We start from the raw sequence: 124735 nt of genomic DNA on the forward strand, positions 1-124735 counted from the left end.
CTTAAAATCATAATGAGAATTAAAAAACTTCAAAAGTGCGTACATGAAACTGACTGGCACACTTTGTATTATTACATTAAAATTAATCATTTTGCATAAAATAAAGACGATGAGTTCCAAAACACTCCCCTAGCAGCCGATTTTGCATACTAACCACAATGAGCTGGGTGGCTGCCGGTGTAGATGGTAAATTTTGCCCTACATCTTTCAAAAGTGGATCAATTCAATGCTGCTAGGTTGCTCCGAACACTTATGGCATTGAGCCAAGCCCTGGAGAAGGTTCCATCTGAACTCCACTTTGGTTAGACCTAACGAATGCAACGGTTGGAGATGGTGCTCTTGCCAACAGACATCTTTAGCTTCACATCTCCAAAGTGTTTAAAATTTCCCGGAGCCCATCGAAGCGGCATAACTCCACCTCTAAATAAGGCGCAACATTTGTTTTGTTTTTATTTTTAAAGGTTGATCAGACTGGAGGTATTTTTTTCACAATTTTCCATCGTTGTCGTTTCGGTAAGCAATTCATCTCTCGTCTAGGACCAGTGGATTGGCCACCAATATCGTGTGATATCACACCTTAGAACTTTTATTTGTGATTGTACATGAGGTCTAAATGCTTTGTGGATAAGCCAGCTTCGATTGAGGTATTGTAAGCCAATTTTACTAAATTCATTCACGAGATACCGACCGAAATGCTCCAGCGACTCATACAAAATTTGTGTTTAGGGATGGCCGAATTACGACGCAGTTGCAACCAATATTTGAAAGGGATTATCTTTAAAAAAATAAATGTCATGAATGGTTTGACAAAAAAATAATACTTCGTTGTTTTATTTCAATTTAAAATCCGATACCTCTAAATTGATCACCCTTTACATTGAAATAGCAAAATATCATCAGAATATCCGTTCCTTGTGTGCCGATAGTGTTTTGTAAAAAAGTTTCATTAGCCTGCGGGCGCTACCTCGCAAACTATGTATGAATGTATGTTGACTGAGCCAAATAGCAAAAAATGCAAAAATCAGTTTCTGGAGAAAATCAAAAAATATTAAATTTTTTATACTTAACGTATTTCTTCACTTCCAACTTTAATAAAAATATGTTTTTATATAATATAACTTTTATTCTCTTAAGGTTAAAAAACAAGAGCAACCAATTATTATTATTACTATTTTTTTTTTTAATGTATTTCCAAACATTTATTCATTATCTTTAGTTCTCGTTCAGTAATTTTTCTTCTTGGATGAATAGATTTCGTGATGGAAGTCCTTGAAAAAAAGGTGACTCAAGAGTTTGATTAGCAATAATACGCAAAAAACTTTAAATTTCTGTTTGGCACACTTGAAATCACCCCAAATCAACAAATTTACCAAGTAGCAACAACACCTGAAATTCAAAAGTTCACGGACAGATGGTGCGCTCTGTAAACATAAAAAGCTTACATTAACGCATACAATTGGCGCGCACATTTGTGGTTGGGTGTGCGTCTTATTGTTTTTCCACAAATGGAAGAGCTTACAGTTGTGGGTGGCCTACGAACAGCAGGTGGATTTTTAATGGCAGCTTTGCACACGCAGGTTTGCGTTTGCCTGCCAAGGGGCGCTATTAGAAAAATATTTTTTCTATCATTTGGTGGTTATGCCGACACTGAGTTTCCAATGCGGGTGCCACCGAGTGGTAGTGATCCGGAAACTATTCACCTCCGGCGACCGCAGGCACGCATTAGTTGCCGCTATTGTAATTTGGCTTTATCTCTTTTCTGGCGACGGGTATACAAATTTCATAGCCGTCACGATGTAGAAAGAAGTTTTCATTCTCTGGTCCAGATTTTCAAAAAATAATAGAATGGATTGGATTTGAAATAACAAATTACAATTTAATGCGCCGAAGGTTTCTTTCAAATTGGACAGTTTGTTAAAGCTGAAAGATTTTTTTGTTTTTAATTGAAATATATTTTGTACTGACAAGTTAGGGGGCGTCCATAAATTACGTGAGGTTTTTTTCAATTTTCTGTACCTCCCTCCCCCCCTGATGAGATGTCATGAGTTTTTATTCAACCCCCTCCCCATCCCCCAATCTCACGTGAGATTTTTCAAAATGTGGGTTTCTTATGTAAACGCATTAGATTGTTATTGTAAAAAGAAAAAAAAATTGCTTCGTGCTTTTATTTACGACTATTTAAGACTAGTAATCAATATTGCTGAGAGTTATAATATAAGTGTAATAAAAAGTTAACAATAGAAGACTTAAATCGTAACTACTGCGATTAAAAAAAGAATATCTACTCTAATTCAGTCCATGGAGAATCATGCGCGGTTTCAAGAGAGACTATTGGGACCAACATGTCCATATGATTTTCAGTAAAATCATCTGCTCCTTCAACTTCGTTCTGATCTATCCACTCTGACGCTTGCGCACAGTAACTCATTAGCTCGTCTTTCGACAATCCGTGAGGGGCGCACTTTGCGGTACATACACGCGCTTGCTTAGCTGGTGTAATGTGAGCTGCTCGCCTGTGCTCTGCAGCTCTTGTGATAGATGCGAAGTAAATACCGCATGTACTGCAGCATATTTTCTCTAAATCATCACGTATACTTGGGCAATAGAGATCATAAGGCGTGCTGATAAAGGCATTCAACGGTTAAATCGGTAGGCGTATTAGAAATGGAGCAAATGACTTTCCGTTCATGTTCTTTAAAGTCCGGAATTATCAAACGTCAATCAACCTAAGTGATGGGGTATGGAGGTGGCAGAAAACGGTCGTGAAGAATCATATGCATGCGGCGTGGGCTGCAGCAGTTCTGATCATCGCATTTCACAACCTAAAAAAAAATTAAAAACAATTTCCCTTTGTAACTCTTAATAAAAATTTGTTGACATTCGCGCTCGTTAAAAAACTAAAAAAAAACATAGGCACGCATAAAAATTTGATATGAATCAACTGCAATTTACCTGGAGTAAATATTGGCTCTCTCTAAACAAGAAAGGTTGGAACCTGTCCGTGTGTCGTTGCCACTCAGCTCGTACGCTCTTGTTCATCGAGTCGCACGTTCGGCTGATAGTGGCGCGAAAACAAACGACGGGCTACACTGTACCGTAAGTTCAGATTAAATTGAGCTATTTGGTCTAAAACAAATATGGTGGTTTGGCAGCAGTAATGTATAACGTCGAAGTATGAATGAAATTATTTTCTTTCGAACGAATTAGTGAATGATCTTAATCATACTACGATTACGCTTGAGATTAAATCTTAAGCATGTACAATTTTTTTGTTTCAATCAGAAAAAAAATTGCGTGATATTTGCCGAGACCCCCCCACTCTCCAACGTAAGATTAGATGAGATTTGACTCGACCCCCTCCCCCCTTAAATATCTCACGTAATTTATGGACGCCCCCTTATTACTTCATGCAAAATTTGACTGTATGTGTGTATGGTATATAATGAATATGAGAAGCAGAGAGCTTGTGTTGTAATAAAAAACTTGTAAAGCAGCATAGAAAACTTTGCAACTACCCTGCAACGATAAGAGCTTTTCATAATTGTAAGTCCGAAAACTTTTGAAAGTTCTTTCGACCAATTGAATTCGTATATTTATGCCGGATAACTGGTGACCACGGAGAACAGGGGGCAGAGAATGCCTGAAACCGAAAAGGTTAAACTCTTTTACTACGAGTAAAACTCACGAATGGGATGCACGATGCTAAAAGCCAATTGGTTCAAATAGGCGTACGCGAATCTCAGTTTTCTGAATTCGAGAAGTTCTCTATTAAAAAGAAATGCATTTATTTGAAATTTATAATTTATTATTAGGTATTTATTGTTTTATATTTGCATTGTAATTAAATAAAAAATACAGGAATATTGTTAAACTTTAGGGTCTTGTTCATTCAGAATCAGACTCTTCTGATCGACTTGCCTTTGTTCGACACTTTGGTCCAGACTTTACTGATACATATACACTACACGAAAAAATTATTCTCTCTCTCTTAGCTTCACAGTCTGTGGTGGACCATAGTTCCATCAACAATCCTCCTCCAAATCAGTCTTTCTCTTGCCTCATTTCCCCAATTATGAACGTTCATCGCTTTTAAGTCTGCTTCTATGTCATCAAGCCATCTCTTTCTTGGTCGGCCTGTTTTTCTTCCTCCATTTGGACGCAAAGTAAACACCCTTTTTCGCATTCTTTCGTTGGGCATTCTTATGATGTGGCCAATCCATCTAATCCGCTGCGCTTTAATAAAACGTATTACATTTTCACCATCAATAAGGTTTTCAATTTGGATGTTATAAAGGATGCGATACGTGCTATTTTCAAGCCGAATAGGACCGTAGATTTTTCTCATTATGGATATTTCAAATCGCAATAGCTGGTTTATATCATTAGCTTTCAGTGTCCAGATTTCAGCACCATAAGTGAGAACCGGACGTATCAAAGTTTTATTCATCTTGATTTTCTGCATTTGTGATAAAACCTTTGACCTGAACAATTTTATATTTGCATAGTACGTCTTATTAGCAGATTTAATTCTTTCATCTATTGCAATTGATGTGTCTTTACTCGCTGATAGAAGAAATCCTAAGTATTTTATTCATTTACACTTTCAAAATCAAAATCGTCTATGGCTTTATTGTTGGTACATATCCATATTACGTGCTGAGCGAAGCATAAACTTAGTTTTTTCGGCGCTGCAATCAGTTCTATAATTTTTGCTTTTGTTTCTAGCAGCTTGAATATGCGAATTAGTTTTTTTTTTTTTGTCATGCTGGGAACGCCGCACACTGGGGATTTTTGTACAGAGATGCGGAAAAAAGTATACATCCCAAAAAATATTTACATTTTTACTACTAAAGAAGTTGTATATATTTGTGTATGAAAAGAACATGTCTAAAAACTATTTTTTAAAAAAATTAAAAAAAAAAAAATTATTATAAAAATATCGTACCCTAAATGAAAAATAAAAAATTGGAAGTCGGCTCAAGCAAAAAGAGAAAAAACCACCTTGGGCTTTGAAGTTTTTTCTTGGTCAGTTCAATACTATAAAAAAATTATACTTTTGACATATCTATAAAAAAAAACTGTAAGTCGGAGTTTAGTAATTCTTTTTGATTTTATTGTTGCTTCTATTCTGGAATTTAGAAATACCATTAAACATTGCGTAGGTGGTATGTTGCAAATTTGACTTTTTTTCGCAAAATCCCCAGTGTGCGTCGTCAGCATAAGCACATATTTGAAAATCTTTGTGAAATATTGTTCCGGACAAGTTAATTTCTTTTGCAATTGTGTGCAACATAAGGTTGAAAAGCAGAGCGGACAATGCGTCTCCTTGTTTTACACCAGACAGGACCTGGAAGGGTTCAGACATTTCGCTTTGTACTAGCACCTTGCTAGTAACGGGTGATTTTTTAGCTATCATCTTTTTAAACAGTTGGTTTAAACAGCTGACGGACGTTTCGTGTTTTGTTTCACTGTCAAACATCTTCAGTTTGGTCTATAATTTAACCATGAATCGTCTTACAAACGAACAACGCTTGCAAATCATTGCATTTTATTATAAAAAAGCGTGTTCTGTTAAGAAAGATTATCGTGCGCTTCTTCCATTTTATGGTCAGTTAAATCGACCCATTGAAGCGGCGATTCGAGCTATTGTGACTAAATTGAGAACGAAACTTACATTATTTGGACATCAAACCACCAACACGCTTACGTAGAGTGCGAACTGAAGAAAATAAAGCAGCTGTATCGGCCAGTGTTAATGATGATCATCAATTATCGATTCGTCGCCGTTGGGCCTCTGTTACTCAACAACGTGGACAATTTTGCGAACGGATTTAGGTGTGAAGCCTTTCAAAATACAGCTGGTGCAAGAATTGAAGCCGAACGACCTACCGCAACGCAGAATTTTTGGTGAATGGGCTCTTGGAAAGTTGGCCGAAGATCCACTTTTTTACCGAAAAATTGTGTTCAGCGACGAAGCTAATTTTTGGATCAATAAGCAGAATTGTCGATTTTGGAGTGAAGATCAGCCAGAAGAATTGCAAGAGCTACCAATGTATCCAGAAAAGGTGACAGTTTGGTGAGGTTTATGGGCTAGAGGTGTCATTGGAATAGTGAGCACTACCGTGAAATGATATCCAACTTTTCTTTGCCCAAAATGCAAGAGCTTGACTTGCATGACATGTGGTGTGTGTGTTCAGCAAGACGGTGCCACATGCCACACAGCACGCGTAACAATGGACTTGTTGAGAGGTGAGTTCGGTGAACATTTTACTTCACGTTCGGGACCTGTCAATTGACCACCCAGATCATGTGATATAACGCCTTTAGATTATTTTTTGTGGCGCTATGTTAAAGCTCATGTCTATTCAGACAAGCCTGAACGCATTGAAAGACAACATTAAAGCATTATATGTGAGATACCGGCCGAAACATTTGAAGCGCAGTCGCGGTCAACATTTGCATGAAATAATCTTCAAGCATTAAATTATATGGACTGTACTATCGATTTAAATAAAAATTTCATGCATTTTTATGAATTTTACGTGTGTTTTTTGAAAAACTTTCCTTTGGCTCTTAAAAAATCACCCTTTAGTATTCTTCAACGTGCAAAGAACCACTACAATCAGTTTCAACGGAACGCCAAGTTTTTGGAAACAGTGTTTGATTTGCTTTCTGTCTAGACCATAAAACGCTTGTTTAAAATCAATAAATAGGCAGAATATATCAATGATATGCTCGAAAATTTTTTCAAAAATTTGGTTGACCAGCAGAGCTTGATCAATTGTTGATCGATTGCTTCTAAAGCCGCACTGACATTCATCTAGGTATTATTTGATAAGCATAAACTTTGATGCGCTCGAACACAATATTTGTGAACACTTTGTAACCAACGTTCAATAGCGATATTATTAAAGAGAAAATAATACATTTCACCGTTATTGCATTCTCAGATAAAATATGAAATACCCTGCATCATTTAAGCTGTGAGCACATTTTGATGAGAAAACTATTTGTTTCTATATTTTTTCAGCAAACTTTGTTTTTGTTATTGTTCTTTCTGCAATGGTAAACAGTACGCACATACGCACTACGAGTCGTATAATTTTTTTTATTAATTTATTTAATAAACATCGAGTATTTTTTTTCTAAAAAAGTATTACCTGCATCAAATAACCTGTGAGTCACTGCATATAATTTCCTTTAACTTCGGTTGGAGCATAGGGATCCACCTCTTTTAAATCCACCATAATTATTACGGAAATCCAATAAAAACCACGCCCATTTTTTATACAGGTATGTTAAGACTAAATTTAATTCCGACCCTCTTAGATAAGTTGTAGCTCTCATTGCCTATGAGTTTGTTTGATTCCAAAAATTAACAGCCAACCATAATTATATTTGAACTTAAATTATTTATTTATTTATTTATTATTATCACAGTCAAACATACCTTTTGCTCAAATAGGCTCAACCATAGGTTATTTTTACAATTATTGACCTTAAGAATAGTTTACATAAAAGGATTAACAGTAAAATCAAAATTCAAATTAAAATTACAGCTAGTGGTAAAGAAGTTGAAGTTGGAGAAGGTATTAAAAAAGGAAAGTCAGGTAAAAATAGTAGTAGGAGTAGGGATTAATTGGAAGAAATTTAAATAATGTGAAACCATTTGAGTTCATTCAGCAATTTTCGGCAAGGTAGCGAAACAATTTAATTTGAAGCACGAGCTTTCTTTTATACATTTAATTTTGTAAGGTAAGGTATTCCAAAGACGGACAGAGAACACAAAGTATTGACGTTCAGTCACCAAACAACTGTATTTCATCGGGACTATGTTAAAAGAACGGCAGGACTTTGAAAACATAAGTCGATCTTTGAGGTATCTGGGTTCCTGAGTGTTTATGATCTTCTGGAGTAAAACTTAACATTTAAACCTAGGCAAGTCGTAAAAAGATACGGAAGCAATTTTTTCAGCAAAAACAGAAATATGGTCATAACGTTTTTTACAGTAAACGTATATTTCATTTTTTTTTAATTTTAATTTATTTTTTTATTATTCATTTAAAATTTTTTTTTTTAATTTTTAAATATATTTTATTTTTAATATGTTTCCTTATACATTTTTTTTTTATATATTTTACATTTTTTCTGTGTAAATATCTAAAAAGAAAAATGTAAACAAAGTTGGTGCACAATCTGAATTCCAACTCATGGTACAACCGCTAACTTCACGCACCAAAAATTAAAACATTTTAATTTTCATTTAACCGTTTATCCAATAAGCCCATTTTTTATTTTTATTTTTGGAGCGTGTGTACTTTGCATAATAATATATTATGACACCAATGAATGAAAAAATGTTAGGAATGAAACTTGAGTGCCGCAGTTAATCGTTGTATCGGAATGCCCTTGCGGGCGCTTTCGATTATTTACTTGGTGGGAAGCTTTCTTGGAATACAAACGTGTTGTGAGCTTTTGTTTACAAAAGAGCTAAAATTTGTGCTTCGGTATGTATAGGCGGCGGCGGTCAAGTATTTTTCTCCGCTAGCGACTCTTTGCCACTCTCTCTCTCTCTCTCTCGCACAGTTGTGCCACAATTGGCAACTCCTGCAACTCAGCAAATTGAGAGCAAGCCGATACGCAACCACGAGTTTGTATACCCCGTTGCTTTCACTTCTCATTGATATCCATGGTTGCCTTTCCAATTTAGCGCCATCTGCAATTGTGGCGCAGTCAGTGCCATTTGGGGCCATCAGCTAAGAAGCAGGGTAGTACGGTGTATCCTGCAACGCGCAAATAATATATTAAATATATATTTTCAATAAATATGTTCCAAATAAGTAGAAATTTACAAAAACAATTCTAACAGTGATATACATATATATTTCCTCGTTTTTTCTCATTTTCTACAAATTATTAATATTTTCACTAATCAATCGTACAACTGCAATCGAATCAAATCGAAGAATCCTTGTACAAATACCGACTTGAACGGGGAAACGACAATTGAAAGAAAAAATTCAAGTGTGAAAAATGTCTATGCACGCAGAAGTTAAGTGGACTTAAAGTATCTCATTGCGTATAGATATCGAATGTTGAATATGGAATTTTTTCTATTGCCAAGGAATTGTGTGTGCTGGCTATAATATAAAATGTTTCGAGTGCAAATTGCTATAAATTGCATTAAGTGAATCAAATAAATGAGGCATCCATTTTTGGTTTAGTTTTATGAATAATTTAGCTGATGTACTTCATATGAAAACAATGAACGAGTTTTCTTCCGACAAAATGCGTATATTTTACATAAAATAAATTATATAATTATGGAGCAAATAAAGGTATAGATGTGAACGGCCTCAAACTTCGTATTCGCTTTTTTAGTTCAACTCGCAGTCATATTTCCGTCCTGGACTTATGTAAAACGTTCGGAGACAGTCTGAATTTCGAAAACTGAAAAGTATTTTACGAAAAACTGCGTGTACGTGTACTTATCAATTCAAACATTAAGAGTGCCTATCAAAATGCAAGTTTCTAATAAATTACAACTTGCGCAAAAAATTGAAAGTAAATTTGAAATACTAATAAAATTGCAAAGAAAAAAATCACTGCATGCGAAAAAATGTATGAGGCTATGAAAGGTGAAATTGAAAAATTTCTAACCTTATACACATCTGTAGTTTAAGTTACTAAGTCGCCGAAAATTGTCAAAGAAAAAAACTAAACAAAGGAGAAAAATTCATATTCCTTCGCCGTAACTTTCTAATTTCTATTCATTCTATACAACATCGACGACGACGGCTACGTTGAATTATATAAAATTTTGTGGATATACGGATTTTCATATTTAGGCGCTGTTCGTTTTATGTTCGTTTGCAGTTCGTCTCGTTTTCGATTCGCTTCGAGTTTTGCTTTCGGCTCTACGTCTCGTAGTTTCGCTGTCGCCTTACGCTTTTCGCCTGGCGGTTGTAGTTGCCTTTGTTACGTTCGTCAGTACTTTGGTGTTTCGTCTTGTCCTTACCCCGGACGTATCTCCCACCTTTATTGAATTCCTTTCAAAATGAGCTAAACATTTCGGTATCGGATCACAAGAATACCGACGGGCGAGTTGTGGCGCGGTGCAATGCATTGGAATGAACTGAACTAAGCTGAGCTGAATTGAGTTAAACAGTCGGAGAATGTCGACGAGCATCGCGTATCGATGAGAATCCATGTGTTTCCTTGTATCGAGTCTCAGTGCGTATAATTAAAACCAAATTGCTCGCCATAGTTCTAATAAATGAAGAGAAAAATACGCTCTCCTCACATACGATTACAAGTTGCAAAAGTGTATCTAAAACCAATTGGAAATGAAAATGGGAAAAATGCGTCGTGTCAAAGAGAAAATAATAATGGATTTAAATGCAAATATAAAAAATATATCTAACTGTTTTATTTGTGCTCAATAAAGTATCGTCCTCAATTGATAATACATAGTTTGTGAGCATTCAAGATTCATATTTCATATGCATCTAAGCTGAGCTGAGTCGAGCTGAGCTTTGCAGGTGGCTTACTTCAACACAAAACAAAAACAACAAAACAAAAAAATGAAACGCTTCCCAAAATATTCTAACGAAAGAGTGTTTGTGAGCATTGAATATGCCATGTAATTTCAAGGTTAATCGCGTTTACAAGGGAACTAAATATGAGCATAGTGCGTTGTCTGCCTGAACTATTTGTAGGAACATGCCGACATAATTCCGCTTCTCCTTCAAACACAATTCATTTCTTAATTGGCTGCAGTTTCTAATTTGGGGTACCTATCATCGATCGACTCGTCTTCGTTTCACCCGCAATATTGTTGTATGTTTTTGTTACCGTCGTTGTTATTGCAACATATCATCGCCATCGCATTACATTTAGCAGCGATAAATTTGGATTTTCATCCCGTGTAGTGACACCGTACTGCGCGCTTTTTACATTGAAACCTCGCTTTTGCCATGAATCTTCTTCAGTATCCTATGGATTTTAAGTCGTGGTCACAGCATGCTGAGAATTGCTGGTAAAATCGTTAACAGCTTTTGATGCTTTTAGTGGGAATAATAAACACCGGTACTAACTGCAGTTATTCTCATAACAAAGGTAAGGAGGCTCCATCTAACAGTTACATACATTCGTACATACCTCCATACGGTGCTGTGTGCGACATAAGCAACTTGTTTCCATACCTGAAAACTGCATTATAGCTTTGATTCAAGCGCTTAATTTTTTAAACTAAATTAAAGTGAATTAATGGAATAATTGTGAGAAATTTATTTTTCGGCCCCATTTTTGTGTGGAAACATTTATCAACATATGAGCTGTTTTCTTTGAAAATGGTGTGAGTCCATTTTCACAAAAATTTAGTTAATGATAAAAATTAATACAATTTACTCTGAACTTTTTAGTTATAAACTTTTTTCAAAAAAATATTGTTTTATTATTACAAATTTTCGTCGTTAATGCAGCTCCAAATGGGTAAAAATAAATACATTACTTTTGCGTAAAATTTTTACGAAAATTGCTTAAAACTGTTTTATGGTCGATCTTTAGCTTCTGGGCGATGCTACGCCTACGAACCTGGCGGCCAACTTCTAATTGTCATACTTCTGTGATTTTATCGACATATTATTTAAGGGGGAAACCGGTTTAGGAGGCCGAAATTTGGGTGGTTTTCGTGAATTTCTTGAACAAGGAAGGAATAATCAGAAATTGCTTAAACTTGGAGGGTATTTCATTCATATTTTTAAGTAGACTTTTAAATTTTTTGAAGGCTTTTTCGCTGGGAATAGTGATGTTAGAGCTTGCTGTCCATGGGCGATCACCATCCGAGTATCTTGCTGGTGGGCATTTCTGAAGTTGCAATTTTTCTCTGTAATCAACAAGAATTGTTATTTTTTTTTAACAACATGTTTCCTACGAATATGAAACTAATTGTGATAAAATAATATTGAAAATTGCATGTTTTTGTAGCGCTTGAACACAATGTAATTTTTTCATAACATATTTTTCATCTATTTTGCTTTAAAAAAATATTTTTAATGATAGTACAATCCCAGAATTAGGTTCATATGAATGAGATTTGAATAAAGAATACTCTGAAAAAATTTCATAACGATTGGTCGACAAAATTTTGAGCTAGAGTGCCCACCAGTTGAAAAAAAGGCGTTTCGAGAAAAACGCATTTGAAATAAAGCATCGCATCGTAAGCGCTACGGGGCCACACCGACGGGCGGTCATTTAAGTGAACATAGAATCAGGAATAATGCGAATTTCACATTAAAAGTTTTACCACATTTTCTTGAGTAGTTGTACTAACAATTTATGTAATAAAAAAACTAAATTTTTTTATCAGTCTAAACTGGTTTCCCTCCTTAACATCAAAAATGCCGGAATGGAATCGACGAAACAAAAATTGCACGAATTAGTATCCGCACCATAAACACCATTCAAAATTTCAGCGACCTGGCTTGCATTTTTGCCTTTGTAAAATGTACCAAATTTTCTCTTTGTAGACTTCCATTCTCTAAGCCCAGTAACTTGCAACTTAATGGAACAAACAAAAAAACAGCAAACGATTTTTTTTAGTGTGAAATGTCACCTTGACAACGAGCATAAACTTTAAATTGCTTGATCGTAGTACAAGAAGTGCTCTCAGTCAGCTATCAAACTAATATTATCTTCAGAAGTTAATACGCTTCAACCAATTTTCAAAGCACTTTTGCACTCAGAAGTGGATACCTCCAAAGCGAGCTGTTCAAAGGCTTCAACAGCATCTTCAGGTTTTGGAAAATGTTTACCTAGTGCTTTATTTTTAACACACTTTTATTAGGACGGGTTGTATGTATGTATGTATGTATGTATGTAGGTATGTATGTATGTATGTAACGGAATCTTTGAGCTTAATTTTCACTGCTGAAAACAGTGAACACCGTAAACGCAATCCCCTGTCAGCTGTTTCGATCAAACTAATGAGAACCCCATGTAAATGAAAAATTCCTTCCTTCCATATCGTAGTACCGTAGATTTTATTTCACGATTTTTAAAAAATCCCGTAATCCCCTTTCAGCTGATTGCTCTCTCACCACACAGTGTTGCGAATCAGTACATTTCGAAATCATTTACAAAATAAACTTAGAAAAGTTATAATTTTTATTAAAATAACTTAAAAACATTGTTGAATAATGTTAATTATAGATAAATGAACTATTTGTATTTGTTGGTTTTTGGCTTTGGTTTTTTAAACAATGAAAAATTGTAACTGATAACGCGGATGTGTGAAAAAGTGTGTAAGCAGAAATATCAATGGCGCCTGTCGTGGATGATTCGTATTCGACGGTTGTTTGGGTACCACTCAGAATTGACTGTTTTGAGTTTCTCTAGTCGTACTTTTGCTACTTGACCATATTTTCCAAGACAAAGATACAACTTTTGTTGGATTAAGTTCGTCTTGGAACACCCATACTTTTGATTGCTGGTTTGTTTCCGGCTCCTTGCATAGATGTAAGATTCGTCACTTGCTACGATATCAGAAACGTGCTTTGCACCACTGCGGCTGAATTTCTTCAACATTTCTTTACACCAACCGACACGAGTCCTTTTTTGTGCAATTGCCAAATTATTAAATGCGGTATCCAAGGAAAACAAATATTCTTGACTACCAAAGGTTTATGCAATAATGAATGTTTGTTTGTTCCACTAAAGCCCAAGGACGTCCCGATATGTCACACGACGATCTTGAGTTATCAATTGACGCACAGCATCGGTTGTGTCTGACAACCGGCTTTGGACGACCTTCACGAAATTCAGCCTGCAAGGATCAACGGCTACGTTGGAATTTGTTGTATAGTGGCTAAATATGCTGCTTCAGCGCCAAAAGTAAAAGTAAAGTAATGCATCGATAAAAAATCGTCATAAATCATCGCACGAAAAGCACGAGTTAATTCCATAATTTACACGAGATGAATTTTTCAACACACTGAAAAAAGAACAAATAAAGCTCGTAAGTGAGAACGTTACATGTAAATTTATGCCAAAACTACAGCTCATCACACGCTGTGTTGTAAAGACTCAAAACATAAAAGGCGACCCTCGTATAGAAGTGTATAAGGGAATTCTAAGTGTATACGTGTGGGCTAAGGGAAAACTTTCATGTACATAATTCGCTTTTTAAATGATGTTTCTCAATGTAGTGCATCTCCACTGAAAATTCGATAAAGTTGCTGCAAATCAAATGTTTTCACCTAATTGTCAATTGCCCTATTGTATTACTCGTACAGTGGATAATGTAGCAACTGAAGTTCTAAAAACCACAAGTCACCCTATGATGCCATCTATACGAAATCCAGTACGGAAAATCGCATCATTTCATACTTTGTAGACCATGCGCTATCTCCCTCCCATTCATTGTGGTTGTTGGTGTTGTTATAACATCATAAAACATTTCCCATAAATTTTCGGGAATTCTACAGAAGTGACAGACCTTCGCTGGGTTTAATTCCGGTTTGTTCCGGTAACATAGAACCGACTGCCTGGGGAACGCCATGCATTATTGCCTACATCCATTCAGTGAAGCTGTTTGGATCCAAAGGGAACACTTCTTATTTTGCTTGGCATAAACTTGGATTATTTTTTTAAACACTTAAACTATGTATATTTTCAATAAAATTAATTAAGTAATTGCACTTATTTAATGGGAATTTGATTGTAAATATGTCGGCATACTTACAGTAAACATTTTGCCGTTTCTTTATAATTTCTTTCAAATGGGCCTGCGAGTTTTTTAGCCGAAGTATCGATCAAATATTTTTTCCGTTTTCTACGATCCCGGGTTTTTCGGCATGTCGTTATTACAATCCCGCGATGCCGGGATTTAGATATTCACTATTTTGCTCAAGAAAAACTTCCATCAATAGTGTTTGAGAAGCGCTCCTACGAAAGAATATACAAAATATTAACTAAATGGATATTAAATATAATTTCTGATTCTAAATGAAAGTTAGTTCATAAGTATGATAATAAAACAAAAAGCTACAGTAAAATTTATACGCATTTATTAATAGATAGATTACTTCCAGGTTTGCACTTCGAACTCATGGTTGTTGTTGTACCAGCAACCCTAAACCCCGTCAGTGTAATGTAAATCACCGGTCGTCTTCGTCTAGCTCACCTAACGGTAGGCCCAGGAAACTTGCTGTTTCGACAGATTGGGTCCAGAGGGAGAGTAGTATTAGATGAGTGCGTTTCCATGGCAGCCGGTGCTACGTCACCGGAATGACTAGGGTTTTTCGCGTCCAAGGGCTGCCGCCCCAGTAAATTAGCTCTGTCTAGTACACCGTATCTTGAACTCATGGTCTTTTGTGCCCTCAGCGCATTCCACTACCTCATCCAGACTCAGCTTCCTCATTAAACTCAGGATATTTAATGATACTTTAGCTTGTACATATCTGATAAAGAGACTGAGGGTATGTCGAAGAAAGCTCTTACAAACTAAAAATTTAACTTCTAAAATGGCAAGTTGATGTAATCAACAAACAAGTTTTAAAGTTTTTCCCCAAGCTGTCGAAACATAATAGGAGATCTTCTTCCTGCTCCACATTTGCTTCTGAGCGCCCGTGTATATATTTATATTTTTTCTACTCGGTCTAGAAAAAGAATACATACATTTGTACATACATATGATAACGATTTGAAAAAGCTGGGCAATGCTGCTGGAGTGGCATTCCTTGGTGGCATAGTATATTGTGCGCAACTAAGTTCCCGCTGTTTTTTTGATGAAAATACAACTTTATTCTGAAAAAAATGGGTACAAGTGAATCATTGAAAGTATTGCCCATCGCTGGTTACTAGTTTTTCCCATCTTTATGGTAGATCTCGTATACCGTCGCGGTTAAACTGTTCATCTTTTGAGCCTATCCACGGCTATTAAACCATTATTTGATGTCTTCATATGAATGAAACTGCTGTTCAGCCAGACCATGTGCCATCGATCGGAACAGGTGATGATCGGACGGTGCAATATCTGAAGAATATGGCGGGTAGGGTAGGATTTCCCATTTCAATATTTCCAGGTAGGTTTAAACGGGTTTGGCAGCGTGAGACCCTCATGCTGTATAATCACTTTTTCATGCCTCTCCGCGTATTGCGGCCGCTTATCGCGCAGTGCTCGGCTCAACCGCATCAATTGAGGTCGATACCGATCCCCAGTGATGGTTTCGCTTGGTTTTAACAGTTCATAATAAATAACACCAACTTTGTCCCACCAAATACATATGTAGCATAACCTTTGCAGCGTGAATATTCGGCCGAGGCGACGACGTAGAAGCATGACCGGGCACTCCCCATGACTTTATTTTCTTTGGATTGCTGTAATGAATCCATTTTTCATCACCCGTCACGATGTGATAAAGAAACCCCTTCTTTTTTTGCCGCTAAAGCAGTTGTTCACAGACGAGAAGACGACGTTCAACATCCCGTGGTTTTAACTCATAAGGAATCCAAGTCCCCTGTTTCTGAATCATCATTCCCAAAGCATGCAATCGCTTGGAAATGGATTGGCGCGTAACTCCTAATACTGAAGCAAGCCCTTCTAGCGTTTGACACAGACCCTCATTGAGCAATGCCTCCAATTCAGCGTCTTCGAAGGTTTTTCGCCTTCCTTCGCCAACATTAAAATCGCCGTCTTTGAAGCGACGGAACCAATCTCGGCACGTTGTTTCACTTAAAGCAGCTTCTCGATAAACTTTTTGTAGCTCTCGATGCGCTTCCGCCGCCGTTTCTTTTCGAATGAAAGAGGAAAATCAACACTTCCCGCAAATGACAATTATTCGGTACAAAATCAGACATTTTCACAAAACCTAAAGTATATGATACCGAAACAAAATCACTAATGTGTCGAAGCAATTTGTTTCCTATATGTCTAAGCTTGATTTATGACGTTTAGGTTATGTTAGAATCGACTAGCACACACTGCAGTGATGGTAAATGTAGGGAAAATTCCCTACATGTAGGGATTTTTGTCGAAAAATATGGGTGTAGGGAAAAGAAGGACAGATTTTTTTAAATTCTGTAAATGTAGGGAATTTTCAAGAAGGACAGAAACAATTTTAAAATAACGGGGTAAAATTAAAAAAGTTCATTTAAAATAAAAATCCGCAGTAAGATTTCATGACAGACTTCTTTTCCTTATGGCTGCATACTTTTAAAAGCGTTAATACGGCAGCATTGCCTTAACGCTAGCACGATTTTTTCTTTGCGCGAAAATTGTTAGTTGTCCCACGTTTTCTGGTGCTTTTCACTTTTGAAGTAAGTTTGCAATTATTTTAGTTTTAGCTTTTTTTATATATTATTTAAAATGCATTAATGCACCAGGTAAAACAATGCAAGTATCGGAAACAAAAGTTCGATAATAAGTGGCTTGACGACGAAATTTTAGTGGATAGTTTGAAGCTGTGGCTAACGATCCATTCAAATGCAAATGCACTGCGTGCGACAAAGTTTTGAGCTGTGGCAAGTCTGATTTACAGAAGCACGCCGAAACAAAAATGCTCCAAAAAATACTAAGGCAATTAAAAAGACATCTAAAATAAACAGCTTTTTTTAGAAAAGGCGAGTAAACCAAATGGCTCCAGAAATTTCGAAATAAGACTTAGCATGTTCTTCGCTGAGCATAATGTTGCGCTGCAAGTGGTGGACCATTTAATCCCACTCTTAAAAGAAATCGTGTCCGATTCTGAAATAATAAAAAAATCTGAACTTGGAAGAAAGAAGTGCACCACCATAATAAAAAATTAATTGGCAAAAGAAGGAAAAGACAATTTAGTTAAAAAATTAAGAGTAAACAAATTTTCCATAATGATCGAAGAGAGCACAGACATCGCACTCAATAAGCATGTGAGATTTTTCGACAAGGAAAGCGAGCGGCTTGTGGTTAAGCTGATGGATCTAATTCCAATAAGAACTGATTGCACTGCAGAAGCTCTGTACGGAATTTTTAAAAAATCTTAAGCACACAATTCAATTTTGACGTTGCAATTGCCTCATTATAGTGTAAACACAGGAGAAAAAAATGTAGGGAATTTCGTAGGGAAAATTTGTTGTAAGCGTGGGGAAAAGTAGGGAATTTTTTTGGGCTCTGTAGGGATTTTTCAAAAAACCATTTACCATCACTGACACACTGCTGGCGGGGTAACTAATTTGCTACGTGGTGAGACCACCTTTTCTCTCTGATAAACAATAAAATACAGTGGATGGCTGCTGTTTTTATTGGCCAAATTTTTTAATGTTGCGTCAAACTGAAATTTTTTGGGTGTTAACAAATAAAAATAAGTTTTTAATTATTTATTCTTTATTATATATATATATTTTTTTTTTCATTGTATCTTTTTATTTACTTTTTATTATATATTATAATTTATGTTCAAAAAGCTTATTTACGTTTCTCGTATTTGCTTTTTATATTTATTTTTATAGGTTGAGAAAGAGTGAACAAACATTTTGATTTATTTTAATTATTTCAAATAGCAAAACAAATGTAGCAAAAGCCAAATATTGGAAGTAGTCAAGAAGAATTAAGTAATGCCGTAAATATAATATGTAATTGGTTTCGATTTTGTTTTTCAACAAATTTGTCTTTGAAACTTTAAAAATTTTTGAGTTTTTTAATTAAAATTGATTTTTAGTTTTTTTTCAGAAAGTGTTGACACAAAAATTAAAAAATAATAAGAAAGGAGATTTTTTGTGCGAGTCGTTCCAGACTTCATTAATACTCATTAATATTTGGGGTAATAAAATTCAACGATTTTCTAAATTTTTTGGTAACAATTAAAGCTTTCGTCCAACTATTTTGAAGAATTTGTAATAACAGATAAATTAAAATCAGCTAATGAACACCCTCAGTATATTAATAACCCTCACCTTTTGTATAGGGTAGAAAACATGTAGCATTTTTGCCCGGTTAGAGTGCAACATTTTGTGAAGGGAACATACAGCCGCATTAGTGTGCTGATAGAAGAGTACGAAAGTTATACAGCCTAGGCAAGGAGCAGAATAAATACAATATTATTATGAGAAAAAATGCGCCGCGTAAGACAGGCAGTTGCTTCACATGCCCTTTAAAACCCACTCATCTAACACCCCTCTTCCTCTGGACCCAACCTGTCGAAAGAGCTATTTAGTTTCCTGGGCCTACCGTTAGATGAGCTAGACGAAGACGACCGGCGATTACACTACAATGCCAGGGCAAAGTTATTGCTACAACAACAACAGCAACATGCAGTTGCTCCATTTAAATTTGTTTGTTTAAATTTTTTAATATTGCTAATCTTTACCCATAGTGTCTTCTCTACCATATCGTTTTTGAGCAAAATTCTTTATTGCCGCTGAATTCTAATGCAGTTTTCTTTTCTCTTCCAGGTCGAAGTTTGCCCACAACTAAACTCTTCGGATTGGCATCAAATATCAAAAATAACGCTCTAGCTTAATTTAATTTGTACAAACACATTGACATATATATATATATATGCGTATATATATATACATTTATATACATAAATCACGTTATATACATAAATATATAGCGCAGTAAAAATATTTGAGAGAAGCGCGAAAATTGAAACTATTTGTCACAAAGTACTGTTACCAAAATAATTTATAAAATATGATGGGGCCATGAGCCCATCATTATCTAAATTAAATTGGAGTCGCAAGCGCGTCTCAAGCGGGCCTGCACCATGCTAGCACCGCCGAACCCGAGGTCAATATGCGGCCAGGACCCGGGCTGGTCGTGATGGCGCTTGCGTTTATTTCGGGGGCTCGGCGTGGCAGCACCAGCACCAGTTCAAAATCATCTTCATCGACCACATCACCATCGTCACCATCGGCTTTTTTCACCACTACTACTTCGGACACCAGCTTCGAACCAACGACACCTTCTCTACTGTTTCCGGAATATCTCGGTGGAGGTGGCGTCCTAACAGCAGATACTAAAACATTGCCAAACCATCCTCAAAAAGAAACGGGAGGGAAAACCTATCGTATAGGCGATTACAATTATATATATAACAGCTTATTTTATTTGCCCCCATTTGTACCGCCGAGACATAAAATAATCCAAGACGATCTACACCTACGGTTGGAAACACTTTCCGGTTTAAAATCGAATTCACGTGCCACCAGGCAAACGAGAATAATACACAACAAAAACGCTGGCGAAAGAAATCAAAACGCGGAAAGCGACGGCGGCGAAGGTGTCACCGCTGACATCAGTGTTGGCGATAGCGTGAACAAAGAAGGAAGCACTGTTGGGTCCGAAAGCGGTAGTGGGTATGAACTTGAGGACGGCATAATTAGTGTGGAGGACAAGAACAGTGAAGGCATCACAGCTGCTGGTACTAGTGTCAGTGGGGATTCCGAAGCACTTCCTGTACAATTCCCTTCCAATTCAGCAGACGCATCGCGATCCTTCGATGAGGACGATATATTAGCCTTGGTTGCCGAGGACGATCTTCTGTCAGAAGAGTCGTTTGATCGACTAACGAAATTTACCGATGACAAAATTGGTTATGTTATTGTGGATGATTACGATGCGGCAAGCGAAGACTCCACGAGTGGTGTGAGTGAGAGCTCGTTAGCTAGTGCTGTTGAAAACCAACAACAAGACCCGCAGGACGATAATTATACTGCCAACGAAAGAAATATTGGCAATGAGAATGGTAGCGGCGAAACTGCTGAATTCCAAAATGAGCAAAAATATACAAATAGAAAAGATAAAGACAAAGTTGTTGTAAAGGGAAACAATAACCAAAACATAAAAGAAAAAGTGTTTGCGAAAAGTATAGAAAACAGCCATGATAGTTTAACGGCAGTTGCCGACATTTCGTTTGTAGCTGCGATTAGTGAGAATGGTTTGAGCCACACTTTTGCGACGGACAGTGACAACAGTGTTCGAAATACCAAATGGTTGATATTCGAAAGCGAGTCACCGTTGACTCGACTCAATCCCTGGATATCAGCCTGTGATCTAGCACAACCTGGTGGTACAGCGCCAGATTTACAGGTAAGTTCTTCTTTTATTTGAGTAAAATATACGTAACGATTGCCACTTACATACATATGTAGATGTAGTTTCAATTTTCATACTAACGTGAAATGCTCAAGAGATATGAAAATTTTACTTTTTTCTGAACTCAAAGGTAGTCAAGCAGGCTCGTAGTGAAATATCAATACGATGAAATACTCTCAGCGTAATCACTCGGTGGCCCTAAGGCTCATTGTGATACCTGCAGTTAATTTCCACCTCCTAAATAAGTCGGCTGCCGTAGCCGAATGGGTTGTTGCGTGACTACCATTCGTAATTCACAGAGAGAACGTAGGTTCGAATCTCGGTGAAAACACCAAAATTAAGTAAAACATTTTTCTAATAGCGGTCGCCCCTCGGCAGGCAATGGCAAACCTCCGAGTGTATTTCTGCCATGAAAAAGCTCCACATAAAAGTATCTGCCGTTCAGAGTCGGCTTGAAACTGTAGGTCCCTCCATTTGTGGAACAACATCAAGACGCACACCAGGAGGAGTAGCTCGGCCAAACACCCAAAAAGGGTGTACGAGCCAATTATATATATATAAAAATGTAGCTTAAGCCTCTTAGATATTTTTTAGAAGGTTACTTGCCCCTCCAGTAAGACATTTTGCAAATTTGCCAGGTCTTCAAAGAAATAATCGCCAAGATATTTAGCACGGCTTCTTTGAAATGCAGGACATTCACAGAGGAGATGTTGTAGCGACTCGATTTCTTCTTCAGAACTTCTGCAGAGGTCATTGAAAGGTACATCCATTCTATTGGCTAGGATGTAAATAGTGCAGTGAACCGTGAGGCATTACAAACTTTCTTCATCCTTTCTTCGGTGTTCCTTTTCCAAGAAAGCTTTCTATCCAGAATTACGCCAAGGTACTTGTCTTGGTTAGTGGCAGGCTAATCACCAACCCTGTCAGAAAAAAAAAAAAAAAACAGACTAACGAAACCAACGCAAGCCAGAGTCTTGTCGAGGCCCTATGCTCCCGAGAGGAGTGAACAAGGAAATAAAATAAAACTTGTATTGGTTCAATAGGGTTAGCGTTACTCCATCTATAGACGGTAACTGCAAACTTGGTATTTAAATCTTCTAGTGAACAGAACTATTTTGGTCTTGGCAGGGTTAACCCTTAGACCGTTTGAGGTCGTCCATTTAGGGAGTTCCCCTGACGCGGATTGCATGAGCCCGCTGATAGTCGAGGGAAATTTTCCTGTCATCAGGTCATCGGTCTTGCATATTTTCTTCATGTTACGAATGCTCGAAATTTTTTAAACGGAAAAAAAAATTGTCAAAAATCCACATGAAATTTCAGCCTTTGAAACTTCCGCTTTTTATATCAGAACTCAATGCATATACTCGTACGCAAAATTTCTGAACAATCTGATTAAAATGTGAAAAAATTTCAAAACCAATAATTTCAATAACAATAATTCTCTCTTATTCAAAGCAGTGTACAGTGTATATTTAATAATTAGAAAGCTAATTATTCCATCTCCTTCATCTCCTAAAGCGAGAAACCCTTTTTCGTAGTAATTACCGGCGTCACCTTGGTCCAAAATGCGGTACTCGTTATGATTAAAACTCCTAACTCATCTTTTTCATCTCAACTCATCATCCTAAAAATTATTTCCAGAGCTAACACCTATCATATATTCAGATGTCTGACGTCTGATGACGTAGTCCGTAAGATTAAAGTCTACGTAGAGCTTATAAACCAAAGGTTCTGACCCCGAGCTAATGAGGGCGCACTAGACACGGCTAGTGTACTGGGGCGACAGCTCTTGGTTGGGGAAAACCCAAGCCATTCTCGCACGTAGAACCGGCTGCCATAAGAATGTATAAAATGACAAGATCCAGGACCAGACACGACTGCAACTACTGAATTGGACAAAATACAGACAGACATAAAACGAAATTTTCTTACCATCTACTAAAACTGCCAATTCCGTAATGCCGTAAACAGAGTCCACCCACCACCCATTGCAGACAAAAAGCTTCAGCTGCCTCGTGAGTCCCGCGTAACTTTGGCTTAATTGAGTTCTGAATAGTGTAGCGGGTTAAACTCCTACTCATCCAGAATCGACCCCGACATACCCAATATGTGTACAACACACCGCCCATTCCCATGGCAGCCGGTTCTACGCTATCGGAATGATTCGGGTTATTCCCGACTAAGGGCTGCCGCCCCAGTAAATTAGCCCTGTCAAGTGTACTTCACGTCACCCTAACCACCTATTCCCGTTCCACCGACAGTCGGTTCTATGTTGCCGAACGACCCGGATTTACTATATATCCGGCCAAGGACTGCCACTCCAGCAGCACTCCCCGTACGTGCATGGGGAATGTTTTTGCTGCTATAACAACAATAACAACCACCTATTCACATGACCTATTAAACCCACTCACCTAACACTCCTCTCCCTCTGGACTCAACCTGTCGAAAGAGCATGTTTCCTGGGCGTACCGTTAGATGAGATGGACGATAACACTCGGTGACTACAACGCACTTGCAGGGATTGATGCACTGCTATAACTACAAAAACAACAACCCCGAGCTAATTTAGTAACCATTGTAGTTTCTGTTTTTTATTTGAAGATTCACCAGTGTCCAAATCTCTGTCATCAGTGATTTCCACATTACTTCCCTCTACATTATGCCGATACCGATTACTCAGGCTTGCAAGTGGCATTTAAAGATGCAAACTGACGCGTTCTCACGCTACCGGAAGGACCCGGATTTATATCCGGCCAAGAACTGTCATCCCAGCAGCACTCCCCAATCACTGTGTAATCAATTTACCTTTCACGGCCAAACTGACACCAATTGGAAACTTCAAGCTTTCCCATACTTAGTGTTCCACTTGTCAATAAGTCCCTGTGCTGTTAGGGCATGATACCGACGCATGTACCGAAAATTAACATTTCCTAGGACATTGGAGGTCCTATGCCTCACCGGGGATGACATGAATGCAGAAGAAGAAGAAGAGGGCATTACCAGTTGCTAGCATTGAAAAAAGCAGAAGACGAAATAATTCAGCTTAAAAGCAAACTGATTTTAAGATAGTTCAGAACTAACAGGTTGGGCTGCATACATTTATATACAAGTATTACACAATATTATTCATAATACTCGTATATGTACATATGTATGTATATGTTTATAAGATACACACAAACATATGCCACCATTTTTATTTTAGGGGTTTCTCTTGAGTTAAACACACAATTAAATAATTTTGCTCTATGACATTTGACCTTGCTTGTGGATGAAAAGAAAGAAGGACTAGCGAGAGCATTTGGAAAATTAAGTCGATCACAATGAAATCCAATGGGAAGGCAGGCAAACAAAGTTGCACAATCACTGCTCGACTTTTCACGATTTTTATCCTTGTGAGCGCGCATACAGACATATCCGCGTGCAGCGTACACAGTCGGATGGCCCAAGTCAATACAAGTACATATCACGACTTTAAATTTTGCAAAACAAGTGCATATAAACAGTATGTAAATAGATGCATATGTATGTGTGTATGAATAGTTTTACAGCTGTAACTCGACTATTGCACCAGCGAATGGCGTTTATTGTAGAGATGACAATGCAGCAGCGAGTGCCTGCTGAGAGTTCATGGCATATAAAAATTAAATTATTTTTTAATTTCAATTAATTTTTTTTAATATAATTGATTCTATAACAAATTCCACGATAGTCTAAATTTCAAACTTTGTACAAGATTTATAAAAATTCCACAGATTTTCAACAAAATTTCAAAAATTCTGATTACAATATTGAAAAATATATGGATACGCAGTTTTGTAGCCCATAAATTTGAGGGCAAATAAATGTTTGAAGTGGATCAAAACTTTCTTTGATTTTTGATCATTTTTTCTGCTGAATTTATCGTAACAGTTTATGTCTCATAGTGTAGCAATGAAAGTTTTTACAAAAAACCTCATCTACTATATACCCTATGATCCGAAAGTACCGGGAATGCTTAAATACAACAAACCAGAATTAAATTTGAAGGCAAATTTATTTAATCGCCTTCAAAATATGACCCGTCTGAAACAACACACATGTGCCAACGTTTAACCCAGTCCTCCATGCACCCCTGGTAGGCCGACGAAGGGATGGGCTTCAGCTCCTTGGTCGCATTCTCTTTGATCTCCTCTATCGAGTGAAATGTCCTACCACGAAGTGGTAACTTCAACTTGGGAAACAAAAAGAAGTTGCACGAGGCCATATCAGGTGGATACTGTGCTTGCACGATGGTGTTTACTGGTGTTTGATCAAATAATTCCGCACAATTTGGGCTCGGTGCGATGGCGCGTTATCATCATGCAAAATCCAAGAATTATTTGCCCACATTTCTGGTCGTTTGCAACGTACAGCATCTCTCAAACGCTTCAAAACGGATAAATAGTGTGCCTACAGTCCTACCAACATAAGAAAAAAATATGGACCGATTCCCACGTGCGCGGTTCGTTTAAATTAAACATTCCTGGAACTTTTTGGTATAGGTACAGTGGTCTTTTTTATTGTATGGCTCTAAATTTGAATTATTCTTAAATAATATTTGAAAAAATCATTTTATTTTTATTTGTGGATATGCGTTTGACATATCGCACCCTAAATACAAAAGGGTCACAACTCAAAATTTTCCACACTCGAGCTTGACTTGTTTACAGTAGCACAGAAAACAAACTATGTGACATATCACGCTGAAATTTGCCATGTAAGCTTATAACAATCCTACCAAAAAACAAAAAATCAATTTTTGCCATATGTCATCCGCGGACCGTTTTATTGATAACGTCTCGTTCATATTTGAGCAGAAGGGACATTTTGAGTTGTGACCCTTTTGCATTTAGGGTGCGATGTGTATTTATTTCAATTAAATATATTGGCAATGGGTAAAATGTTTAATAGCCATGAACAAAATAGGAGAAGAAACACACAAAAAAGGCAACAATTCATACAACATTAATATTCGGTTTTTCAATGCGGTAAAAAAATAATTATACAAAAAGCTTAAAAAAAACAAAATTAGTATTTAGTACTAAATCTATTGTTTCTAATAACATCGCATAAACGTGTTGGCATATTTTTAATTATTTTTTGCGTATAATTTGGTCCGATGTTCGTACATTCTTCCTGTACTCTTTCTTTTAATTCCCTGGGAGAAGAAACTGGTCTCAGTCACACACGGAGCTCCAACTCGCCCCACAAGTTTTCCACAGGGTTTAAATAGGGTAATTGGTGAGGTGTAGCAATAACTAAAGAGGAGCCATTCTCGTGCAATATGGGCTTTATGCTTAGGGTCGATATCTTGGAACAGTTTAAAACTAAGTATAAGGCCCATTTTCACTGCTGACTGTTTCAAAATCTTCCTTAGTATAGTTAGTTTAGTGCTTAAGTGCTTTATTTTAAAAAGATGATTATAAAGGGTTTTTCAGTAAGAGCGCTTCAACTTTTGAACTTTTTTGAATAAAACACAAACGGTTTGACTTTTTTAACTAATTTTTTTTTTATTATCGAGTTTGAACATATACATTTAAGTATGAAATTCGATTTCTTTTGCATGACCACCGCGTGCACGTTTTACGAAGTCCAATCGTTGAACCCAATTTTCGACCACTCTTTTGCATAAATCGGCCGAAATTCCAGCAATTTCGCGTTCAATATTGGCTCTGAGCTCACAAATCGTCGCCGGCTTGTTACTGTAGACCAATGACTTCACATAACCCCAAAACGGAACGGCTTGTTAAATGGACCGTAAAATGGACGTAATGCTCTTAAAGTAGCAGCTACAGAACGATTATTTGCATAAAAAATTTGCACGATTTGCAATCGTTGCTCAAGTGTGTAGCGTTCCATGATGAAATGTATACTAATGAAGTTTACAAATGACCAGCGAAAAATAAAAAATATTGCGTCGTTCGCCCTCCCTATCGGAAAAAAGTTGAAGCGCACCTATTGAAAACCCCTATGCATGTATAAGTTCAGAGACTCACAGCTTATTTGATGCAGGTAATACTTTTTTAGAAAAAAGAAAATGACTCGATGTTTATTATAGTTTTCTCACCAAAATGCGCTCACAGCTTAAATGATGCAGTGTATTTTATATTTTCTCTGAGAATGCAATAACGGTGAAATGTATTTTTTTCTCTTTAGCTTAGCGTCTTAAGTCATCCTCAACAAATTTTTGTAAAGAAAAGTTGAAAAAATTTAATTTTTTTTTATGGGAAAACAGACCTCACTTGAAAAAAGGGAAGACGTTATTCGTCATTATAAAGAGGGCAAATGGCAACGAAAAATTGCAGAAATTGTTGCTATTAGTTCTTCAACTGCCCAGGCTATTATAGAAAGGTTTCACCACGAAAACAGGATAGAAGATAAGGGCAGATCTGCGCCAAATAAAATGTTTACCGATGCAGATAAGAGGTGGATTGTTCGCAAAGCTAAAGAAAACCCCGATTTAAGCATGCATGATGCGATTTGCAAAAGAAACCTAATGAAAGTGATCCATTTTTAAAACGACTGATAACTGGCGCTGAAAAATGTGTTCTTTACTACAATATCAAGCGAAAAGGATCGTTGAACAGAATAGGTGAACCAACTCAAACCACATCAAAAGCTGATATTCATCAAAAGAAGGTTTTGTTATCAGTTTGGTGGGATTACAAATGAATTGTCTACTTTGAACTCTTACCACCCAACCGAACAATCAATTCTGATGCCTACATTGAACAACTAACGAAATTAAACAATGCAGTTGAAGAAAAGCGGCCATCATAACAATGCAAGGCCACACACATCTTTGGCCACTTAGTAAACATGATTGGAGCTTAGTTGGGATGTTTTCCCACATCCACCATGTAGTCCAGACCTTGCACCATCTGTTTACTTTTTGTTTCGATCTTTAGAAAACTCCTTGAATGGTAAACATTTCAATAATGATGATGAAGCCAAATCGAATCTGATTCAGTTTTTTGCTAATAAAAACCAGAAGTTTTATGAACGTGGGATTATGATGCTGCCTGAAAGATGACAAAATGGGCAATACACTACAGAATAAAGTTATTTAGTTCCATGGAAAAATTGTCTTTGATTTTCTAAAAAAATCCGCAATTATTTAGCTGCCAACCCAATAAATAAATAAGAAATGTTTTGAACTATAAATTTATATTTTGTTTTGAAGCAATAAAAAAATATTTGTAAGGTGAATGCAGACTTTATTGGCTACGTGTACATTCATTTATCAGTGCTACCAATTGCAAAACGACATGCCACAGTTTTTTTATGTTTCATTTTAAATTACCATCCGTTAAATTAAAACAGAAGTAATTATTTTTAAAGTATTAGTAGTGCTGGGATTCTTTGTTCTCTAACCAAATTTGCTCCAGATTAAATTCAATTTACGTTACATTTTATTATTACAGTAGGTTCTGTTTTTATGCGGCTTTTTTTATGCGGTTTTGAAATAGTGCGGTTTTTTTTTAAATTACAAAATGCATGTCGACCTATCGGGAATTGTACATATAAACAAGATTCTAAACCAGCTAAGCAAAAACTCATCACAGATTACATCAGAAATGCTAACCCTACAAGTATGGAACCGCCTGCATAACTATCTAGATCAGACGTGTACATTTCCTAAAGTGACGAAAGTGATTTTACGCCAAATCCTAAACGAACGCGCAACATGTGGGTATTGTCTGATTCTATTTCTGAATTAAATTTATTTTTCGATTCTGACGTTTCTTAAATAAAGATATAATTTTCAAAAATACAATATTTTGTTTAAGCGATTTTATTTAATTATTTCATATTCATGCGGTCTATGGAACGTATCTATAGTTATAATATGGGACTAGTGCCCTTTTTTATGCGATTTTATTACATTATTTCAGATTTATGCGGTTTTAGCATTTGAAACGTATCTATAGTTTTACTATAGAACTAGTAGCTTTTTTTATGCTGTCTTTTTTTATGCTGTTTCTTGCGGAACGTATCTACCGCATAAAAACAAAACCTACTGTACTTATTTTTATTTTTTGTTATTATAGTTTACTTTTTTCTGCTTGTGCTACCAAAGTAATGACGAAAAGCATAACGAACAGAGTGGATCATAAAATGAACCTGATCTCTGCCAGCATCAAATCGTTGTTGTTGCATTTGTGTGCAAAATTGAATCCGGATCAAGATCATTGGCCATATCGGAGCATAGCGAATACTATTTCAAAATGAATAAAAACTAAAAGTACCATAAAATTATAGGAAAATACATTTTAATTCGTATTTGTGTATTACATAAACATATTTTGTAATTTGTTGTAAGTTAAAATGTACAGACATATGTATGTACATATATCCGGGTGCAATGCTCTCCTATAAGCGATCGCCTTCCGGCAAACACTTCAAAACTGTGAGAACACTTTGTCACAAAAGAGCTCCTCATAAAATCATTTGCCCTGCGGTGGTGCTGTAGAGTCCTCCATTTACATGCCGAAACGAACTAACACCTGTCAAATATCTACATATTTGGATGGAAAAGTACAATACCTGCAATATCTACAACTATGAACAAAGCCATAAAACAAACAAATTGACCTAAAAACAGTTATCCTATACATTTATCAGTACGTTATGACAGTTTTCGGAAGTGTTACTCATGCAATCTACATACATACTTACACATTTGTTTGTATGTATGTGTGCACGTATACGAATGTACATGCGTGTTTGTTGTTTGTGCATACAGGTCTGCATTAGGCGGGGTCGATTTTCAATTCGGAAGTGTCCAACAAACCTGCAAATCATAGGTGAAATTAATTATCATACAGATTTTTCATGTGTCAAAGTAAAATTTTTTTGAATTTTTTGTATTCCCTATTTTCTATGTGTTCTCTGTAGACTTCAAAACTCCGAAATCGATTGATCAGTAGGATATCTTGGCTTTGATTTGAAATTATATTCATACCCCTTTGTATGGACTTCATGAAGCTGATTCAAATGATCGCCATAGCTTCGTTGCCAGTATTTCAAACAGTCGCTGCAATATGTGCAACATTATTCCGACAATAGCCTCCCATATCGGCCCAAGTTGTTGGCTTGAAATAAAGCCGGAGGGAATAGTCGGGCGGTGTTGAATCGTATTATAGCGGAGACCGATTGATGAAAACTCGCCATGAAGATTACCTAGTCTTCAAATTTCTCTTTCATAAGTCGCTTGTTGACACTTGTAGGGTCATATTGTCACCACTACAGCTCGGATATATCGATATTGTCGAGCTCTGACTACAGAAACTCAGTTCATACCGACGACAATTGAAAGTTCGAAAGAAATAAGGTCCGCTGATACTGTATGACCGGAACCGCAACATTCCCATGACAGCCGGTTCTACGTTGCCGGAATTAATCGGGTTTTCCCCGATCAAGGGCTGCCGCCCCTGTAAACTAGCCCTGTCTAGTGTACCGTATCCCACCTGAACTGCAACAAGAAGTTACATCCTTGTGGATGTGTGGACGAATTTTGTGGGTTGTGTTTGCTCCAATAGCAGTAAACATTCTTTGTTTACATAAACAATGAGTCAAAAATGAGCTTCGTCCGAGAAGATGATTTATTGGCCAAAATTCGGATTTGCGTATTTAAAAGTGAGCCAGAATTTCGATAATATTGTTTACTAATTTCCAATGGCAAGCGGGAAACGATGTGTAGTGAAATGATAAACCTTTTTTAATTTGTATTTTGGCAGCTAAATGTCATTGGTAACTTCAACAGCTGCTGAAACAAGACAGTTGGAAAAGCGACCATTCCTATATGATCACCTTATATTACGGTGAAAAGAAATATTTTAGTACAGCATTCGAAAAGCATTACTTCGTATTATTTAAGCCAGACGACTACAACAACAACAACAACCGGAGAAAAATATGGCGAAAAGAATTCAGAAGGTGTGGCCAAAATCAGGCCGTTAACCGGCTCTGAGCGAATTGGAAAGAATTATTACAAAAAACTTAAGATTATGTCGATGATATACGAAAAGAATCAACACAGTTGTTGTTGTTGTATCATTTTACTAAACCCAGTCAGCGTGGTGTAGTCACCGATTGTCTTCATTTAACTCGTCTTACGGTAGATCCAGAAAACGTACTGTTTCGACAGGTTGAATCCACAGGGAGGAGAGATGTTAGGTGAGTAGGTTTGATGAGGTTATGTGAAAAAGAGGTTAGTGTCGTGCGGTGTGCCTGCAAATATTGGACATATATCGAGTATATCGGGGTCAATTCTAGATAAGTAGGAGTTTAACCTGCTACAGTATCCAGAACGTAATTGGACCAAACTGAAGCTCTTCGTCTGCTGTGAGTGTTGGTTGGACTCCGATAACGGCATTCAGGGGGCGGGATTTAGGTCTCCCGTCTCCCGATGAATGTCGTTCAATGTCTATCTATCATATAATACTGTCTGGACCTACAGTTAGTTTTGTCTTAGATCTCGTCAGTGTAGTTGAAGAGATACCTCCAACGTGCCTAGTAGGGCTCAGTCTCTAGCAAATGTATTAAGGGGGGCTACCGGAGGTAGAAGAAATTGCTTGCTGAGCAGTTTGTTGTGCTCCTTAACTGGAATGCTTCATGCCTCATTGTGGAGGCATCAGTCTTCGCTCATGTTGCTTCGTTGCCTACTGAACAACAACTGATTGGAAAAGTGTGTGAATATGAAGTGAAAGGAGCGGACAGAATTCGGCTGTCGAGTATCCGAAGAAAAAGGAGGGATGTTCCTGCATCTAATTCCCATCACACTGACAGATCTGCTGTTTGATTTCAAGCGGTAGCAGTTTCTTTATTGGCTGGCATTTGCGTTGACAATAAACCCAGCTCGAAGCCAGTATCTTTAAGTGTGCGGATTAAAGTTAGAAAATCAGTAGTTTTCATCACTTGCCCAAGAGTTGGAAAATCTACAGATTTACTTATAATCGTTCACGCTCCAGATGACCAAACAAAAAATATCGCATATCAGGGAACATTACAACAGGGTTCCGCATTTAAGTTTTTATAAAACCAGTATAAAAAAACACATCCTTCAATTATGGGGGCGCACCGGGTTAACCCTTTGTTGGACAGCAGACTTTTCTGGCGTGGGATTTTTTAAAGTTTTTAAAAGAAATTTTTACACGTAGTTCATAAATCTTCTTATGTCGCAGATTGCTTTATGAACACCTTTTAAACTCCGTTAAACCGGAAGAAGTGTTCATAGTTTGCGGCATCTAAAAATGAAATAAAAGTCAAAACCAGTCGTTTATAAGCAAAACTTTTTCTCGCGTGCAACCCCTCCTAGTGCACGCACATTTGCTTCTTTATTTATTTAGGTGCATATGGCTATGGCCTTACTGATATAAATATGCGATACCTTTCTGGACGTCTGCCTATGTTTGCAGATGTACATTTGTCGGTATGTGGACATACACGCACGTGCGATACATATTTGCCTAATAATATGAGAACATAAATTTGGTATTTTTTTAACTCTAATCAGCAAGGAAAACATTTGCAACCAAATCATTAGCACAAAATGGTTTTAATGCTGTCGTCAACGCAATGATTGTTTGTAGTGCCCAAAGGTGGCAGCCAAATGTAGTCACAGGCAGAGAGGCAGCTCTGGTAGTGGTAGAACTTTATTAAAAGAATATCGATACTTAGCGATTCTTTCGCGTACTAAGGTGTTTTTTTCAAGAGCTTGAGAACTTAAAATGACAAAATAATAATGCAAAAGAGAAATTTTGTTAGAATGAATTTTTTTTATTACAATCTGGTAGATAATTTCATACCGCTTATTTTCATAATTCGATATGCGCCATACATCCGATACCCGGCGTTGCATGGCCCATTCGATCACTGCAATTTTTGAATGCTTTTTCCAATAAATCTGAATAATAATTCTGAATGAGATAAATCAGTAAAAATGTGATGCAAGCGTTGGTCATTTGGCTTCAAGTCTTGCAGAGCTGTATTTCCTAGCTACGTAAGCCAATATCCCTGTGTAAAATTTTCCACATAGTCAAAGAACAAAGGCCCACAAGTACGACAACGAACCGACATTTCGACGTCTTCTTCAACTCTTCTCTCTATAAACTTCGCAAACAGCTTTATTTTTTTTTTTCAAAGTAAATTTCCACAACTCGGAAGAGTTATTCCGGCGTTAAACTATTCATAATGACTAGCGAAACCTTACTGAACACAATTGCCATTGTCAGCTGCCATAGTTATCCATATCGATAGTTCTCATGTAGCTTAAAAAGCCCCGATATTTTTTCTATTACTTGTATATGTCTATGCGAATACGAGGTGTGTTCAAAAAGTATCGCGAATTTTGTGTTTTTTTTTCAAAAATTATTTATTTATTCATTAATATCTATTTTTCCCCCTTCAAAGAAATCCCCATGTGATATTAAGCACTTGTGCCAACGTTTTTTCCAATCTTCGAAGCACTTCAAAAAATCTCGTCAATCGTAGCATAGCGTCATCCTGTCATGGGCCTCTTCAGTTTCAGGAACAAAAAAAGTCAAAAGGGGCTAGATCTGGGCAATACGGTTGCTGTGGCATCATTAGAGTGTTGTTTTTGGGCAAAAAGTCTCGCACAAGCAACGATGTGTGAGCAGTGGCGTTATCGTAATGCAAGAGCCAATTTTTGTTCTTCCACAAATCCGGGCGTTTCTGGGGGATTTATTCGCTCAAATTGCGCATAACTTGCAGGTAATATTCCTTATTGGCTGTTTTACCTTGTGGCAAGAACTCATAATACACAATGCCCCTGCAATCAAAAAAAACGGTAAGCAAAACATTTACATTCGGCCGAACTTGGCTCGCTTTTTTCGGTCTTGGTTCTGGAGCAAATTTTGGTCGTCGCGGACAGGTTGCAACATCTCGCTAGCAATGTTCATGCGATGCTGCTTTTGGTCGAAATTAAGTTTTGGTACGAATTTTGCGGCGACCTGTCTCATGCCCAAATCATTGAAAAAATCGAATGGCTTGAGCCAATCGATATGTCTGGGTCCTCAGCAACTTCTCTAACGGTGATTCGACGATTGACCACAACCATTTTCTTCACTTTATACATTTTTTCGTCTGTTATTGAAGTGCTCGAGCGTCCGGCACCCTTTTCGTCGTTCACATCTTCTCGGCCTTCTGAGAACATTTTGTACCACCGATAAACGTTGATTTGGTCCAAAGTAGCTTCTCCGTATGACACAGTCAACATTCGGAATGCACCCACGCACTTAATTTCGTTTTTCACACAAAATTTGGCACAGGTTCTTTGATCCATCTTTTTGAATAGGTGAAAATCGAAGATGAGCCGAAACACATGCAGGCAAAGCAGCTGTCAACAATTAACTGAACATTCAAAATGGCCGAACTCGTCGACATGAGTGAGAGACATGAGTACCAACAAAGATATTGAAATTCGAATATACGTAACCTGCGAAAATTCAAAGTTCGCGATACACACCTCGTATATATAGGATTTTACGAATAACTTTTTATATTGTTCCTACTAATTCTTAATTGTTCCGAACCCATCTATCCAGAACCCATACCAATTTTATATGTTATAGAGCGATTCCATGCCAAGTGATCTAAAATGCTTGGGAAATTAAGTTTTTTGTAAATGCGAAATATCTTAGGCTATTTTTAACATATATATATGTTTTAAGCTCTCAAAATTAAATTTTGTAAAAACAAATTTGTTACAAAAAAATTGTTTACTCAAAATTTTTAGGAATTTTTTTTTGTTGATTTTTTTAAAAATGCACCAACCTAGATTTGTTTCTTATTTTTGTCATTAAGAGCTAAGACTATGCTCAGATATCCCTGAACGGTTCGTAGTATGATTTCCATAACTCTTTTTAGACAGGTGAAATGGTTGAAGTACCAGTCTGGCACTCCCAAAGTAGCATTAAAGCGCCGTTTTGATACCATTTTGAGACTTCAAACGGGCAGTTAACCTCAGCCAACTAGAGCTGTTGAGGTAATGGAGAAAATTTATGGGATTTAGGTTGACGCACTGCCCCAGGCTGTCCAAGAAAGGAGCACGCAATGACCTTAATCGTCTAACTGGCAAATCAGGACATTAATAGAGAAAGTGTTCAACAGTATCCTTCTTTGAAAGGTCCCCACAGCTTCTGCAATGGGGGTTAAATGGTAAATCTAGATTTTCCACGTGTGAGCCGAGCGTCCAAGGACCGGTAAACACAGTTTGGAAATTGAATGGCATGACTTTCTGCGTCCTGCATCTATTGTACTGGAGCCACAGGTTTTCGAAATAGCTCTTGAAGAAATGGAGTTACATCTTTTCTGCGCTTTCCTGAGAAATAATATGTGCAGTTCCCCTTTAACAACTGTCAGGGGGATGCCGATGACCGGGTAGGAGGTCTCTGAGAACAATTCAGTCCCCTTCCTGACTTGTTTTTTTTAGTTATATTCAAATTCGTACAGCATTAGTGAAAAATGCTCTGTATCTGCTTACTAAAGTACGCTGCGATATTTTGATCGATTTATAAACGGACGTAGTACTCGTTATTCGTTTCGCTAAAGCATGATTTTCGCAGATTTTCCATCTTTGTAAAGTAAAATATTTTTCAAAATTTCAACAAAACCTTCAATTTTTTAACCAGAATTTTTAATTTAAATTTCTGGCTTTTTGTAGCAGTTTTATAGCCCCTTGGATTTTAGTGAAACAAAATGCAAGTTTCAAGTGACTATAAACCTCCGTTAATATTTATCAATTTTTCTTTATTTCTAGGCTTTTCTTTTTATACAAAAAAAGTAGTATAATTACAACAACAAGACGTACGCCACAAATAGAAAACAGAGCTCTGCCAAACACCCAAAAAAGGGTGCAGGCGCTTATTATTATTATAATTTAAATACTTTTCCTTTGAAGTTAAAAGTTGGTGTGTACATTTTTGAGGAAACTTTTATGAAAAATACGAAAAAGCTTACCTTGATAAAAAAGTTCCCGGAATTTATTCAGAAAATTCAAAATAAAGCTTTATTCCTAAAAAGTGATATTATCGCCTTCAAAGTACTACCCATCAACTGCAATGCAATTATGCCAGCGTATGATGCAGCTCTCGAAACACTTCTGGAACTCTATTTTCGGTACAGCCATCCATAACTTCCTTTCGGCTTTAAAAACGTGTTTAAACGGGGAAGGCGGTAGTTGCTTTTTAACTCAATCAAACAGAAAAAAATCGCAGGGAACCATATCAGCTGAATTCCGATGGCATTCATTTCGTTTTTGATCAAAAATTCATGAATATTGATGGATCTGATCGACAGTGCGTTATCAAATAGTGCAAAATCCATGAGTTGTTTTCCAACAAATCCTTTCTTTTTTTGACGAAATTGCTTGACGTAAACATCTCATAATCCCCAAATAATAGTCCTTATTAACTGTGTGATCTTCTGGCGAAAAATGGTAGTGTACAGTACCGTTGTAATCCATAAAAACTGGGAGTATTACTTAGTCTTTTAACTGAAAATGATGTGGTTTTTTCGATTTCGGCTCATTTTTTTATTTATTTATTTATTTTATTTTTTTATTTCCATTATAAATTACAATCTGTTAATATTAGCAATAAGTAACACTGCCCTGCGCTGATTACAAATCTGAAGTCAAACATTCCATTTAAAAAGAAATAAAAAAATCAAATTAAAATTTTCAAATCTAATACATTGTCTGACACACGACCGCACACCTGATAAAATACATAAAAAAGTACCCGTGTATCGCCGCCATTTTGAATTTTGGGAATCTGACTTCAGGTTTGTAATCAGCGACACTAAATACCTTAGGAACACTGCACTTTTCATTATATCTTATCTTGGGTGTAGATAAGTTCCTATGTTCATTTTTTTCCCTACCCCCGTAGACATAAGTACACCCCCTACTCTAAGGGTGCATGCGAACAATTTGGGTTTGGGCTTATTTCAAAGAGCAAAGTTCAACCTTCAATTACTGACAATAACGAAGATCGTAGCACGTCAGGGTTCTGCTCCACAATTTTTGAAAAATGGCTAAATACGCTATTTTTAGGGGTTTCAACCCCCTTTTTCTCGAAAACCTGAAGTGATGGAAAATTCCCTTCGGGAACACTAGGTCCCATCTTATTCGCCTCAGAAAAATTGAAATTTGCAGGGCAGTGTAATTGGTGTTAGGGTTTGGAATTAAAATGCCCCTTCCCTTTGGAAGAGAACATTATTGCCTTTGGTAGCATTTAATTACAATTTTAATAGCACAACATATATATTTTTCTATAATTTTATTGATATTACAGTACGAGCAAGATCTGTGAGTGTTTTGCGCTTTAGTCTTATCGGTTGAAGTTCCATTTCCGGTATCTGTCTCATTTCATAGTTTTTGTGCTCTAATAGTCACAAGTTATGCTTACTGCTGCTTCTTTTTACTGTTTCAGTGACAGTGTCTATGCCGAAGTCGCGATGAATATTGTCATTTCTTATGTACCAATTTGGGTTTGTGATTGTCCTTAGCATCTTAGATTGACTTCTCTGTATGATTTGTAGGTTTGATTTACTGGCAGTCCCCCAAATTTCTAGTCCGCAGGTCCATGTCGGTCTGATTATTGATTTGTATATCATTCGTTTATTAAATAAGCTTAGGGTTGATTGTTTTCCGAGTAGCCAGTAGAGTTGTCGGAATTGGTTTTTCATCTCATTTCTCTTGTTCAGTATGTGTTTTTTCCATGTGAGTTTTGAGTCAATCGTTATGCTTAAATATTTTGCACTAAATATTCTTCCCTGTTAATTTGGATTGGATGTCTTGCAGATTTTCTCCTCGTATATTACATGTTGTGTTTTATCTTTACAGATATTGACCTCAATGCCCCATATTTTAAACGCAAACCGAAATCATTAACTACAATTCGTTCCCACGTCAGTCGGTTCTACGTCACCGTTATATCCGGCCAAGGACTGCCACTCCAGCAGCGATTTTCCGTACATGTACGGTAAATCTTTCTGCTGCTATAACAACAACAACCACATTAAGTACAATAGCCGGAATAGATCCATAAGCAAGGTTCAACTTCTCTGCCAGTTCTCTGATAGTTAATTTGCGGTTATTGATAAACTTTTCTTTCACTTTGTTTTCATTAGTTTTCGATGTCGACGGCCTGCCACTGTGTTGTTGTTGTAGCAGCATAAACATTCCTCATACATGTACAGGGAAAGCTGCTGGAGTGACAGTCCTTAGCCGGACTTTAATCCGGCGTGTTCTGGTAACTTAGAACCGACAGTCGTGGGAACCACTACGTTCGTCATTCTCGATGGATTCACGATCTTTTCTAAAGCTTTAACGCCACTCGTAAACGGCTGCTTTCATTAGAATATCATTTTGCCCCATTGAATTACGACAAAATTTACAGTACTCAAATCAGTTGACTTAGAGTGGCACCTAGCGGTTGTTCTGGGAACGTTTTCATCAAACTTTTTTTTAATATATGTATATATATTTTTTTGAAAATGTATTGCATTTATTAATAACGTAACTTAAATGTAACATAAATATAATTGCGTTGAAAAATAGATCAAATTACACTTCACTTGCAATGCCATATGTCCACATGCTTTCGATTCCACTTAAAAAGAAAAATACATTCATCGAACCAACTCCGCCGTAATCGGCATACCAATTTTCTATACGCACCGTTTCTGAACTTAAACGCAACAATTGAACGATGGTTTTTTGATTTTGTAGTGAGTTACAATCTCGGACTTAATTACAATATTTGCAATTTATTTTCAGCGCCTATGTTTCTTCATACTTCTTGGCTTCTCTTAGTTCCGACTAAAATCTAATCCAAAATTGTACTTAACTTAACTGAGCATATAAATACCTACATACATACGTATATTGGCAAATAAAACTCAATAAAATAGGAAAAATACTAAAATTTAGTTAAGAAGTAGGGCTCTGAATCCTTGAAGGGGGCACAGTAGGGCTTTCAGTGCCAAATCCCCTCATAATAATAATAATGCATACATGCATATATACATATCTATTTACATTAAAACTGCACACAAACACTTAACCCTTATGTAACCGCAAATGGATTTAGGCGACGGATGTTAGTGGTTAGAAGCGAGCAGTCAACAATAGTCAAATGGCTGCTAGCATTTAATGTGAATAGTGGTGGCTGGTGGGCTTCGGCAATATTGTGCGGTGTGCATTATTAAAAAATAAAAGAAAAAACAAATCCAATATGACTAATGTTATCTGAAAGCTTTACTGTGAATGTGTGCGTGTGATCTTGCAACTAATAAAATTCATTTGAATGTGTGCCAAAAATGCAAAACGGGCAATAGGAAATCACTTCCTGTCTGCAATGACTGTCATTGTCCGCACTGTTAATGCAAATGTGAATGCAAATGAAGCGTTTGGCAAAGTAGTAACAAATCAAATGGCGGGGTGGGGGCTTTCGGGCTCTTGTTATTTGAATTTGATAAATTGTCTCTGATTGGAATTTGAAAACACAAATGTGTCACATTTACTGCCATTCGCTGAGAGCGAATTAATCCATTCATAAAAGCACTAGTTGATCTAGAAACCGGGTAATAAAAAGGGGAGAATAAACTGAATTTTTTTTTTTTTTTTTTTTTTTTTTTGCAGTTTAATGCCTAAAACTTATGGTTTTCTTTTAAATGACATGGAAAAACAAAAATGATATACGAGTATTAAAAGCTTTTGAAAATGAAAGTGGGGAAACCCAGCAGTTTTTTATATTTTGAACTGTATTTGCCATGTATTATTTTCTATGAACTAAATTGAACTTTTAAAGAATTTATCACAATCACAAGAGTGCCATAATTGTGGCCTTATCATTGCAGTGCAAGTCCTTATATATGTACACCTACCGAAATTATTATAAAGGCACCACATGTCGACAGGTTTTGGCTATTTACTTATTTTTTTTTTGTAAAAATTTTGAAAATTAGATCTCTTTCAGGACAAAGCAGTCTGCTCAAATCGAATAATTTATGGGAAGTGAAAAAATGTTGTAAGTGGCATGAGTAAGTTAATTCACTATTTATGTATGTGTAAAATATATTGCCACAGTTGCGTGGTAATTTTAATTTTGTTTTTTGTATAAAAACATAGTTCTTTCTGGGTAACATTCAATCGGTATTCACACTACTGGAGAAAACTATCTTCCACTCCCTTTGTAAATTCCCTGCCCTATGAAAGGTTATTAACCCTTGGCAAACCGCTTTTTGAGAACCTCAGAGAGCTGACTGGTACGAACATTAACAACCTTATAAGGTTTCTCAATTGCACAGACTGTATATATAGTCATGCAGGTATAACCCGCAAAACGAATGCGGCTATGCAAGATGACGGGCCTTTCCGAGCTCTTTGATACCAAACGAAGTTTAAAATCGGGTGACTTCTTTAATTTGATGCTGGAAATGATCGTGCGAGCCGCAGAACTTAATAGCTCAGGCGCAATTTTTTATAAGAGCGCACAATTGTTGGCGTATGCCGATGATATTTACATAATCGGCCTTAAAAATCGCGCGCTGTTAATTCTGTCTTTTCCAAAGTGGATAAAAAAGCAACGGGAATGGGTCTGGTGACGATCGAGGACAAAACGAAGTACCTCCCGTCAAGAACTAAACAGTGGGCACACTCGGTATCGACACACACGTCACTGTTGGCAGTTATGATTTCGAGGTCGTTAGAGACTTAATTTATCTAGGAACCGTCATTAACACTTAGATAACAAAGTCAGCCTTCAAATCCAACGTCGAACCTCTCTTGCCAACAAGTGCTACTAAGTAGGCAACTGAGTAGTAAAGTCCTCTCTCGACGAACAAAACTAACACTCTACAAGACTCTCATCATGCCCGTCCTAACGTATGGCGCAGAAGCGTGGACAATGACAACATCCGATGAAGCGTTTCTTGAAATATTTGAGAGATTGATTCCGCGGAAGATCTCTGGACCTTTGCACGTTGGCAGCGGCGGATATCGCAGGCGATGGAACGATGAGCTGTATGAGCTTTACGACGACATAGACATAGCGCAGCGAATAAAGATCCAGCGGCTACGTTGGCTAGGTCATGTTGTCCGAATGGATACAAACGCTCCGGCTCTAAAAGTATTCGACGCGGTACCAGCTGGTTGTGGCATAGGAAGAGAAAGGCCTCATCTGCGTTGGAAAGATCAGGTGGAGAAGGACTTGGTTTCACTTGGTGTATCCAACTGGCGCCGGTTAGCCCGAGATACTACTGGCGCCCGACAAAATCGCGTAAGCGGTAAACGCGCCAATTAAGAAAAAGAAGAAGGTATAACCTGCATAACTTGTTGGTAGCGAGGATCTGGCAGCAAAATTGTGCGGAAACGCTAATTGGATTCTTACCATTCAAACCAACCAACCAAATTTATAAAAACTCAATGAATTTCAATATTTTTAATCACAATTTGTTAAAAAAAATTGGAGCATGCAGTTTAAAGCCCATTAAATTTTAGCATCACAAACCTACAGCGAGCAAGGAACGCCAAAGAAGTTTTTTTTTTTAATTGATTTAAGTGGTTGCTCCTCGGCTGGCTATGGCAAACCTTCGAGTGCAATCCTGCCATAAAAAAGCTCCTCATAAAAACTGTCTACAGTTCGGAGGCGGCATAAAATGGTCTCCATTTTGCTAAATATAAAACTGAATACCAAAAACTTTTCCAGAAGTTCTAATTAAAAACCGTGGAATTGAAACGATAATTTAAAAATAAAATTGGACAATTGGATTTATATGCCAAATGTGGTCGGCATGTTAATGGGCTATCATTTGTTCCGGCCTGTACGTCTGTTCGCTAAACTATGAAACTGTGAAACAGGTATTAAAGTAGTGCCAAAAAATTGGTTGCATTTGAAATGCGCATATACAAGGTGACGCAAAATTTTGTTGCTTGCAAATGACATCGTCCGTCAATCATATTTGACACCTGTGAACCCCGGAAGCTGCATCAAAAATAAAGATTTCCATTTCAAAATCAAGATTTCCATCACGCAAATTCATTTCTTATTTAGTAAAAAAGTTATTCAAACTCAAAATCGGGTGATTCATTTTGTGCCACCTTGAATAACAAAAATGTACTTGTCATTTGTACATATGTTTGTATTGCACGCATACACACGTGTTGTTAAAAAATGAATCTGAGTACAATAAAGGTAAATATTTTCCAAATTTTTCGCGGTTTGTTTTTATAATTCGAGGTCATTTAAAATTCAAACGCAAATTAAGCGCCAGCATGTAAATATTACGAGCATAACCAGACACGCATACACATCATACATAAATATGTTTGTAAGTGCACATGACCATACAAAGCATTTCTTTCACATAATAAAAAAGAAGAAACATTTGAATAACAATTAAAATGGTTGTGTTTGTGTTTGTATTTTCACTTCCCTATTTTTTCTCTTGCACCCTTTCCACGCCTAGAGACATAAATACGCTTACAAGTATACTCAGCCTAAACACCAAAAGCAACACTTAAAGTTTTACTACTTAACCTCGACTCGTATTTCACGCTTTTCCTTTTCAAAATTGGCTACATAACCTTACCTTAATATGTCAGCGTTCCCCGTTCTCACTCCTTTCCCCACTTTTAAATATGCATGCATATAAATATACGAGTACATACATAGTACATACACATTACGTATGTAGGTAATATAAGGGGTGCATACTTATCCTATTTGAGGATGAGTTCCATACCTTACCCCGTACTCATTATGATTTTTTTAAAAGAATATGAACAAACAAAACAAAAACAATGTAAAGACACAATAAAAAACGTAGCTATTGTTTGTGAGAACCTCCAGCGTTGGACTATGCCGTTACAAAAGACCCGTTGGTATTGAGAGCAGCGAAATGGAAGCGAAACTAAGGCGGAAGGATAGAAGTGAGAAGACATGCGCAATCAAAAGTGGCAAGATTGCCAGCAGCGCAGTAGAACTGACAACGGCAAACTAAAGCCAAAAACAATAAAAACACTAGAAACGACAATTATCACCACGCTCGTTGCGGGAACAGGCACGGTAGGTGAGAAACATGAGTTGAGTAATGGCGTTAGTGTTGCGAGTGTGTAGGTCTATTTGTCGTGCACCACAGCTGAGACTTTGCGCATGTAAATGACATAAATACATGTATTTATTGTGAAAAAATCAGAAATATAGCCATTAGCAGTTGCACTACTACTTCTGCACAAATATGTACACATGGATACAGTTCATAATGATGGCAAGCTAACTAACCGAAGCAGGTAGAATAACACCACACAAGTGGACTTCAGCGCGAAAGCTCTGACTTATTTACGTTACGCAGAGTAACGTATAAAGAATGCAGTTTTGCAAAATATGATTTTCAGAATTTTCAATTTACGTGCATACATATGCACATTTACAAATATTTTAATTTTGACCAAATCTAATATAGTATAGAAACAGAAAAACTACTTTATTATTGACCAAACATCAACACTAAAACAAACAAAAAATCAATTATAATTGCAATTAAAACAAAACAAATTTTGCCTTTCCCCTAGAACGCTAGAACAACTGCATTAAAGTATTCTTTAGTTTCTTTAAAATAATTGTTGGCTAAACGCCAGATAAATTCCAGCGTTCGGACATTTAAGAAAAGTGCAACAGTAGTGTCATTCTAGCAGAGGTAAGTGACGTTTTAGGCGCACAATCAAGGAAAAGTGACGATAGCCTCAGGGGGCATTCGTGACATGTTGACGTTCGTGTGAAGCGGCCAATTGCACAAGTTCTATTTGTATGAGGAGGTGGATGAGGCTCTTTGCAAGTGTGTCGGCACTGGGCAAATGTCAGCTACTATGTCTGCACCTAAACAGACAGTCTACACAAAATCACGCACAAGTGGGCGAGAGGATGGCTCAAAAACTATGCCGCTTTGCGTTTGTGTACGAATATGTAGAAATGTGGCAATATGCGCACATGCATTTGTTTGTTTATGCATACATTTATGAACTGGCTACATACTTTAGGCAGATATTAACTCGGCAATAAATTTATTATGTACAGCAAGCTTTAGAGTCGCAATTTAGCTCACACTTTGTGGTTGATTAAAGATATGTATGAACATTAAGATGGCCGGGAGGAAAACGAGAACATCGGCGTGCATAGTATTGCCCATCAGACACATCAGAGTTGATAATCGGCTCTGTGGGGTAAATCTAAGGGGACCGCAATGTCTGGTTTCATTTTCTGACACAAAAAACAGTGATACTTTGAAAAATATTTTATAATGACATTATTGAAAGTAATCGTTTTAGAAATTAAAAATAATAATTTAAAACATAATAAAAAATAATTGTATTAAGAACCAACGTATTAATTGTAATGGTACTCCCACATCCTTGTTTTACATGGTAGATACGACCGTTCCTTTAAAAACCTTGTAAAAAAAATCGTATTAAAAAGTACATACGACATGCGGTAAATTAGGCTAATATTCCCTACCCCGTAAATAAGGTAAATTAGGCTAGTATTCCCTATTCCCACTTTAAAAAATTGTATGTTTTTATAGGAATAAATTTTGGTATCAGTTTTCGCATAGCTTGGTTAAATATCATCGATTAAATGCCAATTAAAGTTGTTTAAAGAGTTTTGTTTTTTTAAGTTGTGTAAAAAATCGTAATAATGAAATTACTTGAAATATTTTCCCAAAGACCTGTGGAAAAAATGATGTTCATATATTTAAGAAATAAAACAAAAATAACTTTTTATAAAAAAAAAGTAGAAATACATTTGTCTAAAGTTAATCCATAAATACATAAAACGTCTACAAGTTCAAATTGAAATTAGGAATAAAAGTTATGGCTAATTGATGGCAAGCGTTCACCTGTTTCGCGTACTGCATTAAAAATTCTTTCATCAGCAGATATGTCAGCTACAAAGTCAGATATGTCCAGCCGTTAATCTGTCGGGTTTGATTAAAATGAAGAATTTCGTTCGTAATTAGCGGTGGCCTCTATTGGTTTTCTTGTTGTTATAAAGTCTGTTATTAATGGCCGTTACTTTATTTCCACAATTTTCTCATACAATTCTTGGTATCCAGCAACACCATACTCAGATTACGTTGAAAATTTGATGCTCACTCACACCAAGTCAGGTTCATAAGTAAGAAAATGTTAGTCCAATCAGAATTTGAAAGTTCTAAAATGTGCTTATAGTACAAGCTTTCATAGAACATATGTATGTATGTATGTGTGATGTATGTATATGAAAAAATTTCACTTCTGCTAGAAATTGTGTTTTGTTTAGAAGAATTGTTCTTTTCTTTAGTTTTGTTGTTTTTTAGTTTGCGTATAAAAAATTTATTGGTCATCCGTGTTATTTCAAAATCGGGTAGAAAAGAGTTGGGTGTTCTTATTTCAATAGCCAGTTTTGTAGTAAACAAGTCGACTGAGATAATTAATTATTTGCATATTTGAGAGATCACTTCAATTATCAATTATTTTCATATTTGCTTTATTGTACTTTCCATGAAATCTGTGGTTATATCTTTCTGTTCTAAAATAAGCTTAAGGATAGTTAACCAACATTTGAACAAAATACCTACTAAAATCGTACCTAAAAAGAAACAATAATTTGTTTTGAAAAATTATTTTAGTTTTGCAAAAACTTTGCTATTTACAATTCTGAAATATGTTAAATTTCAGATTTATTTTACATTGGCTTTACATAAAACTTTAACTTACAACACTGTAATGTAAGCATCGTCCCGCAAATTGTAAATATCAACAAAGCAATGGGAACAATCCGCTCTTGTTCTCCTGCCCTGCCACACCTATAGGCTCCACTTTTCTATCAATTAACATAATGCCCAGTTTTTTAGTAAGTTTCTCCTCTATCAGAAACATTAACCGCATTTTGAACGAACAGCGCTCACCCGAGTGCTCTCCACAGGTTTCGACATGTTTGTATTACAGCCGACACATGAACGAATTGTGCTTGCCAATCGCTTCTTGTCATTTGTACCGCCTACTGCATATGTTTTTTTTCCTTTCTTTTATTATATTTTATAAAATGTTGGTTTATATTTGGGGCCATGTTCTTATATGTATATGCCATACAAAATCAACTTACAAATTTATTTTTATTAATTATTTTATTTATATTTTCTATATGTAATACTAAAATAATAAAACTATTTTTTATTCTATTTTTAATTACTTTTATTTTTTTTTAAATATATGAGCATTTTAAATTCAAATAAAAAAAAACTGAAGTTTTTGGTTCCACATATTTTTCTGAAAAAAAAAAAAAACTCCAGCGTCAGGTGGTTAATGCAAAGGCAGCCGCATACCCGCTACACTCCATTATTGGACTGGTTCACTTCGCTTAGGCGATCGGAAAGCAATTTTCATTTGCTATTCGGAATCAGTTGAATTCTCTGCAAGGTAAAAATGCACATAAATAAATGTGTGCCAGGATATGCCAACTTTGTTCATGTTGTATGCGCGGTGTACTTAATCCTTGCCTTATCATTAAGGTTAATAGGTCCTTAACAAATTTGAGCCGTAAATAGTGGCGTGCAAAATACACCTGATACTTCTTAGGTAATATTAAAGTTGGCAAACAAGCGAGGCAGGGAAAACACGTGTAAAATAACAGCACAAATACGCAAGTAAATAAGTACAATACATCTAGGCACATGTACATATGTGTGTACGCATACGTATAGTATTTTTATGTAGAGGTCTTTCAAAAGTGATGCTTATATGTCAGTAGAGAATAATTCCTAGTCAGTGTCTTTTTTCTATAATTTTTGGCATTTTTCAAGTAGAAAAATGTACAATTTTGTACAATAAAACAATGCTTTAAAATTATTGAAACTTACTTTGAAAATGGTCGATCTTTAAGAACATATCGCGAAATTTAGGATTTTTTGTGATGCAAATAATCGTACGAATGAGTCGAAAATTCAAAGGTAGGTGAACGAACTTCAAGAATTTGGTTCTGTCGAGGTTAGGAAAAGGACTGGCAGACCAAGAACTGGGCATTCTGTTGAGAACATTTCTGCTGTAGCGCAAACTGTTGCTGCACAACCTTCCACTTCGACGTTCAACATCTCGCCGTCCTCAACAATTAGGCATTCATGAATCGACGGCGACTGTTTGGTGGATGTTACCTGTAGATATGTACGGTCATGGTGTGCATCTAAATTACATATAATTGTAAAGAGCTATTTATATTTGAATAAAAATAGTGAAACCTGAGAGAATCTAAATTTTTAGATATTTTATTTTAAAACTACATCTGGGCAGTTTTTTCGATTAACCCATTACTTAAGTATTTCAAGAATAACGTAAAAGCTTGATCATTGAAACATTTAAATGCACTATAAAATCAATAGCTTCAAAGAAAGCAATACAGGGTGTTAACAAAGAATGTAAAATATTTAAGGGGAGCACCACTGTGAAAATTCAAAAAAATCGACTTTTTTTTGCATAAATTGTTAGTATAACTACTCAAGAAAATGTGGTAAAAATGTTAAAGCGAAATTCGCTTTATTCCCGATTCTATGTGCACTTAAGGGGGTCTTCTACCGTCACGGTTTGAAAAAATCGATTTTTTTTTTTTTAGATTTTTTAAAAGCTACTAATGTTAAGAGTATGCTATAAAGAGGGTTTTATGAAAAACATGTTCCTTCATGAGCATTTCGGGGAGAATACATGCATGCGCGTGGCATTTTCGAGCGTTTCTTTATCTTTAAACGCCTTTTCCCGAAAGTTGACTTTTTTCAACTTTCTGGTCACACATCTACTATAAATATTTGTCGAATTCATTCCATCTTTTTTCCAGTTATTCAGTGAACATCTCGCTATGTTTTCCCAGACCACTTTTTTCAATTTTTGATTAGTTTAATTTTGCGGGCCTCTAAAGTGTAAAAAAAAGAGGAAATTTTCAAACTTTTTTTTTAAAATCACGCATTTTTTACAAATTTCAAAATATTTAAAATCGCCACTGGGAAAACATAGCCAACGCTACACTTTATGATAAAAAAAAAATTTTTTTTGATTTCAGATAAGTAAAATGGTCGATCGCGTGCCACAAAGTCGCCTAGGACATTTTTACAAGGGCAACCTCGAGGACGGTTCAAGGACACAGGGCCAAAGAATTCGATTTGAAAAATATATTTTTAAATAGTGCAAACTTGTGCAAATTAAATAAAAAAAATCTGATTTCATTATCTCAAGTGGTTGCTTTGTAATTAATTCCCAAAAATAGGCCCGAGATTAAGGCGCGACGGTAGAAGACCCCCTTAAGTGAGCGCCCGTCGGTTCGGCCCCGTAGCGCATACGATACGATGCTTTATTTCCAACGCGTTTTTCTCGAAACGACTTTTTTTGATACGGCGGCAAAGATTTCTCGAAGACTAATGAACCGATTTTAATTTTCTCTTTTTCAAAATTTTTGTTATAGCATTGGCTATCGTTGGCCTGCTGAAAACCAAAAAAGTGGTGAAAAATACACATCGAAATTCAAATCACCACCATTTTGTCAAAAAAAAAATAATAATAACAAAAAACGGCTACGTTCAACGATAGCCACTATTGTGTAGATTAATAAAATTTTTGGTTTTTTGATTTCAGGTGATTATTCATTGCTGTATGGCTGCTATCAGATGACATCACTTTTTTTAACTCGTTACGTTTATTCACATAAATTTGTCAAGTTTCAATATTTTTTAATAAAAATTTACATTAACATAGTTTAATACATATGACCGCGGCCGCCGTAGCCGAATGGGTTGGTGCGTGATTACCATTCGGAGTTCACAGAGAGGTCGTTGGTTCGAATCTCGGTGAAAGCAAAATTAATAAAAATATTTTTCTAATAGCGGTCGCCCCTCGGCAGGCAATGGCAAACCTCCGAGTGTATTTCTGCCATGAAAAAGCTCCTCATAAAAATATCTGCCGTTCGGAGTCGGCTTGAAACTGTAGGTCCCTCCATTTGTGGAACAACATCAAGACGCACACCACAAATAGGAGGAGGAGCTCGGCCAAACACCTAACATAAGTATAAGCGCTAATTATTTATTTTTTTTTTTTTAGTTTAATACACACATAATAAATTGCTTTTTGTCCGGTCCTCGAATAATCATTTCTACTTACAAAAAGCGACAATTTTTTGACCCCACACAGTAGCGTTCCCCCTTAAGGAGGTTAATGGAACGATAAACGAAAAGCAATATTTCACGCTGACGATTGCGAAAATCTATAAATTATTTTATGTCATTTACATTGCATTTTCTTTTATATCAAATATTAATTAACATTGGGGCTTTGATCCGCAAACGGCGATGGCTGCAAAAGAAAAAAACAAGTTGCCTTTTCCCAATAACGTGAAAATGTCAAATGAAGCGTTTGTTTTTTAATCAAAATACAGCTCATAATACAAACAAACCAAAAACCTTAAAGTTCCAAATTTTGTACAAAATTTAAAAAAATTCAAAAAATTTGCATAAAAATTTCAATTTATTTAATCAGAATTTTAGGGCAACTCCTTGTGGGTACTTTTGTATAGTAGTTATTGTTATTATTTGTAATAACATTGTGCAAGTTTAAAGTGCTTCAACATTTTTGTCAATTTTTAATCATTTTTTTGCTTCCCATAAAACGAATGCTCGATTTTCTTTTATATAGAAAAAATGTACACGACCGCCAGCAAAAAAACAAAAATTATAAAAAATCATAGCCATTTTAGAGGCACTTGAACTAGCTTTTTATCCCACCAAAATTCTGTGGGCTATAAAACTGCATACTCGAAATTTTTCTAAAAAATTTTAATAAAATGTTTCAAACATTCATAAAAAGTTTTTGAATTTTTTTAAATTTTCTGCAAAGTTCTAAACCTAAAGCTATTCGTTTTTTATTGTATTATAAACCATATTTTTGTAAAAGAAATTTATTTAATTTATAATGAATTGTCAAAATTTTACAATGTCTAGCGCTGCTGTTATATTGAACACAAGTGTTGAATGATTATGATTTCCGCAAAAATGTCTATGCATTGGCAATACTTTGTTCCTAAAAGACAAACAATAAATTAAAATTTTCTGAAAACTTATTCGCATCTTACTTTACTAAATATTTCACCAAGGCGTTCAAATAGATATCTATGTACATAACCTAATAATTGAAGCGCTTTGAAATTTCACGCTTGCTGAAAAATCAAGACTTTTCTTATGTTGGTCGCGAAAAAATAAATAAAGCAAATATCATCAAAAACTTTGAAATTTAATTCCCTCGCAGTTTCGATATCGTACATGAAGATAGCAGCTTAAGGGGGGCCTCTTATCAGTGGCTTCAAAAAAAAGTGTTTTTTCCCAATTTTTTTTCGAGGCGAAAAAAGCGACACACAGGAATAATCTTTTGCATTTATTTGAAGGCATGATTGAAAAGTAATAAACAATTTTTTTAACATAAATAAAAAAACAAAATGGCGGACATAAGAGGGATCTCTGACTGATAAGAGGCTTCCCTTAAGTCGAAAAATAAGAACGTAAATACCTAAGCGGATTCCAATTTCACTAAAAACTCAAGTGAGGTGAAGAAATAAACTGCTTATCAATAATAATGTTTTTTAGTATTTTTTTTTCGAAGTTTGAACTTTGATTTCCAATACATTTTCTGTTCCTATTTCGCATTTCGGTGGTCGACATTTTTAATTGCATCTCCTCTATCTCTATTTTTCAAAGATTCACCTAATTAATATATTTCTACTCAATTCGCCCAGTCCCAATTTCTACTGAATAAAGTACCTCTGTGGTCCAACCCCAGACATAAAAATACTTTGGGAAAGACCTCTCCTACTCTCTTAACCATTTGCTACCAAACAAATTTTAAAATAGTTGTTGTGTTGTCGTGTGACTTCTTTAATCTGATGCTAGAAAAGATTGTGCGAACCGCAGAATTTAACAACTGCGCTGTTAGTTCTGCCTTTTCTGGATACAGAAGCAAGGCGAATTTGTCTGGTGGTGAAAGAGAACAAGACGAGAAGGTACCTCGTCAACAAACAAAAAGACGACGCACTCCCGTATCCCCACGCATTAATTTGGAAATTGTAAGAGTCTTCTTTTATTTAGAAATCAGCATTAACGCCGATAATAATGTCAGCCTATAAAATCCTACGGAGAATCTCTTAGGACTGACTTACAAGAAAAATTTTGGACCTTAGACAAATGAGAAGGAGTGTACTAAAAGGTTTTCCAATAAGAGGTGTTATTCGCGTAAAAGATCAATGGCTTCGTTGCTTGTGCGGCACGTAGCGCCGTCTTGTTAAAAATAAACGTTGTCCAGATCAATACCATCCAATTCCGGCTATAAAAAATCGTTGATCATCTCTCGATAGTGCAATCCTTTCACCGTAACTGTTGCTCCAGCTTCATTTTCAAAAAAGTAAGGTCCAATGACTCCGCTGGACCATAAACTGCACCAAACAGTCATATATTGAGGGTAGAGAGACTTTTCAACAATAACTCTTGGATTTTCTGAGCCCCAGATCCGACAATTTTGCTTGTTGACGAAGCCACCGAGGTGGAAATGGACCTCATCACTCAAAATAATTTTTCGATGGAATTCCGGATTTTCATGTATTTCAACGACCCAATCAGCAAAGACACGACGTTGTTGATGATCGGCCGGCTTGAATTCTTGTGTTAATTTTACTTTTGGTTAGGCAATTGAAAAAACCCTAATCTACCTTTTTGAACTTGAACTATATATGCGCGGACTTTTCAAGCAACCCTCGTATATATGTAAATTAATATTACATGAGGTATAAAAAGGTCAGAGTCTCAGACTTGCAAACGTTCAGTTTTAGCCAGATCGGTCCAACATTTGACACCAATGAGCAGCCTGGTCGTAACGAACATTAACGAATAATGCACTTCTTAACAAAAGACTATCCACGAAGCGCAAAAGGGGCAAGACTTAAATAAGGATAGCTTCTTTTATATTAAAATTGGGAGGCTCGAAATTGTCTTTGTAGCTAAACTCTAGTGGGGTTTACTAAGAATTTAATGTAAAATCTGAATCTGCTAGGACCGATGTAAAGAAAACAAAATTACCCGCCCTAAGAGCCAATCCAATAGAGTTCTAGACACCCTGGTATCAAGCAGCTCAAGTAGCTCTACACCCATTCGAATCTCGCCAGTTGCTCAACTGCTGAAATGCTTGTTCGAAATGTTCGTGATTTAGAAAAATTTGAACAACTAAACAAAAATAGGCAATTTTATTTACCAGCATTTCTTTAGCTGTGTATAAATAAATTGGAAAACTAAAAAAAGTGCTGACAAAAAAGGCAAAATAATCAGAACCAGCATCACTCAAATTACTCAAAAAACTCGATATACTTTTCGAGTAAGAAGCCTCGAGCAGATGAGCGAGCACTCGTTGCTCATACGCCCGGGCTGTTCGAAAATGTGCGAAGAAAATCGAGAGCTCTATAAAATTTAATAAACAAAACACCAGTAATTATTAAAAATGTGTTTTTACCAGATTAGTAAAATATTTATTTTTTATAGACAATATGCGTAAAATTCGGTCGATTATCTTGGTAGCAAAATAATGATATTTTTTTTTATATAATGAGATTTTTTTCATGAATAGCAATTTTAGTAAAAATTTCAAAACTTAAAATAAATTTATTTATTTTATTGTATTTTCAGGGTCAATGCTCCGCTGGCACATTGCCTGTGGCATGGGTCGATGAAGGTCCCGGCCCCCCAGCTTGTCCCATTTCATGTGAAAGATTAAAATCAAGTATATTTAATAATTTTAATACAAAATCTAACAATAATAACAGTAATTTAAAAAGAAATTATAAAGTTAATCTTAAGACATCTACTGATAACCATCACCAAAGCGGAAAAATGCTGAAAGTGCGTCGGGATTTGAACCCCTGGAAAGGCAACGACAGCACTGAAATCTCTAATGGTGATCAAGGTTTACTTGGCACAGGAATAATGGAACAGTCCAGAAAAAAAGTGAGGAATGCGGCATCCACTTCCTTAGTTCAAATGAAGCCTTTCCAAGCTCAACAATACGATAATATGGCGATTGCACTCGCCCTCGCCAGCAGCAATCGACAGCATCAGGCCAACAATAACATTGTGAAAATCAATACGAATCAGGCTGAGTCTAGGATGCCATATGAATATTCCGACTATATAAATTTCGGTTCGAAATACGAAAGTAACACTGGCCGTACGTACAACAACAACAAGCAAAAGAAACAATACCCCGGTTATAGAGAACAACAACAGCAACAACAACCACCACTGCAACAACAAAAGCAACATCAACAGAAAGAACAACAGTGCCTTGATTACTTGGGCGATACGGAGGAGACGAGTCCGGCGCACTTGTGTACATTTAAATCGCCCGGCGAATTGGCAGCTCGGCTACGTTCGCTACGTCTTCACCATTGCTGCGAGCGTAATGTCTTCAGCGCCTTACACACAGTCGCATTAAATGCCACCCTAAGCGGCGGCGTGGAGTGTGTTCGCATTCTTATGGATGTCATGGACTTGGATGTGCTGGCCACCCGCATCACTTGCGAACTAGCAGAAATACTTTTTCGCTTCGATTGCCGACAGGTGTATTCACAGATTCACCAGTGTGACGATTGCAAAGTAAGTACTTAAATATAGCACACACACATACATATGCACATAGATATTTTTTTCACTCGGATGCGATTTATATACATAGATCGACTGTCGTAAATCCAGATGCATAGAGCCATGAGCCCCCTAATTATGCTTAAACTTGACTCATTAATGCTTAAAAGGAAAATAAAAAAGGGTCGAAAAAAACTTCAATGATATTGAAGCAAAACTGCGAGGCATCGACCCCTCTAATCCAACGATTACGTACACACTTTTCTTCCTAATCAATTAGGATAGATATCCTAGGTCGCTCTCCAGTCGAAAGTTAATCAATTCACTTCAATTGATTTTGTGCCCTCTATTCATTTAATCATTTTTTTAAAGATACCTTCAGTGTTTTCGCTTTCTATTTCGGAAACTGCAGCAACGATGACTGGAGACAGAACTGCATACCTCTATATCGGCCAATGATTCCTATTTAATAATTTTACATCAGAATAATAATAATTCAAATCAAATACACTTTATGAATTTTATCTAAAATATATTTACTTACATTTCCATTTGAATCCTAATTTTTACTTAAATTTACTACTTTTACTCAATTTGCAAACTTTAATTCGAGTTTTTTTTTTACTATGCTTTCAGTTGTTTTTCTCCATTTGTCCACCGAAAACTTGTCACTTTCCCTCAAAATGAAACCTCATTTTTCTCTCTCACTTTCTCCTCCTTTGCAAGTTTTTTGGATATGTGAACACAAAAACTTGAAAATTGGCTTGTTTGTGGGCTTGAGTATAATAAGAAGGAAGCTCAAAAAAGTTTTGAGATAAAATTAATAATTTTGAGATTTAGTCAATGTTCAAAAGTTTGTTGTGGAGTTTTTTAAAACCTCGGTGGTCTAGCGTAAATGCATTTACTCCACTCATTCCTCAAATCCAAAAACTTATCATTTCCATCCATACTCCCGCACAATAGTCAGCGCATTATTTCCATTGTGGCAACTACAACAAGAAAAAAACAAAGAAAAACACACGGTTATACATTGTATCAGTGGCGCCAGAAAGAGGAAGCGGACATTCGCGGTAATAGTGCAGATACACCAAATCTAGCGAAGTCTTCAACCATCTGTGCGATCCTTCTGGCAGAAAAATGTGAAACACAGATGGCGCTCCAAGCAGCAAGAAGGCTTGTTTCTAAGGAACGACAGGTGGGCATTCCCACTATTTAGGACTGGTAGCGGCAGGCTAATCATCTACCCTCTCAGAAATCAAATAGATTAACGAAACCAACGCAAGACATTTTGTCGAAACCCTAGGCCCCCGAGAGGAGTGAACAAGGAAAAAAAAAGTTGCAGTTCTTTTTAGTATTTTGATAAATTTTTACTTTTTTAAATTCTTTTTTGTATTTTTTAGAATAATACATACCTTAAAAAATTTTTTTTGTCATATATTAAAAACTCCACTCAGATTTTTGTCGTGCATAGATTTTTTACTTTCTGTAATTTTTTTAAATTTTTTTTTTGTTTTTATTTTTTTTGAAGTTTTTTTTTGCAACATTTTCTTTATCATTTATGAAACAAACACCTCCTCAGATTTTTTCGTCTCTTAAAGTTTCACAGTGGGACTCCATTAACTTTTCAAGTTATATTCAAATACGTACAGCGAATCAGCTTTGATCGATTTTTTAACGAACGTAGTACACAAGTGGGCGCAATATTAATCATCCAATTTGGTTTTTGAATAACTTTTGTACTAAATAAAAAAATGATCCTGACAGATTGAAATTTACATTTTGACTTTTACGCGCTCCACTACTTATCTGTTTTTATACTGCAGTTGTCGGGCTTTTAAAGTGCCAAATATGATTGGCGTACGACCAAAATTGAAAAAAAATTATAAATCTGCGGGTTGGATTATTAAGCTTACACAACCTTCTACATACATCCATGTAAGTATGCTAGCGCTTCGCCAGAGCAATATTTTGCACTGATTTTTTACTGGTCCGCTCTTTGGCGGATCCTCAAACGCCCAAAATTATTAGGCGAAATGTAAAATATTATCAAAAGTAAAAGCAAGATGTAAGTAGAATAATTCCTAGACATACAACATCCCGACGTTCTTAACAGTTAGACATTCATGAATCGACTGTTTGGCGGATTTCATCTATAGAAGTGCTCATGAGGGACATTGAATTATACTTTTTCACATATAATAACCGTATTTTGAATAAGAATAGTGAAAATTGGAAGGAAATAAATTTCTACATATTTTTTTTTTTAAACAATATGTTTTGATGTATCCTTTATGTTGACGTGTTCAATTCATTTTTCGGCCGGAAGTTGACCAATTCAAAATGTGGGATCTAATTCGGCGACTATCTTTTTTAAAATTTTTTTTTTCTTCCCGAAAAGGTAAATTTTTGGTGTTTCTAGAGTGTTGGAACTCCGTTACTTTGATACATTTTGGTCAACACACTTCAGAATTTAATTTTTCAAATGAAATTTGTATTTGAGTAAAAATCACTATTTTTCATCTTTGCATCCCTGATAAAAAAAAGAAGGTTCATAGTTAGGTTAAACAGAGTTAAATTAAATTTTTCTTGCTTTTGTTGTTGATGTTGTTTTTGTTGTTGTAGCATAAACATTTCCTAAAAAACTTCTTATACCTGTACAGATTTTCTTCATTTCAGAAACTTTCTCCAAGTTAGAGGCTGGAATGAAAATATTTTCTATACCAAAGTTTTTGGTATTGTTTGCTTTGTTTGGTGCTTATATTCGTGGTGGAAAAATGTCACATATGGGCATTTCAGAAGGCTTTTCTCCATCTTGCCGTAGTCCTCTAGTCATGTTTGCCTGACAAAAGGAATCGAAGGGAATTTAGAACACTGTATACCGGCTTCTTTGCACTGGTTTCACGCATTTTTGAAGTTTAAAAATGCGCAACTAATTATTTTTCTTCTTATTATTTTTCGTCTTATTTTATTTGAATTTGGCGAGAACCAAATTACAGCACCCCTACGTAAAGTCTCCTTGGTATTTTTTTTGAATGAGCAAAATCATTTATTGGTTTGAAAAGGATTACATATTCATTTAACCAGTAATGAATCATTCTAAATCAAGGCTAACATCTACATTAAGTTAGTAAAAAATTTATATATTTATATATATGTAACTGCATTTATCTCTTACCTGTACGTATCTGTTAAATATCTTATCTGTTATAGAGGTAAATATGAGGTGCAGGGTGGTCCATATAGTGTTTTCTTTTAATTATGTATTATTTTGCCGATGGCAGGTCTTTCGCGCCGGAAATCGTGACAGAAAGTCGTTATCATTTTTATATATGTCCAAGTGGGCCCCAAGCAAAGACAGCCATTTAACCCAACCTAACCAATATCATTTCCCCATAGAACGGAATGATGCACTTTACGCTTCAACAACGTCGTGCAATATTCCAAACCAGTTTGCAATGTGAATGATATGTAGCCAAAGCAGTGCGTTTAATGAAAATAAGTCAAAATCATCTTTTCTGAGGAAGTCTATTTTCATCTCGGCGGCTATGTTAAGTGCCAAAACTGCCGCATTTTGGGATAAAAAAAACCCCACGTGCTTGTCGAGAAGCCAATTCATTCTCAGAGAGTGACAGTTTGGTACGGATATTAGAGCGGTGGCATCATTGGGCCATTTTTCTTTGAAAATGCTGCAGGAAACACCATCTCGGTCGGCCCTTTTTTTGTATCGTGTTCCATAAATAATGGATATGTTCGCTCTCACAAGTAAACCTATAATATACCGAAATTGATTTTTGTTAATTTTATGGAATTTTAAAAAAGAAGTCACTATGTAGATCACCCAGCACAAGTAGATAAGAGCACGCATAGTACGCTCATAAAATTTTAGTTAATTAGGATAGGTTGGAGTGATTACCACTGGGAGCATGTACACTTTTATGCCAATCAAGAGGGTCCATTTTGATAACACAGTTTAGGCTCATTTGTCTTCTTTCCAAACATTTTAAGTGGACACCGCTGGATAACGCCGACTGCTTTGCACTATTCAGGACAGCTACGTAAGAGATAAATAATCGTTACATCCCTTCATAGTTTTATACCTCCTACAATATCAGACGCCCTCTGCTCACCAAGGAGTTAAAGAAAAACATATATGTATATATATATACATATACAGTATCTGCCAAAAGGCACGTCTAGTTGCATGTATTCTGTTAGAGCTCGAACGGCAGAGGACATATCCTTGCTTCCGCGTAATTGTATGGTAAATTCAGCTCAATTACATAAATTTCCAGATTGCATAATTAAGGTACATGTCTGAGTATGGGTAGTTGTCCAAGCATCTTCCGAGCGGAGGCGCATGCCATCTATCTATGTGCAGAGATCAGCTTTGGCCGGAATGAGCGAAATGCCAATCTAAGCAACGGTTAGGCGGCACTCAAGGCTCGGTCCTTCTGTGAAGTTAAGTCCTCACTGGTCCATGAGTGTATAGAGAAACTGAATTTGTTAGGAACGCACACTCAAATCCGGTCCATATGGATCCCGCGACGCAGGGGTACAACTTGGAATGAAGTAGCGGATGCATTGGCTAAGAGCTACGAAAAAAATAGAGCTTTTTAGAATAAATATCGAGGCGGAAAAAACATGAATGCTGTTTACGTTTACGCGAACAGCTCCAGCGTTTCATCGGTACTGCTAATCGATGCACCGTTATCTTTGATTAGGTAATTATTTGAGCTCGGACTCTTCGGAAAGAATCTGTGTAGAGGAATTGCTTTGTATGGCAATATTTATAAGCTCACCAGCAATTTGATATCTTGAACTTTCTCGTGAACTTCTCTCTCATTTACTCAGAAGCTTCTTAGCCGAAGCAGGCTTCTTATTTAACTTTTGTTTAGATTTTAGCTTATTTTTTTAAATTGTTATTTAAATATTTTTTTTTAGATTTTAGGCATTTTTTTAAATAAAGTTTTTTTTAAACAAGAGAATGGACAAATGTGAAAACCACGCCATTCATGGCTTTGGATATCATAATACATCCGCCACCTCTAGACTTCTTCTGCAAATATACTTAGTGGCCTGTTCCTCTTTAAGGCTCAGAGCAAACTCACAATGGAAGACTGTCACACATGAACATTCAACCATCTTCGACTCCTATACGGATATACCCAATGATTCTCTTCTTCGAAAGAAATTTCTTAATGAAAATCCCTTTTTAGATTGGAATGGCTTGAAGAAGATCCATCACCCAACACTCCCGTGCAGATCTACACGGACGGATCTAAAATTGATACCGGTGTAGGATCAGGGTTATATTGCGAATAGCTTTTTATCAGTGAATCCTTTAAACTACCAGATCACTGTAATGTTTTTCAAGCGGAAATAAACGCTATTCATGAAACGCTATTATTCAGAATATCATCAACAGTTATCTGCATTCTATCAGACAGCCAAGCTGCCCTACGGGCCCTGGATGCATTCCAAATAACATCAAGGAGTGTCTTACGTTGTCGCCAATCTCTTCCTAAGATGGCCAAACAATATCATATCATCTTATGCTGGGTTCCAGGCCACAGAGATATGTCAGGGAACAGAAGGGCTGACCAAATTGCAAGAGAAGGTATCTGTAACGAAAAATAAATAATTTTATGAGGGCACCTCTCGCAACTTGTAAGCTTCCTATTAAGGACGCACTAATCAGTTCTGTAAATCGAAGATGTATTAGTGCTAATAGGTGTGAAATTGTTAGGCAAACATGGCCAAGGCTAAATTTACGTCTGTCCAAGAGTATTATAAAATTGAGTAAACTTAAAATTAGTACCTTAGTAGGGGCCCTCACAGGACATTGTCTCATAAGAAATCATGCAAAGAGATTAGGCGTTTACATGCATGATTTCTGTCGTAGCTGCAGAAATGAGGAGGAGTTGGAAACAATTCAACACCTTTTTTGCACATGCCCAGCTCTACTCAGAAGCAGGAATCGATATTTAAGATCCTACTCCTTAACGAATATAGATAATCTATACACTTTAGGTATCAACAGCCAAGCCCCTGCGGCTCACAACGGACGCATTTCGTGGTCTAAGTGGCATCGCTGTCTCTATGTGCGATGCGGCTGCCAAACCTAACCTAATCTAAGCTATGGGCAAGTGTACTTTTTTCCAATTAAAATGTATTCTGTATTTTATTTTTAAATAATATGTTACTGTAGCCAAGTGTATTTATGTGGACATTTTTTTTTGGTAATAGGCATGCTGCCAACATCTGTTCAAAAGACATAAGTTCTATCCAGAAAAGCATTTCAAAGGAAATGGCAAAACTAGTGGTCTAAACGGTCTGAAGTGACTACGAATCCACAAAAATCAGCTTAGATTTGAAAGACTGCTTAAAAATTGTCGCTAGAGCTCCCACAATTTTAGGAAAAATAAACGGAAATCACAAAAACGAATAGGGAATTGCTAGGCCAAACCCTTGTAGAGTAGGCTGTATGCGCAACACAGGTATTAATTATTCGTACATCTGTGTATGTATGTAAATATGTATGTATGTAGTAGGCCTCAGTTGTAGCGTGACCTCGTTATGTTTTTGTTAAGTTTTTCAAAACTAAAGTAGCAGCGGAATTTCGGACGTATTCTTAAATTCTCTGATTGTTTATATGTATGTCTATGTATATATTTAAGATATCTACATACATAAAAAACGAGCGGCTACTTCCATGCATGCATGCATTCATATACATACATACACAAATTTGAATGGCCTTAAAAATATGCCATAGATTTGAAATATCTAGAGATGCAGGTACTGTGCACGAGTGGATTGTGGGGCATGAGCGCAGTCCTGAATATGTTACTGACTTAAATATGTTTACATGTGTGTAAGCATGGCTTAATTTACCTTAAAAAGTTATTTCTTAGCATTTTTTATTTTCGCCTATGAATTGCGTAAATTCACCCTTTCACTTCACTTTCCTTACATTTTAATATATTCCATTTTCAGTGTTCCATTTAGCATATTCCACTCTCGTTCTCATTCCTTTTCCAACGCAAGAAGTATGTTTTCTTTTTGATTTTTAAACTCTCTGGAAGTTTCCAACTGAGCAACTGAGGAGAGAGTCGCACACTCTGAAAAAGCTCAAAGTCTCTCGCACCGTTATTCCACTGAGTGTGTTCAGCTTTTCGAGCTGAATTCCAAATTAACTGCATGCTTTGTACTCGTCTTTTTTGGTTGAGTAAATGTAAGAATCCAAAAAATCAGTTTTCTTTAAAAAAAACATCCATGTGTCACTTTTTCGTTAAGAGATTTGTGGCCTATAGAGATATAAATACATACATATGCACATATAGACATATTTGAGAGAATCTAAGGGTTGGTCTCAGACAGATTCTGCACTCGTGTTGTCGAATACACAAATGGAGCAGATATAGACCTTGCTTAACACGTGCTATGTTGGTTGGCGGCCAAACATATTCGTGTGTGTATGCGTGTGTGTGTGTGGCCCTTTGATGGTATTTCATTGAAAAATTAAAGTTCTATAATATTTCGATTACATTTGCATGGGCATCTGCAATGTATGCGTGCATACACTCGAACCTACATAACATTCACATATACTTACCTAAATATGTATGTGCATGCGTAGGTGCAGGCGTGCCCTCAGAAAATTTTTAGGGGGACTTTTGCACATACATCTACGTATAAGCATTTTTCTGTGGATCAACGCCACAAAACGTACTTCTCCACTCTCCTCTCTTATAGCAAAACAATAACAGACTTGCTTCTAGGAATGCCTCAATACAATGCCAATGAGCTCTAGTTGGAGGATGATTTTACAATTTCGGGTACAACGCATACGAACAGAGTTTTATTTGGGAAACTCATACATAAGTGACTGTTAGAAAATTTTAAATGTATCTATCAAAAATGTATTAGAATAGTAAAAGAAATTAAAAAAAAAGGATTAAACAAAAAAGATTTAAACAAGATTTAAAAAAAGATAAAAAAGAAGATTAAAAAAACGATAAAAAAAGTTAAAAAAAAAGATTTAAGAAAAGATTAAAAAACGATAAAAAAAATTTAATAACGAAAGAAAAAAGATTAAAAAAAAGATTAAAAAAAAGATTAAAAAAAAGATTAAAAAAAACGACTAAAAAAAGAAAGATAAAACAGAAAGATTAAATAAAAGATTAAGAAGAAATAAAAAAATAAAAAAATAATTTTCTTGACGTATATTTATAGGAGGTAAAAAATATAAAAAAAACAGATCTACAATAAGATTAAAAAACAGTGCGTATAGCGTAGTACACATAGCAGACGTGAAACTTTCATGGCAGGCAAAGAAAGAGGGAGAGACCCGAGAGAGAATGAGAAAGAGAGGGAGAGAAAGAATATATATCTATATAAATTGACAACATTTTCAGAGAATTAAAACCGTGGCAACAACGCGGACACAAACCGTGGCAACAACGCGCACCACTCCGAGCGTTTATTACCCGCACAAACGCAGAGATTCCAGAACCGCAGCAACGGCACAAATTACCGCAAGGCAATACCAAAAAATCTGACGCCGGAATGGATAGCTCTTTATAGTACGCACAAGCACTAGGCAGGAAACGGAAGTAAGCGCCAAAAAGTAGGCACCAAAAACAACGCCAAAAAAATTGGGACCAAAAGACGCCCCAAACAGTAGACACCAAGGAAATATAACGCCAAAAAGTAGGCAGTGTTATTTCTCACTACGAAAAACTCAGGAAAACTAGCCTAAAGTGTATCAAAGATATATAATTTAATATATAAAGTATAGCTCTCTCTTTCCTTTTCCTCTACGTTATATCTTTTTTCTCTCTTGCGGAACGAAAATGCCCAAAACGTTGCATGGCCTTGAAATTTTACTCCCCACTCTCGCTCGTCCATCGACGCCTAAAAAGTTTCACTTCAAAAAAATAAAAAATTATAAAAAATTTTTTTAAATAATTTAAAAATAATTTAAAAAATATTTTAATTATTATTTTTTAAATAAAAAAAAAATGTTCTTGACGCACCTTCTAGACTTGTTCTGTGACTAAAAAATTATTCACATATTTTTTATTTGTTTTCCAGTTAAAATTTATCCGTGCCATCAAAGCTTTGAAAATTACTATTGAGTTTGCATAAGAAAAATGTTTTCAGTTCGCTGTTACTTAATCTTCTATTTTAATTTTTCTAAACAAATGTCCCTATGTTATAATATTTTTGTTGACAGGTGCTCAACCTTTTCTTCTTTTCTACTTTGGAAAAAATCTATAAGCTCTGCACACACCCACAATGAATCAATCACGATTTCGACACTATGGTGACAAAATAAGTATTATTTTGTAAAACGGGCTGGAAATTCAGTTCTAAGCGTAGTACCAGAAACTAGCAAAGAATCACTTGGATACCATTTGTCAAAAAATTAAATTCGAAATTGATCATATAGTCTAAATATTAAACGGAGGATATATCATACTTTGAGTGAGCCTACGTCGTATCGCTAAGATACGATTGACTTCGCCATTTTTTTCTGCCCCTATTGAGCATTTTCTTCCATGTAAAAAATGTTGAGCATTCGTTATATAGAGAAAGTCTTCAAGACCGCATGCTCTCTGGCAGAAGACCTTATAAAGCCATGACATGTGACTTTTTCCTGTTTCCCAAACTCAAGTTGCCGCTCCGTGGAAAACATTTTAAGACAATTGAAGTCATAAAAGAGAATTCGAAGAACACACTCGAGCTTGACTTGTTTACAATAGCACAGAAAACAAACTATGTGACATATCACGCTGAAATTTGCCATGTAAGCTTATAACAGTTATGTCATCCGCGGACCATTTTATCGATACCGTCTCGTTCATATTTGAGTAGAAGGTATGTTCATATATTCGATATAGATTTGTACTTAACAAAAATGAAAATATAAAAACACCTAAAACAAAGAAAATCCTTTCATTTGGAACCAAGTCCTCATTGTTCGTAGCAGAGATTCTGATCCTTGTGGTCCTCTAGCATGAATTAAGTCCATATGCGAACCAGAAACTGAAGTTCCTTAAAGTATCTCGCTTTAATAATAATTTTACACGGCTGAACGTCCTAACGTATGGCGCAGAAGCTTCGACGATGGCAACATCCGATGAAGCGACGCTTGGAGTGTTCGAGAGAAAGATTCTGCGTACGATTTTTGGACCTTTGCACGTTGGCAATGGCGAATATCGCAGACGATGGAACGATGAGCTGTATGATCTTTACGACGACATAGCGCAGCGAATAAAGATCCAGCGGCTACGTTGGCTGGGTGCTGTCGTCTGAATGGATACAAACGCTCCGGCTTTGAAAGTATTCGATGCGGTACCAGCTGGTGGTAGAAGAGGAAGAGGAATACCTCCTCCGCGTTGGAAAGATCAGGTGGCTTCACTTGGTGTGTCCAACTGGCGTCGGTTAGCACGAGAAAGAAACGACTGGCGCGCTTTGTTAAACTCGGCCAAAATCGCGTAAGCGGTTATCGCGCCAATTAAGAAGAAGAAGAACAAGGCCTCGTAGCCAGTGCTGCGTTAATGTAGTTATATAATAAAATTTTTTAAATAATAAATATTTTTACATTGCTACATATTTAGGTCTATTTTTATTATATTATTACCAAAATATGTTTTATGAAGTATCTTAACCGAAATCATTTCTAAATTTTCTTTTAGGAGGCCTACCGGCGTTGGGTTTGTAGTACTTTGGTTCCGTATTTTGCTGAGGAAAGCGACATTTCTGTATCCCCAAGCAACAACTACAACAATAATAATAATAATCGTAACAACAGTAAAACCGACAACCGAACTAACAGCACAAGCACAAAAAATAGTGATAAATCGATAATTAATGTTGTCACCAGCAATAAAACTGGCCGATTATTTCCTAATGAAAACAACAATAATAAATTACACGATGCTGTAGATTCTATTGAGGAGGCAACACAACGAACCAAACGCCAACTCAGCCATAACATAACGATTTCTAATCCTTCCCCGCCTAACAGCGACGTGGCCAACAACAGCGAAACGTCAGCCGTTTTGAAACGGAGTAAACGAAACTTGGATGGCCGATGCAATCGGCATCAACAGCAGCAGCAACAACAAGAATGGCGGCAGGAGCAACAAAAACATCCAAAACAATCGAAACAATCCAATATCTTCATATCGACTGCCATTAATGCGGATCCATGTACTGAGGATCCAGTGATATCAAAAATAATTAAACGGTTAGTCTAAAGAAATTAGTGTCTAAATTTCAATATGAATACTAATTAAGTTCACAAACTGTCCCCATGTTTATCCGCATAAAATGGGAACTTAATTTTCCCACACCTTTTGAAATATTGCACTGCTTTATTGATACTGTCGCTTGTACTTAAATGCGAAATGAGAAAATTCTAACTAAAATAAGAGAACTTGCTGGGCCGTTGCGTCCTGGCAGGATGCATTGGTGGTAGTCAAATGAACGAATATGCCCGACAGCCTTGAAAGAACCTTCTGCAAGCTGTAATGGTAAAGGTTGATTATTCGAAGAGTTTTCCAAAGTTCGAGGTCAGATAGAAAACTTGTTTTCAATTATTGTCGGCCTTCGGAAGGCAATAGCAGGCAAGATTACTGATTATTGAATGTAGGTACTTTTTGTATCAATTCAGGACTACTACAGCTTCTTAAATATCGCAAAAGTTGGAAAAGGCGAAAATAGTTTAAAAATATTGTGTTTCCTGGTAAAATAGGCACAGAATTCTTAAGTTTTCTTAGTTAACATATACACCATTCCAAAGCTCTAAGTTTGTCTTTCCAAACCCCGTAAAACTTGAAATAATAGGTCATGTAAAAATATCCAGAAACTTGCCAAAAATATAAAAGAAAGTGTATGAACGCAAAACGAGTAGCAATTTGCAAGTTTTACGAACAGCTGATTAAATTGTTAGAAAAAAATCTTAAAAATTCAAATTGCTTGCAGTTGAGCCATCTCATATTAAATTAAAAAAAAAAAAATAAAGCAAATAAAATGCATTAATAATGCGCTTAGGCATCACATGATTTTAGTTTCTCCACGATAATTTGTTCCATTTCATCATCGCTGTCAGATGAAGAACATCTCATTAGCAATTGCAATTCGCAAATTTTAATTTGTGCTTATTTTTACTTTGCGTTCAGCTATTTTTCGCACTTGCAAATTCTTACAATTCTGATAAGTAAAAATTTATCCAGTAAAAATTTGCAACTTCCCCTCAAAATGTAATGGTATTTTGCGCTCTCACTTTCTCCTACTTTGCAAGTTTTTTGGATGCATGAACACCAAAACTTGATAGATTGTACCATTTGCTTCATGAGCAGACCTATGATCTACTATAAGTTATAGGTTTACATATGAGTAGCAATGGTGCGAAAGACCGGGCTTCTAAAAGGAAGTCGAAATTGTGAAATTGGCAAATTTCATCATTCAATTCTTGTTTCGCTTGACAAGACCTCCAAGAAAAATAACAACTTCCCAGATATTTTTAAGTGTCGCACCGTTCTACAAATATACATATTTACATATGTACTTACTTGTATAGGTAACCAAAGTGTCGTAATGATATACATAAATACTTTTAACTTTTTAGGTTTGGATACGATTTATTGTTTATTTACATTTGCTTTTCCCATTTTCAGATCTAAACGAAAGGTGCAATTTCGAAAGCGGAGAAGAATACGACCTTGCCTAAGTGTCTGCCAAACTGTTGAGCAGAAGTGCCCATATCTGCTCCCAGCTGATCGAGCTCCAGCGCTGCCAACACAATACGCCGGCGAACCAACATTCCTTTGCTTGGGTGAGTGCACATGTCGATTAGATCGCTCATCCACAGTTATCTTCACAGAAAAAGTACCTTCTTCCATTTCAGATCAAAGCATCCCAGAAACCGGCGAGCAATTGCGTAAATCAACCTATGGACCATCGGAATGCTGCTATAGCTATTGCGAGAATATTGCGGAAGGAATTTGCACCTACTGCAATGATTTTATACATAACGCAATAGATGTAAGTATTCCGGCTGGAAATTCAACGCGACGTTTACACAATATCACTCTAACGGCGACGAGTCCGTATCGCCTGGATACTCGCTTAGAAGCATCACTGGCAAACGACTCGACGAACAAACTTGCTGCCAGCATATCGATTGCATTAACTAATAGCTCAACAACCGCCGTGGGTAGTCAAATCGATCGCTTGCCATACTATGCCCTCTATGATGGTATTTATTATTACGATGAAAACACGGCCGATATGCCTGAAGCAGCAATGTCGGACGATTGCCCACCAGTACCGTCTGTGACAAGTCGCTGCACGATACCGTACTACGCCTCATCGGCGGCGGCACTGCGCACACAACAAAAGACAGTACCCAACGACATGATCGGCCACCACATGTTACTGCTGCTCAGTGCAATGCTTTGTCTACTAACCAGTCAATCCGCTGCAATGCAGCTAAAAAACGAGACGCACCCGAATCAAAAACAACTTCGCAAGTATATAATCCATAGCACGAAGCCTGCAAATATCAATGGATTATCAACAGAGGCGGAGCATAGTGATTCGGCTGCGTTGTATGTGGTAAAAAAATCCGTTTACTTGGTACTTCGCAGAACCGAATATCTACAGCAACTGAGGGGGGCAGAAGACTCCACCATTGAACGAATAGCTGGGAAGAGCACAAGATGCAGCAGTTCGAGAGAAAACCCCACAAGGTCCACTATCTTCTCCACATTTACAGTATGCACCTACTATTTTAGTAGAGGTATTTATGAAAGTAGTAACATCCGTCATTGCGTCCAGGATTGTGGTGGACGAGTACATTGTTATTTGGAGGAAAACTTTAGTCGAAGCAGAAGTAGGAGCAGAAACAAAACCAAGGATAGAAAAGGAAGTCGAAATTTGAATAGGAATCGAAGTCGAAATCGAAATCGAAATAGACCCGTAAGCGGTAATGAAATTGTAAATGGGAAAATATTTTGGGAAAGAAACACGATTAGCCAAGTATGTAGTGTACTAAAGGAATCAAATAAAACAAAAATTAGTCCTACTGAATATAGCGGCTCAGTACGGTATAAATACGTTGGGATGAATATAGGAAATAATAATAAAATTACTTATAGATTAAATAGCCAATTGTATTTTAATAGTAAAACTAAAATCTATCGTAGCAAAAAGTGTAGTAAATTTAGAAATTTTAATATTGCTACCAACACTGACTATAACAGAAATCATACAAATGAAATAATTAACACAACAACATCAAATACAAATAAATATTCTTATAAATATAATTACAACAATAATAATAATAATATTAATAACAATAATAATAAGAGCATTGACAGATTTAAGTCGTATTATGCGGAAAGAAATTGTCAGTTCATTTACTACTATAATTTCAATATTAACGATTGGTGGCGGCGATGGTGGTGGTGTCCGTGGTCATGGTTCACCCAACCACGATCCCTCGTTATATTATAGTTTGCCGCGATTTAATTACCTTTACCGCAGTAACAACATTAGGACGAAACTGATTAAATACATATTTTTTTGTTTTTCAGATAAACAATCCCGCCATACTTATTTTGGAAATAGATAAAAAAACGAAGTGTTATCCATCACGAAACCTTTCGTTAAGCTATAAAGCATTAAGTTGAGTGCGTTTCGAAGTCCTTTCAGCACTTTGTGAACAGAAACGCACCTAGAAATAGTACAATCATCCAAATATAGGTTTATTTGGCTACTTTTCCAGTAAATATTATCCAGCAGCGAAATTCTGGCGAAGTGCCAACTAATCCTCAGCCAAACGGGGAAAAGTATTCAAAATAGTAAGCCAACAGAAAACTAGCAGCAACTTGCACGTTTCACGGTCAGCTATTAACAGTGAAAATTAAAAAAGAGCTGAGTAAAATGAAAAATATGGTTAAATTGTGATCTCCAGATTTAGATTTACTTACTTTTTCCATATCTGTTTTTTTTTTTATATTTACTTTTTCCAAAGCTAATACAAATTTTCTCCTTTACTTGCATTGTAACCAGCTGTGCTGGACTCGCTGTTCTTCCTACCAGAAAATTGCTGCTGGTAAAAATTGTTTCAGCAGAAACTATTAGCTTCCCCTCAGAATGAAATGTCAGTTTGCTCTCTCAATTTCCCCTACTTTGCTGGAGTTTTGCGTACGTGCACGCCAACTTAGGTGTATGAATTCAACTCATAGTTGTATGTGTCAGGAGGCGCGAGCAGTTTAGGTGCACACCTAAACTCTGGAATATGAATTGCCACCGAAAAGCACATGTTTTCCATAACGAAAGTATTTGCAACTTTTAACACTAAGGCAAATATACCAACTAATTTCAACCGTACTCTAAATTAGAGCTCTAAATTTTGCACGCACATTTTCGAACAGCCTAGGCGTATGAGCAACGAAAACCGAGTATTGATTACTTGGCTTTTTTGTCAGCCTTTGTTTTTTTAATTTTACAATTATTCATATACAGCGCTAAAATCGTTGTAAAACTAAAAAAATGCAGATTTATAAAATTGTCTATTTTTGTTTAGTTGCTCAAATGTGCGAAAATTTTGGACAAACATTTGAGCAGTTGAGTTAGTGAATGAAATTCGACCGAGCTTAGAGCTGCTGTTCTTGTTGTTGTTGTAGCAGCATAAACATTCCCCGTGCATATACGAGGAATGCTGCTGAAGTGACAGTCCTTCGCCGGATATAAATCCGGGTCGTTCCGGTTACGAAGAACCGACTGTCGTGGAAACGATTTTAGAGCTGCTCACTCTGCTCGGTGCTCGGGCATCTAAAGCTTTACTCTAAAACTACCAAATTTCAGCGTGATTTATTTCCATTATTAGTAACTTGCCAAAATGCTACTTGCCAATCTAGTTACTAATTGTGCTTCTAACCTTTGCCATAAACGCATTTTAGATCAAATATCAAATGTATTTCGTTGATTCAAATTGCCTCTCAAAAACACCTTAATGTTGCTCAGAACGCTACTTTTACAATATTTTGCATTATTACATTTCTGAAGAGGTTTGCCGATTTTCTATTTTCTGATGTTGTTGTTATTGTTATTGTAGCAGTAGGAACAATCCGTATACATTTACAGGAAATGTTGCTGGAGTGACAGTCTTTGGCTGGTTATAAATCCGGGTCGTTCGGGTAACTTTTTCTTCCGCCAAAAAACTCCCATTTCAGTAGGTGTTAGAGGATTAAAATCTACTATGAAAAAATCTTCTTTAAATTCTACTGTATAAGCCTGAGCACAGAAATTTTATTTCAATATTTTCGATAAATTAATTGCACTTTTGGACGAAATATTAAAACTTAAACGCCCTTGAATTCCCTTAACGCCCACTTTCACTTCTACGGTTATTAGCACTTGTTTGTCCACTGAGAGACCACTGTCGTACAATGTGATCAACAACCTATTCCTTTGCAATGTATTCTAGGTACACTTCAGAGCACAAGCCCATGCAAAACCAGAAACAAAAATTTTGAAATATCTCAGTTTTTCGGTTACCGGTCTAATTTCTACAACTCAGCATTGTTCATGGAAAAAACGAGCACAATTGCTTCTTACTCATTGGCCCTCAAACGCATACTCCTTATAGTACTACCCATACTTCACCACTTGTTTCGTTGAATTTCCGTTCTTCTCCAACTCCTATAATTATTATTATTATTTGAGAGGAGTACATTTGAGAGCATAAATTACGGATTGTAAATAAAAAATTTCAAACATAATAATAATTTTACGAACTTCAAAACATTCTTTCAAGGCGAATTGCGTTTTTACTTATATATGTACATACTTACATACATATATGTATTTATCACAAATAATGCAAAATTAACACATCTGATTTTAAAATCGTCAATCATGTATATGTATATGTATGTGTGTATATATGGCCACAATATCGTCAACGCATCGTAGGTTTGAAAGCAAATTGAGTATATGTACATATAGATGTAAATGAATGACAACATACATACACATATGGTAAAGCAAAAACAAAAAAAGGGTTCTTTAACAAGAAAACAGAAATTTCACACGCAAAATAAAACATATTTTATTACAGTTAGAGATAAAATGAACAGGTTAAATTAATAATAATATTTAAACAAAAAACTGCCACAAGTTTAGTTTTGTAGGTAAAGCCCTATTATAAATACTTTATTAATATAAAATCAAACGTAAACATCCAAATCAACTAGAAACAAACTAGAAGAAAAACTACTTGAATTAAATCTAATTAATTAATTACAAGTATCGTTAGCAACTAAAACCAAGTAGATTAAAAACAATTCAAACGCAAATAGAACAAAACGAATATATGTATGTATATAAAATGTATGCATACATACAAACATTCATAAGTAAATTCATAGTACATTTAAAATCATTTCGCGAATTTGGAGGCAGGCGCAGTGAAAAAACTAACGATTTTCCACTTTGGAAATAAAGAATGAACGATATGCAGATGTATGTAGGTGCATATGTGCGAGAATTTTTGTATTATTACTAAAGGAAATTAACAAATATGCAAAACTAGTTTGCATATGAACCACCAGCAGAGGAAAGTAACGCAAATGAAGCAAACAACTACGAGTAAAATGTAACAACGGGTAGGTCTCTTTAAATTAACACTAAAAGCCAAGTTAGTGGCCATCAAATTGTAGTTAAAACAATGGCCAACGTACACACACCGTTGATAAAACACGCATGTATAAATGTATGTGTGTGTGTGTGTGCTATGTGCGGGTGGCCGACAAGCTAGAATACGATAAATAGATAAATAATAAATAGACTCAAGCAAAAACAAAAGAAAATAGTAATAAATAATAAAGAATATTATTAATAATAATTATGAGAACCAACAAAAAACAAAAAAAATTAAAAAAAAAAATAAAAAACTAAAAGCAGATAAATATATACGAGTATGAAGGACATTTTCATTTAGTTTTAATCAATAAAGCGCACAGTAAAAGTATAAATAAGAATTCTTGAAAAGTAAATAAAATAATATTAAGATTAATTTTGTAACTAAACATCGTCAATCCCAAGGTAAACCAAAAAAATATAGAACAATTTATAATTACATATATACATACATATATACACATATATATACATCAACAGCATAGCATCAAACATATGAGTGTACAGACATGTATGTGTAAGACCAAACAAGAGAGTAAGACGGAGAGACGGACCGCAAAGTACATAAAGTGCATATATATACATACACATATGTATGTATGCGCAGGTGTATGAGTAATTAAATATTAAATTATAAAATGATAGGCATTAGCAATACCTATATTCAACATTATAAACAAACGATTGTTATTCGCTGCCGTTATATGTATGTATGTACTTCGAATTTTCCCTACATCCCAACAAAGTGAATTACCGCATAAATGCACTATACAGACGTCGGTGTGGTATGTGTGTAAATATGCGTATGTATTGCAACTCCATTGAAATTATTTTCCTACGACCCTCGTGTATACCTTTCGATTGCCTGCGTACTTACATACATATGCACACACAGATAGATACAACCCTCTACACTCAAAGGCGCATAATCATAGTCCAAGAAATTGAATTAAGCTTTTACAACCCGAAATGTATTGTATTGAAATGTTTGTTGCAACCAAAGTGGCCTTGCCTACTGAGGCCCTTTTTTGTCTAGGGTTAGAGCAGATTTTGCGCTGTTGGTATTGAAGTTCAGCAACTTTTTGGAGTGATTAAGGCCATTGCGCCGTTCCAATATTTCCTGGTTTTTATTTTGATCCATTTTTTGGTTTCCTGTTTTAGATTGTTTTTGTTAAAGCTGAGAAATGGGGTTGGCCCAATAAATGACACTTTCGCCCCTTTCCGTTTTTGGCATAAAAGTTTGCTGTTGTTTTTATTGTTGTAGCAGCATAAACATTCCCCGTGTATATACGAGGAATGCTGCTGAAGTGACAGTCCTTGGCCGGATATAAATCCGCGTCGTTCCGGCTACGTACAACCGACTGTCGTGGGAACGGCATAAAAGTTTGCCTTCTCGTTTTCTTCGTCCCTAATGTCCTGGTACCCGAATCAGGGAAACCCGATTAAGAGTCGCCTGTTTGTTGAGTGTATTGTCATACTCTATAAGAACTTTTGAATTGAACGTAAAGCTATTTAAGGCTTTGAGGACTGATTTGGCTGTCCGAAAGTATTTTGATTTATACTTTGTCAAACACTCTTTTCGGTACGATTTCCACTGTTTCGATTATGCCGAAAAGTTCCGCATGGAAAATTATTGTATCTGTCTTCAGTGTTAAAGATTTGTCTCCTCTAGTCCCCACCATAGGCTACCATTACGGTGCGACCCACGCTGAGTCCATTTTTGTTTCCAAAAATTAATCAGCTAAACATCGACGGCAACAAAACGGCGCAACTTGCCATTCGGCGCGCTTAACAACCGATTCAATGCAATGTCCAAGGCACCATTGACACCTTACGGCCAGATTTATTGGAAAATTGGAATTGGACTGATCGAATGGATTATGGAACGCGCCGACATATGCCGGATATAATAATCAAAAACTAAATGCCATGAAATTGTCCACCAGATACAATTTTTATTACTTTTTTCACAACATTGACATACCTACATACATAAGAATGGGTTAACCAAAGGTTCAGTGGATTGTTTCTTGTCCCCCTCCTTGTATAGATTGTTTCGAAAAGAGCAGCAAAAGAGTTTGTTGAGTCGTTGACTGTGTTTACCTGCAGATCTCTGCGTATGTCGTCATTCCGAACAAACCAAGGAGTACCTTTTTTGGAAAGCGTTGTATCAACTCAACATCACTTTTCGCTGTGCCTGGTTTAAGAACCTGATTTTAAGTTTAGAGTTTTCAACACCCAACTACGAGTTTCTGCCGATAAGCCAATGAAGTTTATTGTATTTTATATACCAGATTATAATACCAAAAACAGATCAATTCCAACTAGCTCTTAAAAAGGCACCCAATATATAGGGATTATACATATATAATGTATGGAAACCTAAGTTAATTATTAAGAGAGGGAAATTGTTTTTTTTTCCAGAAATTTAGCAACAGGAGAGAAACTACACCCAATTTTAAGTCGTGACTATAATTATGCGCCAATACTGTATTTCTCTTCAAAATTGAACCGTTTAATAGTGTGAACTAATGCCTGGGATTATTAAAACTTATATATGTATGTGTGTACGTAAATATGCATACATACATATACATACGTACAATTATAAAATGTGTCTATGTATTTGAGCCAATATTTTGTATATTTCCATTGAAAGCCTTTGAAATTGGCATAGTAGAACTGCTGGCAGTTTGATATGCCGACTCACTTATGTATGTTATTTGTTGCCATTATCCACATTTGTGTGTATGGACTTACGTGTGTACATACATACATACATACATACATAGATACAAACATACATGCATACATATATCCAACTACTACTATCATTCGCAATAGTGCACCGAAGCCTTCGCTGATTCGAATCAAATCTGAATGTAAAGGGCAATACATAGAACCCAAGCGTTTGAAAACTGACATTTTTAAAACTGACGAATTACTTTATGAAGAAGGAACATAGATATAATTAAACATCTACATATACATAGTATGTATGTATGTGAAATCGAATAGCATATAAAGCATGCGTATATGTAATAGTTGTCAAAGAAGTTTTGTTTGTTTGTTTCTTTGATTGTGAGTGTATAAATAATATGTACGAGTACAAGCATGCATACATACATACATACATACATACATGCTGCCATGCATCGATTTGAGTGATCTGTACGCGTATACATACCCTTGTGGCAGAAGCTGTGGGGACCTTTCAGAGAAGGATGTTCAGCACCTTCTCTGTAAACGTCCCCCAAAAACATCATGAAAAGATTTTAAATGAATTGAATGATCAGTTCTTCACAAGAAGCATATACAAAATTTAATTTTCTAGTGATCATTTATTTCATGGCGAAACTTTGTTGCCGTTTTTCCGATAATAATAGTTAAAAATATCAATTGTAATTATTTCTGCCTCAGAAAATGTAGCTATACAAATTTATTAGTTGCCTTGTTATAGACAAAGCAAGTGCTAAATTTCAAAAATATTTTTCAGTAAAAACAAAATTATTCTATTGCAATGAAAAAAATTTGTATTTTCTAAATATTTCCTTATTTCTTTCGATTAGAGGTGCCTTTTCAATATGATTTTTCTCCCATATTGTTGTAGCACAGCAGAATCATTCCCCATACTTATGAGGGGAATGGTGCTGAAGTGACAGCACGGATATAAATCCAGGTCGTTCCGTTTACGTTGAACCGACTGTCATGGGAACATATTTTCCCCACATATTTCTGTATGTCGTATTTCTGTGGCCAAGTAAACTTCAAGCTACTTAGAGAATTGTATGCATATCGGAGTAAATGTACCATTCATTTGAAGCTAAGAGTACGCCCTCCAATTTTGTTTTGCATTTTTTCAAAAGAGCTGCGTTTTTTGTTGTTATACTTTACTTCGAACTCTGGCATGCTAAAGTATATACGAATTGCTTGCAATATATCAGATTTCGAAACTTTCTGTAAAGACTTTTCGGAATCGATTTGACTTCTTGAAAGAGCCAAAGTACGTCAGAAGAAAGAGAAGTGCGAGTAAGAAATACTTGCAATATGTATATTGGGGCGTGTACATTTTTTTTCGGCAACGGTTCTAACGTTTCGAATTGTACTTATGATTCTAAGAACAAAGTCCACTGGAGCATAGCTCTGAAGTATATTTCGATATTTCCAAATTTTAAAAAAAGCTATCTTTACTTACGAAGCTAATATGAAGATTTGTACTGACCACCCAAAGTAATATGAATATGAATATGAATATAATATATTTATTGTATAATAAAAATTCAAGATAGATAGCTTTACCTTTTAAAATTTCAAGCCAATTTACACGACAACTTTTCAACCTAGTTTTTTGCCCCCTTTTTCTCTTTTAAAGAAGTCTTCGCAAATCTTCGTGCATTAACACGATGGCTTTGGGTTTGCGGCTTTCTTGCGTGTTTTTGACGTTTAAGTAGATAATTTTCTTTGGTCATTCGTTTGTTGAGCCCGAGGCCAAAGCTCATTTGAATAAAAATACGAAAATGCCAATATGATGAAAGCGAAATGTCAAAAAAAAACTCCGATTTCGCTGACCGTGCGTGCATGCCTACTCTGTTGACTTCTCTACATTTACACTTCTCTTACACCACCAAGTTCGACACGCCTGGCTTTTCACCCAGGGTAAATTGGTTTTAGGAGCTTTGCTTTAATGGATTTTGTTTCTTTGAATTTATTGCAGAATCTGGATTTGCTGGGAACGATCTCTGGGAAAGTCGTTCCATGCAATTTGACCCCCTTAATGTACATATGTGCATATGTAGCCTTGACGTTGTCATTAAGATTAAAACGTTACTGATTTTTCCAGTTAGTTTTTGCAACTTTTGGTGAATCAAAATTAAAAAACGCCAGATGCTTGTAAATATACCAAAAACCATTATTTTACTATTACGTAACAAATAATGTAAGCATTTCGATTAACACACAAATCATTGTGTGTATGACGTTGTTTGTATGTATTGTATGTATGTATGTATAAAATCCTAAGTTTATTTCATAAATATTTTCAATTGATCGGACATCTATTTTAGATATTTAACCACTTCCGCAATACTTCGATGACCTATAAAATTATAAAATTATATTCATGTTAGGATTTGAACTACAGCAAATCACTTTGATGTCGAATTTCCCCTTTCGATTTCTCGTTTCGACTCGTTCAACGCGAAATGTAAAACAACAAAAAGAGCCGAGCGCATAGTGCGACGCGTTGAGAGCAGAGGTTCGATGGAGCGAGAATTTAATATAAAATAAGAACAACTTGTTGCAAGATACTTTTGTATAACTTTTGATATAATATAGTTAACATGAATAGATGCCTAAATGATAAATTAATGTTAATTTATTGTATTTAAATTAAAGAATAATAATCAATAAAAAGTCAATGAGACATAAAAAAACAGTTATTAGCAACAATAAGAAGCAAAAAGCGAAATTCTAGGCGATTAGAGTTAAATGTGTAGATGTGGAAATAATGGAGGGGTAAGCGAGAGAGTGGCTAGCTCTCGAAATAAACAAAAATGTCAACGATTAGTTAAATTACGAAATGAATTACTTTAAACAGATTAAAATTTACCTTGTGTACAAAAAACAAAAAAAAAATTAAGATAGAAAACGGAAGAGTGTTGCCAAAACAGGAACCACGATTGACGGACTACTAAATTATGAAAAACGAGTTGCATAAGTAGTAGGTGAAGTGTTAACAGGAGTAAAGATTGAAAATGAATAATGAATCTTAATGAAAGAATTTGTCGCTTTGCAAGCGAACGCAGAGTTGCATTTTCGAAAATAAACAATAATTTTTTATAATTCTGCCGGCAGTAGCTGCTGACAATGTTATTGCATTGTAATTGTAACATTTATTTTTTACATAAATTTTATTTCAAGCTGAAACACACACATATACACACACATACACACGCATATATACATATATGTACACATACGCGCAGATAATTATACACACATACATTAAATAAAAACATAAAACATAAAACGAAAACGAAAACTATCAATAAGATAATTAACTGAAATTGAAATTGAATATATCACAAAACTTGATTAATTGCAATGCAGTTAGAGATAAATTAAATTGCAAACAAAATCGATTTAGGCATTAAAAAAACTTAATATGAAATTCAATTTTATATCCTTGCCAGAGGCGGGGCAACTATCACAGGTCGAACAATTTCAAGTTTTCATCAAAATTAATTCACAACCCAACACAAACACAGCAATTAATTAATAATCATATAACTGAATATAACACAAACATATAATGACATTTCGATGGGAGACTTCGTATATTAAGAGGAAACGCAATAAAAAGGAATAAAATAAAACCAAATTAAAAAAATTTAAAAAATTAAAAAACAAAAAATAAAAATTAAAAAGTTTGAAAAAAACACAAACTTGTAAACATAAGAAGAATTCAGTAATTCGCGAAGGAATACATTTATTTGATTGTTATGAACTTAGAGCAAATGGAAATTAACAAAATAACAGAATAACTGCATACATTAATAAACCAAAAATATAATAGTTAAATATAAACAAAAAAAAAAACAAAAAACAAAAAAACACAAAGTTGAAATGGTGTAATAAACAACGCGAGGTGAAACCCCAAAACACATGAACTAATTTATAAGATTAATTATAGAAGAAAACAACTGACAAATTAAATAAATCGTAAATGGACAAAACCAATTGACAAAACAAAAGGAAAGAAAAACACCTAAAATTAAAAATTAATAAAAATAATTATTGTATTGTAAAGTAAACGATGAAATAAGTAAATTGTTGTTATTGAATGTATTTGTATAGAAAACTATTATGATGATGAATTATAATAATAAATAAATAATTATAAATAATAATTATTGTTCAGAAAAAATAAAGCGCATCAGCAATGTGTTTCATTATATTTTACCAGATGCTACCCGTGGCCTCGCCGGAAAAGTGTTTTTATTCAGCATTACAAAATTAGTGCCACCGCTTTTTTGTCTAACAAACATTCTTCTTACCTTTAGAAATATAGATTCAACTCAATCTGCGTCAGCAAGAACTTTGAAAGACCTTTTCTATTATATTTTTTCAGATTTTTAAGCGACCATCAAAATCTTATTAAATTATCTAAGTTATTGAGAAGAGTTTGCTTTTTCTTTTGCCTAAGCTTCTGGCAGCAAGAAATACAGGGATGTAGTGCAGGTTGAAAAGAGGAGCATCCAAAACTGTTAAAAAGAGACGGGAAACGGGAGTGGGTAAGCTCCGAGTGTTGTAAGCATTGATGGGCTCACTTTTTAATTCCTGTTTGCAAGAGTGGAAATCAAATAGCTAAGTAGGGAGTTCATCCGGTTACTTACTCTCTGTCTAACTGGTCACAGTTGAACGAATTTCCACATGTATTGTCAACATCCCGACAAAATGTAACTCGCTATAAAATCGCATTCCAAACAAATTTTTAGAAATTCTAAGTTTGTGGAAATTTTTTAATTTTTATATAAAGTTGGAAACTAGAATTTATATGGTTTTTGTAAGATAAATTTTGTAAAAAGTAAAGAACATTCAAAAAGGAAAAAGAAAAATAGTCAAATTTAGTCAAGCAGTTGATATGCCATCATTTGCGGCGAGATGTCGTTTGTCACAACTGAGGCGCAATGCCCATTTTGTCTTGAAAGTGCCAAGATGTCTGAATATGTTTAGAGTGATTTGGTCATCATTGCAAAGCTTAAACATTAGATATTTGACTACCGGAACTCTTTCAAAATTCATCAGTGCGGCTGAGCAGTTTGAGCTAGGGGCATATTTTGAGATAAAATAAACGTTTTGGGTCACATCACTCTGCAGCTCTGCTATACTTTATTTTCAGCTTACCCATAAATTTAATGATGCAAAATAGGAAACACGTAGTAAAAAATCGTAAATATAACACTTTGGTCCAAATTTTAACTTTAAGAGGAAAATAATCGAGTCCATTAACCAACATCAAAAAAAATGGGCAAATTCGTGCTTAAATCCTTAAAATCAAATATCTCGAAAACAATCAAACTTTGGACATCACGTCAACTAACTAACTAGAACTAATCAGAAATGAACAGCGCACATTTTACTAAAATTTAAAAGGTCACTAAGACGAGCGAAATTTTAATCATAACGTATAAATAGTGGACTTGGTTTTTATGTGATCAAGGGAGCAATATATCCACCAAATTTGGACGAGTTTTCTTAAGTCGTTATCCAGATACACACATTTACCAAAAAGTAGGCGTGGCACCGCTCATTTTTCCAATTCTTATTTGCGAAGTATTTATTTTATTGGGTTCATAATTTGTATCAAAATTGTGTAATTTTGCCTTATTTATATTTTTTGCTTTTTTTAAATTAGCACTATGGAGGAGAAGGGCGTAGGTATTCTTTGATTTGGCCTATTTTCAATACCAACCTACTTGAGACACTTCATTACCGTTTCATTAAAGTATTTTAATTTTAGCTCGAGTTATCGTACGCACGGCAGACGGTGAGACAGGACATAGCTAAATCGACTGCTCATTATTCTGAGCCTTGTGGTGCCTACTCGTGTACATGCGTGCAACCAAGGGGGGATTTGGGGTTCACGAAATCACTTTATGACTCTATTCCAAATCGAATTTTTGAAGCAATGTTGTTGTTGTTGTAGCAGCAATACCAAGCCCTGTCAGTGTAGAGTATATCACCGGTCGTCTTCGTCTAACTCATCTAAAGGTAGGCCCAGGAAACTAGCTGTTTTGACAGGTTGGGTCCAGAGGGAGAGGGGTGTTAGATAAGTGGGTTTGAAAAGGTGGTTAGTGTCGTGCGGGGTGCCTTCACATGCCGGACATATGTTTAGTATGCCGGGGTCAATTCTGGATATGTAGGAGTTTAACCTGCTACAATATCCAGAACGTAATTGTGCCAAGGTTACGCGGGACTGGATCTCTTCATCTGCTGTAGATGGTGGTTGGACTCCCATTACGTCGGGAGGTTAAGTAGGTGGTGATGGCTCGCGATGAATGTCTTTTATTGTCTGTTTAATGACTGTCTGGTCCGGTAGATGTCTGTTCGTTTTGTCCTGGATCTCGTCGGCGTAATTGAGGAGGTATCTCCTGACGTGCCTAGGAGGGGGCTCTGGCTCAAGCCGGTGTCTGCAAGGGTGAAACCTGCGGTAGCACCCAAGCAGATACTGTTTGCTGAGTAGTTTACTGTGCTCCTTTAGCGAGAGCATCTGTGCTTCGTTGTGAAGTTGTTGAAGAGGGGTTATCAGGAGGCAACTCTTGGCTGTCCGAAAATTTCATTCCCATGGCAGCCGGTTCTACGTTACCGGAATAACTCGGGGTTTTCCCGAAAAGAGATTAATAAATAAAAAAAAATAACAGCTTACAACCAAAATGTCTTTTTATCTTACCAATTTTTCTCTGCGGCCTTAATCAAGTGAATCAATGATCAATTGTCCAGATAAAGTAGGTTTTAATTTATAACTACCATCGTCTTAAAACGTAATTAAATTATTGGCAAAAACAGTTTTCTTTTTTTTTTGAGGACTCTGAAAAGAAATTTGAGACAAAAACAAATGAAAATACTCGTAAATGGCCTTAATCAAGCCAGAGGGGAGTGTATTTAGGAAGCACAATGTCACGTGATTGGATTTAGTTCACTTCCATTAAAATTTTTTCTAGTTGGTGTTTTATTATAATTTTTTTTTAGAACATTGAGAGAATTTTGTTGTTTTTTTTTTTAAATCAATTCGCGGCTAGTGTTATTACAAGAATGAATCTCCCAAAAGTGCACTGTGGTAAAAGATCGAAATCCTTCGCTGCGGCAGCTCAACGCCCATAAAGGAGCTCTTTGGCATTGTGCTGTACTCGGAAATCATTAAAAGCAATTAGAAAACCGGAAATTCATAGGCCGTGAATGGGCCTGTGATGACAGACCCGCTAACTATATGGGCTTCCTCTTAAAGAAGGAACTAACAGCTAAGCAACTAACTGGTGGAAATTCGGAAGAATTTGCGGAAATGCTTTAGCCGAGTCAAGAACTCTGGCTCATAATTTACTTGCACCTCCCATGCAATAACACAGATAGCGCAAGCAAAAAAAAACAAACAAATCAAAGGGCAGACATCGAATCATGGATGCATTTCTGTGGCGAAATGAAAAGTGCTAGCCGTAGTGAGCTTCGGGAATCGTTGACCTTTGTTCCTGTTGGCCAGCTTGTAGTCTTAAAAAGCCCAACACACAGTAAAATCCCTCAGAAAAGGAGTCCCTCGAGCTCTTTCCTTGCGAGCAAAAAGCGCATCTGTTGCACCAAAATACTTCCGATCTATAAGCGTACCACCATTTCCGCTGAAGAGTTTAGAAAAACTTGTTGAAATCTGGCTGAAAGCTGGATAGCTCTTTAGAGGGCTCTTTTACAGGGCGAACCACTTCAAGAAAGAAGAGTCGGCAAAAAGTCTTAGCGGAGTTTGTGGATTTTATGAGGATTTTTGGCACTCTTAACTTGGGCAGAAGCACTGAGTCACTAAGACATTGAGGTGCTCCGCCCAATATTGAACTTTTTGTATATTTGGGACAGGATTCCTAGTGCTACGCTTATTAGCAGTACTGCATCTATGCCACGTGAAAACTATTTTAGCCCAATATATTAGCCCCTTTACTTTCATGCCTAAACAAAGACAAGGAAACACTCGGAATATATTCCAAAATTAATCTGAAATTTGCTAGCCCTAATCAGGGATACATTGAAAAAAAATATTGAGCCATGGTTTCTATCTTGCATCTTCAACACCAGTATGTATGTATGTGACGCTCTTTCAATCGAAAATCATTTAACTATAAGAAACGTAACTCACCGAATCTTCGAGTCCGTATATTGTTCAAAAGCTTCAAACCCTTTCTCAATGGGAGGAAAAGTCGGAACTTCATAACGTAAATATATTGGCAGTTTGATAGAAGGCGATGTAAACCAATCTTCAGATCGTTTACAATTACTATTTCACGGATTTCTGCGTCCCTTATCCCTTGAACGTTTGCTTAAGGTCACTTTCATTGTAGTTATAAGCAGGTAAAAGAAAGAATCGATTTTGTCAGGAGGTCCTAATTTTGCTCATCTCTATTTACAGACCCATGAGTTTTAGTTATTAAGTAGATTCAACACTGATAGGCTTCGACGGCAAGTAGGCTAGCAATACCTTTGAAGTGAGCCAGGTATTAGACAGCACTTCGTTCCCACGACAGTTGGTTCTACGTTACCAGAATGATTCGGATTTACATCCGGCCAAGGACTGTCACTTCAGCAGCATTATTCATAAATGAATGGGGCATGTTTATGCTGATACAATAACAGCACTTTATAAGACAAAGTTCTGTTCTTGTTCCCACGACAGTCGGTTCTACGTAACCGGAACGACCCTGAATTATATCCGGCCAAGGATTGTCATTTCAGCGGCATTCCTCGCACATGCACGGGGAATGTTTATGCTGCTACAGCAACAACGACAACAACAAGGAAGTTCAGAAAATATATAGCAAACCAACAAGAAGACATTATCCAAGACTACTTTCACCTCGCTTCAGTGGTGCATTTGAATGGCCAGCCCTTTATCTTATTCCCGAACAGTAATGAAGATCCGTCTCTTCGCAACCTCTGTACAACTGGATCTCTGTTACGCAAGCTGAGCATACAGTTTTGATCCTCCACCGAGCTAGCTTCGAATCGTCACATCCGTGAACGTATCGACAATCGTACGAAAAAAAATGATACGTGAATTGTATTATCTGCATGGGATGATTGCATACAAATACAAGCGGATCGTAATGTCTTCTCAATTCACAATGTTTTTTAAGTTGTACTGCTTTTTGGGTTGCATTTTTTGCTTACAATAAATATGGAATTGTCAAAACAGTTTAAAAAAATACTTCAAATAAGCGAAACCTAAAATATAATGATTTTCTTTTCCTAATTCGGTTCAAGTGATAGCGAAGAATATATAAAATAATAACCAAAAGCATTTTATAAACCATTCATTAAATAAATAATTGGCGGGTACTCTTCTGTCAGGTGTTTGGCCGCGCTCCTCCTCCTGGCGTGCGTCTTGATGTTGTTCCACAAATGGAGAGACCTACAGTTTCAAGCCGTCTCCGAACGGGAGATATTTTTTATGAAGAGCTTTTTGATGGCAGAACTTCGCTCAGAGGTTTGCCACTGCCTGCTGAGGGGCGGCCAATTTTAGAAAAAACTTTTTATCATTTTGCTGTTTCATGCACGAAGATTCGAACCTATGCCATCCCGAATGGTAGTCACGCACCAATTCATTCGGCTACGACGACCGTTCATTACATATTTTAAAAACGTTTTTTTAGTTTCATTTCGTTTGCGAAAGTGCAACAGTCTGCGAAATAATGCCGTCTGTTCTGCAACTCCGTTTGCTTCGCGCTCAATTTTTCATAATTAGTCTTGCAATAACAAAATTTTCATTTATTTACAATAATTTTAGTTAACTTCATTTTTTCTGTATTTATTGTGTCTGTCTATCTATATTTTTACCGAGTATCGTTCTTTTAAATTTTTGACCCGCAATCGAATTCAATTTTGTGAGCAAATACCAAACATGTGAAATACAGCACTCATACGTTTTTGTGTGTGTCTCAACACGAAATATGAAAATTTCAGTAACGTGTTGTACGTACACGGAGGAGACGATATGTCTTGGCGGTCTATTCAGCGTAGAAAGCCCTCTAAATCCTCTCTATTGGTGTCTGCTTTTGTGGCTGATTGCCTCCTCGGCCCATGTTGGGAGGCGCCTGCGTTTTTGGTACATTAGCGATGTATAATAGGACCGCAGATGTTTCCATCGCAATTCATAGTCACATTATAGCCAAAGTTTACCCCGTAGTGGTTCCGGAAAAACATGTTTAGTGGCGCAGTTGGTTTTTGAGCAGGCCCCGATAGGCCGCAAGGTACGCTATTCCCACTCGAACTTATAGTCACTATGGGATTTCGTCCCAGCTGCATCTTACTTAATTGCAAAAAGTTTTGTACTGACGACATCGGAATATATTTCAAGGCTTGAGCGGGTTTCAAAGAAACAGATGCAGTCACCGTATTAATCTGATAGCAGTTTATCACCCCTTCATATTGAGGTAACATAATATCGCATCCCGCAGTCAGTCGACGAAGAGTGCATGAACTGCATCATTTTACTTTATCTGTTCCTCAACCCTATGTATATGTCGTCGTAAAGCTCATACAGCTCGTTGTTTCATCGCCTACGATACTCGTCGTCGCTAACATTCAAAGGCCCAAACTCATCGGATATTGTCATCGTCCAAGCTTCTGTGCCATAGATAAGATGGGCATGATGAGAGCCTTGTAAAATGTTAGTTTTAGCTAATTGCTTTAAAAATGAAGATATGCGCATACAAAAATAATCAATTAAACAACTCAATGGATTCATTCATAAAATTTTCAAAGATCATATAAAAGTTTATTTCTTATACGAATTTGTGGCCGCCGATATGTCAAAAGATTAAAGCTGCTTCGAACTATCTTTGAAAGACAGGTTATTAGTTGCGAAATTTTAGTTCTGTACAACCAGCGAAGACAAGCTCGGCCATTTACCTTTTACCAACACATACGCAATACAACTGTACAAGCGCGCGAGCACTTACTGTTATATGTATGTATGTAAATATACTCGCACATACTCGAAGTGCAGCGAAGAATTTGCTTAAAAGGTAGGGAAATTAATTAAATCTGACATGAAAAGAGATCACATAAAGAGGAAATAAGCTTTATTTAACGTACACAAACACCGAAATATTGAAATCATTAAAAGGCCAGCAAGCGTGCCCATGAGTGGGTGGAATCCAGCTTTTCGTACCCAATGGCTGGATTCCAAAGGAACAAAGCATAAAATTAATGAATGTGAGAATAAATTGCAACTCATTCTAATTCTTTCCCAAAAGGTAGTCTTTGCTATCAAAGCAACAGATGAACGCTATCGATCGACTGACTTATTTGGATTTACACCCATGAACATAAGCGTGGTTTTTTCGGATGTAATTCTAGTCAGAGTTTTTTCAAATACAACGAACGTAAACGTAAAACACTAATAGAGTGTTTCTTATTTTTCAACTTTCGTAAAGTAGCCACGTCAGCTCGGCATTCGATTCTATCACCTACTCGTAAATAACGAACGCGTAATTTTTTTTTTAATTTTTTTAGATTGAGTTTAAGGGGCCGCTACTATGCGTCAGTAGCTAAACACTTGAATTAGTTATATAAACGTGATAAAAATCCTCAAGATAATACCTTTTTAAACTTTTTTCATTTGGTGATAGCGAGCCCTAAATATTATTACAAAAATGCTAAAAAAATACTCCAGCGATTTCGTCATTCTGCTGACTCATATCAAGTGAAATTTTTTTTATATTGCTTTTTTTTTTGCTTTGCAATGAAATGTTGCCTCTATAAGAGTTAATAAAAATCACAAAATATTATCTTCTTAGAATATAGTTTGGAGGTACGCCCAGCCTGTTCATATTTCGAAATGATATTATATAATATAATAATTTCGGCATTAAAGTAAAGTAATAATAAATAATAAAATACAACTTATCCCTGAGTCTCATTTGATGTCGCAAAATACATCAACAACACTAAATGGCGTTAAAAGTTACCTTTCGGAGGGCTATGTTTTAAGGGGACAGATGCCTATGAAATTTTGAAACAAAAAGTTTTTTTTCATAAAATGTTAATATAATCCTTTAAGAATATGTCAAAAAATTTGAGAACGTAAATTTAAGTATTTCTTATAATATAGATCGTCAACCGTGGCGACTCTCTTCTTTGCATTTGGAAAACTTACTTATGTAAGTATACGAGGGTTGTTTTTTACTTTGCACTATGTGAAAAGAGTTGTAATTCTATCATTTTATCAAAGAGTTTGGTACTTTTAACATAAATTTACTTACGAGCTTTATTTGTTCTTTTTCAGTGAATTGAAAATTTCATCTCACCCAGAAGGAAATGGAACTAACTCGTGAAAATTTTCCTCCGATCATTTATTATAATTTTCGATCTATGCATTGTTCAATTAACTTTTTACTTTTGGCATTGAAGCACCATATTAAGCCACTGTGCAACAAGTTCCAACGTAGCCGTCGATCCTTGCAGGCTGAATTTCGTGAAGTTCGTCCAAAACCGGTTGTCAGACACAATCGATGCTTTGCGTCAATTGATAATGCAAGATCGTCATGTGACATAGCGGGACGTCCTTGGGCTTTAGTGCGACCAACAAACATTCATTATTGCATAAACCTTTGGTCGTCAAGAAAATTTGGTTTCCTTGGATACCGCCTACTTTGACAGTCGCGCATCTCGGTTCGATTGGTGTAAAGAAATGTTGAAGAAATTCAGCCGCAGTGGTTCAAAGCACGTCTGTGACATCGTAGCAGGTGACGAACCAGAGATCTATGCATATGAGCCAGAAACAAAACAGCCATCGACTGTATGGGCGTTCTAATACGAACTTAATCCAACAAAAGTGGTTCGCAGAAGAAGTACCTCAATGCAAATGGTCGCCTGTTTTTTCTGAAAGTCTAGTCATGTTGCAACTGCACCACTAGAGAAACTTAAAAGTGGTGCTCAACCATTTTTTTGCCAGAAATTTTCGGAGATTCTTGGAAAACTAACCGCCGAAGACGAATCATCACCCAGACAATGGGAGCTCTCACGCATCGGCTCACAGATGGATGAGTACTCACAGATGGAATTACGGACCGGATTTGGCACCTACTGATTTCTTTTTGCTCCCGAACATCAAAAATAAAACGCGAGGACAACATTTTTCACCGTCTGAAGACGCTGTTGAAGCCTTTAAACAGTTCGCTTTGGAGGTACCCAAAGTGGCAAAAATGCTTGGAAAATTGGTTCAAGCGAGTGCAAAGGTGTATTGACTTCCACGGCGAATATTTTGAAAATCAATAAAGCCATTTTCATTATTACCTAATCATAATTGGACGCAAAATATAAATGGCAACCCTCCTATGTAACTATGAAGTAAACTTTTTGATTTTAGATTATAAATAATACCTTGACATACTTTTTCTTAAATTTTTTCCTGCGTCTGTGAAAAACAAACGCCTTTCGATTACCTTATGATGAAATTTAGAATTTTTCAAGTCGACACCAGTCGTGGACTTTTACGCATTTTCCTAAAACAAAATTTTTTAATTATAATTTTGTTGCCCCGTTAAATATGTTTTCTTGAGCTTTTAGGTCGAATTTAAAAGTAAAACTTGCATTTCATAATGTTTTTAAATTGTTATGAACAATTTTTAAATAGTAAACAACATCAGAAAGCTCAAATATTCCAATCTAAAAAATTTGACGCAGGTTTTTAAGATACAAAATTTTAAATTCTTCAATTCTGAGTGGCAAAAAAAAAATTTTAATCTGAACAGTTTGAATATAAGTCAGTATCAAGTTAAATTCTTGATATCCTTGTATTTGTGACTTGATTTTTAATTATTAAATAAAACCACGTTTTTAGATTTTTCAATTCACATATTCAAATTTTTTGTTCACCACTTGAATTATTTCTGAATTTTTACAAATTAATTTTTTTAAATTTTTCCAAATTTATTTTTCTGAATTTATTGAAAACTGCCTTAGTTTTAGTACATTTTTTCCGACCAGTTTCTCGGGTTGAGTTGTAGCTTTCACGTGAGGAATATTGTTTGTGGGTGCGTGCGCATGTTGTTGGTAGTTTATTGGGGGTGTCAACTAATATAATAAGTCATACATTCATAACGTTTTTTTGAATACTTTTTCTTTAAATTTAAATTGATACATATTCGTAATTGCTAATTGAGTCAAGTGTGAAATATTTTGGTAATCCTTTGGTCCGCTTGAGAGCAAAATAGTTTTCTTCCTTCGTTCGCTGATAGATTGCTCACAGTGAATATGCACGTACTTTTGTATGGATATGCTCATCTACATACTTAAATAGAAAATAAATGCGCATACATGCACATGGCTATGCTTGCTTACACACATACAAATGTGTCTACATACACACGTACATTGCTTTTTGCCTGAGGCTTAAAATCAGAGGACCATACAAATGAAAACGTTCACTTTCGTTTGCAACAGCTGAGTGCCCCCAACAAAATAAAAGTTTGTGGGTTGGTTGCTGTAACTTGCCCCTTCTTTTTAGTTATGCTCTAAAGCTTAAGTATGGCAATATTGAGTAGCTGCGTATACAGGATTTGCCCAGCATCAAATAATTTATAGGCACAATGTTAAAGTTAAAGCTGGGAAAGCACAGCGAAGAGAAAGAGGAGTAACTGTAGCGTAAATGTTTCTTACATTGGCGAAACGAGCTTTTTACCCCAAAATCGTGTTAAGATGGAATTGGTTTGCATGCCTTCATATACGCACCATATTCCACCCCATGCATAATGCCACCCAGCGCCAACGATCGGAGCGTTGTCGTCGGCACTTGTATACTCCGACACGCATGTAAAAGTTTTACTGCGAACAGCGGCTCAGAAACAAGCCGACTGCCGTGGAGGACAGGTGTTTTGGTCGCTGTTGAAGTTCAAGTAGTGTTCGTTCCGAAAATTATAGTGACACGGTATGGCATAGCACGTGGCATTGCCAAGGGAGGGCCGAAAGGAGCTGCCAGACGCACGCTTCAAAAACGTTTTGCACGCAATTTACTCATAATTATTCGCATTCGGTAATCGCCTGTACGATACGAATATGTGATTATTTTGAACTATGGTCGATGTGTCGGTATGAGTATACACTCGCGCATGTTTGTGCACAATATATGTTCGTTTCCCACACGTACGTACGTACCAGCTCATGTATGTATGTATGTGCATAGGCTTATAAAGTGCGGCGTTAAAATTGTTTTGTGTCCGTTGGTAAACATATCGCGCGCAACTCGGCAACTCGGCACAAAGGCATAAAAGCGGCCGCTGTGGGAATCAGTTTACGCGAAAGCATACAAGGAAATATTTGCACTCCCATGAAACTCATCACGCGGCCTCTTTAACTACGCCAAAATAAGCTTCAGCTATTGTGGCAATTTAACACCGAGTGAAATAATTATAATCGAAATAGTAGTGTTTATTCAAAATTTAGGAAAAAATCAATAAACATTTTTATAAGCCATATAGTTTTGGTAAATAAAAAAATGCACGAAATATTGCAATATTTGCAATTTTCATAATAGTGATTGATTATTGTTAAGTGAACTAATCCCAAGGAGTTAAATTAATAAATCACTTAAATTAATAAAATATATAAAACAAAAATATAAGTATAATGCGCATGCAAACACATACAGCGATGATAAATAATAAATAAATAAATAATTGGCGCCTAAACTTTTCTTAGGTGTTTAAGGGGACAGATAACTGTAAACGGTCATATTTTCCCTGATTTTCATTAAAATTATCAATTTTAATCATTTAAAATGGCGGATGTTCCAATTCTTCCAGGAAGGTCGCAGCGGGGCTTCTCAATCGGCGGGCATTGTAGCATCGACGTTAGTGACCTGAATACAAAAAACCAAAATTTTTTTTGTTTATTAATGTCATAATTTCTATATGAATTAAAAAAATGGAAAAAGAAAAAAATTCGCGGAATAAAATGCTTAAAAAAAAAGAATTTTGGGGCGAATTTTCATACTATTTTTGCTTGCGAAAAGAAAATTATTTTTTTCCGAAAATTTTCGAATTGTAAATTCACATAAAAAGAATTATCATAAAAAAGATGTGTGCAAAATTTCAGGGAGATCGGTCAATAACTTTTCAAGTTATCGTGTACGCCAATTCGAAAAATATAGTTTTGAGAAAAACGCGTCTAAAGTTTGAATACAACGTAACTATACCTCTCCCAGCGCTCGAACGCAAAAAATAGGTTCGTCACGGTTGACGATCTATAATATAAGAAATACTTAAATTTACGTTCTAAAATTTTTTTGAAATATTCTTAAAGGATTATATTAAAATTTTAAGAAAAAATAAAATTTTTTTTTGGAAATTTTACAGGTATCTGTCCCTTTAACAGAGCTCCTTTACCACAAACGACTTGCGACTTGATATTGCGTCACAGTCTGATAAAGGTAGCTGTAAAACACAAACTAACTGACGCAGCACGTTCAACTTTTGACAGGAGTCAACTGACAGATGCCTGTTGACAGGAGCAGTATTTCTTTTTCAGTAAAGAGGTCAGAAATACAAAAAGTCACGGACTTATTGACCCGCCCTCGTATTATACAAGGTGTCGCAAAATTAATTATCCAACTTAGTTTTTGAATATATATATATATATACAATATATATATATAATTGGCGCGTACACCCTTTTTGGGTGTTTGGCCGAGCTCCTCCTCGTATTTGTGGTGTGCGTCTTGATGTTGTTCCACAAATGGAGGGACCTACAGCTTGAAGCCGACTCGGAACGGCAGATAGTTTTGTGAGGAGCTTTTTCATGGCAGAAATACACTCGGAGATTTGCCATTGCCTGCCGAGGGGCAACCGCTGTTAGAAAAATCGTTCTCTCTGTGAATTCCGAATGGTAGTCGCGCACCAACCCATTCGGCTACGGCGGCCACCTTGAATAGCTTTTACTAAATAAAAAAATATATATTTTGGGTGATAAAAGGTCTTTATTTTCACCTTTACGCGCTACATCACTCATCTGTTTGTATACTGCAGTTGTTGTCGTTTGCAAAAATTATAAATCTCATATAAATTTCATATAAGTACCTACATCTGCCATATTTCACATTAGAAAAATCTTCTCATATAAAACCAATTGCCATTCGAGGGTGGCATAAATCTTCAAGTACCCCTTTTTGTAAAACAACATTAAGCTCGGCCAAACAACTAACAAATGGTGTAAGCGCCAAATATAATATACTCGTATATATTTATACATACATATATACATTGCGTTAAATTACTATAGCACTAGCACTCGGCCAATTACAGCCAGAAGCAACCCATCTTTATCTCAATCTGAGCCATCTCGATATTGAGTTTACTAAGGAGGTCTGCTTGAGGTACTGTGATGAATAGAGGGCCAATGAGGTCGAAGTGCAAGCTTCAACACAATTTTTGTCTAGTAGCACTCATTGCTATGTTTTGGCAATTTATTTGTTTTTTATTTAATTTGAATAATTTTAATAATAGGAAAATCTGGTTCATTTTCCAACTCAAACCAAATACATCCAAGTATCAAATATTTTGCAAATCTAAGTAGATTTCAGCAAATTTCATCAAAGCTTCACACTTTTAATCAGCATCAAATCAAATAGATTAACGTAACCGACGCAAGTCAAGTCTTGTCGAGGCCTATGCGCCCGAGAAGAGTGAACAAGGAAAAAAAATCAGAGGTTTTAGAAAAACTTCGGGTATGCAGTTTTATAGCTCATAGAATTTTGTTGTAACCAATTGTTTGTTGTTGTTGTTGTTTTAACAGTAATAGAGCCTCGTCAGTGTAGGGTATATCACCGGTCGTCTTGGTGTGTTAGATGAGTAGGTTTTAAAGGGCATGTGAAAAGGTGATTAGTGTCGTGCGGAGTGCCTTCACATGCCGGACATATTTTTGGTACATCGGGGTCGATTCTGGATAAGTAGGAGTTTAACCTGCTACAGTATCCAGAACGTAATTGTGCCAGTGTTACACGTGTCTCACGTAGAAGCTGGAGCTCTTCATCTGCTATAGGTGGTGGTTGGACTCCGATTACGGCATTCACAGCACGGGAGCTTAAGAAAGTGTCGACGGTCTGCCGGTGAAAGTCGTTTATTGACTGTCTAAACACTGTTTGTTCCAGCAGATTTCTGTCAGTTTTGTCCCGGATCTCGTCAGCGTAGTTCAAAAGGTGTCTCCTGACGCGCCTAGGAGGCGGCTCTGGCTCAAGCAGGTGTCTGCAAGGGTGAGACTTGCAGTAGCACCCTATCAGCAACTGCTTGCTGAGCAGTTTGTTGTGCTCCATTACAGGGAGCATATGTGCCTCATTGTGAGGTGTTGAATAGGTGATCAGAAGGTAACCGGTCGCTGTCCGAATGGCAGTATTTTGGCATGTCTGTAGCTTTATCCACTGCGTGTCACCAGTTCCAGGCGACCAGACAGGCGCAGCATAGTTTAGAACCGGCCCACAAATTGCCTTAAATGTCGATAGCAACAATTAGTTAGTGTTAGTTTCGAGTGCCTCAAAAATCGCGTTGAATTTTGACAATTTGTTTTGCGCATATTTTACATCTAACGAATGCTCGAAATTCTTTAAATGGAAGAAAACACACACATCAGCGAAAAAAATTGTTAAAAATCAACACAAATTTTGAGTCACTTGAATCTGGCTGCTTATTGTATCGAAATTCAATGTACTATAAAACCGCGTACTTGATTTTCTTTAGTTTTAGTTTAGTTAAAAAGTGTGAAATTTTGATGTAAATTTTTTGATATTTTTTTAACTTTAACAAGTTTTGAAACTTGGATTTATATGGATTTTGCAGGAAAATTAACTATATTTTCTTAAAAAAGTCAGTAAATTTAAATGAAAAACGAATTTTTAAAACTTTTTTTTTTCTTTTGTTGTTTTTTTCTTTAGTGAGGAGGTTGAAATCAAAATGCCAAACATTTTTAAAAATTATCCATAGTGCGAGTGCCATAGTTATTTATAGAAGTAGGTACCTTCTGCTCAAATATGAACGAGACGGTATCAATAAAACGGTCCGCGGATGACATATGGCAAAACTAGATGTTTTTGTTTTTTGGTAGGACTGTTATAAACTTACATGGCAAATTTCAGCGTGATATGTCACATAGTTTGTTTTCAGTGCTACTGTAAACAAGTCAAGCTCGAGTGTTTTCGATGTGTATTATATGTATCTAAATAACTGTCATATTTTTGTGCTCGATTCAATATAGGAAACTCAAGATCATCCACGAGAAGATTTGGATTATGAGAGATGTATAATTCTCTGCCGTGAAGAAATTTGTAATTGAATTTTACGAATTTAGAATTGTGCAGAAGGTTTACTGGAGGGCGCTATTCAGAGTTCTTAATAACTTTGCCAGAATCAGCTATTGAACTGACGTAATTGTAAATTTTGGTTTACAAATAACTTGTTCTGTTTACATTAACCTACCTTTTAAGGAATGTTTACAAGTTCAGGCACACACCGCTTCAGTAATTTCGTCTTAGCTAGGTTACGCTAATTTTTCCGCATCAATCTGTGCAATCTTGTAAAGGGGTTTCCAATAAGAGGTGTTATTTTGATAAAAGAGCGATGGTTTCGTTGCTTGTATGGCACGTAGCGCCGTTTTGCTGAAAATAAACGATGTCCAGATCAATACCATCCAATTGCGGCCATAAAAAATCGTTAATCATCTTTTGAAAGCACAATCCATTCATCGTACCTGTTGCTCCAGCTTCATTTTCAAAAAAGTAAGGTCCAATGACTCCGTCGGACCATAAACCGCACCAAGCAGTCACACATTGAGGATAGAGAGACTTTTCAACAATAACTCTTGGATTTTCTGAGCCGCAGATCCGACAATTTTGCTTGTTGACGAAGTCATCGAGATGGAAATGGGCCTCATCACTCAAGATGATTTTTCGATGGAATTCCGGATCATTTTCATGCATTGCAACGACCCAATCAGCAAAGACACGACGTTGTGGATGATCGACCGGCTTGAGTTCTTGTGTTAACTGGACTTTATAAGACTTAAGACTCGTATGCAAAATACGGTGGAATGCCTAATTCCAAAGAAGGACGAGGAATGGACAAACCTGGGTTTCCTTCAACACTTCGGGCTACAGCTGCAATATTTTTGGCTGTTCTTGAGCGACGTGCACGGATTTTATTCTTCACATCACTAACTTGTCCCAACAGCTCGAATTTTTTCACCAATTTCTGTATTGTGGTCCGACAAGGTGCTTCCCGATGACCCTAACATGTTACGAACTGTCTCTGTCAAATGTTCACCATTTTTATAGTGAATTTTAATAATTTCAATGCGTTCTTTAAGCGTGTATCGTTCCATTTTTATTAATGGCGTAGTTTCTACTTGTCAAATATCAAAAAATTACAGCTTCAAAAGTGACATCTGCCGAAATGGCGAGCTATTTAAAATAACACCTGATAGTGGAAAACCCTTTGTTCTATCATTCGTGACTCTCATTAGGACTTTTGGCTTTGGAAAATATTGTAGTATTTGAAATGCTAGAAGAAATATGCTAGAAAATTAGTAAAAACTTGTTTTGGAGATTTTCATTCAGAAAAATTTATTTTATAAACTTATATTTTTTAAATTTCAAGAAAATAAACCAGAAATTTCAAAAAAAATAATAATAAAAGATTAACTCAAAAAACAGTTTTCTACCATCACGTGAGGTTTTTTTTTAAAGTAACTTAAAGTTTCAATAAGAACCCAGTACTAAAAAATTATGCTATATTAGTTTAAAAAAAATATGGCATAGAAATAAGGGTGTAAAATTAAAAGAATATCAAATGAGTTCCAAAATATTATATATAGTTTTTCACAATAGTCATTGCCAAAAATTGTAAAAAATGTTTTATTACGTCCTTCAATATCCTTGAAGATTTCATGAGATTTATTCCAAAAAAATACGAAAAATAATAGATTAATGTTTGATTTGACTAATGATTGCCTCTAGTTAACCAATATAAAGATGTATGTATGTACAGCCATTAGTTAAAAAGAGCTAAATATTGAAAATAAACGAAAATTAAGAAAAAAACCTTTTTCACATTTTTTAGCAATGATTGTTTAAAAAAAAATCTAATTTTCTTGGCATTATTCTTTCACTTGATATCTATTTGGTTGCGTCATATAATTTATAGAAATATAATAATTTGTTTGATACGGGTCCTAACTGTAGCATTGAGATTTTTTAAAGAAAAAATCATGACGGGATGGTGAAAAACTAAAAACACAGACTTCCTACAATTAAACTTTAATATCGCGCACATATCGATTTTCTCATGTATGAGAGAAAAAGCCAAAATTTCGTAATTTCACTGTGTAATAATTGCAACAAATTATAATTTTTACGAGTATACAAAATCTATAATATTAAAAAATTTTCAGAATTAAAAACAAAATCTATAATATTAAAAAATTTTCAGAATTAAACGTATAAACTGCGAGTAGCATAAAAAATATTATGTGATGAAATATTAAAATAGCCCCAATCATCATGAACGCTTCACAAGTTCTAGCAGTAATAATAACCGCGATTGTAACGTATTTGATACCTTTTGAATTGCAACGAATTCGCGCTCAAACCAATCAACTTGCCCGCATGCCCATCCTGCCATTTGCTGCCACTTTTGCAAGCTCGTCCGCTGAAGCTAAACAAATTTCACAAAGAACTTTCAAACAAGACGAAAGCACTAACCACAAAGTCCAGAAAAGCTGTGTAAAATGTAATAAGCAACATTTGAAAAAGCCGCCACTGTCATGGAAAAGCACTGCATCACTAGCGAGGCAACACACAACAGCTGAAAGTGAGTCGTACTGTACACTGTTTTTTTTTTATTTTTTTAACGCTCTACAGCGCGCGGACAAATGATAGCATCTCAACACTTTTATCGGTTTTGACAATTTTCGTTTTTTTAATGCTCTGAATCTCTTTTTTATAAAAAATGGCTCTTTATCTAACAAAAGCCATATAAGTACATAAATCCAAATTTCAAGCTTTATATAAAAATGAGAAAAACTTCACAACTTTTCATCACGATTCAAAATTCGAATTATTTGAAATTGTTTTTGTACCTAGATTTATAAGTTATCTATTTTTAATATAAAAAAGCACGTTTGAAGTTGTTAAAAAAATCTGTTGGTTTTTATAATTCCCCCCCTGACAGTTTTGCGCAATTTATATTTGTACAAAAAAATCTATTTCAAAATGGATGAAATTTTGAAAAAATTTCTGCAAAGTTTGAGACTTCGCTTTACATGGTTTTTGTTGTAGTATGAATTAGAGCTCTAGATTTTGTTCGCACTTTTTCGAATAACCCAGGAAAATAAGCAACGAGTAGCGCAATTCTGTTCGAATTCTTTTCATTACTCAAAAATTATCGAGCAAACTTTCGAATATTGCATTTTTTTGTCAGCTTTTTCTTTGTAAGTTTTACAATTTCATTATTCTTTCTATTTTATTGAAACTTGATGGACAAATTACTCTTCGAAATCGCGCAATCACAACGACACCTCCCATAAAGCGTAAATTTTCTAAAACGAAAAACCACTTGATTATACAGTTATAAAAATGAATCCATAACGAGAAATGCGACATAAGTAAAATTTTGAAAAATTTGGTACGCGTATTGCCCACTTCTTCTTAATTGGCGCGAGGCCGAGTTTAACAAAGCGCGCCAGTCGTTTCTTTCTCGTACTAACCGGCGCCAGTTGGACACACCAAGTGAAGCCAAGTTCTTCTCCACTTGATCTCTCCAACGCAAAGGAAGTCTTCCTCTGCCACCACCAGCTGGTACCGCATCAAATACTTTCAGAGCCGAAGCGTGCCCATCCATTCGGACGACATAACCTAGCCAGCGTAGCCGCTGGATCTTTATTCGCTGCGCTATGTCTATGTCGTCGTAAAGCTCATACAGCCCATCGTTCCATCGCCTGCGATATTCGCCGTAGCCAACATGCAAAGGTTCAAAAATCTGCGCAAAATCTTTCATCGTTCCAAGCGTCGCTTCATTGGATTTTGTCATCGTCCACGCTTCTGCGCCAAACTTATTGCCCACACCTCATTTAAATCCGACATAAATATTATCAACATCAGACTAGGTTAGGTTAGGTTACCCAGGTTGCCCGAAGACTCATTGTGATGCCTGCATTTGATTTACATCTCCTAACTAAGTTACTTAAACCAAATTTGCAAATTTTCCCCGGTCTTCAAAGAAATAATCACCAAGATATTTGGCACAGCTTCTTGAAATGCAGAAGATTCGCAGAGGAGGTTTTGTACCAACTCAATTTCTTCTTCACCTCCACAACTCTCCACATCATTGTGAGGTGCACCCATTCGACTGGATAGGGTGCCAATAGTGCAGTGACCCATTATAACACCTGTGAGAACGCCGGTAGTTGTTCTGTTAAATCCAAGCAGAAATTTTGTATTTTTTAGATTCAGTTTTGAATGAAATGCAATCCAACCCCTGCGGCTCTCAACGGACCCATTTCGTGGACTAAGTGGCATCGCTGTCTCTATGTGCGATGCGGCTGCCAAACCTAACCTAAGATTCAGTTTTGGCCAGAGCGCTTTGGAGATCCTGCAGTTAGCAGTCAGACATGACCTTCTATTGGTTTCCACGATAACGCTCAAGTCAATCGCAGTGTACAGTTCGTTTAGGAGAGTACTTAGAGGACCGCTCGCTGAAGATCAAACTCAGAACCTTTCCTTGCACACTCATCTGCTCTTTCATTTCCCTCCACTCCAGAGTGGCCGGGGACCCAACGTGTTGTGTTTTTGGATAAGCGAGAGCGACCTCCTGAATTCTTTAACTAATCTTGAATTGATGTGCGCTGAGGTCAGTGCCTTGATCGCTGCTTAACTATCTACAAAAAGACAAGGTTTTCCGGAGAAAAGTCCATTAGTCTTCACGTTTTAGCTGCTTTGTCTATAGGTAGATCTCAGCTTGGAAGACGCTACACCGATTTGGGAGTCTAAAGGAGCGATTTAAGCATAATTGTTACAAGTAGACTCCCGATCCCGTGCCATTGTCCATGTTTGCGCCGCCAGTGTAAATACGCTGACCATTATCGTCTGATATGACTTTGGCCTGCCAATCCTTTCCGTCAGGTATTCGCATTTTATGGTCTCTGTTCAGATCTATCTTAATAAGCAAATAGTCTGTTTTCGATGCGTCTTGCAAGTGTTCCACAGATAGTGGAACTGGTGGATGGTTGTGCGTGTTACATTGGACTAAAATCACGCACACTTTTTATATCTTCTTCTTAATTGGCGCGATAACCGCTTACGCGATTTTGGCCGAGATTAACAAAGCGCGCCAGTCGTTTCTTTCTCGTGCTAACCGGCGCCAATTGGACACACCAAGTGAAGCCAAGTCCTTCTCCACCTGATCTTTCCAACGCAGAGGAGGCCTTCCTCTTCCTCTGCTACCACCAGCTGGTACCGCATCGAATACTTTCAAAGCCGGAGCGTTTGTATCCATTCGGACGACATGACCCAGCCAACGAAGCCGCTGGATCTTTATTCGCTGCGCTATGTCTATGTCGTCGTAAAGCTCATACAGCTCATCGTTCCATCGTCTGCGATATTCGCCGTTGCCAACGTGCAAAGGTCCAAAAATCTTACGCAGAATCTTTCTCTCGAACACTCCAAGCGTCGCTTCATCGGATGTTGTCATCGTCCAAGATTCTGCGCCATACGTTAGGACGGGCATGATGAGAGTCTTGTAGAGTGTTAGTTTTGTTCGTCGAGAGAGGACTTTACTGCTCAATTGCCTACTTAGTCCAAAGTAGCACTTGTTGGCAAGAGAGATTCTACGTTGGATTTCAAGGCTGACATTGTTATCGGTGTTAATGCTGGTTCCTAAATACACGAAGTCTTTTACAACCTCGAAATTATAACTGTCTACAGTGACGTGGCTGCCGATACGCGAGTGCGGCGACTGTTTGTTTGAAGACAGGAGGTACTTCGTTTTGTCCTCGTTCACCACCAAACCCATTCGCTTTGCCTCTTTATCCAGTTTGGAGAAGGCAGAACTAACAGCGCGGTTGTTAAGGCCGATGATGTCAATATCATCGGCATACGCCAGCAATTGTACACTCTTATAAAAAATTGTGCCTGAGCGATTAAGTTCTGCGGCTCGTACGATGCTCTCCAACATCAGGTTAAAGAAGTCACACGACAGCGAGTCACCCTGTCTGAAACCTCGTTTGGTATCAAACGACTCGGAGAGGTCCTTCCCAATTCTGACGGCGCTGCTGGTGTTGAGCAACGTCATCTTGCATAGCCGTATTAGTTTTGCGGGGATACCAAATTCAGACATAACGGCATACAGGTAACTCCTTTCCGTACTGTCGAATGCAGCTTTGAAGTCGACGAAAAGATGGTGTGTGTCGATTCTCCTTTCATGGGTCTTTTCCAAGATTTGGCGTATTGTGAATATTTGGTCGATGGTAGACTTTCCAGGTCTGAAGCCACACTGATAAGGTCCAATCAGTTGGTTGACGGTGGGCTTCAGTCTTTCACACAATACGCTCGCTAGAACCTTATAGGCGATATTTAGAAGACTAATCCCGCGGTAATTGGCACAAATTGCAGGATCGCCCTTCTTGTGGATTGGGCAGAGCACACTTAAATTCCAATCGGCAGGCATGCTTTCATCCGACCATATTCTGCATAGGAGCTGATGCATGCACCGTACCAGCTCCTCGCCGCCATGTTTGAATAGCTCAGCCGGCAGTCCGTCGGCGCCCGCGGCTTTGTTGTTCTTTAGCCGTGATATTGCTATTCTCACCTCGTCATGGTCGGGTAACGGAACGACAATTCCGTCGTCAACGATTGGGGTATCGGGATCTTCACATTCTCTATGACATGCGCAGCTGTCACCGTTTAACAGGTTCGAGAAGTGTTCCCTCCATAATTTAAGATTGCTCTGTACGTCAGTCACCAGATCGCCGTCTTTGTTCTTACAGGACAACGCCCCGGTCTTAAAACCTTCTGTAAGCCGCCGAACTTTCTGGTAAAATTTTCGGGCGTTGTTCCTATTGGCCAGCATCTCAAGCTCCTCGCACTCACGTATTTCGGCCTCTCGTTTCTTCTGTCGGATAATACGTCTCTCTTCCTTTTTCAGCTCTCTGTAGCGATCCCACATGGCTCGCGTTGCGCCCGATCGCAGCGTGGCTCTATAGGCGGCAACTTTTCTTTCGGCGGCAGCATGACATTCCTCGTCGTACCAATTGTTTTTTCGGGCTCGCCGGAATCCGATTTCTTCTTCGGTGGCGGTACGTAGGGAACGAGAAATGTTGCTCCATTGCTCGCGCATGCCGGTGTGTTGGGCAGTGCTCTCCGAGAGCAGGAGTGAGAGTCGAGTGGCGAATCTTCTGGCTGTCTGTTGTGATTGCAGCTTTTCGATGTCGAACATTCTTTGCGTAGGTAGATGTACGTTTTTTGCTGCACAGAGGCGTGTGCGCAGTTTGGCTGCAACAAGGTAATGATCCGAGTCGATGTTGGGTCCTCGGATCGTACGTACATCTAATACACTAGAAGCGTGTCTTCCATCTATCACAACATGATCGATCTGGTTTCGCGTTTTTCGATCAGGAGACAGCCAGGTAGCTTGGTGTATCTTTTTATGCTGGAATCTGGTGCTACAGACTACCATGTTTCGAGCCCCGGCGAAGTCGATCAGCCTCTGTCCGTTACCGGATGTTTCGTTGTGTAGGCTGAATTTTCCGACTGTGGGACCAAAAATTCCCTCCTTGCCCACCCTGGCGTTGAAGTCGCCAAGCACGATTTTTATGTCGTGGCGGGGGCAGCGCTCATAGGAACGTTCCAAGCGCTCATAGAAAGAATCCTTGATCGCATCGTCCTTCTCTTCCGTCGGGGCGTGGGCGCAAATTAGCGAGATGTTAAAAAATCGCGCTTTGATGCGGATTGTTGCGAGACGCTCGTCCACCGGAGTGAACGACAGTACTTGGCGACGAAGTCTCTCTCCCACAACAAATCCGACACCGAATTTGCGCTCCTTTACATGGCAGCTGTAGTAGACGTCGCAAGGTCCTATGTTTTTATATATATTAAGACTAAATTTACTTCCCTCTGATATTACAAGGGGTAACTCTCATTATCTCTGAGTTTGTTTGATTTAAAAAATTAACAGCCAACCCAAATTATGCCACTTTTTTAGCTGTTTTTATTATTTCAATATTTATTTAGACAGGAACTATTCAAAATTACTTATTTATTGTGTTTATTATATGTAATTATACATATTAAAAGTAGCTTCAAAATAATATAAACAATTAAAAAAAAAAATTATTTAAAAACAAAAACTTTCAGGTATTCAAACTGTGAATATAAAATGCACTGTAGATAAGATACACACATATGTACAAATGAGCACACACACACTTATAAATTTCTGGCAGACATAATATATTAAATATCCATGCATTTACTTCCAAATTTAGGTTGCCATTATTGTCATCAACGCAAACGTCGCAGCGTTTTCCATGTGCGCTGGAATCCTAATGAGAAGTTCGTCGTGGAAAGTCGGGAGAAACCAGCAGTAAACTCCACAAAACTTTCACCACATCCCCGTCTAAAGTTATCGAAAAATACAAAACTTACCTTCAATCCAAAACTATTCGTCTGTCTCGATAAGCTTTTAGAGAATTGCCAGAATAAAACTGCGAATTTCCGTCAACATATAATTCACATTTTTGAAAAATCATTAACCGACTCAACAAACGAATCCAATTTCTACAATGTTCACTTTAAGCCTGTATTTGCCAACAGCTTCGAAGAGCAGTACTATCCATCACCTTGCTTAGTTATGGACGCCGGCGTAAGGATACTACGTCGCAAGGATCCTCCGTTTCACAAATTGGAAATTGGAAAACTCTTCCCTAAGCAAAAATTATTCCGCAAAATAAAGGATATTAAGGCATGCGCAATTGTATCAAGTGCAGGTTCACTTTCCGGTTCAAAGATGGGAAAATTCATCGGTAATTCAGTAAATATTCAAATTTTTGGTTTTTTTTTTACTTTCTTAAGGAATACTTAAGTGCATTTAATATTTATACTTGGCAACGAAGTTAACAAACAGATCATTCGCCATTATTAAATACAGTTTGCTAGATGTTATTGTTGTTATAACACCCGAGTAAACCACTTGATCGTACTAAACCAGGACGCGTAATATTCGTTCAGCTTAGAATTTATCTGCCCTGCTTGGTTCAATTGTTGATCGAGGTTTATATTACTCCTCTTTTCGGCCGAGTAGAGGGACAAAACTCTTTTAGTTTGAGCCCAATTGCTTTAGAGCACATTGCAAGCCACTAAGGCTTCACTAGTCCACCCCGAATTTTTGCCCAATGTGTTGTAGAAGTGCACGGTAAAAAGGTTTTTCTTTGACCACCTCGTAAGCGGACAGGATTTCTTCAACATTATGAGCTCATGGCATCTATTGGAAATAATTTCATTCGAAAATCTACAGCTCTTTTTTCTAAGGTCTTGTTCTTTTGTTGTGTTCCTGATTGAACCCTTAACAATTTGACTGTAATAAGGCGTCCGTCAATCCTAGAAATATTTTGATCTAAGATTTGTTCGCGAAAATCGATGTACATGCCGAAATGTGATTCTAATGACAACCCATAGTTCTCAATTCCAGCCATACGCGCCTCTATTCCTCTAATTTGCTCAGGAAAATGTTGGCATCCCCATTCTGTTCTAAAGCTTCTTCTTCTTCTGGCTAAAGCTTCCATTATATGCTCGATTATATGTTGATCCGTAATTTCTCACAATATATTATACATATGTAGAACGGAAATTTTGAGCCAATTCAGCCTGAGTGGAAAATCATGCGTGTCGGCTTGGTGATGAAAAGTGTAGAGAAGTCAACGGGGTAGGCATGCACGCACAATCCGCGAAATTGAGGAGTTTTTTTTTTTATTCACATTTTCGTATCTTCATTCAAGTGCACTTTAGGCTCGCTTTCATCGAGGAAAGAAAATGGTCCACTTAAACGTCAAAAACACGCAAGGAAAGCCGGAAACAAAAAGTTATCGTGTAAATCCACGAATATTTTCGAAGTCTTTTTTAAAAGAGAATGTGCAGAGCCGAGGGTGAAAAGTCATCGTATAAATTGGCTCTTTGTAGAGACACAATCTTATATTTTTTGCAAAAATTGGGAATTTTTATTTTTTCCTTTATTGCACCGCGTGCTAGACATAAAAATGTTTTATTTTATAAAGGAACTTAAATATTCTGCTCCCTCTCGTTTGCATGTGTTTTTTTATCTTTTTATTCAATGCCAAAAATATTATTGTATTTCCATTTTTTTTTCTTTTTTTGTTGACACAAGGACCAGTTTGGAACTGCACCATGGCGTTGTCAGTGCCCTGATCGAAGGTTGACTATCGAAAAAAATGTTAGGGTATGCCTGCAGGATCGCAAAGACCTTTTCCTGAAAAACACCAGCAGTATTCGGCGGTTTTAAGAAAATCAATAAATTAGCTGATTTAGAGAAAACCCCTGCTCCGGCTTCCGATTTCATCTTGGAGTCGTCAGTGAAGACAAAGATACCAGCTTAGTTACAGATTTTTACCTCGTTCTAATCCTACCCACTGGGAAAGATTACCCTAGCACGACCCTCAAACTCCAGTTTACGGATAGAGAAATCTATATGAATTTGATCGAAGAAATGCGGTAGCCTAAAAACGTCATCATGTCACTTGAAAGATTGCCTCCAAAGACAAACTTCCTTTAGCCCAATTGCAATTTGAACAGCGACGAAAATAACGTTTAAGTCGATGGGAAGTAAGTGTAAAACGGTATTAACCCTCTGTTGTGCAGCCGGGTCTGGCCAGGCTTTTTCGGCTAACGGAGGATTAAGAGTAACACTGGGGCAAGTTCTACATGCTCCGGATGTGTAGCTACTCGAAACAATTAGAGTTGGGAGTCGGCCTCGGCCCTTTTAGTTCTTCGTACACAGTCTGGCACTTGAAATATAACCAATTAAAAGGGCCATAAATTTAGTTTGGAAAATTACTTTCATTCAATTCAAAGCAAAAAATTTGTGAAAATAATACCAAATTAATTATCTATTTACTTTTGCACGATATGACCACATTTTGCCATGACTATGTCCTTGAGGCGGTCCAGAAACGAATCGCAAGCTGTCCGAATGTGACTTGCAGGTATTTTGGCCCACTCGCGGAGAATGGATTTTTTCAACGCCTTGACACTGGTGAATCTTTTAGTATGGACTTTGCTCTCCAAAATGCCCAAAAGAGAAAAATCCATTAGATTCGCGCCTGGTGAATTTGAGAGCCATTGCGTGGACGTTATGAAGTTCGTAACGTTGTTTTTCAGCCATTCTTGGTTCACTCGAGCTTTGTGAGACGGTGCCGAGTCCTGTTGAAACATCCATAGTCTGTCACTGAAACGTTTGTCTGCCCACGGCTTCAAAGCAACCTCCAGAATCCATTACTGATTTTCTTTTTTCGCGTTTTCTCTCGGCAAAATGCTTCTGCGCGCTTGTAAACAATACTCTGCACTGTCAATTAGCCAACTAACAGACAGCTGATGCCCGTGCATCATCTGCGCGAGAGGTCTGAAGTTTTTGTTAAAAGAGCAAAGAAAATATAAGTTGCTTTCAAATTAACCCATTTCTATTGCTATTGCCTTTAAATATAAAATTTCGGTATATTGAACATTATGCAATGTTTTTTTCCTTAAGACGCACATGACGTTGTGATGCGATTTAATCACGCACCTACGCTGGGATATGAAGTGGATGTTGGTAGTAAAACAACAATTCGAGTCTTAAACTCTCAGGTAATTTGTATAGAATTGTTTAGCAGTTAACCGAAAATAGGTATGTATGTATGTATATAGTATGTAAATATGTGTACTCGTTTATGAATTCTATTCCATCAAAATGTTGTTCTGCCATTTGTAAAGCTGTACTAAACAGACACCACATTGCAGGTCGTTACCAAGCCGCAGTTCAATTTCACTCACGCACCGATCTTCCAAAATGTCACAATTGCCGCCTGGGATCCGGGAAAGTATAATACCTCGCTGAAAGAATGGACGACTTCAGCAGATTACGACTTGTTCACCAACTATGGCATATATCGGCGCAACTACCCGAAATCACGGGCATTCCTCATCGATCCGCATTCTGTCTGGCGTCTATGGCAAAGTTTACAAACATTTGTCGGGAAACGTCCCATTCGCAAAAATCCACCAAGTTCAGGTTTCATTGGTAATGCACGAGTAGTAGTATAGAAAATCTAAATTATGCGTAGTATTGTTTTTCAGGTCTCGCCTTATTGCTGCCGTATTGTCCTTATATAGATTTTATCGAGTACATTCCCTCAACGCGCCTAAACGGTCGATGCCACTACTATAGTAAGGAGGTAAGAAGCTCCATTAACTTTAACTAATATATACTTTTCAGGTTAACCGAAAATATTTTCTCAGAAAAAAAAAAATTTGTTAAAAAAAATGCATTTACCCCCAAAATAAATCAATTTTCTAATAGTCACAACTGATTTTCAAAGCAAAAATTAAAGACCCATATGTATAGTACATAAATGAAAAATTGCTTTGGAAGCACAATGTTGAGAAAAGGATGAAAAAGGCCAGTAATGCATTGTACGCATGTAAAAGAATGCTGGGCGTTACTTGGGGTCTATCACCCTCTCTGATGCATTGGTGCTACACGGCAGTAGTTAGACCGATATTGATGTTTCGGCCCTAGTTTGATGGACTGCGACGAGAAAACTGACATACTTAATGGAGCGATGAAAACCACTCCAACGGCGGCGTTGAAAATGATACTTAGCATGCCACCTATTGATCTTATGGCAGAAAACCTGGTAGCGAAATCCGCGAAGAGATTAGTGACTCCTGGAGTATTCACCTGTAGAACCTTCGGACACAGCTCAATAGGAAAGTGGAGTTCAGGTTGCACATACTGCATGACTCCGTACTTTAATTAGCAGAGAAGGTTTCGTATTACAATTGGGCATTTACTGCTCAAAACTAGGGATCAAGCTGCCAGACCATAGCAGTATTTTCCAAGCGGAAGTTTTTGCTGGGGTTAAAGCCGCGGAGCTAGCCTACACAAGAGCAAGGAAGAACTCAACAATTAATATATACGTGGACAGTCAAGCAGCAATAAAAAAGCAATAAGCTCATATTGTATTAAGTCCAAAAATGTTCAACAGAGCAGGGACGCCATAGAAAGGCTAGCCGCAAACAGTAGGCTGCATATCTATTGGGTACCTGGTCACAAAGGCATTATGGGGAACGAAATAGTAGATGAGATAGCAAAAGGTGCTGTTAGACTACCATTTGAACAAGAGAACGGCATACCAAAACCGCTAAATACTATATACTAAAAACTATATACCTACAACGAAATGGACGACGACATGAAAAAAACTAGTGGAAACTAGGTGGACTAATCTGACCACATGCAAAACAGCAAAAGTTATGTGTAGAACTAACGACAAGAAACTGTCATAGGTATGCTAACAAGTCATAATCTATTGGCTGCACATGCGTACAAGATAGGGATTGCTAACACGGACAAATGCAGGAAATGCAGAGAGGATCTAGAAGAAACTTTAGAACACATTCTGTGCATCTGTCCGGCACTATTAAAAACGCGTTTAAAATGCCTGGGAGCCCCATTGTTTGATGGTCTGGAGGACGTCTCAAAAGCGGATCTCTACATGATGTCTACTTTCCGTATTCATAAAGGTCGGTCTCCATCTGGTATCGCTAGGTACCAAAAAGTCTAGGCGTGGCTTATTGCCAACCAGGCTAACCTAACCTATGCATTTTCAGTGTTAATTACTGCATGCCTGTATATTTACCGCCAGATTTATATATCTCAAAAAAAAACCTGGTGCACATGCCACGCTTTTTTTTGTATTATTAAAATAACAAAAAATTGTGAAGGTTTCATAATCCATTAAGATACACTTGTGCTCACATATATTAATTAAGTTGCTTTATCTTTTTGCAATATTCACAATATTTTTCATGTTAAATGTATTTCGTTATTTAATTTATAAAAATATGGCTGATCATATAAAAACATAAGTCAAAGGTCAGAATTTTGCAGAAATTCCTCAAAAATTTAATAAAATTCAGAAAATTGTAGGTATGCAGTTTAATAAAGTTCAGGTTTGAAGTCGGTAATTTTTTTTTTTATGGTAAGTATTTTCTTCCATATAAAAAACTGCCAAACCTCTACTTTACATAAATACGAGTGTATATTATTTATTACTATTATTATAATTTATCAACCAAATATTTATAGTTAACTATATATAATCGCTAAAAACACATTTAATTCTCCTTATGCAAAATGCCAATTAAATTGATCCTATAAATGTTATTTATTTCTTCCATGAAGATGAACTCCGCATGCACTTTCGGTGCTTGGCACCCCTTGGCTGCTGAAAAACTAATGGCACTAGATATGAACCTAGCAGATGACATGTCCGTCTTTCAGCATGGAATTTTACGAATACGGCGCCCAGACAAGTTACTTTGCGGATTTAACTTTTTTGGATATTGATCGTATTGAAAAGCAACAGTTGCAAAACCACAACAATAATTATTTCTCTTTGAAGGTGTGGCTTACTATTGTAAGAATACCTTAAATGTAATAATGATTTAATAGCGCAAATAATTTAAATAAAAAATTAAAATATGTATAACATTTTTATAAAACGTTTTTATAAGTTAAATCTATAAGGATTAAAGCATTTGAAAACATAATCATATGCAATTCATGAAGTAATCGAAGTTGCGAATCGAGAACGCTAAGTAGATAATCATACGAACCTAACCTAACCTAGCGTTTTCAATTACCAGAACAGAGTAACAATATCGCACTTCATCCCAAAGAATCTGTTTAAATCTAAAGGCAACAAGAGTTATGTATTTGTTTTTTATGCAAAACTAAAATTAAGTATTTTTCATTTAAGATGAAGTAGTAAACACTTAGAGGAAAATCGTAAATTCAAAATTTATCAAGAAGCCAAATGGCTTCACCTCTATCCAACGTCTGCAAAATAAAATCCTGCGGAGCGTTATAAACGCGCCATACTAAATAAAGGATAGCAACCTTCATGGTTTTTTAGCATACCAGCTGTGACTGAAGTAACGAAGCTATTTTCCAAATCTTGTCAACGATGTATCATCCAGCTTACTTCGTCTGAATGCTTCTCGAAGACACCGCAAACGCACAACGGTAGCAGACCTTATGGGAAGCGAGTAGAGATTATATTGTAGAACGCTTTTTAAAACAAGTTGAATTATCAAATGAAAATTGCTTATTAGTATACTTTTATACGAGTATATCAAAGCGACGCTTTAGTGCTGCTGGGGAGTGCCAAACTGGTACTTCAAGCATTTCACATACCTACCATCCACCATACGAGAATATAGGTGCAATTGTACAATGCTTCTAAAAAATGTATGAGAATCGTTAATAAAAAATTAATTTAAAAAAATGTTGGCCAATAATAAGTGATATAAGGAGAGAAGGTTAAGTAAATATATAGGGGAGAATGGTGAGCCGTGAGACGGGTTTTGTTTTTGGACCCGTATTACTCAAAATCTTAATATTCTGCATATGTCAACGATGGAATCTTTAGTCAATGAATACTGGAAGCTATTGGTATGGCCTATTTAACAAAACTACAATTTTCCTTAAAATTAAAATTGTATATAATAATATAAAATATAATACAAAATACAAAAATGTGGGGAGTTGTGAGACACCATGGTTTAAATCAATAAAAATGACTTATTTTAGTTGTTAGTTCTTTATTAAGATGAAAAATAAAAAAGAAATGACAATTGTTATAAAAAAGTGTATAAAAAATGCAATGCCATCAATCTGATGATTCGCAGTGAGAACATGTATAATAACCAGTTCGTAAATTGGCACACTTTAGGTGCACAGCTCGATCGCATACATTGCAATGAATGGAGTTGTTTCTGCTTAACTTTTTCGGCATTGCACCTTTGCAGATGATATATATGTATACAAACAATGCATAAATATTGCGAGGTACTTATGAAAGATGCGTTAAAACATCGAAAAAAACGGTGTCTCACAACTCCCACATTTGTTGTCTTACAACTCCCCAAATCGTTTTTTTTTATAAATGGCCGCGTAGTCATACTCGTAAACACATCGAACGTTCATGCCCAAGTGAATGTGTAAATTCAAAGCTAATAGGACAATTAATAATTTGTATATATTGACATTTGCAATTTGCTATAACAACTGATCGAATGTATCGCAAAACAAATGATGAAAAAAACTTACCGAGAAATTCCAAAACACAGTAACTGGAGAGACGCGTCGAATGCGTGTAAATATGACCAATGCTAGCTGAAAAGTGAGATCGCATCGAGAACACTTGTTGACACTTAAAATCGAATGTAAACAAATGAATAATGCCGAAAGTAACAATGTCTCACAACTCCCTGTGTCTCACAACTTTCCATTTTCCCCTAATATTTCACGAGGTGGCTGCGTAAGAGCGTAAAGGAAATAAAAGGATCCCTAAAGTAAGTGTAATTAATTTTCTTACAATGATGCATAAAAAGCATAAAAGGAGTAGCTAGGTCATTAGAATTGAAATTTTTAAAATTTTCGGTTCACAATAAGTGAACAGAGCTCACGCATTGTGGGTCTAGAACAAAAAACAATAGACATCTAAATCTTGCTTTGTAGATAGTCTCCTAAGCATTAGTCATACCCAAATTAATATAATTTTCACTGAGTTAAATAAATTGCTAGATCTCATCTTTGTAAGTGATAATATTAATTATTGTATATCAAAGTGTATTTCCCCAATATCCGATGCTGGTATTCAACATGTCCCTTTAGATATTAAACTAAAATTTTATGAGTTTCTACCTTCATGGGCTGAATTATTGTCCGACTAAAGCATTGCCAGTGGGTTTTCTTTGAAATCAATAATGCATGAATTTTGCATTAATAACACAGTCCTGCGAGGGTGAGTTTCTAGAATGGCTGTACTTGTTTCTTGTAGTTTTTTATGCGCTGAAAACGAGTCTGACCTTCAAAATGCTCCATCACGTCAGGATTTTTGGTAAATGAAGCCTAAAAGGTCAAAAAATGGCCATTTTAGCCATTTTTGATAATTTTTTTTGGGATAGAAAATTTTTTTTTTTCAATTTTCTACGAAAAGGTCGCATAGTACAACTCTTTAGCTTTAAAACCCATTTTTTTAAATTATTGTACGATTTTTAAAAAAAAAGTTATGACATTTTGAAATTAACAGTTTCAGTTACGCCAATAGACGTTATACCCAACGTATACGTAACTGAAACTGTTAATTTCAAAATTTCAAATTTCTATCCCAAAAAAAATGATCAAAAATGGCTAAAATGGCCATTTTTTGACCTTTTAGGCTTCATTTACCAAAAATCCTGACGTGATGGAGCATTTTGAAGGTCAGACTCGTTTTCAGCGCATAAAAAACTACAAGAAACAAGTACAGCCATTCTAGAAACTGAAAAAAGTTAAATTTCGCAGGCCTGTGTAATATACCTTTAAGAAAGAAGCGCTGCTACAAGAGCCCTTGGCATAATAGGCACATTAAGAAATTAAAAAATCTTAAAATAAATATCTCAAGAAATGTAAAGCAACTGATTAGTAGAGTTGTAAAACGCAAGCATTTTCAAAAGAAATTTAAGCCCTTAGATAATCTGCTTTTTAAAAACTATATTCTTAATACTGAGCGGAACATCAAAGATAATTTGGCGTCGTTTTGGAATTTTGAAATATAGATTTGCAAGTACACTTACCGAAGCAACTAACTTATTTGCAGACTGCTTTATGTCAAATTATGTTTCGGCTGATGAGGCGCCTCCTGAGCTCTCATTCATTCTAAATTTTGGCAATTCGCACATCTCATCTGATGACATTTTCAACGGAATAATTTCTCTCAAACCTTCGTCACATACAGATGATGACAGTCTTTCAGCTATCCTGCTCAAGAGTTGTCCAGTGCTGGCAATTCCTCTTGAGACTATTTTTAACAAATTTTTATATACGGGCACTTTTTTAAATGAATGGAAACTTAAAATCATTACACCTTTTTTAAAAAAAAGCGGAAAAAAGTGATGTTCGTAATTATAGGCCGATTTCTAAGCTATTCAGCATCTCTAAACTGTTGGAATGCAGGACAAAGGACAAAAATTATTTTGTGGTTAAGGCTTTAATTGTAATCTCTATGTGTTTCCCAAAGGACTCAATTTACACAGACTTCTCCAAGGCATTTGAAAAAGTGTCGCCCCAGATTCTAGTAAAAAAGTTTCCTTGCTTGATCTAACACTCCACCCTTCTGCGATGGCTTTACCTGTAGTCGTATTTGACGGGCAGATGGTGCGTGATAAAAATTGTTGAGTTTTATCAAACCACTTTGTTTCTACTGGAGATGTACTCCAAGAGAGTACCTTAGAGCCAAGGACATAAGCAAATCAGAAGCTGCTATTCGACTTGAACAATCTTCATCGATGGTGCATGAGGCCGCGTCTGTCTTTGAATATTTCTCATTTAAGTATATTTTCAGCACATCCTACACCATTTCTTATGCTGTATTACATATAAAGTGTAACAGAGTTTAAGGAACTTAAGAGTTTTGTTCGATACGAAAATTTCCTTAAGGGGGAAATCCATGTAGAAGCCTCAAAATCGGTCATTTTTTAAACATATTTTTAAAAGTGATAAAATAATTGTATTATTTTGAAGCCTTAACACAACTTTATTTAACCTTTCGGGAGTCCAAAAAAAACTTTTTCTTTTTTTTTCAAAATGGTGGATGAAGATCATTTCTTGTCGCCTGCCTACGACGCAAGGTTCCAAACCGTTCTATTTATTACTCTTGATCTATCAGTCTGAACCAATAAAATTAAATTGGTTTTTTTATAACATATTAACGAAAAAAAAAACAAGTATAAAATTAATTATAAAATAAGCCTTTGAAAAAAGGTCAGAATTATGGCTATTTTATTGACATTTTTAACCCCCAAAAAGTAATTTAGCAAAGCGAAAGATCTGAAATTTTAGGTTAATCCTTCCGATAGTAATGTACAGAAAGGCCTCACCATAGTTCAAACAAATCGGTCAATAACTTTTTGAGTTACAACACGAGTAGTTTTAAAAATACAGTTTCGCGATAAATGAGTTTAAAGTCTGAGGTACAGGAGAGCGCGGACCGCTCTCTACATAGTTAATGGGCTATAGAAGCTATAATATTTGGAATTTCGGCATGAAAATATCACAGTATATTCCTAAGATGCTATACTTTCGAAATATCGAAAAAACAAAAAGTCGATTTTTTGAAAATTTTACATCGACTTCCCCCCTTAAGTGGTCACATTAATTCGTACATGTTTCTTCATCCGTCACGATGCATCTGAATCTTCAGATCCGTGTACCAATAAACTGCTGTTTACGGCTCGTTCTCACTTACACTTACGACCTTACGGAGGCCTTACGGCCAACTTTCGATAAGTAGAATTGAACGCGTTCAAAAAATATTTCTTAAGCATGCATTACATTCCCTACGATTTAAGGCTCCTTTTCCATTCTATAATTCTTGGCTAAAGCTAATTAATCTAATTTTTTTAATAAGAGAAAAACAGTCCTTTCACTTTCATTTACTTTCAGTGTTGTTAATGGCATCGTCGCCTGCCCCCGGATAAGCCTTAATGTTCCACAAAAAAGTCTTCGCAATGTTTACCCTTTTTATGGGGAAAACTTTAAGAATACATTTGCGAATAATGCACCCATTGCTTAAAGGCTATAATTCATTATCCAATTTCAGCCTGCTTAATTTCGCTTTATCTGGATATAATTTTGTAAAAAAAATTAAATTTAGTTGCTTAATATTGAATTTATATTGATTTTAGTTGCCAAAGTTTGCTTGTTTTTCTTTACATTTTTATCTAGTTTGTAAAAAATTGTGTAGTGTAGATTATTAAAAAAGTAAATAACAAAATAAATGCGTAGCCAGAGAAAGTCAGAGAATTCTCGATTCTTGTTCTGTTCGTAGGTTTCACCGTAAAATCAATTTGAATTTACCTTTTTTATGAGGCAATCGCAGTTTAGTTTATGTATTGAGAACAGGTTTACATAAACTCAGGGGAGAAAATCTTAATTTTTGTTGTTTAATGCTTTGCGGGCAGAGCCACTGGTGATATACAGTTGTAAATAAATATGTGATTACTTTCAAATTTTTAAAAATATTTTTGTTTAACATTTTGTTTATTTTTCTTTGCACCGAGTTCCTTCAACTGCTAACTGCCAACAGAATTATTTATTATTGCCGCAAGTGTGCATTAAGGGACTTGTTGCTTTATTCACAATTCGCTAAGTGGTTGGAACAAACGATTGCGCACACTTGGCAATTGGTGTACCATCCTCCAACAAACTCAAATGTCCTCTGAATAGCTAATGAAGATGTATGAACAGAAAGGAATCTTGCATTATTCCTTGTAAGTAATATACATGTGCGTCTTCATATTTTTCTACAAATGGAGGAGGGACCTACAGTTTTATGCCGCCTCCGAATGGCAGATATTTTTTATGAGGAGCTTTTTCATGACAGAAATACACTCGTAGGTTCGCCATTGGGGCGATCGTGAGTCATGCCCAGAGATTCGAACCAGTGCACTTCCAAACGGTAGTCACGCAAAAACTGTTTCGAATACGGTGGCCGCCAAAATTACTTTTGGTAAAAAAGTGCGTTCATCCATTAAACAAATCGATAAAAACTTAAATGGAAATGGCTCTACATACATCAAATCAGACTTTATTTGATTATGGGTTAAGACCCTAAGTTCGACTAGATTTGATTTATTACAACGCTGTCAGACTCAATTTCACTTTCAATTAAGAACTTATTTCGTGGAGGGAGCCTGAGAAACTGATTTACAAGAATAAATAAAGATTTTTCATTTTACAACGAAATTCACCTTACTTTTTGCCCACAGTAAAAAAAATAAAATATTAATCCTGGCAATCAGATGGAGCTATGTAGGCAAGACAGTGTAAGCGTTTTATGTCCAATAATGACAATTGGCGTCCTGAACACCTGGAATTTTTTGATGTGGTCAGATACTTCAAATATTAATCGCACAACTTTCCACTTGAAATAGTGATCGATATAGATCGGGAAAATCTCTTGACGCCTATAGCTTCAAATCAAAAAGCGAAAGATTACAACTCCAGCTGTCAATACGAAACGAGAAGAATTGGTATTTGGTGGCATTAAGTAAAAGGACAGCCAGCTGTAATTGTGCGCGAATTGTCTGGCGGAGTTCAGATAAAGAAGTGCCGCAAATCTTCTTTTTTTAAAAGCCACCCCAATATACCGCAGCGGATGCCCTGGCCTTAATGATTGATGGCGACCTCTTAACTCATCAATGCGAAATTATACGCAACCGGGCTCAAATTTAAATTGCCAAAGAGGGTTGTTATCCCTCAGGGATTGATATTAGGAAAGTATCTGCAGAAGTTCCACTACAACCCATGTTGATCATACTAAAATTAGTAGGACAGAAATGCCATAAGTTCTTCTTGAAAATACGTAAATTCCCAATGAATCTATCCCCATGGAGCTGCGCAGTCCAATATAAGTAATCCTTTGAAAGCGAGCATCGAACAGACGAAACTCATTTTTATATTATATTTCTATGGTGCCAATTCAAATATTTCTGAAAGGGTATATCACTTGAAGTATATACATATGTATATTTTGAAATAAAGTGTATATATATACTTATATAATTTTGTGATAATAATAAACATAATTAACAAAACAATTTTTCTTATAATTATGTATTTTCTAATAAAGGGTCTTTCAAAAGTGACGCCTAGCGGTCACTGTGGAATAACTCCTAGACGTAACTACAATTTTACACAATAGAACACGCGTTAAAATTATTGAAACTTATGAAAATGGTCAATCTTTAAGAGCAACACATAACAAAGTTCATTATTTTTTTTTAAATAATCGTCCGAATGAGTCGACAATTCTGAGGTTGGTGAAAGATTAATTGAATTTTTGTGACCGTGTTTTTGTGAGTTGAATATTTGAACATGGATGATCTTTGGTTGCATTATGTCACTATGCCACACAGCCCCATGTCACATTCGATTCTTTGCGCGTCACTTCGGTAATCGCGTTATCAGCCATGTCGGCGATAACAATTGGCCACCTCGACGCTCCGATTTGGCACCATTACACTTTTTTGTATGTTGACATGAAGGCCTAGTGTTACGCGATTGAAGTCCTTCAGGCGAATATTGAGCAAGCCATTCATGAGATAGAGCTAAAAACCTTCTCCAAAGTCTTGGATAACTGGGGTAACAGCTACATGAATGAAAACGTGTGCCACCGAAACAAAATTATTTTTGCTCTTTTTTTTTGAATTTCTGAAAAGAAACTATTATTTCGGCTAACCTTTACGCAGCGTACAGAGTTCGGCCTAGAAGCGCAACTACACGAAAAAACACTATAGTACCCCAACATTTTGACTACTTTTCTTTTGTTTTTAAAGTAAAACAATTGTTCTTCTTTTTTTTTCTTGAAGGAAATGTGCAACATCGTCGGAGATAAAATGATTCAAAATCCACGCGAATTATCGTTCACTTCTCACTTTCACTTTATTGGGCTATAAAGCTGCGTATCTAATTTTTTTTTCTTTGAAATTTTGATACAATTTTTGGGAATTTTTTTAACTCTTGTACAAAGTTTGAAACTCTAATTTATGTGAAATTTTAACCTGTGCAGATGGACTCGCTCGGTTTATTGTATACTTCCCCGCCTACAAATACCAAATGTCGTGAGTTATACACGACCCTTTTTAATTTTTTTATAAAAAATCCACATTTTATAAGAGTCCGTAAGTCCATAAATATTTGCATTCTTATATTTAATACAGGAAGTTTACAAAGCTTCATCGATTTCAGGTAAACGCATTGTTCACAGAAACCGTTTCACAAAGAAAAAGGAAACTCAACAATAAAATGTTTTCCTTTTTATTATAAAGTCAAAAGACTGTAAAAGTTTAATATTTTCATTTTACAAAGCATTATAGTGAACTGGTGGTACGTGTTCTTTTGTGCTGCGTCTGGCTTTTGTGAGAGTTGTTTATTTAAATATGGTCGGTGAGTGTTTTTCCAGTAGAGCATCAATCAAAGGCTTACGATCTGTTCCTGCACATGCACAAAGTTGTTGTAATGTAGGCACTTTATATTTATTAATTGTTCACTTCACTTTCAAAGCATCTGACTGATCAAGTTCAAGTTCATCATTTTGTAAAATCAAAACAGCAATGACACTCACCGTTTTCGGAAGAACTAAGTTCGTTGTAGTTAGATATGTTTGTATATAGACAGGCAAACATCTAAAGGTATATGTATGTATGTATAAATATTTAAAAGTGCACTCACATACATGCACTAAAGAAAAGTAAAAAAAAAAAGTAAAATAAATTTAGATTATCGGCCAATTGCCTCGTAATCAAATGGGGATTGCTTGGGTCCTATTCCTCAATCGCTTCAGTGCTCAAATTATTTAGAAGACACTGGGGATTTTGCAGTCCTAAAGTTGAAAAGGAAAAAACCTAAACGAAAATATTTCAAATGGAGATAATGTGGTATCTTCTTCTTCTTGATTGGCGCGATATCCGCTTAAGCGATTTTGATCAAGTTAAACAAAGCGCGCCGGTTCTTCCTTTCTTGACGGGAGCCAGAGTGTGTGGATTACGAACGATGACTGTGCTACGTTTGCGTCAACAGCTTAGTACTGCTGATGAAATTCATCAGATTTTTAATGTCAACGCCAGCTATATCAGCAGGCGTAGCAAAGAAGTAAGAGCCAAGGTGCCTGGATCTTAACCCCGCCAGTGCAGGGCAGTGTGTCCTAAGAGAAAACCCACGAGATTCGAGACCTGATATTTTGTCAGCCTCAGAAGCTCGCCCGAATGCCCCCGGTTCACACGTGGGCAGAAAGATTTCGCGGTCTTACAAGTTTGTGTATTTGCTCAACGCTCGTTGAGTTGCTGTGACCAGGAACCCAGATGAGGTTTATGTCAAAGAATTCGGACGCAGTCAAAAGTGAGGTCAGACATTCCCTGACCAATTTCGAATGCACCGTCACTGACCCGAGGGCCCTTATTGCCGCTTAGCTGTCGGAGTAAATATTTACTTTCTTGACTGTTAGTCCTTGATTGTGGCTACCTCTGCCTGGAACACACTACAGTGGTCCACTAACCTGAATTTGAGCCTGATGGGGAGCTCCTCGCAAAAAACTTCTCCGCTACCCTTTCTTTTCGACTTCGATTCATCCATGAACAAGTTCTCCAGGCCCTATCCCCAAGTGTAGCCCCTCGTTCACTCTTCCCTTGATGGAATATGAGTGGAGAAAGTTCCGGTTGGACTAATCGAGGGTATACATTGATCCGTTGACAGGGGGATGAACTCGAAGTTTCTAAGGATGTTTAAGTACCCATAAGTGAGGTTGAGCCTATAGCCAGAACCCCTCAGTCTGATTACGGTACGTGCAGCGGCGATTCTGCCTGCGATGTCTACGGGCACCACATTTAGCATTGCGTTGAGCGCCAGAGTAAGAGTTGTTTGAGGCGCTCCACTGATTCCAATGAGTGCCGACCCCTTAACTCTCTCCAGCGTCTTCACCAATGTCGTCCTCTCTAGTGAGTTCCACCAGGCTACGATACTCGCCGTCGCTAATGTGCAAAGCTCCAAAAATCTTCCACAGAACTTTTCTCTCAAACACTCCAGGGGGTCCGTCATCAGATATTGTCATCGTCCAAGCTTCTGAGCCATACCATAGGACGGGCATGATGGGAAATTTATGAAGTGTTAGGTTTTTTTCGTTGAGAGAGAACTTTACTACTCAATTGCCTACTTAGTCCAAAGTAGCACTTGTTGGCAAGAGAGATTCGATGTTGAATTTCAAGGCTGACATTATTATCGGTGTTAATGCTGGTTCCTAGATGAACGAAGTCTCTTGTAACCTTGAAATCATAACTGTCAATATTAATGTGGGTGCCGATAAGCGAGTACGCCGACTGTTTGTTTTTTGAGAGGAGGTACTTCGTTTTGTCCTCGTTCACCACCAGACCCATTCGCTTTGCTTCTTTATCCAGTTTGGAAAAGGCAGAACTAAAAGCGCGGTTTCGAAGGCCGATGACGTCAATATCTGTAGATATTAGTTCATAAAATATGTGTTCCAGCTCCGTATACTTTTCGAATTTTGTTTCATTTTTGTTTAAATCCCCGTGTACTTTTGTTCTTTTAGACAAAGTTAACTTCAATATTCCTCAGTGTAACCTACGGAATCTTTTGTCATATTGGATGATTGAATGCGCTATTGCATGCGTTATTAATGAATTCAATAGGATCTCAAAACATATAACAATTGACTTTACTTGCTCGCTAAATGTTTTCAAAACCTTTTCAACTCAATTTCCTAGAACTTATCTGATTAGAAATTAAGCTCAATTTTGTTAACTAGTCTGTAAGAAACTTTGTATGTTCTTCGCCTCAATAAATATAATACAATAAATAAATATTTATGCAAAATCTTAACAGTTATTGCGCAAAATAATAAATATTAATATTTGTGTGACAGTTTTAATTGTTGTGCGCTGCATCTAATCTCCCTGGACATTCTGCGATCTTAAAAGTATAAAAAAACTCGAGCTTTTGAAGCAGAGTTCGAGTTCAACTGAGATAGATGAACTGAGTATGAAAGATAAACGTAATTAATGACAGACTGGGCACGCGTCACAATATTCCAACAAGATCACTGTTATCTCGACCAGTTTGAAGAAAAAAATTGTTTATGAACACTTCAATTGAAAAGTGTTGAAATAGTGTTGCTGACCCCGCTGATGAAGAGCTTTACATGATAGAAATGCACTCAGATATTTTCCATTGTCTGTCGCTTAGCCAGCAAATTTGAAAGACATTTTTTCAGGACTAATCGACTGGTGGTCAGGCGAAGAGTTCGTCAACAAGAATTTTATTTTTCAAAACAAAATAAAACAAAGAATTTAGTTGAAAATGATTAAAGTTTCACAATTATACCATAAATGAAAAATAATATGGTGCAGATGTCCACCACGAAAACAGATGCTATGAGATGTTGATTATTTCATTAAAACTCTCAATCACTTTTTAGCATAATGGCAGGTGTATTTCGTTACATCATGGATTTTGAGTTTTAACGCTGAAATCGATTTAATTGGCTCCGTATCGATAAAAAATAATCCTGTGATGTTAAATCGTTGGAATCTTGGATGTTGTTAAGATCAGATGGAAGAGGACTTGCCTTCAATTGGTGCGTCCAACTCGCGGCGGTTAGCTCGAGAAAGAAACGACTGGCGCGCTTTGTTAAAATCGGCCAAGATCGGGTAAGCGGTTATCGTGCCAATCAAAAAGAAGAAGAAGATGTTAAATCGGCTAATCGGGGCGGCCAATTAATAGCTGAATTTCGTGAGATTTTGCCGTCGGAAATTTTATTTGTAATAAATTCATTGTTTCGATGTCTCGACTGTCTCGATCTCTCGATGAACAACCCCAAGTATCGAGAATGTCGAGGAATTGATAAATTCTGATATTTTTCAGCACTTTGTGATGTTTTCACTTAAACGATCAATCAGCTCAAATTTATCGTCCAAATTCGTCATAGCGGTCTCAGAAGGACGATTATGTTGACCGCAGATATCACGAATTTTGCGAAATGTTAACTTTTCAGAGTCACCTTTTTAATAGTAGATTTTTATTATTTTACTGCGATTTGCGGGCGAAATTGAAATCATTGTAATAATTGCTAAAACTTCTACTATGCATGTGACAAAAACTCAAATGTGAAAATTCTCATTATATCTGCCCCTTGTTCCTGTTAAAAAACTCGTTACACGCCCAATCAGTTACAGCTCCGTGGAAAGTTGCTTGAAGAATAAAATGCCTAAAGAAAATATGTTGAAATGTTGTTATATTGAAAACAAATATGTTTCTCTTTTTTTCTGGTAAATTAATTATAAAAGCTCTTTTTGTTTGGTCTGAAAGTTTTATCTAATTTTGTTTTGTTAAAAAACAAACTAAAACTTTTTGAATCATGGTCCTAATAGAGCCATAATTAGAATTTTAAGATACTAAAAATCTAAGCTTTGCTCCGCAAATAAAATTATAGTTGCTCCATAGAGTGAAAATCCAACTGTTTTGATAAGAGTTTGCCATCGACTACAATAAAAATACTACCGCCCGCTCATTGAATTTATATGCACTCCACTGTAGCTGCAATCATACAGATGAAAAATATTCAAATGGATAAATTTATATGTGTCTATACATACAAACAAACATGTTTTCATGGTACACACACCTTTTTGCAAAGGCTGAGGTCGTTACTACGTGGAGCGGTTTGTGTTGTTGCTGACTAGAATTTTAATTTAGAGGAAAAATAAAACGGCCAAGCTGGACAGTGCCGTAATTTGTTTTCTGTTGTACTGATTTTCAAATGAGTCTTTCCTATACTGCACTCAAATCAAAACATATTTTTGAAGGAGGCGTCATATGTGTGAATGTCATCGCTCTCAATCACAAGTTTTTTTTTTTGGTGAGTAAGTATGTAAATACGAGGGGCGGCTGATAATACTACGACGGACTTAAGGCACTTTCCGATGACTCATCATTTCGTCAGTCAATGTTAGCATAAATAGCTCCCCTCTTTTGTTTGGTTCAGTTATGGTAACAGTTATCTCTCAAACAAACAACAACACTATCTGAAAGGAAACTCTGGCGATGTCGAAAATGTCTTGTTGTAATTGAATTTCTTTCTAAGAAAGGAAATATCCCAATGCAAATTTTTGAAGAAATGTCATATCATCGGTTCTGGACGATTTTGGATATTATAAAAAGGAGACTCCCCCGGGTTGCTAATTTATGGTATTGATGGTAGTGATCGTAGAAAATTAAGTCAAAAGTTTAGTAGTGGCCGCAAATTTTAATTGTTCAGATAGCACTGCGCAGACAACTCAAAAAAAAAAATAAACAAAAATGCTTCGACAATGGATTCTGATAGAGAGTAAAAGCGTTCATCAACAATTTGAAAATTTACGACTGAATTTTTTAGGAGGGTCAAAGCGTCCACTTCCCGCAAATACTTATGGTAAAACGGCTTAGGAACGACTACACGGCCGGACAGCGGCTTCTGGAAGAGGTGAGTACAAAAAAACTTGTCCTAACCGCTTTTAATTAGGTACGAATTCTTCTCATATACACCCTGTTACAAAATTATTGACACACCACTATTTCTTTATAAAAATATAGTTCACACTACAGCATAAACTATACAACGCAAAGTTTCAAATGTTGTATACAATTTTTCAAAATCATCGAAACTTTCAATTTTTTAACCAGAATTTTTAAACTTAGTGACTCATCCTTGTGTTAAATCAGCATAGGAAGCTATACGATCCTCAAAATTTTTAATATGCAATGTGCTCAAAAGTTCTGCATTAGAAAACCAATAACGGCGAATATTTTTGTGGAACATCTTTTCAATATATGGGTATTATTTATTCTTTCAGCGGCCGGCTGATCACCTACACTGTCAGAAATCAAAAACAGATTAACGAAATCAACACAAGACTGAGTCTTGTCGAGGCCCTATGCTCCCGAGAAGAGTGAACAGGGGAAAAAAGTATTCTTTCATTACATACATTCTTAAATTACAAGAGCAAAGAAAATATAATAACAAGATTTTTCACTTCATTGTTTACATAACGGTAAGTAATTGCAGTAACATGTAAATATAGCAACCAGAAAGTCTACGAAAATGTTTAAAACATGGAAAAAGCTTTATAAATAATATACAAAAACGAAAATTAATATTTCACTCAATTGCCATTGAGTTTACTAACTTCTTTGTTTCCTCAGTTGTAATCTTCGCCCATTCTGCCCGCATTACACTTCGCAAAGCCTCCTTACGGTGAAAATTTTTTTTCCAATAGATCCCACAGATGCTCAATAGGATTGAAATTGGGCGACTGTGGGGGTGTTTTGAGCTGTTTTGAAGCGTTGTACAGGAGCCAAAACTTAACGAACTCGGCTGTGTACTTTGGGTAGTTATTTGTGTGTTCGTTATTTTGACACTCTGTTTCAAATTCCTTTTTAAAATTTTTCGAATACCCCATTTATCCATTGTCGATTAAATAAATTCGAACTGACCCGCATCACTTTTCGCCATGAATCCCTACACCATTACTCCACCATCGGGTGTTTGACTGTACCAACAAGATTTTGTTTCTCAAGAGCAGTGCTTTGCCAGTGCCGACTTCTTATCCCAATATTACAAAATTTACTTTTGTCTGAAAATATGGCTTGGTTTGAAAACTCGAGGGGCTTTTTACGAGTATATAATTATTAACAAAATCAATACGCTTTCTTCTGTTCACAAGTGAAATAAACGGCTTTCTTTGCGCGACTAAACATGAGAACCAGCTGGCAGCTGCCAAACGTACATCGCCGGGGCCGGACGGAATTACCATCACTTTTGGGTGTCCACTTTTTTCTTCTTGGTGCTCTGCTTATAGAAATTCCATTGCTATATTCCTTGCTACTTTGCGCATTTTATTAGAAAATTTTTGATTGATTCTTCCGTTTAGACAAAGACATTCAACATCTCCTTCACCAATCTCCTTCTGTATAATTCCTAATGCCTTTCCCCAAAGAACCTATTCATTTTTTCGCCCGCAAGAAAGCTCATTTTCCAAATCCAGTCACCAACACCAGTTTACCAACTACTTAATTTCAGTCGTGCTTAATTAAAGCTCGAGCATATCTAAGTATTTTCACATCCCTTAAGTAAACACTTAGCACCACTGAGAAAATTAGCGATTGCATCTGCATGTGCTGCGAAGCCTCCGACTGCTTAGGGATGTTGTTTGTATGTAGCGGTAAACACTTATGCAATACCTCTTCATAGCAAAAATTAGCATCAAAATGATTGGAATTCGCTGAAACGTTGATTACTCAATGCAAACTTATCCCTTTATTTTTACAATAAATATTTTACACTCTGCAGATATTTGATCGTAAAGTCATTTTCTTACGCAATAATTTTACTCCATTTGTACGCCTCCCGAATTTATAATTTCTCATATGCAAATGTAATAAATCCACCCAAACGCTCTCCACAATACGCCGTAGTAACCGCGGCGTCCATAAAAGTCTTGTGTGAACCTCTTACATACGAGTACATACAGACATACAGACATGCAACTCACCGGTTTAATTGGACACGGCCGCTGGTAAACAGCGGGAATAATACCTCCCAGCCAGTGCCTTTGACCACATCCAAGTTCTTTGAACTATACAACTCATCCGAAATGTATTCAATATAAAATTTTGGTTTTGGCAACAGTAAACGATGCAACAATAACAAAAGGAGTCCATATCGCCAATTGTTCATCAGTTTTGTGGAACAATAAATAAAAGGAGGACATTTATTGGAACAATAACAAATACTTATACGTGATGGAAAAATTGGCGGTGTATTATTATTTTAAATATTAAATTACGTATTTTAATTCTTCGCCGCGACGTGACTTCTTACAAATGATATCAAAATGAATGCAGGCATGTACACTTATGTTTATTGAAGTAGTAACGCTATTGCAACTTTGCCGATATCTCCTTTACTTTAGAAGCACCTGAACACAGTTGGGCCTATCGATGGCGTATAGCCTTCAAATGCCCGCAGGGGAGGAGCCTGAGCGCTGTTACCCGTTGTGTGTTCGGACATAAACGCGGCTCTACCCAGATGTTATACTTTATGGTACCTGGGTAGAATTTAGCCGAGGTGGGAAGATTGTTATAATCTTAATGGGAGCGTGCCCGACATGCCATTGGTGTGACGGCACCTTTGAGATGTTCCTGGCTTTTTGATTTAAAGCACCGTAAACCTAAGTAGATAGTGTGCCATATTAACTAGTGTAATATTACATACTGATTTTATAAATAATAATTCTTAGTAATATATTATTATGATTGGCTGTTTGTGCACTGCGACCTGAAGAGATCTATTGTGCAGCCATGTAGCCGTCGCAAACTGTTTTAGGCTGTTAATAAATCCTAAAACTGCTGTAGGCTTAATTTCTACCAGAAGGTTTGGATCTATAGCCCCATTTCCCAGGTAATGCGTCGTGCTGGATAGACGCATAGAACATGTTCTGCCATTTCTTGTGCCTCTTTGCAGAGTCTACAAAAATCGTTTTCT

At 36.5% G+C, this 124735-nt stretch overlaps 2 protein-coding genes across 2 annotated transcripts; both read left to right on the top strand.

Moving 5' to 3' along the window:
• The first annotated feature begins 19774 nt into the window (after positions 1-19774).
• LOC129246218 (uncharacterized) lies at positions 19775-68633 on the top strand. Its single transcript, XM_054884853.1, has 5 exons — positions 19775-21070; positions 52862-53827; positions 64519-65072; positions 66505-66662; positions 66735-68633. The coding sequence occupies exons 1-5, from the start codon at positions 19775-19777 to the stop codon at positions 68345-68347; spliced, it is 4587 nt and encodes a 1528-aa protein (XP_054740828.1). The 3' UTR covers positions 68348-68633.
• Positions 68634-101703: 33070 nt separating this feature from the next.
• Positions 101704-108041, top strand: LOC129244087 (beta-galactoside alpha-2,6-sialyltransferase 2). The gene is made up of 6 exons (XM_054881703.1): positions 101704-101710; positions 101813-102349; positions 105085-105182; positions 105336-105615; positions 105672-105769; positions 107782-108041. The coding sequence occupies exons 1-6, from the start codon at positions 101704-101706 to the stop codon at positions 107944-107946; spliced, it is 1185 nt and encodes a 394-aa protein (XP_054737678.1). The 3' UTR covers positions 107947-108041.
• Positions 108042-124735: the final 16694 nt, after the last annotated feature.

The sequence above is a fragment of the Anastrepha obliqua genome, chromosome 4 (genome assembly GCF_027943255.1).
Source record: "Anastrepha obliqua isolate idAnaObli1 chromosome 4, idAnaObli1_1.0, whole genome shotgun sequence".
NCBI classification, from domain to species: Eukaryota; Metazoa; Arthropoda; class Insecta; order Diptera; family Tephritidae; genus Anastrepha; species Anastrepha obliqua.

What these genes read in the sequence shown, in the direction of transcription:
- LOC129246218 (XM_054884853.1), top strand. Translation starts at nt 19,775, where the DNA reads ATGCGGCCAGGACCCGGGCTGGTCGTGATGGCGCTTGCGTTTATTTCG. An exon ending in GTACAGCGCCAGATTTACAG is followed by an intron (nt 21,071 to 52,861) that starts GTAAGTTCTTCT and finishes TTGTATTTTCAG; the next exon opens with GGTCAATGCTCCGCTGGCAC. An exon ending in ACCAACATTCCTTTGCTTGG is followed by an intron (nt 66,663 to 66,734) that starts GTGAGTGCACAT and finishes CTTCCATTTCAG; the next exon opens with ATCAAAGCATCCCAGAAACC.
- LOC129244087 (XM_054881703.1), top strand. An exon ending in AAAGATGGGAAAATTCATCG is followed by an intron (nt 102,350 to 105,084) that starts GTAATTCAGTAA and finishes TTTTTCCTTAAG; the next exon opens with ACGCACATGACGTTGTGATG. An exon ending in ACCAAGTTCAGGTTTCATTG is followed by an intron (nt 105,616 to 105,671) that starts GTAATGCACGAG and finishes ATTGTTTTTCAG; the next exon opens with GTCTCGCCTTATTGCTGCCG.